This window comes from Phyllostomus hastatus, unplaced genomic scaffold (genome assembly GCF_019186645.2).
Source record: "Phyllostomus hastatus isolate PE091 unplaced genomic scaffold, TTU_PhHast_1.1 phas_contig_148, whole genome shotgun sequence".
Lineage (NCBI taxonomy): Eukaryota > Metazoa > Chordata > Mammalia > Chiroptera > Phyllostomidae > Phyllostomus > Phyllostomus hastatus.
In genome coordinates, this window is record NW_025333607.1 from 23,760,003 (window position 1) to 23,890,702 (window position 130,700).

Sequence of the window (130,700 nt, forward strand, 5' to 3'; positions counted from 1 at the left end):
TAGGGTGAACCTCAGATGCGCCTCGTGAGGTATTTCACGAAACGTTCGGAGGCTGCGCCCGTGTGCGTGTCGTCCACGCACCGCACGGACCGGCCCCACCTCCACCGTCCCTGGCTGCTCTGCGTCTGCACGACAGTCAGGACTTCTCATCTGTCCGACCTGGCAGTGAAACGGTTCATCACTCTGGTTCTGACTGGCATTTCCCCGACTGCCACTGAGGTTGAGAATCGTCCCGTGTGTCGGCCTGGTTGGACTGCTTTTTTTAAAGGATCATTTTGTCCCCCAGCCGTACAAGCTCCACCTGGAAGGAGCTCCTCTTTGTCACCCACTAAGAGGCCCTGCATTGGCTCAGAAGTGCCTGCTGGGGTGGCAGGGCGGTCACCCTGGGCCAAGGACAGCAGCAAAGGCACAGAAAAGCAGGGAATGACCTGCTCCTGATGGGACTCCCTTCAGCAAGGCCGTCCTCAGAGAACAGGACCTTAGAGGGACAAGGAGCAGACCCTTCATACTCGCAGGGACGGGACGTGTCCCAACAGAGATCTAGCTGTTGTTAAATGATACTGTAGCATAGCAGTTTCTCTAGTAAAACTGTGCAGTAGCAGAGAAAAACAAGGCTGTGCGGAGGAGCTGATGCTGCATTCAACGGGGCCCCTTCCTTGGCACACACACATGCCAACCCGCCAGTGCCTGGGGCTCAGATTTGTGCCTCAGCAGAACCCGAGGTGTCAGCCCCAGTGTTAGCCCCGCGGAGTTCTGTGCAAAGCGCTGAGACCACATGTGTTCAATCTCGAATGCTGTCTCTCTACTTCCTTTTATTATCATCATAGTCTTTGCATCAAGATACATAGCAACGATAGCAGATTTCTTTTTAAAGCTTAGTATTAAATATTAAATATCTTTCCCCATTTTAATTTTACATTACTCTGCCAAAAAAAAATTAAAACTCAACTCCTCTGAAGCCTGGACACACTCCCAGGATGAGCCGGGCTACACCCAAGCTGGTGACTGTCCTTGCCGTCCGTGGGTCCAGGCCCCAGAGAGACGGGACCGGCGCACCATCGTTTCTGAAAAGTGTGCTACAAAATGGGTGGCCTGTTCTAAGCCAGGTTACCAAGTAAGGACGGGGGTAAGGGGGGCGTTGTCTTCCAGAAACAGGATTCCCAGGAGCCCCAGTCCGGCACTTTCCCCTGAAGTGGCTGGAGGAGGGCAGACTCTCAACGGGAGGGAGCTCCGGTGCTCTGTGCGAGGGGCCGAGCCGCCTTGCCGAGGAGGGGCTGCCCAGGGCCACGGCCAAGTGCACACCCCCTTCCTCGGTGAGGGGCCCGGGGAGTTGAGGCCCCCACCCCAGGGGGCTAGTGGGGGGGCCGAAGCCTGGCTGGCACTGAATTTGCTAAGAGGTTTCTTCTAGAAACAGACAACTCGGACGCCTCTTCTTGCTTCAGTGAAGAAGTTATTTTTAAAAGCACTTGGGAAGTTCCCCTTTGGCCCCGGGGGGTGGGGGGCGGGCTCAGAGGAGGGAGTCATCGGTGCAGCCGCCCTCCAGGCCGTAGCGGAACTCCTGGAGGTTGGAGACCCCATAGAAGTGGATGAAGGCCGCTGCCACCACCAGGACATGGAAAATCTGGTGCGACTGGAACTGTGGGGACAGGAGACAAGTCTCAGGAGGGATCGGAAATGAGGAGGGGAGAGCTCTCACCTCATCCACTTTCTCCTTGAAGTTTCATTACTGTGGAAGTGATACTTTTGTTATAGAAAGTTTTCTAAAAGTCATGTCAGAAATAAACCAAAACGTCCCTATTGGTTACCGCCGCCAGCGGCCCCACATTCATCCCTGCCCCCCACACGGCACAGGGGCCCACTGCTCTCACCCCCCCGACCCAGGCTTTCCACTGGGTGCCGCTCCCTGACCACGGGGGCCGCCAGCAGCGTGCTCCTCACCCAGATGTCGAACTTCCCCGGGAAGAAGCGCTCGGGAATCCGGGCAGCGTAGAGGCCGGCTCCGGTGATGTACATCACGGCCATGAGGAAGAACCAGCCCATCTGGCCCACGGTGGTGGCCTTGACGAAGCCCTCGGCGATCGTGAAGTGCATGGTGGGCACGACGCCGCTCAAGCCCAGGCCCAGGAACACCCCTGCGCAGAGCAGACCCGAGGCCGTCAGGAGCAGGGACACGGCCGCCAGGCGGAGCACACTCCCGCCCCGCTCTAGAGTGCAGACGTCCGTCCACGGCAACGGCCTTCTGTCCAGGGAACGAGGCCGCACGGCGGAGAACAGGCCGCAGGCCTCTCTCCAGCATCCAGGACGGGAGGGGGCTGAGAGAGGGCTCACACAGACCCTGCCCTCTGAGCAGCACCAGGGCCAGTGCTTTGCAGTCTCGTCTGCTGAGAAGCCTGGGCAAAAAGGGCAGGTCCACACCCCCTGACGGCCAACTTGGGGACAGATGGCAAGGCTCCAGGCGGCCCTGAGGCAGAGGGGAGTGGACAGGTCTCCCAGGAGGAATATCAAGACCCACGGACCCGGGACTCTGACCCACTGAGCAGGGAGACACCAGGGTAGAAGCTGTCGAGGCTGCGGGGGCAGACGAGTCAGAGGGAAGGACGGACGCCTGTCCCCACCACCACGGCGCACACGGCTGGGTGGCAGGGTGGCAGGGACCGCCACCCCCGCCTTTGCAGACACCCTGGTGACTGCCCCGCGCCTGGCATGGGGGCAGAGCTTGGTGTGGATTTAACTCCTTTACCTGAAGGCTATGACGCGCCAGATCCTAAGCAATCTAAATAGGTCACTGGTGTGTTGCTGCAAGTTATAAAGCTTAAAACAAGGGTGTGCATGCGACAGCCCAAAGATGTTCATGCTGTAGCTACGGCACTAGTGGTGACGAGTGTCCAAGCTCACACCAAGTCTCCAGTTCCCTCAGGAAACAGCTCAGGTGGCTCCAGTCCAACCCCCGACGCGAGTGCCTAGGACTCGGGCCACTGAGAAGACCGTGCTGAGTGTGTCTTCTAACTCTCTCGAACTGAAGATGACAGCAGCTCACTGACAGTCTTGGTCATTACGTGTCCCATGGGCATGCTACTAAATTAGCATAAAAACTGAGGGACAGCACGCTTTAAAACTCCACACTGCTCTGAGAGTTCCAAACAGAACCAGGGCTTGAGTGGGGTCCTCCAACTGCCCACCCTAGGGCCCAAACTCGAGGCTGTCAGGGTCAAGGCCCCACACCTGTGAGGCTTACATGGCCATCCTACCCACCTGCCCTTGTCTGCCGGTGTTTAGGAGTGGCGAAGCGGTCCCACTGGGCCACGATGATGGCGGAGATGCCCAGGACACAGACGATGGAGAGGTAGATGAGCCGCGGCTGTGGGGAGCAGTAGAAGGAGTAATAGAGCCAGGGCACAAAGCTCCCCATGATCAGCAGAGCGATCCCTGAATAATCCAGTCTGCAAGAGAGCCACGGGAATCGGGGCGCATCAGTGAGGGGAACGAGGAGGTCCTTTCCGTTCTCACCTGGCCCACGTCTGACCGTCCTCGGGGCTTGGGTCCACAGCCCGGCCCTGAGCCCTGCAAGGTCCAGCACTTCTCTGCGCGGTGGCAAAGCTTCTAAGAGTCCCAATCCCAGAGCCTCGTCTATCCCTCAGTCGTGACTAGCCGCGTCCCCCAGCGGGCCCTGGACTCAGGAGTGGACTCAGGAGCTCCGGCACGACCCTGCTGGCTCTCAGCTCACGTTCAGGAAGGGCCCTGAGCATCCCCAGCTCCGACAGGCTGAGTTCTAGAAGCGAAACCCTTACACGGGGAGCAGCATGAAGGGCACTGTTCTGTCTCAGCTGACCCTCAAGTGATGAGAACAGCAACACCGTTGCCTGCAACACCAACAACGAACAAAGCATACAGGGACTCCAGGCTCAGAGCAGGAGACTGTGGGGTGCACCAGAAGGCCGACACCTGGGGTGTCCAGCACTGTGTGGGCAGCGAAGATAAGCTCCTCAGCTGCGGGCAGGAGCTCAGCAAACACGGCACGGGTCAGGCCACCATGGTCCCCACGCCCGGCCTAGCCGGGTCACACGGCCTCGGAGAGCAGCCCACTGCACCCACGTCGTACACCGCTAGTGCCGTGCAGGCGGGAAACGCAACCCGCACCGGGCTGCAGCTGCGGAGGAGGCTGCACAGTCCGTTTCACGGAGGATTTAAGAGAAGGGCCTCCTCACACTATCACGCCCGCGGCACAGAAGGCCTGTGCTCTGGCGCGGCAGGGCGTCTGCAGGGTCCGCCGGGGGCCCTAGGACCCAGTCGGCACTTGGATCACAGGACGCGACCATGAGGCTGGGACTTTCCCCACCGACGAAGGGTCTCTCACTCACTTGGAAAAAGTCCGGGAGACTTTCTCTGAGTGACAGTAGACGGTGTGAAAGAGCCAGGAGAAGCTGAGGCAGAGCACGGCGCCCAAGAAGAACATCCCGAAGACCACCTTCTCCTGCAGGGGGGCCATGAAGTACATGTTTGGCCTGAGCATGGTCAAGATCCCCAGAAAGAGAAACAGCACGAAACCTGGAGGAGGAAGAAGGGGACGTGTGCGTTTCAACAGGTGATGGTGTTAAATCAGGACTAACACGGCAGGTTCAGCCGTGAGAACTGCAGCCCAGAGATGCAGGAGAAAGTGGCACCAGTCACACAAACCCAGATAGCAAGGTCACTTTAAAAAACACCGGTGTTCCGGTTGGTGGGGCTCAGTGGATTGCTCACTGGCCTGTGAACCAAAGGGTTGCTGGTTCGATTCCCAGTCAGGACGCCTGCCAAGGTTGGAGGCTGGGTCCCCCGTAGGGGATGCGCAAGAGGCAACCACACACAGAGGTTTCTCCCCCCTCTTCCCCTTTCTTATAAACAAACAAACAAACAAAATCTTGAAAAAAACAGACCACTGGCATTTAGCTGTGACTGTGGGGATTCACGGAAGGGGAGGGACATCTCCACGCCAGGCAGTTCCTCCAGGGATCACGAGAACACCCAGGTCCGCTTTCTTCTCCCGCTTCCAGGGCCCTCCCGCAGTGGCCTTCACGGTCAGTGACCAAGAGTCAACCAAGCTCACCGGCGATCTCGAGGCACAATGCCAGCTTCCAATCAGCCAGAACAACCTGGTTCCTCTTCCTTCCCGTGGCACTTAGGGAGGAAAGGAAGAGCAACCCCGCAGGTCACTCACCGAGCAGATGGGTCCAGATGTTGCCGGTCTCCGTGTGGATGCGGAAGATGCTCCGGAAGCAGGCCCGGAAGGAGGGCATGGGGGGCCGGTGGCCGTGCAGCAGGTAGTCGTTGTCCTTCAGCCAGTCGGGGAGCACGTCGTACGGGATGACCCGCCAGCGGCCCTCCCAGACCTGCAACAGGCGGCCCTGAGCGCTGCGGGTGGGGCCGCACCGGCCCACTGCTGCGCGGGTGTGTCCGCGGCGCCCCCACCCGTTGTTCAGGGGCCACTGCGCACGCCCTCTGCGAGCAGGGCCCAGGGAGCACCGCCTTCCTGAGACAAGGGGCGAAGGAGGATGTCGGCAGACCCTGGAGGGCTCAGGGAGCGGGGGGCTCGGGGAATCGGCCTGGGCCCGGAGATCCGGGGCCCGGCACAGAGTGGCAGCTGCAGGGCGGGCGGGACCTGGCCCCTTCCTAACGCCCTTTCCTGTGCCACGCCAGTTCACCTGGACACGCTAGTGGGAGCATGGCAGGGCCTCCTGTGAGCTGCTTGAAATCGCAAAATTAAGTAAACACAATGAGTAACAAGAAACAGAAGTTACACACGTGGCTTTTCACAGCCCGCAGCCCAGTCCTCCGGGGCCCCTCCCCTCCGGAGGCTCCGGCTGCTCCCTGCTCGGCCTCCTCCACAGACGGGAAGGCCTCCCTGGGCTGAGACGACACGTCTCCAGAGCAGGGTCCGCGGCCTGGGACAGCGGGCAGCGGGCCGGGTCCAGGGGCAGAGAGAACTTGTCGTCACCGTCACTCGCCTGCAGCTACAGCCCCCCATCCCCACACTCAGGAACTGGAGCAACACGCCACAGCAGGGTCAGAGCTGTGACTGTCACCAAGGGAGGCCACAGGGCGCCTCGCTCACGGGTTTCGCAGACATCAGAATATTCCTTCTGCTCATCACCACGTAGCTTGCACGTTCCCCTAAACACGTTACAGCCTGTCACTGACATGCGCTCCAGGAGCCCGCCCGGGAGACCATGTGACTACAGCACCTTCACACTGACGACCGCCACAGGGATCCACGTGTTCTGAACAACGCCCAACCCGCCCGGCAGTAAAAGTCTGCCAGCCTTTCCCTGGATTTACTTCACCTCAAGCAAAAACAAACTCCACGCACAGAGTTAAAGGTCTTCGACCCGACGACGCGAGCCGGCCTGCCTGCCGGCTGGGACCCCAGCCGGGCCGCTGCCCCGCCCGCCCCGCCCGCCCCGCCCAGGCAGAGCTCGCAGGCTGCACCTTGTACACGAACTCCTCCATCTTCTCCATCGCGTGGTGGGCCTGCAGGGGGAGCGTCAGGACCCGCACCTCCTCCTCCTCCTCCTGGGGCGCAGGGCATGCTTGCTCTTCCTCGGCCTGCATCCAGAAACAAGCACAGACAACCCTAGCTGTCAGCACCACCTCAGACCAGACACATCCAGGGAAACTGGGCTCAGTGCCTTGTGCCTGGCTCTCTGCTGCCACGGGGCCTGGGGCCTCTCCTCTAAGGGCACGACAGGCAGTCAGTGCCCACGCTTGTCCAGGGCCACTGACACCGTGTGCATGCCACGGGGGCGGGGGGGACAGGGTTAGCACAACAGCCCCCAAAGCTCTCAGGGTCCGAGTGCCCTCCCCGTCCCTGTCTCTACAACAGTGGTTCTCAACTTCCCCCGACCTCCCCGTCACACCCATCTCAGAGAGCTGCTGCCTCTGGGCCTGCCACTTGCAGCCCAGCAGCTCTGCTTCCGCAGGAAACAGCCTGGACACAGTGCACCCGAGGGAGCACTTGCCCACTGCGGGGACTCGCTCCATCCCAAGACTCTGAGCCACGGACGACGGCCCCGCACTCCAGCTCCTCCCCTGGCTGTCTTCTCTCTCTCCTGCTGACAGTCCCCAGGGCAAACGTGGTACCCTCTCCAACTCTAGGACACACACTCCTGCTTGCCCGCCCCAAGAGCCACACTTTCTCGTCCGCAGGGACAGAGAGTCCTCGGTGTTGGTCAGGGTGGCAACGTGACTCAGGCCCCAAGAAAAGGCTGCCCAACCCCCGCCACTGCAGCTCAGTGTGACCAGTGACGAGGCCTGGCCCCGGGGACGGCAGTGGGCGGAAATGACAGTGCCACGAGGCACTTCCTCTTCCTCCGCCGTGGCGGCCGGTGTGTGGGCGTGACGGGCGACACTGCGAGGGAAGGCGCAGCGAGACGGGCACCCGCCAGTGGCACAGGCCTGGCCTGGTTCCGTGCAGAATTCTTCACGGGAGAGACTCCCGTCTCGGCAGGCACCAGAGACTTGTTTGTTGCACGAAGCTGGACCTCACCCTAACTGCGTCCCTCCCTCACCCAGATGTCTGCTGATTACTTGGTGGATCTCAGGCCTTGTGCTAAGCACGGGGCCTCAGAGATGACAGTGGAAAAAGAGACCCACGGGCGAGAAGGTGCTTATCCTACAGCTTGAGGAGGCTGCGACGAGGACGCCTGGGGCACGCTGACCCCTCTTGGGGGGAGGAGCCAAGACCCTGAACAACGCAGACGCAGGGATTCTGACCGAGGGAGCGACTCCTGGGGAGACAACTTACTTTGGTGGGGTTGGCGATTCCCCGTTTGCCCTTCTCTTCCAGCAGGGGTCCCAGTTCCGCCAGCTCCACCGTGTCCGTTTCCCTGGTGCTGGCAGGAGCCCCGCTGCCCTGGGCCCCCCCAGGTCCTTTGTGAGAAGACATCTAGGTGGTCCCTCAACGCCCTGCAGCTTCAGCCTGGGGAAAGGCTGGGTGTCTCGGACCCGGGAGGCAGAGGTCTCCCTGTGACGGTGGACACTGAAAGCAAACACAAACACGAAGGGCGATGACAATTATTCCTCTCACAGCTCCATCTCCCCCGGCAAACCTGTGTGAGACACCAGCCAATCAACTCACACCCTGTCTCCTGCTCTACAGGCTGATTAATTGCTACAATGGAACCCACTGCTTCGTCCCCCACTCTAATACCACCCTTACTCAGAACCCACTAACCTCACAGATCAGGCTCAAAATATAATGCCTGGCTGCTTGCCCTCAAAGCATCTGTGGTTTTTGTACCAAACTGTCACCACAGAAAAACAGCTTTCCACCTCAACCCCCTCCCCTGGGTACGGAGCCCGTTTCGTGCGAAGAAACAGCCCATCATTCCCAAAGCTGTTCTGTCCAAGAAAGGGCTGACTTTGAGGTTGTGGAGCAGAAGCGTGAGGTCAACAGCCGCGGTGACCACCAGACCCCCCATGCCCACGAAGGAAGTGCGTGCCGGCCGGGCTCGGCTGGGTTTACCCACGAGCGCCGACAAGCGTGCCCTGCGAGCAGAGGAGCCCACGGTGGGCCGGAGGCCCAGTGGTCCAGCTCTCCGCAAGGCCTACTAGTTCTGGTGCAGGGCTGGAGCCTGGGTTCGATGCCCGGAGAACAAGCTTCCTCACAGACTCCCGGGAGTAGCCAGGAACTCACCTGGAAGCAGGAAGCTGCAGACAGGGGGTAGTCCCGCCCTCTGCCACGCACACACACCCCAAACAACCTGCTCGGCAAGGGCCTGGCCAGCCGCCGCAGGTCCCCACCTAAGCTCCACTCAAACTAGTTCTCTGGAAACCAGAGACAGGCCCACAGGTCCTCCGGGAGAACTGCAGAAACCCGGACCTGGGTCTTCCAGGAAACGCCTCAAAATCTCCAGGTTTGCCCTGCACTGGATTTCAGGTGGTGTCTTAATTAGGCCTCAGGGAGATGAAAGTAACACTGAAAAGTGCCCCAAGATCTCCACTCTTGTAAATGAGTAGTGTTTTTCCTCCCAGGAACAAAGAAGTTTACTGCTCACAGCAACAGCAGTGGCCAGAATATTGGCATTTCCTCGCACCAGTCACCTGAGTCCCCACGGCCGCAGAGCGAGGCAGAGAGGGCCGGGACGCCCGCACCCGTAGGGAGCTGCCGGGACTGCAGCTCAGGGCCCAGGCCTCCACCAGGGGCACGAGCTGACCCTGCGCCCGAGGGACGCACCTCTCACGGCTGTTCTCCACACAGCATCTTCGCAAACATCTCTGTCGTCTTCTACCAGCTCTCTCTTTTAAAATCCGAGAGTGACCCCACTTTCTTCCCAGGGATCACAACAGGGCTTACATAGCAGGTAAGGCTGCTCCCTCAAGGTTCAGAAGTCAGGCTGCGCTCCACTCCCAAGCAGAGCTGAAAGCAGCAGGCAGATACAGTCCAAGAGAGCAGACCAGAGCCCGCTCTGCGGCTGCCCCTGCGTGGTGTCGACCGTGCCAGACGGACGAGCCGGGGGCGCCTGGCTGACGACTGAGACCAGGAGACGGGAGGCGCCCGAGGGCCTCGGGAGAGAGGCAGTCCCCGAGAGGGGCGCTGGGCAGTCCCGTTCAGCAGGCTGGCTGTAGAACACGCTTCCTCAGAGGAAGTGCCGCCGGATCTACGGCTTTGGTAAGAGACGATTATGCTGGAGAAAGATGTAAACAGCTCTGGGCGTTTGGAGAAGTCAGTCCCAAAAGGGGGAAATGCTTGAGCTCAGGATGCCGAGGCCAGTGCTTCAGAGGTTCAGGGTCTGGGACCAGGCACCACAGAGGCAGCAAAGTGGCGCACACCCCGGGGTCCGGTCAGGGCACACACTTCCAAGTGAACGAGTGGGTGGCACTCCAGCCAGCAAGAACGTCCCTTGGTCCCTCGCCCCTCGCTGGGGGTCGCGCACTTTCTTGTGCTCGTGGGACTTTCCCCTCACTCAACGCCGGACACGTGTGCTTGGTGCCCACCTGCGGCAGGTGAAGGCCTGTGCCAGACGCAGCAGTGAGCCCGTGAGGTCGCTGTCTTTCAGGAGCCCTCAGAGGTAGCATGTGGCGCCTACAAAGTCCGTGGCAGCCTCGCTGCTCCAGGATGGCAGTGCACAGGGAGGGCCCTAGACTACAACGGCCACCCACTGGGTTCAGGTATGTTGGGTGCTGTGCAACTGCTCCACCAGGGGCAAGGAGAGTAATACAGACAGACTTTTGGTTGGGGGGTTAGAGCCAGATGCAGGGCCCACCTCGGTGGTGTTCCCTTGGCCTGAAAAGCTTCTGTGCCCTCAAGCCAAGCATCCATTTAGGGTGACCCTGGCCTCTTGGCCGTGGTCAAAGTCTCCTCCCTTTCCATCCAAATCACTTTCTAATTCTTCTGATTCCCTCCAGCTTCCCTATCACTGGCTCCCACACCCCTTCCCCGGCACTGCGTCCTAGACTCAGAGTCACCAAACCTAACACCTTAGTTAATGCACAAACCGGCCATCAGCTGCAACTCATCACACAAGTCATGTCATCATGTTGAGCAAAGTCCGTTGTGCACTTCGGTCCTCACAGAAACAGGAAAGGGAGAGAGGGATCAGAGGCAAGAAGGAAGAGCAAGCTCTGCGAGGACCTGAAAACACAATTCCTGGCAGGGCAGGCCACTCACAAACACTGGGGATTTTTACAAGCGTTTCAGTCTTTATGACATAAAATCAGCACACACCCCTAAGACTGATTCCGGGCACACTGAGGAGAGCCAAATGCACCTCAACCGTCTGTTTCCTTACATATTTCACAGCAAACACATCCCCCCTCAAACTCACCACACCAAAAGGGGCAAATTAAAATTGGGCCAAACTCCACGGAGTGCATTTTTGATGGGATTTCTTCAATCCCAGCTATTAAGTCTTTACCACTAAGCTTTCTAACTGGATAAACCTATTTTAGAGAATAGAGCTGTGGAGGCAGGGAGGTGTTTGTGCTCCTATAAATAAGACAATCCTGGGCCAAGCCAGGCGAGGACTGATCATTACTCACCAGCCAGCCAGCTGCATGTTTTTGAGACGTTTATTCTTTGAACCATTTCCCAAGTTTTCCAGGCTGGAGCACACTCCTTCCCTGACGTCTAGGCACAACAAAGCTTCTAGAAGTTTCCCATCTGAGGTCCCCGGACCCTTGGAGAGTCCATGGGTAGGCTCGATCTATGTCTACCGGACTCACACTGTGTTGAAGCAAGCCTGGCAGTAAAGACGTCTTCTCCTCCAGACAGCCTCTCCTAGAGACGGTGGCTCCTTGGCACGGCTGGCAAAAGTGAGTCCAGGCAAAGGCCTAAGTTTGAAAATTACCAAACTCCAGCCACAGGGCCTCAGCTTGGCTGTCTGATGCTAAGTCACTGACCTAAGAGTCTGAAGTGGAAAATCAGGAGCCAATGTCCTTTGTAGCTCTTCTCTAGTTAAAGCAGTCCCACCAGAAGTCTTTCTGGTTCCAGACAGGTAAGCTTCTCAAATTCCATATATTAAAAAAAAAAAAAAGTAAACGGCATACAGAAACCTGAAGGAGTTTCACACCAGTCCCTGTTTTTAATACCCGGCTGTCAAAGACATTGCGGAGCTACACGGTCACTAGTCACAGAACACGGTGACCACTTCCCCCGTGTCCCAGGAGCACCTATGAAACACAGCAAACAGGTGCATGCTCAGCAGCCAATCACTTAGAACTGGTTTGTCCAGAGGGCACACTCAGGGACCTTTCAGTTGTAGACAGCTACAGATTTTAGAAACAATGATCACGCCCCCAACGCTTCTGAGAACAAAAACAGAATCAACTTTGAGCCTAATGTGAGGCACCAGGTTTGGGGTGGGGCGTGACATTAGGGACCAACGGATGTTAAAGCAAAACGTGACTTCAATGAGGACCAGCACCAGAAAACCCAGCGTACTTAGTCAAGCCCCTGGGTTCACCGAGGACTGCTGAGTCTGCCACGTGGACACAAGTAGCTGGGACAGGACGTGTCAGGACCGTCAGCCTGGCCTCACGGTCCGAGAAGCAGAGACCTCCTAGGGAAACAGAGAACAAGCTTGCTGTTTTGGAAAGAAATGTGATTCTTTTGTTTTTGTTCTTTCTCTTCCTTGCTTTTTTCTTTCCCTTTTAAATTTTTTTTCTCCCACTTTTCCACAAAGGATTCCTGGGCAGGTAAAATGAAGACACTGAAGACGGCCTGAAAGCCGACGTGCATCTAGGGTGGTGCACTGCATCCATTAGCAACGCATTAGTGCTGCCTCCTGATACCTGCCCAAGTCTTTCCTACACGCAGGCGAAGTGATGAATGTTTTCAATCTTTGGGAATCATATACTCTCTAAGCCACAGAGAACAAGATGCTTTCAGGTCTGACTCTGCAACTAGGTACAGTTGGAGGCACTCCAAGATGGACCTTCACAGGTAGCACACCAGCTCGGAGGACAGATTCCCCAAGTACCAACCACCACTCGGGGACAGAAGCTGCTCCCAGGATAAAGAAACCGAGTGGCTGCGGCGGCGAACTGCTATCTGACACTGCCATCTGTTCAGCACACCCAGTCTGCATTCCTCCTACTGGGCAGACGCCCTGAAAACACGGGGAACAGCAGCTGCACCGTCACAGGCGACCCAACTCCAACCCAGAGAGCAAAGCAGTGAACTGACCCCACCATTTCATTTCAGCGCTCACTCGATTTAAGGTGGCAGGTTAAACCCCTGCTGTTTCCTAGCGTGTCTTCTCACTACCGGGGGAAATACTACGGTTAATCCAGAAAAGTACTGTGTAGGCCTCCTATTGCTGCTCTCATACCTGCTCCTGTAGAAACTGAAACGTGCCTCCTCCGTTTCCCACCGCCTAGGAGGCAGGAGAAACTGAGAGAAAGCACACATCTGCCTCAAACATAAGATGGCATACGTCAATGTGAGATTTCCGAGGAATGAAATTTCGTTTTCGTCAAAGTAGTTTAAATTTCGCTCACGTTTCAGCGTTGAGGGTTAACTTAATTAAAGTTAAACTGTCCACTGAGCTTCCCTTTTCCAACATCAAGGTGTGGGCACTGTCTTGATCGAGGAACCCTGGAACTCCCTAGGCTGGAGTTCCCCGTCGCGGCAGGCGGCCCTGCGACCCTGGCCCGCAACCCCTGCCCAACTCCCGCTTCCCACTTGCCTCGCGCGGCGGCCTGGCGACCAGGCTTAGCTCTGGACCTGGCCCGTGTCGGGCCAGAGCCTGAATCCAGACTTCTCACCCCCGCGGGGCTGGGGAGACATGCACTCACCAGGACCCTGGCAGCTGGGGAAAGCTGGGGTACTGGTAGCCCATCCGCCCTTAAGTGGCTTTTGAGGTTGCCTCGGAGGCGGCGCGCAGTGGGAGGGGCCGGAAATGTTTACAACGCGGACCGCAGAGAACCGGGAGACGCGGCCCTCTCCACATGGGGGTGGGGGGGCGAGTCTCGGACCTTCCGGACGCCGCCGCCGCAGGACTGGGCCGACCCGCCCCGGGTTCGGCGCTCGACCGACCCACGCCCACTCACTCGCCGCAGGAGCCCCGGAAACTTACCGCCGGGTGATAGGCTCAACTGGGGGCCGCAGACCCACTGCTACATCCCGCAGCACGGCAGGAGGCCCGCGGCCAGCGGCCCCGATATTGACGATCTCCGCGCCGGAAGGGGCGCCGACACACTACGTCACCACCGCGTCCCGACCCCGCTCCCGGAGCTCCCGCCCCCTCACACCGGCCAATCGCAGGCCCGCCCCTCCAGACCACGCCCCTCGCCGGCTCCAATCCAGAGCTCCACCTGCTCGGCCGGGTGCGGGCCACACCCACAGTCGCACCCCCGGGCTCGAGGGGGCGAGGGCGCTTGGGGGAATTGGACTGAGCCCGCGGCGGACGGCGGAGTCTCACAGCGCGCCCCTCCCCTCTGTGCGCACCCTATCTCCGACCAGCGCCGGCCGTTTGATCTTCCGAAGACTTCGTCCCTCTTCGGCCCTGCCCACAAATATTTAGAGTCCGCCCGTGCGACGTACCGGGCTAGCCCTCAGTTCGCCTCCCGTTATTTCTGGTCGTAAAGGGCGAACTGCTCCTCCTTGGTCTTGCTCCCGCACTGCAGTCTGAGCGCACGTCCGGGGAACAGGTGGTGAGAAGTGGTTGGAGGGACCTCTTCCTCGGTTCGAGGGGGGCGGGGCGCGGTGGCGCATAGCTGGTGTTATTCTAGATGCAGAGATGCCTCGAGATGGTGGGGTTAATTCTCTGTGCTGGTCCCTGAGAGAATTGGGCTCTGGAGTCAGGGGCCCGGGCTTCCACCGGGCCAGCCTAAGCTCTCGAGCACTTACTGTACCCCTCCCTCCAAATGACGACGACCTTTTAAAACTTTGAGGGGAAGTGCTACTGCAGTGGGTTGAGGTAGTTTAGGCAGGCTCTTAGTATGGAGCCAGACAATGGCAGACGCTTCATAAATGTTAGCTATCACGTGCTGCCCACTATATAAAACCGCCAGGAACCTTCACTGACCACAGAGCTGCCTTTATTTTCTTCAGTGGGACTAGCTGTATGATCTTTGGCAAATCCTTAATCTTAGACTCAGGATTATCGCAAGGATTACATTTTGGGGCTTTGGCACAGTGCCTGGTCCATGGCTGCTAACTCAGCGATCTTTTCTTCCCCTACCTCTGCATCTTCACCCCATCCGTATCTTGTCATTTCTATAGTATTAATCACACTGGGATTAGTTATCACGTGTCTACACTACTCCAGACTATGAGCTCTCCAGGAGTCTAATCGTGTCTTGAGCTGAGCACAGTGCTTAACACCTGGCGGGTCCTTAACAAATGTTTGTGCGCTGAGCAGAGGAGGCAGATACCTATGCAAACAAGGGATGGTACTTTGGTATATTCATACCAGCGGACGAAGCAGCAGCTGACAGAATCCCAGTAACAGAATTTACTAATTAACGATTCTGCCCTGCAGATGGGTAAATTCTCAGGGTCCCAGAGCCTTTCTTTTAGAGGCCCCACAGAAATATTTACATGCAGAAAAACAACGCTGACCTTCCTCCTGAGAGGGATGTGTTGTTCTGTCCCAATGGGACTAACACAGACCTTGAGAAGCTGCCCTGGCCCAGCCCTGGGAGAAGGGAGTAGACTGGGCAGTGCTGTCGGAGCGTGGGAGAGGGCAGTCAGGACGGACGGGCCAGGGAGGCCAGCTCTGTCCAGGCCCCAGCAGGGCTGGTGATGTCAGATTACTTTGTAAAGGAAGAGGCTTCTCTCCCAAACAGGAAGACAATATTTTGATTTATTTACCAGGCACCCTGAGGGATGAGTATGGTGAAGGGAGGGTCAAAAGAAGAAAGGAAGAAGAGTAGCCAAACCAAAGGACCCCTTGAAGAGTACCTGGACTCAAAGAGCATCCCCTCTGACCTGTACTGTTTCCCCCACCCTAAAAGCCTCCAGGGAAAAGTTGAGCTTCTGCTTCTGCTGAGACAGCTGCTAAGATGATCATTACATTTGGTGGCTGCTCACGTTTCAGCCCAAGGCATAACTGTTCAAAGGTTCTTTGGAAGACCTGGAAAAAATTCTGTGCTGGGAAACCTTTCCTCCCAGAATTCTCAGGCATGCAAAGCCTTGGAAACAAGGACCCCAGACACAGCAGTCCTTTAGGTGTAACACTGGCGCCTTCGCCCCGTTTATTTGCATAGCCTTATTTGCAGAGGTTCCTGCCACAAGCAGAAGTCTCAGACTGCGGAAAGACACTTCCCTCCAGCCTGGGCTGGACAGAGAGACACACACAAACGCGTATTTCAGACTCTCCTCTCGAGGTTTGCAGTCTGAACACCCGTTCCTCCTTCCCTGCAGCCTGTGTTAAGACTAACTCCAGAAGTCCGCTCGACTCGCACTCACACACACAACCTGCTGTGAGCTCAGCACCGAGGAGTAAGAAAGCCCACTGCAGACCGTGCCTTTCACCCTGGACACAAAGAAGAGGGCGATGCCACCCAGGAAACAGCGGTGTTGGAACCAGCACACGTGCCTCCTCCTTTCTGACCCACAGAAGAGACTGACCCGTGGCCTGACCTGGATCTCATATCACAGAGACCGGGGGGCCTCCCAGGGAATGCGCAGCCTTGACCTCTTCCAGAGCGACAAGGGTGCTGTCCCTGTAAGGTGCCGTTCAGACACCTGCTCCAGAGAAAGACAAAAGGCCGGTCCTGTCGGGAAAGAAACCTGGGGCTTGCAGCATTCGAGTACTGGCCAGGACAACTGCAGGGAACGGGAAGCCAGGGGACGCTCAGTAGGTGAACCGCATCTTTTGCGAGTAGCCCAGTTTGTCCAGGTTGGGGTGGCAGGCCAGCTGCACCATTGGGGGAGGCCCACAAAGCAGCAGCAGCACATCGTCCCCCGGAGCGGGCAGGTGCTCCTGGATCATGTCCGCTGTCACAAAGCCCTTGCTGTAGGTCCAACCTAAAGCACAGGGGACAACACTGACACTCCAGACCCATGCTGGCAAGGCCTGCGCAGCCAGAAAGGCTCTTGAGGGGTCGAGCAGGATGGCTATACTCAGCCCGCCTCAGCAGTACAGGTGCTCCTGCCGCCCGCCCAGTGAACAGGAGCCTGAACGGGAGGGCTGGGAGGCCACCGCGCCCCTGCAGCCGGACTTGGGAGTTCGGCCGCGTAGCAGAGGGTTGGCACCACAGAAACAAGAACCCACCGGGGACAAGGCCCTGATTCTGTGATGTCCAGAACTGGGAGGGTACCTTCTGGGGGATGATCCAGGGTGAACCAGAGCTTAAAGCGACTGGGATGTCGAGCCTGCAGCTCCTCCAAGTCCTCTCGTAAGATTATGTCCTTTTCAGTCTGCAGTGAAAAGGGGAAGTAGAGTCTTTAGGAACCTTCTCAGGCCCACACAGTGCTGTCCAGTCAGAAGAGAAAATGCTCAAGTTCTACACAGTGAGCACCACTTCTAGGTCATCAGCATAAGAGAAAGGAGAGGAGAACAGGCTCTATTTACACAGCATGAAGAAACAAAAATGGAATATTTAACAAACGAAAGCCAAAATGCAAGTTTTTATGCCCAGAACTAAATTCCCAAAATGTTTTCTCTTCTTCTTTCCTTGTGGGCCAGCGAAGGAAAATGACTCAGGGCTCAGTCTGCTTCTTGTAGCAGAGGGTCCTCTACCTACAGGGGGCACCTTAGGCAGAGGCCAGCACAGGCACCGGCCCACCTGTCCATCGGTGCCACACTGCTGAGCCTACCCATGCAACTATAAAGTCCCAGGATTAAGAAAAACCAACCTGGTTGGCAAAAAGCAAACAGCACTGGGTTGGGTCTTCAGGGTCTTTCAAGATGGCCCGGATCAGCTGGAACATCGGGGTGATTCCTGCATGGAGACACCCCACAGTGAGACGTGGTAGCTGCAACCCACCTGTCCCAGCCCCTCAGCTGACCAGGGCTTCCATCTGGATGCTGCCCATTCAGCCCTGCACCCCACTTTCATCCAGTGTCTAAACCCTCCAATCTCCTGTGTGTTCTCCAACACCCACGTTTCTGGGCAGGTACGCCTCTTACCCCAAACTCATGAAATTCCTATCTGGTAGGAGAATTGTAGTCATGCTCAATATTCACACGAGTTCACACTGTTGAAATTCTTCTAAGACTCTTCCTCTGAACGTCCCTTGTTGGCTAGGACTCAGGTGTCACGGGTGCTGATTCGGTGTGAGGGCCCTGGAACACTGGACTTGCGGGTTAAGTGCAAGTGCTTCAGGTGTGCAGGACTCAGGTAGAGTGGGATGGGAACCCTGTGGAGACCACCTAACCCCTCTGAACCTACACTTTCTGTAAAAGGAGAAGGCAAGCACCTACTTCACAGATACAGACATGAAGAGACTAGCATAGTGCCTAATAGATAGAAATGTCCAAAGTGCATTTTCTTTCTCCTTGACTATCCTATTTCTAGGTCTTTTCCTATTTTCACCTAAAGATGACCAGACCCGTTCCATGTGGGTCTTCGGAGAACGCACATGATTTATTTCTCATTCTATCAGTCAGGATTTTTTTTCTGGTTTCTACCTGATCACAACTTTGTTTTCAGATACTGGGGAGCCCCAGGGCAATGCTAGGAATCCCAATAAACAGCTTGGCCATGATTCCCAGACCTTCCGAGGATCACTGGGAAGTTTTCATGGCAACACCAGCAACGGTGGGAGAGAACGGCTGGCTCCCAAGCAACACACACCTGTCCCGCCGGCGATCATGCCCAGTCTCTTCGCCACTCGGGGCTCTGGTGGAGACTTTTTGTTGGGCTGAATGCTAAAATTCCCTGAGAAGTCAAGTACAGAGGGGATGGGAGAGTGGCATCAATAGAGGAGACGAAGAAAACAAACGCAGAACTGAAGACACGTGCCAGGCCAGTTTAACAGCTGTAATGGAACCTGACCCTGGGGCCTGGGGGGATGTCTGAGTTGAGCCAGGTCTGATAGCACACGTGTGGGACAATGGAGCCTGGGCCATGTGTCCCGTATTAACTGCCAGTCCATTTAGGGCCAGAGTGAGTCAGCAGCCGCCTCTGGCAGACGGTCACCCCCGGTGAGGGTGGTGGGCCTGGTGCCAGTGTGACTCTGCTTTCCCAAGCGCACAGAGCAGCTCCAGGAGCTGGCTGATGCACCCAGCCACTCTCCCCTGGGAAGGGCTAAAAGCTCTCTGGCTCTGCACACAGCTCAGCCTGAGGGGCAAGCCGTGAGGCAGGGCTGCTTCCTGACCTTCCACAGCTGTCATGGCTGGTGAATTCAAGTAGATGGGGAACTGGTCCCAGTGACAAACAGGGCTGATGGCCCCTCCAGACCCTCGTGGCTCTGTGTGCAGGAAGGGCGGCTCTGGCCCATGCACACGGCGTGTGGGATGGTGGGCCTGGGGAACTGGTTGTGGCCGTTACCTTTCCCCGTGTAAGTGAGCAGCCCACTCGGCCCTCGGAATTCCACCACATCCCCGATCTTCAGGCTGTTCAGGTACTGAGACATCTTCCCTCCCTCAGGAAATTTGGGGTGCACACCCTTCAGGTACACCTGGTAAGACAGAACAGAAAATACCTTATTTGGACTGCCACTGAGTTCTGAGCCCTCGCTGACTGATCCTCCGAAGAATACCCAGGTGCACTCGGCACATCCAGAGAACATGCACCTCCTTCTATCCAGCAAAACCGGCACGCTTCCCGGAAAAGGTAGGATAGGGAGCTCCTGGGCGTCCTTCCTACCCCTACCTTGATGACAAGATCCACGTAGCCTTGGTCTTCATCGCTGGTGACAGGAGTGTATGGCCTGATGACCAGGCTGCCATCGATGCGGGCAGAGAGGTAGACGTGTCTGCCTGGGAGCCATGCAGAGAGCTACGTGAGTGTGGCTTGTGGACAGGCTGCATTCCGCCCACCTTGTGGAAGCGCAGGGAGGTTAGAGAGGACAAGAACGTCTTGCTTCCCTGTGCCAGCCCACTGAGCTACCAAGCAGGGAGGAGTCACCCCTTTGAGCTCCCGCTGGACCCCTCATAAGTGTCCCATTGGAGATGTTTTTATCAGTTTCTGCAGGACCTTAGCAGCAACAGCAGGTGAGTAGGGGCGGGGTTGGGGGGTGCAAGCAAATCCTGCAGGGGGAGGCAGAAGTGTTACAGACGTCCGGGGCGGCGGGTGGGGGGAGGCACACAAGCCACACCCTACAATGGCCCAGTGGCATCTCACAGCCTGGAGAATCCAGCCAGGTGGGGAAGGGGAAGGGAACAGACTAAAGCAGCGTGTTTCTGTTTTGGGAGACTCTGGGAGGAGAATCTCTCCCTTAGGATACGAGGGAAAGGAGCCCACATTTTCCTTACCCACAGGCAGCCCCAGAATGTGCTGGGCAGTGGGCAGCGCAAAGCGGAACCTCTTGGTGTTGTGGCTCACAGTCTGCAGGACGGACGAGTGTTTTACCAGAACGCCCCAACCCCAGAAGAGGCTGTCGCTTCCCAGCAGGAAGGGAGTCTTCCGCCGCCCTATCCCTTCCTCCACAACTCACCGTCTTGTCTATCAATCGCAGCAGGCACTTCTCATCGGGGTCCAGGAGAGTGACCCGTGGCCGGCGGGACCTCCGAACCAAGTAGGACCCCAGAGCCAGGCCGAGGAGAGTCAGCAGCCCCGCCCCCACAGAGGCCAGCAGGCCCGGGCTCTGTGGGGAGAGGAGGCAGTGTTACCGACCCGCGGGGGAAGTGCCCACTCGCCCCGAGGTGGGCGACCCCGAGCTCCAGCGCGGGGGCAGGCTGAGGCTGGAGGGGTCCCCTGGGCAGGGTCCCGGGACCCCAGCACCCAGAGCGGGCACGGCGGTGAGACCCCCCTGGTGCACAGCTGAGCGGCCAGAGCCGGACGGAGCTGCGTCCCCCGGGGTAGGGCATGGAGCGTGGGTCTCACCGGCTGGAAACCCATGACCGAGCTCCCTGTCCTCCGCCGCAGCCGCGCCCGCGGGCCGGACTGCTCCCACAATTCGCCGCGGGGCGGGCGGGAGGCGGGCCCTGGAAGGAGCCGGGGAGGGGCAGAGGCAGGTCATGGAAGGGTGGGGCCCGATCAGTGCTCGCTGGAATAGGTGTGAGCTGGCACGAGCAAAGACGGAAGTGGCGTAAAGCCAAAAAGGCGAGGCCTCTCCAAAGGGGGCGGGCCCCAGGAAGGCTGGCCTCGTAAGGAGGAGGGTCGAAAAAACGTGGGCCCGGAAGGAGCAGGTAGGCGGAGAAGGAGGAGAGAATAGGAGCAGGGAGCCGGAAGTGTGGGGCCTGGCCACAGCAAGTCCAGAAAAGGCTTGGGGCGAAGGGGACGAGGCAGTAAGGGGCGGCGCCGGAAATGGCTGTGTGCGTGGCTTAGAAACTGCGGGGTCTGGAACGTACGGTGCCGGAAGAGGCGGGGAGGCTGGAGGGGAGGGCCTAAAGCAGCTGGGGGCCGGAAGGGGCGGGAGCCGGAAGTGCGTGTGGCCTGGCAACAGCGGAGCCTGACGGGGCTTGGGGCCAGCGGAAGCGACAGTAAACGGTTTAGACTTTGTGAGCTGCACAGGCTGGGTCGCAGCTGCTCAGCTTTGTCCTCGTATAGGCAGTATACGCGTGATGAGCACGGCTGAGCACACTGCTCCGGCAGGGTCTCCGCCTCGGCACGTTGCAGGTTTGGGCCTCTCTGTGGCCTGCGTGTGCCCTCCCCGCACGTTCATGGTGAAACCCTCACCCCCAGGGTGATGGTGTTAGGAGGTGCAGCCTTTGGGAAGTGACTAGGCCTTGAGGGTAGAGCCCTTGTGAATAGCATCAGTGCCCTTATCAAATACTGTAAGCGGTCTTTCACCCACTTGTGCCAGGTGAGGACACAGCAAAAAGACAGCCGTCCGTGGGCCAGGGAGTGGACCTCGACCGTCACCCAATCAGCTGGCACCCTAGCCTCCGAAACCGTGAGAAATAAGTTTCTGCTGTTTAGAAGCCACCAGCCTGTGGAATCCTGTTACCGCACCCTGAACAGCAGAGATGTGTGGACGGGAGCCACTGTCAGGGCCGCCTTTGTGGCCATGGTACTGTCGAGACCGTCGCCGTTCTAGGTGGGACGATAGCCTTCTCATGGAAAGATCTGAGGGCGTGACACTTGTGTGCAGATTGGAACCAAGGCCGCTCACCGAGACTCCTCCCCTCTCTCTGGCCCTTGGAAGCCAAAGGGATATTGTCTTGTCTCTCCCCCTCCTCAGACTGTTATCTACCGTAAGTGGCCTGCAAAAATCGGAATCAGGAGGAGCATACACTTCTGCTTGCCTGGGAAGTCTGGCTTACATCTGTGGTTATAGTGTCATTTTTAACAGTGCTTCCTTCCAGTCTCTGAAGTACCCCAGTCTGGACAGTAACTTACATGGTCACCCCACTCAGAGGGCACAGGCCTTGGCCAGTTTCTAGCTTTATTTCTGGCCGGTTGTGAAGACCGCCTGCCCAGGACCAGTCTGCGCAGAACTCCCCTTGTGCCTCCAGCTCTCCTCCTCCTCCTCAGGCTGTGTCCAGACCCTGATCTGCCTGATGAGCAGCCAGGAATCCTGAGCGGCCAGCACCAGCAGCCGTATGCAGCTCAGCTGCTCCGCAGAGTCTGCTGCATAGAAGACCCTCTGGTCCAAGTGTCCCTCCACCAGCGGCCCGAGCAGGGCGTAGTGAGCACAGCCTTCAGAGTGCGGCAGGGGGCTGTAGCCCAGCTCCACTTGGCCCTGCTGCAGCCGGTACAGCCCTTGTTTGTCAGAGCCTGTCAGCACCTCCACCCGGATGACTTTCTGTGGCCTTTCCAAAACCACGGTCAGGTGGTTGCCTCTTAGGGGGTGGAGGGTGTAGTAGCTCTCCTTGTTCAGCACGTAAGCGTACTCTGGAAGCGAACTCGATACTGTCCTCATGTCAGTGAGGACGCTGGCTACCGGGTTGTCCGGCTCACCGAAGGCCGGTTCCTTCTCCACAGGAAAGCAGGTGTCCGCAGGCATGGAGTAACTGCGCACGGGGTGGAAGACTGAGGAACTGAAGCGGATCGGAACGTGCTGGGCCAAGAGAAGGCGGAATTCAGAGAGAAGCAGGTGAGTGGGCACATCTTTGGCGAAGAGGAGGAGGAACTCGGTCAGGCGGGCAAGGTCGCTGGTGTGGAAGACTTTCCCGGAGAAGCTCAGGCCAGAGAACTCCAGGGTCACCCAGGGCCGTTCTCTCCAGGCTGACAGTGCCCAGTAGATGGCAGAGACAAACTTGGGGGTGCACTGAACACGGTCTTCGATCATCAGAAAGTATTCAGAGAGGCTGAGAGCAAAGTTCATGAGGAGGGTGTAATCGACCTTCTGCCTGGAATACACAGTGGCACAGGGTGAGGAGTTGCCAGCGTCACCTGGGTCTCCCGGGACAGGGGAGCCACCAAGACGGCCGTGGATCACGAGCAGCTCCCGGGCCTCTATGTGAGATTGGAAGAGGCTGGAAATATCAGCGGCCATTTGTCTGAGCCACTCAGGGTCAGGGCCTGACAGGTGGACCAGCACCACGATGCAGCGCAGCTCCGGCCCCGAGGAGACGTGGAACAGGGACCGCAGGGTGTCCAAGAGGGCACTCCCGTGAGGACGCTGCACTGAGGAGATCCCCACTGTCAGCAGTTCTAGGGGTGAGGGGGACAGAGGGTGCCGTTAGCATGTCAAGGTGGTGACAACACTCTTCTCCACTCTCCCCTTTGTGCTAACACCTGAGACAGATTCCCATTTCCTTTCCCTTGGAGAGTGTGGTCAGAGAATGTGATGCAGTTTTGCTTAATCAGCACTTGCAGGGCTGTTGGGGGCATCTTTATGAAGGACGAGGCTCCTTCTGATCGGGAGGCTGCCACGTACCAAACGTAAAGTTGCTGATGTGCCAGATTAACCTGGCCTTGACCTCAGACTTGGGTGGGAGGGTCCGCAGGGACCGAGGAGCCGGAGGGCCGAAGTCTAGGGCCCAGTGAGTTGGCATCTGCCAAGCTCAGCTCCCTCCCTGGGGGGCCAGTCACGAATAGGCTGTGCTGGGGGGAGATCCCTAGCGGCCGCTGTGTACTCTCCACTGTGTGAGGCACTCGGGGCGGCAGGTGGGACTGGAGCCTGCATCCGATGCCTAAGCACGGCTGTCCCCAGAGCCCTGCTTTCCCCGAGATGCCAGCTCGCTCCCCTTCCCTCCCATACCCCAGCTTCTTAACGGATTGCCTGTCACTCCCCGCAGTCTAGCCTCCCCACCCCCATGCGCTCACTCTTTTCCTGGGGAGGGGCCCCAGCCAGGACTCTGTAGGTGGTGTGCTGGAGGACAGGGGGCCTTTTCTGCATCTCTCTGAAGATCTCCACGTGGTTCTTGTTTTCAGAGTTGGTTTGTTCCTGCTCCAGATGCTGTAATATCTTTTTCTTTTCCTCCTGCTGAGGATGGATAAGCGTCAGCCCTGAGCTTCACCCCGCTCCTCTGGAGACAACTGAGGACGAATCCCCCTTTTAGGACAGGCTGGGCAGTCCCCAGGTCGCCCAAGGGTCAGGGTCCGTGCAGCGCTGTTCCCATCTCATTACGAGAGCACACGTGCTCCGGGAGGGGTGGTGGGCCCTGGGGTCGGGGAAGTGGTGCTCTCCAGTTCCGTGTGGAGTGCCCCTGGAAGGTCCCAGGCTTCTGCAGAGCAAGAACCTGCCTGCCCCACCTTGCCACACGTCTAACTTCACCACCACAAGCTGGCAGCGCATCTGACTCTGCTTGGGCTGTGCTGGGTCTGTGGCAGCTGCTGAAGACCGAGTCTGCCTTGTCCTTACGCAAGTCACACCTGGTGCCTCGATTCTGAAGCCCTTTCCTCTGCTCAGTTCTGGCCATGCCCCTCCTCACACCCCTCAGACTCTGCTCTAGCTGGCTGGACCGTGTGGGGAGGACGTGGGCCTCAGAGCCTGAGCCTGATCTTCTCCGCTGCAGACTTGTGCACGTGGGAGGAGTCCCCACCATCCCGATCCCCGCTGTCCCCAACGGGAGAAGGGAAGGAACACTGCCTCTCTGGGGAGGTGGTGACGGGAAGTGGGCCCCAGGCAGCCTTCTCTCATGCTGGGTCTGCCCTCAGCATGGCAGTGGAGATGGTCTGTGCAAGGCTTTTTCCACACTTAAAACGCCCTCCTCCTCCCTTCCCCGCTCAAATCCTGTCCATAGTGAAGGTGGATTTAATAATATTCATCTTTAAAAAGATTTTTTAATCTTCACTTGAGGGTACTTTTTCATTCCATTTAGAGACAGAGGAAGGGAGAGACGGAAACTTCAATGCAAAAGAGAAGCATCGATTGGTTGCCTCCCTTAGGTGCCTGGACCAGGGGGCAAAATTGCCCTGACTGGGAATTGAACTCGCAGCCTTTCAGTTACGGGATGATGCTCCAACCAATATCTGTATTTCCAAACCAGTATCTGTTGTTTTTTGGATGCTTTCCTGAACCCTCAAGGGCCCCTCTGCTGTGGGTGACACTGGTCCTTTCCTCCCGGCTGAAGCGTTGGTGAGTGGCCCAGCCTCAACACGAGGCACTTACCAGCAACACGCCATGCTCCAGGGGCTCTCCCTCATTGTCCTGGAGGAAGAAGCTCAGGGAGAGGAAGGACACAGCCACGAGGGCGCATTTCCACAGGCAGGGGTGCATGGTGCCAGGCTGGGCCGCGCAGCAGCAAGGGAGCACGAAGGGGCCGGGGTCCCGAGAGCCTCCTGCTCGGGAAGCCGGGAAGATCGTCCAGTTGCCCAGAGGCCTCCCTGCCCTTCCCCGCCCCTTCCTCCTGGACACCTCTGGCACTTCACTTTCCTAGCCTCTCCTGCCCACAGTGACGGCCCGCCCCCGCCCCGCCCCGCGCCACCTGTAACCATCTAAGGAGAGACAAGGCTGTGGAGCTTGGGTCTCTTCAGCCTCTGCCTTCTTTGCCTCCTGGCAGGGTTTCCAGGGGGAACTGGAGCAGCTTCTCATTTGTCCGCTCTCGGAGCAGAGGCCCCACCGGGGAGGAACCCTTCCCTGAACGCGACTCGAGCTGCAGCCGCCACTGGGCCTGGCCACCCCCCAGCCCCAGCATTCTGTCGGACAGGTGGGAGACTGGGACCAAGGCAGAGGGCCGGGGGAAAGGCTTGTCTCCGCGACCCCCGCCTGGGGGGAGTGGCGGGCACCTGGAAGTGACCCGGAATTTCTGTGCTGTGGCCGTCTTCACTCTGTCTGTGGATCTGCAGCCACCGGAGACTTCCTGACAGAAAACGTGGCTTCATAAATCCTCAGAGAGCAGGATCTCTCTGAGATCCATGAGAAGAACTCCAGGGTTGTAGGGTGGGGCCCAGAGGGGCTCCTCCGAGGTGGAGTCGCCTCCCGGGAGACCCTGCCTGACAACCATTGTTCACCCTGGAAGGGGCCGCTCAGCGCCCCGTCTCGCACAGGCACCTGTCTTGGGGACAGTGGGAACAGGTGTGGGAAGGCCCGCTTTCCAGTCTTGCCTCCGGCCCAGACGCCGACGGCTAACTGTCGGTCTGAATCAAATTGGTGAGGGGCGATACTGAAGGGTCCCTCCCCTTACTTGAAGGGAGCCGTCCACGTTTACAGGATGTCCAATTACAGGGTAAGTAAGTATAGAAAGTTCACAATAATTTCTAATTTCCACTGTGACTTCTTCTTTGACCTATGAGCTATGTAGAAATGCTGCTTAATTTCCAAAGGTTTTGGGTTTTCTAGATATAAAGTTTTTTTACTTTCATTCATTTTTGGTTAGAGAGCGTGTTTTGTATGATTATCGTCTTTTACACCAGAGTCACCCTCTTCCCACCTCACCCCAGTCTTGACTCCCTGGCTTCCCTCCCAGACGAGCCCTTGGATTGGAGGCAGACCCAGCTTCTGACCGGCCTGCCGTCGCATCCTTGGAAGCGTTGCCGCCGCTGGGCCGGGAGGAGTGGCCATCTCAGCGAAGCTAAGCTCACCACCCTCCTGCTGGGGTGAGGCCTGGCCTGGGCCCCGGCCCCTGGCCGCCGGGGCCCTTGTGGCTAGGCAGCCTTGACAGCAAACGCCTGATCTGTCCTGTAAATCCACAGTTCTCATTTTTGGGGAGCTGCACTGTGCCCCACGTGGGCCGGAGCCTGCCGTTCAGCTCCCTCTTCGCCTGTGCCGTTGGAACACCTGCAGCAGGGCGGGGTCCCAGCAGCACCAGGCGGAAGGGCAGGGGGCCGCCCCTGGGGAAATGGAGCCTAACCCTCTCTAAACCACTGGGACCTGCTTCTTACTTTGTTTAAAATAGAGTTGGTGGAGCGGCCCCGCTTTTTATCAGGAATCTACCCCAGCCTTGCTTGGGTGGCTCAGTTGGTTACAATACGGTCCTGATACACCAAGGTTGTGGGGTCAACACCTGGTACAAGAGGCAACCAACGAATGAATCTGGTGGAACAACAGGTCGCTGCTTCCCTCCTTCCTCTCAGATCAATTTTAAAAAACTAAAAAGGAAACCCACCCCACCCGTGAGCCGCACCTCTGTGCCTGTGGGGCTGCGTCTCGCCCAGGGGCTTGGTGGGAACTGAACCCAGCACTGGAAGCCTTGGCCCAGGCTCGTCACTGCGGGGAGCCACCCACTGCAGGAGGGCGTGCCTTCTGGTTTGTGGGAAGTGCGGCAGCTGGCCCGGCTGAGTCCACTCTGAATCCCACACCAAGATAAGACCCGTGCGCCGGGAACTGTGGGAGCGGGTGGGTGGTGCAACACAGCCTCTGAGGCTGACCTGCGGGTTTGAACCATGGGAGCGTTGGAAGGAGGGGCTGTGCAGACGGCACCAGACACATCAGCGCAGCCTCAGACAGGCCGGGGGGGGGGGGGGACAGTCCCGGTGGCCTTGGAATAGGCCCACCCTTGTAAACCTCAGCTGTCCCAGCAGACAGCTGGGTGGCTTCCCTGGTGGCGTGGCCTAAGCTTCCGTCCCTAAATGGAGTCCAAACTCCCCGCGTGTCCGGGCGTCTCCCTCTCCCTGTTGTGCAGGTGCAGGTGCCTCTGGGGAGGGCGTCTGGAGATCTCACAGGGCCCGTGTGTCCCAGGGTCTCTCCTTCCGGGGACCTGCCCGCCTCTCCCATCGGCGCGTGTGGACGTGAAAACTGGCTCCAGTTCAGGGACCAGGCCAGGGCTGTGACTCACCGGGTGGCCTCCAGCCTGGGGTGCCCAGAGCTGCTCCCTGCCACCCTTACTGGGTATCCCCACCCCCCTCATCCCTCTCCCGCCACCCTGTTTCCAGACGCTCCAGCCTGTGTCCGCTCTGACGACAGCTGGTGTGGACGCAGCGCCTGGCTTCGGACTGGCGCTCTTCCCAGATGTCCGTCTCAAAGCTCTCCTTTGCTTGCTTCCCTCCCTGCCACCACGGGTCGCAATTCTCCAGCTGGCGAAAACCAGACCCTGCACATTAGCTGAGCTCAGGGCTCAGACGTTTTCTGGGAATCTCACAGCCACACGGAGCTAAAAATAAAAGTAAAGTATCCGAAGTTTTTCCCATCAGAAACATCCATGTTGCCTTATAGTCCCAGAGATGAGACTGCTGGACACAGAAGCTACCAGAGCAGAGCAAGCGATTTTCGGTGATTCTGAGGCTATTCAGGAAGGAGCACCTGGCATGCTGGGTGGTGACGGGCCAGAGCACTCTGCCCACCCAACGTGAAGGGGTCAGTGTCACGGGACGGCTGCCTTTGGTGTAGAGCAGACTCCGGGGACACAGGCCTGTCTCCTGCCGCCGCCGCCACACTGGACGTTCGGGGAGTCTGTTTGGTGCTGGTGGGAAAACAGACCCCCCCCCCCCGTCTTCTCTCGTCTCAGGGCATGAGTGCTGGCCAGCCCCACCCACTGCTCCTGCCCCGTGCGAGGATTCTGAACGGTGGGCCTTCGGCAGAGGGACCCAGGAAGGGTTTCGTGAGCCCACCTTGTCCACCTGTGTCTCTGGGGCCCAGAGCTCGTCACTTTCTCCTTTCAATGTGCCACGTCTTCCGGACCAGCAGTCCCGGAAGGGTCCCAAAAGGCACCCCACGGGTTTCGACACGGTCATGTTTTGGGTTTTGAGCTCTGCAGACTCTGACCTCCAACCTGACCCGCCCCAGAACTCCCGGTGGCCCCTCCAGCTGAGACGCACCCTTCACCCAGCCCACAGGCGGATGTGCCTGAGCACGACGGCGGAGGGTGTGCGGGCTGTCACAAGCACACGCACACACTTCACCTTCCTCCCGGCCCTGTGCGACAGCACCCGCCTGTCCAGGCGGCCGTCCACCAGGGGCCCCAGCAGGACGTAGTCGTCACAGTCACTGACCCTGTTGCTGGAGTCATAGCCCAGTTCCACGTGCCCCTCTTTCAGCTGGTTCTCCCCTCTCGGGCCAGAGCCTGTCTGCACCTGCACTCGGGACACCTGGGCGGGTGTGTCCAGAACCACAGTCAGGTGGCTGCCAGCCTCCGCCGACCTGGCACAGAAGCAGCTCTCGTCCAGGCTGTAGGCGCTTGAGGGGACAGAGTTGTTGGCGGCCTCCAGGCTGGTGTGGACGGAGGCCGCTGGGTTGCTGGGCGAGCCGATGTCCTCCTCCTCAAAGTGGGAGGAGCCGCCCGAGCGCTGGAAGAGGGGGGGCAGGAACTGGACCGGCGTGCTCCGCTCGAGGTCCCACAAGTGGGCAAGGAGCCGGGCACAGGGCATCTCCCGGTGGAAGAGGAGGAGGAAGCGGGCGACTCGGGGCAGGTCTCCCGTGCGGAAGAGCTTCCCGGTGAGGCCCAGCCGGGAGAACTCCAGAGTCGCCCACGGCCGGTGCGCCCAGGCAGACACCGCGGTGGCTATCTGGGTCACAAATCCAGGGGCACAGCGCACGTCATCTTCGACCATCAGGAAGTAGTCAGCGAGCTGGGTGGCGGAGTTCATGAGGGAGGCGTAGCCCCTGTTCTGCCCGGAGCGGAGGGCCACGTGGGCAGGAGGGTCACCAACGGTGTCCTTCAGGTCCTTCGAGGGCAGGCTGCTTGCAAGTGGAGTGGTGATCACCACAAGTTCTCTGGCCTGGACGTGGGGTTTAAACAGGGCCGAGAGGTTGCGGGTCATCCGAGTGGGCCACCCGGAGCCCTTGGGGTCGGGGCCCGCCGCGTGCAGCAGGACAGTGAAGTGTTTCCGCTCCGACGAGGAGGAGGCAGAGAAGAGGGACCGCAGGGTGCCCACGAGGCTGCTCCCCTGGGGAGGGGGCGCTGCAGAGATGCCTATGGCCAGCAGTTCTAGGGGTGGGAGGGAAGAGGGCGTTTGTCCACTCACGGAAGCGAGAAGAACAGCTGCTGTGGGTGAGGCTGTGATCCTCTCCGATCTTTCTGTGCCACCTTAATGAGCTCCTCTGGTTATCTTGCACTTTCTCCCCCCCAGGCCTAAGTACGGACTATGTTAGGAGTTAGTATCTGCTCGGTCACAAGTTGTTTTCAAAAAGATCCCTACCTTTCAGAAACTATTGTGGGAGAAACAAATAAAGATGATGAGCTAAAAAAAAATTGCATTGATGTCTCTTCCCTCCCAAATCCCACTGAAAAACCAGAAAGGATGCCATTAGAGAACCAAAACATCTGCAGAATTCCTGGAAGGCAGCGAAAGTGCACGGGAGAAGTCCGAGTAGAAGAACTCATAGCTCAGCAGGCACAGGACACCACGCACAACCTGTGGTGCGTCTTCTCACCAAAGCCTCAGAGGAAGTCTAAGTGCGAGCCACCGAAAGAAAGGAGCAGGCTCTGGGATGGCCGCCTGGACAGTCCGTCAAAGGGCCGCTTCCACAGCCACTGGACCAGTGACCACCACGGGGCTGGCTGTGGCCACGCCCACTGCAGGTGGACGTGCTCAGGGTCGCTGTCTGAGTGAAGTGGAAGGCCTGCCCGGCAGAGCCCACGGGTGAGTCCTGGGGCTGGAGGGAGCCCCACGGTGGAGGCACGGGCTTGAGGCAGCAGCGGGGGCACATCAGGTGTGGCATCTGCCTGGGGGATAAAGCCCAGCGCTGGCCCCCTGAAGGTGACGTTGGGACTGAGAGGTATCTATAAACTCATGGATTTCAAGTTTCAGACCACTGAGAGTTCATCCTGTTGCTGCTCAAATTGTTCTATGTTTGGCAAACAGCCTTTTGAAGTTAGATCCTCAGCGTTTTTGAAATGACTAGTTATTTTCAAAAGCTTCCTCACTCTACTATGACATTTCCTGCCTTGGACCCCAAGTCTGCCTTTTTTCCAAGGAACCTGGTTCTTTTTAATGGAAAACAGTATTTATTTAACAAGCACTCATCACTGGTGGGTCATTTCTAGGCCAGCAGACAGACCTAAAACCTTTTTTTAAAAGATAAAACACATCCTGACTTCACACAGACACTTTGCAATGCCCTGCATTAAAAATGCATTTAGCTAGCTTTGCACAGTGCAACATTGTAGCCATGAGGGTTATGCAAGGCGGGATTAGTGCTCATTTTAAAACATGCCTTTGAACTGAGAGAAGAACTGTTTTTCCTTATTCAGAGTCCTTATGTTATTATTGTTTGGTTTTTTTTTTTACTGATTTGAGAGACACATCAATGTGTTGTACTACTTATTTATGCATTGTTAGTTGATTCCTGTAATGTGCCCTGACCAGGGATTGAACCCGCAGCCTTGACGTATTGGGACGACACCCTAACCACCTGAGCTGCCTGGCCATGACAGAGTTCTTGTATTGTTAAGGCCAACACACTTAAGACCCCTTCAACTTAACTATATTTTATCGACACAATAGCTTAGTCCTGTCCTTTGAAGTCCTAAACTATTTCAACCAGGACAGTTTCTTCTGTCTTAAGGTTTACCTTTTCTCATCAAATACCATCGCAACCTATGGGGATGGAATGTGTGGCAGAGCCGGACCTCGGGAGGGTATGCAGTGCCAAGGGGAAGCTTGCTGAGCAGGGAGAGCCAGTGTCCTGACTGAGCGGCAGGTCACAGGCCGAGCATCATCTAGACGTAGACCTCAGCAACAGATGCCAGCACAGTCCCCACCCGGAAGAGGACGCTGCGGGGGCGGGGGGTGGTGGTGAGGACCACAGACAGATCCTGCTGGAGTGTGGTTCTGAGACTAGCCAGTGGACAGTTGGCTCTGAAAGCTGTGACACTGGGTGAGGTCCCCAGGCAGTCCAGACAAGGACAGAGCTCTGGGGTGCATTGGCACTCAGGTGTTGGAGAGAGAAGATAAAACTAGCAAAGACACGGAGAATCTACCTGTGAGGTGGGAGGAAAACCAGGAGAGTCTGGGGCCCTGGAAGCCACTGGGGAGCGCTGGCAAGTGTGTGACAGATGCTGTCACAGTCCCTGCCCCCGCCCGCCTGACCTGCCCTTCGAGGGTCAGACCCTTGTGCACACTCACTCTTTTTGCCGGGAGGGGCTCCAATCAAGATTCGGGAGTTCACATTTCTGAGTGGTTCTGAGTTTTTCTGCATGCCTTTGAAGGTTTCCAGGTGGTGTGTTCTACCAGGGTCGAGCTGCATCCGGGCTCTCTGCCAAGCTACCAGCTTCTTTTCCTCCTGAGGAAAGAGTAGGTTTCAGCTCTGAGTCCTGCTCCTTGGGAATAAGGGCTGGGTGTGTTCCCCTTTGCACCACACAATAAAACATCTCCGGGATCCACGGCAGGTTGCTCAGGGCGCAATTTAGTTACTTCCTCACCTTCTGGAAAAGTCCTGCCCTGGGGGTTCTCATATAGGTTATGGCTTGGGGGTGAAGGGAGTGGGGCTTTTTCAGCTCTCTAGGGTTGCAGGTAGGGAATGAGGTGCTATCAGGCCTGGCCATTCCCCACCCCACCAGTCATCTCCGCCTGGTCTGATGAGTCACTTAACCCAGGAAGGGCAAACAGGAGAGAGGAGCAAGGGGATGCTTCTCAGTTCCCGTTGGTGGCACTCCACCCTCCACATTCATTCACCACTCTTCTTTTCTTTCTTTGCCTTTTCTGGGCCCTGGTGGAATTTTCTCAACCACCTACAATTTTTCTCGGCTTGGAGAAATGACAACTTTGCTGAGGTTCAGGATCCTATGGTGTAAAATGGGGATAAAATGGGTAACTTGAAAACCACAGGAAATGTGTCATTTCTTCACAGCCCTGAATGCTCTCTTCCAGAGTGCCACAGCCCTTATTGCCCCATAGAAGAAAAATACATTGAGTCCTCAGGCCTTATTATCTTTCTTCATTGACTGTCTACAATGTTAGTAACAATTTTTTAAACTTACTGATTTTTTTAGGGAGAGAGAGGAACAGAGGGAGGGAGGGAGAGGAAGAGGGGGTGGGGAGAGGAGAGAGACTTGTAGTTCCATTCACTGACGCATTGATTGGTTGCTTCTTGCATGTGCCCTGACCCGGGTCAAACCCACAACCCTGTGTACCGGAAAGATGCTCTGGCCGAGCTGCCTAGCCAGGGCCGTCAGTGACAACTTCACACAAATGGACACTTAGCTGACACCTCCCTTTTTTCTGTCCAGGGATTTCAACTTTGCCCACCCCCAGCCTCTGGCACTCACCACGGAGAGGAAACTCGTGGGGTCGAAGGGGTTTTCTGTGACAAAGAGGAAGACTGAGAGCACCGCCGCCACCGTGACAGCAAGCACCCACAGGGACTCTTTCATGGTGCCGGCTGGGAACTCACACAGCTGCTGCTCGGTCTGTGGCCCCAGGTGCGCACTCAGACAACTGTGCTCCCACATAGCTGTTGAGAAGAGTTTTCATTGAACAGTTTTTTAAAAAAGACTTTATGTATTTTTAGAAAGAGGGGAAGGGGAGGAGGAAGAGAGGGCAAAAAGACATTGACGTGAGAGAAACACTGATCTGTTGCTTCTTGCACACGCCCTGACCAGGGACTGAACCTGCAACGCAGGCAGGGGCCCCGATCAGGGGTCAGACCGGCAACTTTCTGCTTTGCAGGACAACACCTAACCAACTGCGTCTCACCAGTGAGGGCTAGGCTTCACTCTTGACGGCGCACGTTCTAGGAGTTTGGACATGACATGCCATTATAACACATAGATTTTCACTGCCCTAAATATCCTCTGGGCTCTGCCTATTCATTGTCCCACCCAACCCCTGATCCTTTTTACCATCTCTATAGTTTTGTCTTTCCCACAAAGTCATATAGTTGGAAGTGCACAGTACATGGCTTTTTCATATTGGCTTCTTTTACTTAGTAATGTGCATGTAAGGTACCACCGTGTCTTCTCGTGGCTTGATAAGTTATTTCTTTTTAGTGCTGAATAATATTCCACTATATGAATGCACCACAGCTCATTAATGTGTTCTGCTGATAGACATCTTGGTTTCTTCCCAGTTTTGGCAATTATGAATGAAGCTACTATAAATACCTGTGGGAAGATCTGGTAGCATATGTTTTCAACTTATTTTCTGTTGGTGATCTCACTGGGGATCCCTTGTATGTGAGGACTCCTCTCTCTCCCTGCTTTCAAGATTCTGTCTTTCGAAAGTTTGGTGATAACGTGTTGTAGTGTGGGTCTTCCTGAGTTCGTTTTACTTGGAGTTCATTGAGCTTCTTGGAAGTTTATATTCATCAAATTTGGGAAGATTTCATCCATTATTTCTTGAAGCATTCTCTCTGCCTCTTCCTCTCTCTCCTTTCCCCCCAGGAGTCCCACGATGGGTGTGCTGACTGCGCTCTGCTTCAGCTGCAACACCCGTTTCCTTCTGCTGTCAGACACGGGCTCCCCTGGTTCTCAGGTCTTCAGTTTTGGACTGGACACTGCACCAGCAGCTTTCCTGGGCCTCCAGCTTACAGACAGAAAACCATGGGGTTTCTCATCCTCCATAATTTGGTGCACCAATCCCTCACAATGTGTCTCTGTTTGCTGTATACCCTATCGGTGTCCTCCAGAGAAACCAACACAGGCACTGATGAAGGATCTATGAATGGGATCAAGTCAGATACAGGAGAACCTTCTCCCTTTCTGATGTGACACTCCGTCCCCTCAGGGCTTCTGAGGAGGCAGCAAGGAAACGAAATACATTTATAAATATATAAAGGTCCTCACCATGACAGTGAAAGTCCTCACCATGACTGGAGCTGTAGTTCCACCTGAGGTTGTTCTCTTCTGGGTACACAGGAACTGAGTTCCACACATTCTGAGTGTTCAGGACTGTCCCCAAAGTCAAGAAGAAAACTGGGGTGGCGGGGCACAGTGCCGAGACGGGGCCAGAGTGTGCATCCTCTGAGGCGAGAGGCAGCTGGCCCTGGCGCAGATGACACCTCCCTGACAACCATTGTTCTCCGCACCACGCCCCCCTCACAGCAAGCACCACCTCCTTGCTGAGGGTCCCCAGGAGTGGTGAGGGGGTCCTGGTGGCAGTGCCTGGGTTTCTGACCTAGATCCCACAGAGTGGGCTGTGACTGGGCCACATTTGTCTCCAAATAAAAAAGTTTCATTGGTGGCCTGGCTGGCGTGGCTCAGTGGATGGAGCGCAGGCTGCAAACCAAAGGATCGCCGGTAAGATTCCCAGTCGGGGCACAGGCCTGGGTTGCAGGTCAGGTCCCCAGTAGGGGGCGTGTGAGAGGCAACCTCACACTGATGTTTCTCTCCCTCTCTTTCTCCCTCCCTTCCCCTCTAAGAATAAATAAATAAATAAACAAAACCGTAAAGAAAAGCTTTATTGGTATCTTCCCAAATATAAATACGATACCTGTTCAGTATAAAACACTGGGTCAATGACGACAGAGCTACCGAGTGTGGTAATCTGAGAACAGGTAAGTCTTATCTCGGCAAAGTTACCGTTATCAGTTCCCTTGGACAACTTCCAGTTCCCACTCATCCCAGACACGCTTTTCCCTCAAACCCTTCCTCCTCTTCATCTGGTCACCAGTCTGCCTTCCCAACGCCCACCTGCCTCCCTGCATTCTTGGACTGCTCTGGACGAGACACACATTTAGCTGCTAAGGAAAACCAAGTGAGATGGATGGACTCTGGACGAAGCCACAGGAGCCTAGCAGGGCTGTGAAGACGGGACCCTGCGGGCACTCCGTTCTGACCCACGCGGCGTGGATTCCGGGCCCGAGACAGCAAACCCCTCACAGGGCGGAACGACCTGCGGGGTCGCCCCAACACCATCTACCCTCGCACAATCCAGTCGCTGGAGGGCGCCGGGCGCTCGATGATGACGTGTCCCTACGCCTGGCAGTGATTGGCGGCCGAAGAGGAAGGTAGTCGCCAACGCGACGCGGGTTCGGCCTGAGTCATCGCGAGAGGTGCGGGCTGCGGGGCGGGATGGCCACGGAGCCGGACGGAGCTGACCCGCGGCTCCTGGAGCCGGCCTTGGAGCCCGAGACATGGCCCGGGGTCCCGGCCCACTAGGCCGGCCTCGCCCCGACACGGCCGCCATGCCCAAGCGAGGGAAGCGACTCAAGTTCCGGGCCCACGACGCCTGCTCTGGTCGAGGTTGGCGCGGCCGGGGCGCTGGGCGGCTGGGGGGGACTGGCGGGGTGCCGCGGGGAGAAGGCCGCTTCTCTGAGGGTTGCCGCTCGTTTCAGTGACCGTGGCGGACTATGCCAACTCGGACCCTGCCGTCGTGAGGTCTGGGCGGGTCAAGAAAGCCGTCGCCAACGCCATTCAGCAGGAAGGTAGGCTCCCGACGAGCCTGGACACGGCCGCGGAGGCTGAGCCTGGGGCCCTGTCCGTGTAGTTCTGAAGTTTTTCGGGCACCGTCCGTGAACGGGTTTGCCCTCTCCGCGCTCGCACAGTGGGTTCCGGGGAGGGTGCGGGGTAGCCTGGAGCGCCAGCATTTTGTGCAGCAGAAATGCCTGCCTTCGCGTGCGCTGTGGTGCCCACCACTTGCTCCTTGGCTTTTAGTCTTTCCCTGCAGTTCACGCGTCTTCTCCCCGTGCTCTGCCTCTTGCTTTTCGTGTAAGAGCCTTGAAGTATTCTTCTTCTCCCATCCTTCTCTTACTTTCAAGCTTTTCACTCACGTATCCCTGAGACTTGTGTTTTTAGGACACCCATTATCTCCAACCCAGAAACATTGTTAAGTTGGATTCAACGCCTCTCAAACCCTGGTCCTGAGAACTTATGCAAATGACAGCAGCACCCTCCTTTCGCGGCGTTTATAGTGTGGGAATAATGTGTTCCCTTTTTCTTCAGGTCTGAGGTTGGCATTTTTTAGGAGTTGGTTTGCCCATGACTTTCCAATTTTTTGTATTGAAAATGCTTGGTTTTCTCTCTTTTTAGAGAAACCTAAAGCTTTTCTCAGCTTTCTCCAGCAGACTCCCGTGCTGCTTTTTGCTGCTGCTGCTGCTGCTTCCCGCCCCCGCCTCCCCCCACATGGATGTTGGTATCCCGCCTGTGCCCTTTGAATTTCTGGATGGGACTCTGCCTTCTCACCCTTCTCTTATTTTCTTCTAGTAAAATCTCTTTGTGGCTTGGAAGCCTCTCAGGTTCCTGCGGTGGAAGCTCTTTCTGGGGCTGGTGAGCCCTGTGACATCACCGACAGCAGTGACGAGGTGGACACCCCAGAGGAGAGCGTCCAGGAGAGGACCGTCTCCAGAAAAAAGAAATCCAAGAGGCACAGAGGTGCAGGGCTTGCTCTCTGCTGGTTGACTAGTCCTGTGTGTGGTGACAACTCGAAGCTGCCACTTTTTCCATAGCCCCAGAGGGGAGGAGTGGAGAATCCGAGTTTGGATCTCAGCAGTGGGATAGGGTTGAACATACTACGAAGCTTTTCTTTGCTAATTTCTTTTCCTACGTTGTGAAATTTCTTAATAGTTGTACTTAAAATGTAGGTCTTCAGTAATTACTGAATTTGGACCCTAAAGACAAAATTTTTGATAGCCCTCAGCTTTGTAAAAGTTCTGCTGGGTGGTCTCAGCAGAGGGAATTCTGACAGTTGCTTGCCTTCTCTTTCGGAGAGAGATTTCACGTGGAGTAAGCCGGGGCCCACACATGGTAGACTGAGCCCTAAACGATTACGAGACAGGACAGCACCCAGGAAGAGGGTGTTTCAGAGCCGTTGGTCTCTGATGTGGAGAGCCCAGCACAAGAACCTGCCTGAGGCACAGAGCCGCAGGGAGTAGTTGGCGGGAAAGCAGAGACAGCTTTGAGCAGGGGGTGCAGGGGACCAGGAAAGAGAAGGGAGAAAGCCGGTTTTTGCCCAGGTATATGATGAGGTCTGAGTTAAAGGTTAGAGATAGGGTCAGCCCAGGTTCAGGTGTCTGTGTGTGGCGTGTGAGTTTGTACTCGCACCTGCAATGCACAGTGAGCTTCAGAGTCAGAATGAACATTAACGAGGTCTGACGGAGGAGGTGGGATGCAGTAAGACAGTATGTTCCAATACTGAATGCATGTGGCTAAGGTCGTAGGTCAGACTGGCCGTGAAACCAGGAAGAACTAGAAGAAAAGAAACATACTTGCAGGTGGCTATTGAGTAATGAAGAGAACGCTGTAACTTACCTGGTTTTTAATTCAGTTTGCACTTTCAGGTTTTCCTCATAGCATGTTAAAACTGGCTTTGTTTTTTTCAGTGACGGAACTGAAGGACATGTTTGGGGGGTGGGGACAGCGAGGAAGATTAAGGGCAAAGCCAGACTCTGGGGCCAGAGAGCCTGGGTGGCGAGGGTGTGCTTCCTTGTTAGTGAAATGGGCACAGTGATATTTTCCCTACTTCTGTTGAGAAATTACTAGAATGGAATGGTTTAATGTATGCAAAGGCACTTTGTAAACTTCAAAGTAGTATATAAGTAATTGTTAAATCAAGGCTTTAAAAAACAAGACCCATTATAGGAACAAGTATAAAGGACACATGGACAAAAACTAGGGGGGGTAGAAATGGGAGGGAGGTGGGGAGGGCTGGGGCAGATGGGCTGGGATGGGAATAAAAGACAGAAAACTGTACTTGAACAACAATTAAACTTAAAGCACACAAAACAACAAAAACCCCACTCACTTGGACAACAGGAAGCAGAAGTGCCCGGCAGCTGGAGTAAGCGGGGAGTGATGAGTCTCAGAGGCTGCCTTGGGCCTGTTTAAAACCTTCCTCTCAGCTGTGAAGTCTGGGAGACCTGCTGTGACTGGGGGTCTTTAGATCTGTGTGTAATAGGTCAGACATTGTAGCTCCTTTTTCTGTTTCAGAAGACCTGGACGGGGCTGGAGGAGAAGAGTACCCCATGGATATTTGGCTGCTGCTGGCCTCCTATATCCGTCCTGAGGACATTGTGAATTTCTCCCTGATTTGTAAGAATGCCTGGACTGTCACTTGCACTGCTGCCTTTTGGACCAGGTTGTACCGAAGGTGCGGCCACAGGGAGCTCACTGTTGTCTGTGTAGCTGATTTCATGCTGTTTGTGGTGTGGACCTGCTCCCAGGATGGAGACCTTTGCACTTTCTCTACTCCATGCCAGGTGTGAGCCTGGCTCCGGACTGCTTGAGCCCTTTCTAACTTAAAACTGATAGTATTAGCTCATCCAGGTAACTGTCATCCCTGTGGTTGTCCACTCCCCGCATCCAGTGTCCGTTTGCAGCAGAAAGTCTTGCTTCAGGTTTCAGAAGAATTGTCTTTGACTTTTCCTCAGGGGGTTATCCCAGCTACAGTTTTCAAAAGCTGCAGCTGCATGGCTCTTGGCCTTTCCAACTGGATTAGTTTCTTAGGTTTGCCAGTCATCTTGAAGTACGGCGTGGCTTTCATATGCACGCTGCCCTGTATGCAGCCATGCACGCAGTTGTACTGGTTGGGGAGAGGGCTGCAGAAATGTAGTGAAGGTGCAAACGGTCAGTGGTAACGTGGCGGGAAGGGAGCAGAGGCCTTGCCGAGACGAGACGTGTGCCAGGAGAACCTGGTGGCCCCTCCCCAGGGCATGGCCTGAAGTATGTTGTCTGTCAAGGCGAAGACTTGCCCTTCTTTAGAGTGAAATGCTGAGGACCACAAATTTTAAAAAGGATGGAGAAGTACAGGATTGTAAGGTGTACGTGAACTGGGTTTCACGTAACAAAGAAGCAAAAGTAGCCGAGAAGTGGAGGAGCTGGTGATTTGCGTGTGAGTGAGCCCTGGGGACAAGCTGCTCACTGGTCGGTGACATCGTGCAGAGACGAGGAGTCGTAGGAGACTGACCTGGAGCAGGAGACGCGGGTCACACGGTGGTGGGAGTAATGTGTCGTGTTTCAGGCACTACACGCTGGACGCCTCCCTGCCTCTGCGCCTGCGACCCGAGTCCATGGAGAGGCTGCGCTGCCTCCGGGCGTGCGTGATCCGGTCTCTGTACCACATGTATGAGCCCTTCGCTGCCCGAGTCTCCAGAAACCCAGCCATTCCAGAGAGCACGCCCAGCACCTTACGGAATTCCAAAGTAAGTGAGCACTCGTGTCGGGCCCTGTGTGGCGGGGCTGTGTTCGAGGCTGGCCTCTGGCTTCCGGGGTGGGGAGGGCTCAGGCTGCCGGCCCGAGGCTTCCAGGGGACTAATGTCCACTCTCCAGGACGTCCCTGCTGTGCCAGCCGGCTCCCTCGTGCTTTCAGCCATGTTCCTTACCCTCTTGACCGTTACTTGTTTTTGTGCATCGTGTATTGGTACCGGGTTAGGTGGCTGGGAGGGTTTGAGCTAGGAAAAACACGACTCGAATGGTAGGTCTGAAGTGCAGTTCTTGGGAAGTGCTTTACGTCACGATGCAGAGATACGCCGTGAGCAGCTCTCTAGTTCGCTCTTTCTGTTGTGACCTTGACATCTGGGATCCCCTTCCTTGTCGGCCTCCTTCGAGGTCCTGGTGCAAACCTCGCTCCCTTGGCATTGGCCATGTGCTTGCTGCCGTCAGGCCCCGCGGTAGGCGGTTTGAAAGACCAGCAGGTGCTCCCAGTCAGGGACTCCAGCGCTCTAAACCCTTCTGTGTCCAGGCTGCTTCTTGGGCTTTGGAGTTTCCCCAGCACTTTTCCTTCACACGTCGTATTCAGGTTGCTGGCGCTCTGATTTGCTCATAGGTCTGTTAACCTTTAGTCTGTTTTCTTTTTTTTCCTCCCTGATGAAGTCCTTAGTGAACGCACCTCTGCCCAGCTGGGCTAGCATAGCAGGTAGGATGATTTGGGCAAGCTGATGTCTCGTTCCCGCGTCCCCCACCCCTGCACCTGAACTAATATTGTCTAAGTTTTGTATCTTTTGAGTCTGTGGATAATTTTTATTACTTCCTGAGTACCCAAAATCGGGTGTTCCATAGCACTTCCTCTTCTTTTGTGTTTTGTTTTTATGCTTTGGGTGTTACGGAGACTCTGCTCCCCTAGTGTAGCCCTCGTGTGGTAGTATTTGACCTGATGCCTGCTGACCAGAGGGTACTGCTGATTTCTAGGTTGTTTGTCTGGGTTCCTCCCAGGGTTGCAAAGGCAGGTAGTCAGGGCTGTGGGCTGAGCTCAGTGGAATGTCATGCCAGCTAATGGGTGCAGGGCAGGGATAGAATTTCACCCAGCGGCTGCGTCTCCTTGTCATGTGAGCAGGTAGTGTGTCCTGTCACGTTCACAGCCTCCGCCCCCGAGACAGTGGCAGTGCCGGGCTGACTGACGAGGAGGGCGCCATCCCAGAGCTGACCTGCCAGGGGTCGGTCAGCTGCTGGCAGCAGAGCAGTGTCAGGCAAACTTGTGCTGACACATCGTAGCGGCTCCAGTGCCCGGTCCGAGGGGACCTGTGTCTTCTCACACATACCACCGTGCAGTAATTTTGACAGTGGACTCTGAAAAGCCAGTGTGGAGTGATAGCTGTGGTTTAATCCAGGGAGCGAGCCCGGGCCACCAGGCTGCTGCTTTTGTGCCTGTTGTTAGAGATCGTTTGAGGAGCGTGTGGGACCTGCGGTGGCAGCTGTCCCATGCATGGCCTTGCGACTTGTACAGCCAAGTTGCATGGCATTCTGGGAGGTGCCGGCATGCCTAAGGAGCGGCCCCGTGTCCCGACTCCAGCTTTTCGTACACGACTCTCCCTCTCTCTCTTTTCAGTAGCATAGCTTGTGTGGGACACTGGAGCCGCTGTGATGGCAGCAGAAGTGTTTGCCCCTAAAAGCCAAGCCCATTATTTTTGATGGAACATCAGGACGTGCAGGGCACGTCTGAAGGGCAGGACAGCTGGCACGGCGGACGACCCACCCCTTGCCCCCTGGGAGGTACTTGACTTCTTGTGCTTAACCTTAGCTGTAGCCTGCCTTTTACCGAGGGGTGTGCTGAGCTCAGACAGTTCTGCATCGTCCACACGCTGTCCGCTCCCAGAGGGCCCTGAGTGGCTTGCCCCTGTGTGTTTTAGGGCCGGCCATCTGCCTGCCTTTGTCACCATCTTGCCCGGTGGCTGCTTATGTTCCGGTGTAGGGGAGTGACCTGCTGGATCAGAGAATGCCCCAGTCCCTAGAGGCCATGTTTCGTCGTAAAGATGAGAACGGGAGGGGCTGCCGCCACAGCCTCGGAGGCTGACTGACCTTGGTCCCTCTTCTGCTCGCTGAAGAGCCCTGGGACCCTCTCTCCCTGTGGCACCAGTGTCAGATCGGCGGGGGGAGGGGAGGGGGCGGTCTCCACTGGGGCCAGTGTGGGACCCGCTGCGTTGGGACTGTGGCTGGCTTCAGAGACGGCAAACAGAAAGGTTTCTGCTGCTTAGTTTTCGTTACCTTGTTTTGATTTTTCTCCTTTTATTTATTTTTGGTTTATTTTATTTTTGTTTTCTTACAGTGCTTACTTTTCTGGTGCAGAAAGATTGTTGGGAACAGACAGGAGCCAATGTGGGAATTCAACTTCAAGTTCAAAAAACAGGTATGCAGTTGTGTCTCCTTCGTTTTTCAGATAATGTTTTGTTCTAGTAAATTTAATTCGGTGTAAAGTTGCCTTATTACAGTCAGATGATGTCAAAACTTGTAGCGATGCCACGAAGAGAAATTACGAAGGAGCTGTCCTGTGTGAAGGAGAGCCCGGTGCAGGGACGGGCCCTTGCGCGTCGGGTCCGTGAACACAGAGCCGCGCGAGCCGTCTTAGGGACAGCTGAGTTTGAATGTGCTGTGGATGTTACGTGACCTGGCATTTTTGTTAGTTTTCTTGGATATGAGCAGAATATGGTGGTGGTACACGTGTGTCTCTTCGTGCTGAGTGGGGGTGGAGTGTCACTGTCACTTTCAAATGGCTGTGCACTTCCCGCCCCAGCGTGCGTGTGGGTCTTCGTGGGCACACGCACACGAAATGGGAGGGAGAGGACAGTGTGTGACGGGGATCCGGCTGTCTTCCCGACGTCATCCTCCGACACAGCTGCACGCTTCCTCCTCTTGCCGGGTGGCCGCGGCGTTGTGCCGCTGCCACGCTGCTCATCCAGAGGCCCCCTCCTTTCAAAGGGCGGGTTTTCCTTGCTCTGTGTGGGAACCAGCACGTACATGGAGAGGGAGGAGAAATCATATAAGAATGGGTCTCGTGGCATCCACTGAGCCGTGCATTTGCTTTGGTGGAGTCTTCGAGCCCAAAACATGCCCTCGACGCCATGAGTGAATTCTCTGTCCCCTCAGTCCCCCAGATTAAAGAGCAAGTGCGTTGGGGTGCTGCAGCCTCCTGTTCAGTACGAAGACGTTCACACCAACCCCGACCAGGACTGCTGCCTCCTGCAGGTCACCACCCTCAATTTCATCTTCATTCCCATCGTCATGGGCATGATATTCACTCTGGTAAGTGGGGACAGGGTGTCGGCGCAGCTCTGGCACGGACTCGGACGGTGCCTGGGTTTCAGGGAACTCTGTAAATTTAACCTTGGAGGAGAAGTCTGTGGTGAGGGTTCTAAAGGGCCTGGAAGCAGACCGGCACGCTAGGAACAGACAGCCGTGTGGGGGAGCGGCCTGTGTGTCAGAGCGTGTTGCCTCTGCTCTCCGCAGCGAGGGCAGCGTTCCTGCGTCTCCCGGGTGGTGCTCACCGATGTCGGAGGAACACCATCTCGTGGGGACGGGGATGAGGCTGCCCCCCCCCCACCCCCCACCCCCCCGCGACCTGGGAAGTCTGGGAAGCACGGTGGGGCCCCGCCCTCGGTGAAGCGCCCAGTTGCAGCACTCATGCTCCCTGTACTTCAGACTCACGCAGTTCTCTGCGGACCTGCACATGTATGGACATAGTTAGAGCTTCCGTGGTGTACTGTGTTGGAAAACGGGGGTCAGGTGCGTGCTTCCCGCATCTTGCCCGACTTGCTCAGCAGTGTCTCATCGAAGCCCCTTCACGTCATCGCTTACAGCTCCAACCCAGCGCTTAAAACCGGCTCTGGTGGGGTCCGCGTGCACGTCCTGGCGTGCGCAGCCGTCCGGGAGGCGTCCCGCAGCGCAGTCTGAATGTGTCAAGCCACGAACTGATGAAACCCCCTTCAATTTTGTGTCTCTGTGAGGGTGTTGGTGTCATTTAGAGGTTATCTTGGGGCCTTGCCAGTGTGAGTTGGTCGGACTGTCACCTTAGAGTGGACCCAGGGGACGGTGGTGTCACTGGGGTGTGGGGTCTCACAGAAGGTGCTCTTCCCTGCAGTTTACGGTCAGCGTGAGCACGGACATGCGGCATCACCGAGTGCGACTGGTGTTCCAGGACTCTCCGGTCCATGGCGGCCGGAAGCTGCGCAGTGAGCAGGGCGTGCAGGTCGTGCTGGACCCGGTGCACAGCGTCCGACTCTTCGACTGGTGGCACCCTCAGTACCCGTTCTCCCTGCGGGCGTAGTCACCCCGCCCCGCCCCGCAGCAGGCTGGGCTCGGTGGCCCCAGCGGCCTTCACAGGTCCCGGTGGAAGGGGCTCCGGATGGTTCGTCTGCTTAGTGACGCACGTGCTCCTGTTGGGGACGGGAACGGGGTGGACCTCGTGTTCTCTGAACAAGACGGGAAACATAACCGTGACTTCTGAACACATTGGATGTAAGGGTTTCGTGCGAAAGGAGAAACCAGGCCCTATTTTCTGTGTAAAACCCCATTCGGTGCTATTGAGTTGGTTCTTTGTTCTTTTATCCCAATGGTCGTGCTCTGGGGAGAAGTTAGGCTCTTGAATCTCCGGTCGTTGAGGACGTCCGGGCGTTCCCTGTGGGCCAGAGGAAACCCAGAGGCACAGGGCGGTGGCTGCCGTGGCGTCCAGTTCAGCTGCCTCTCAAATTCAAGCGAATATTCCCTCCCTCTCCCCTTCTCCGGAAATAAAGCAGGTGACAGGGTTTTCAGAATCTGGTAAGATTGACTTGTGTACTTTTCTTGAAAACCAATTTTGGGTATTTATTACATAAATATTCTTTTGCCGGTCTTGGATTTAGGTTTGTTTTTGCTGGAGGCTGAGAGCAGCGATGACAGTGACCGTGCCCTTGGCCCTGTGCTGGGGACTGCACAGAACAGCCCGGCTCCCCCCAGTCCTGTGCGGTGGGTGACTCTGCTGTCATTCTGTGGCCGAGGGGACAGCCTCAGTGACGTGGGCAGGGCTCCCACCCAGGCTCTGCTCTCCCACTCAGAAGGTCAATCTTGTTTTTCTTGTGGTCGTTGCTGGTGAGGGCGGTAGGCAGAGTGCACGGCGGTAAGAAGTCCGAGTTGTGTGAAAACTGGATTGTGGTATACCTGCTCCCTAACCAGCCTGAGGGTGTGTAAGATTGATGAAAACAGCTGTTAAATAAATCTTTTTAAGTAAAATGTAAAACCAAGAAAGTTAATACAGGAAAGATAGTGGTATTTTCACTGAATTGTTAGAAAGGCATTTATTATACTGAAGGTCAGTAAAAATACGTCCCACGTTGAAACCAGCCTCCTGAGCTGCAAGCGCTCTGTGAGTTTTCCGCCCCGTCCTGCCCTGCGAGACCCACCGCCCCGAGTGTCCTTGCTGCAGAGATGCTGTCCTCAGAGCACTTGCTGGGGCTGGTGTGCTCAGAGGGGAGCGTGGAGGTTGGGATGCTTTGCTCGGTTTTGCTTTTGCTGACAAGATAACTGCTGCTCCCCCCTCCCTGCCACCCCCGCATTAGCCTGTGAGCTGGGTATTGCTACAAGGTGGGCTTTAGTGTTACAAAACAGACCCAGGAGGGGTGTATGATATACTATTAGCGAAAGGACCCCCCACTACATTCACTATGCCTGCTGCCAGAGGAAAGAAAGACTGTCTTTTAATGCCAGAGATTTGTGAAAAGGAAATATTTATTTAAAGCTATACAGAATTAGAGTAGTGACTTAATGTCTTCATTAAAATATTAAAGTCCTTTAGGATACCCACAGATGACACAGTCCTTCCTTCTCCCTCTGCCCTAATCTGGGGTACCATATCTCAGGAAAAGAAGCAGAAGTCTGTGATTTGGGCTCCCGGCAACATCAGCTATGTTGCCGCCACAATCTCCAGTTAATCCAAAGCCACGTGGCACCTTCTCATGGCCCACCAGCAAGAGTCCTTTTACCCCTTTTCTTCCAGGCAAAGTCTCTTCTGCTTCCTGAGCCATGTGGCAAAAGGGAGCACCCCAAAGCCATGTGGTCCCCTCGCTGCCAAAGCCCCGTGGTTCTCCCCTCACATGGCTACTGCGCCTGGGTTTAAAGTCCTGCACCAGTCTTCCTCTGCAGCCCCGTTTCTGACTCCTCCCACAATTGGCTATACCTGCCAGCATTCCTGTATTCTTCCAGCTTTTCTGGGCTGCCATAATGAGTCTGGGTAGGTGTGGCTCTATGGATGGCATGGAGCCAATCATCTCCAAGCTGTCACGCAGGCGCTGTAACCAGGGGGAGTTGCCTCCCAGTTACATCCCCCCGCTCAGAGCATGGCCACAGCTATTTAACATATCTATGATACCAGTTAAAGGTTATAGATATGTTACATGACCATGCCAGAGGTCAGATGCAAAGCTGTTGCTATGTAACAGCTCCCAATGGCCCTGCTCCATGTGTCCCATCTCCCAGTTTAGCCTTGTGGGGGTGGGGTCAGGACATCCCTTATATTTTTCTAATATTTCCTGGACACCTTGAGTTCTGGATCCGGTTACAAATCCCTATTTGGGGCCCCCCTCTTGGTTGAGTCCTGTTACATTAGGGTCACATTCTTTAACCATGAACGTCGTGTGGGGGCAGCTGTTGCCATCCTGGGAAGTGGGCGTGTTCTGTTACCGTCCTCCCTGCCCCTGCTACTCGCGGACTGTTTATAGGGAGCATCTGCTGATGCCTCTGTTCACAGCTGTCTTCCCCACACTAAGGGTGGAGCTGAAGCTGTTTACACAGAAAGTGAGTGTGGGTCCGTGAGCAAGAGCACTGGGCACTTAAATGATGAAAATAAAACGAACTGGAAGATGGGAAGCACCTTGCACATCTAGTCTACAATCACAGCTCGCTTCTGCCCCAACATCCCGCCAAGCCAGAGCAGTTTGATTCCCGGTTGTGGGCTGGGGCATGTGTGAGAAGCACGCAGCTGATGTCTCTCTCCCTCTCCTCCTTCCCTTCCCCTCTCTTAAAATAAATAAATAAAGTCTCCAAAAAAAAAAAGTTGCCTCCAAGGTAGGAGGAGAGAAGCACTGATCCCTAGTTCCCTGGAGTGGAAGGGGACTGTCCTGGTGGGTTGCTGCCCCCTGCTTAGGAGTTCCCTTTGCAAGGGGGATGTTAGCAAAAAAGACAAAACAAAAAAAGTGCTCCCTAAAACTGCATTTGGCATCACCAGTGTGTTCTGACTCGGCACCCGAGTGGTAGATAAAACGCCAGGTGTTGCCTCAGCTGCTGTCTCGGAGTGACGTCACCAACACTTGCTTGGCAAAGCGCGTTGTGCCTTCAGCTTCTCCCTTAATCGGGTGCGTCGCCTGTTCTCGGACGACCCATGTTTCACTGATGAAAGGATGTGAAGTGTCCCAGGGATTTCCTTTTGATGAGAGCCCCCCCCCCCAAGCCACCAGGAGTAATTGGGACTTTTCTGCACTACTTTTCTGTACAATCCGATTTGTGATCGTCACTTCAGTTCCACTCTGATGGTCCGAGAAACCAGATTAAACCTCATTTCTAACCCCTCTAATAAATCAGTTATTCAGATTTTTCTGCCTTCCACCGAAGATTCCAGGAAACTGAGCCAAATGGTGACTATACTGGAGAAAACGAAAAAAAGGCAGGTTATGCGTGCCACTGACCTCAGCTGCAGCCTTCGTCCTGTCTGTCAGCGTGCACGCAGGGCACGCACCTGCAGCTTCTGCCCGCCCCCTTGCAGGCCCCGCCCCGGGGCGGTGGAGGGCGGGGTTGCTGTGGGTGGTTCGTGCGAGAGATGTCTCATTTCCTAGTAACAGAGTCGGCTCCGCCAGGGGCCTGTGTGGAGACGAGCGGCCCGGTTCACTTAAAAACACACTACGGAAATGTGTCTTGGCTTAAAGTTTCTCCACTGGAAAATGGGTGTGACCAAAGGCAAAGTACTAAATGCGCTCGAGAGAGCGAGTGTGATGGGGGACAAACCACTGGCCACAAGGCCGGGACCTTCCGATGGAGGGAGCAAGCGCCTCGCTTCGGGAGGGGGCGGGTTTCCAAGGGGGAGGGCAGCCTGGGAGCCCCGGTCCTGGCCCAGCAGAGACTGCGCAGCCTCCGAGCTGCTCTCGGGTCACGTGCCGGGGCGGGGTGCTGCCGGGAGAGGTGGGTATCGAGAGGCCCCGCCCCCGGGGGTGGGGCCAGACCTTCCGTGGAGGCTGCGGTGGCCTCTGGTCACGTGAGGGGTGGGCCCTCAAGGGAGGGGGCGGGGCCTCAAGGGAGGAGGCGGGGCGCATGCCTGGGAGGCTGCAGCTGCTCGGTGTCCTGCTAGGGACTCGTGGGGCCTCCGCAGTGCCTGCGGCTGGATGCCGAGCTGAGCTGCGGGTCTCCAGTCTTGTTTTCGGGGACTGTAGGCAGGTGAGCGTCCCAAGTCCGGACTTGGGGTGGATGTCTATGTTCCCCCCTCCAACTGCTGCACGGTTTGGGGAGGGGTGCCTGTCGCGCACTTTTGGCATCAGCCCCCCTCGCTCCGCAGGGATAGATTCCGCCCCCCTCACCGGCCGTGGCAGCCCCCCGCCATTGGGGTGAGCGCGGCTGCGATGCCCAGTTTGCGCGGGGTGGCGTTTGCACCCCGCCGTCGCCCTCGGAGGAGGGAGGGGGCTGAGCTGGCAGGTCTGATGGAAGCCGGAGGGCTGCGCTCTCCTGCCGCCCCCACCCAGTCCCGGGAGAGTCAAGAAGTGCCTCTAAGCTCCTGGGTCATCTCCGCCCCAGACATACCTGGGGCGCCAGAGGGGCCGAGGACCTCGGGCTCCCCTGAGGTGGGGGTCCTCAGCCTCCCTGCATCACCTGCAGCGCCCCTTCCCCTGTCACTGGCTCCCGTCCTCCCGCTGCCGGACTCGGACTCGGGCGGAGCCTGCGACGCCTGTCTCTGCAGGGCCTCCGAGGTCCGCCAAGGCGGGGGCGAGGGTGGCGTCGCTGGGAAAGGGCCGGGAGGGTGCGGGCGCAGAGCTGACTTTCCACTGCGCAGCGCCTTTCCCAGAGTGGACCCTGCGGCTTTCGGTGGCGGGCGGCACGAGAGCGGCCCGGGCAGGCTGGAGGACGTGGAAATGCGCTGTGGGTGCTCGTGTTTGAGAAGGATGGGGGTGGGGGCAAACGTCCAGGAGGCGCTGATGTCACCTCTGAGGGAGGCGTCCGGGCGGTGTCCATTAGAGGGGCTGCGGCGTGGGGGCTGCTGCTCGGCTGATGCGGGCGTGAACAAGTGGTCATGGCTGTGCTTAGCGGGGCGGGGGGCGGGATCTGCTCCCCTGGTGGGAGCTGAGGGGGACTTCGCAGTAGCCAAGGTTCAGGGACCCCCTCAACCTTTCCAGGGGCGATGGGACTGATACTTGGTACTTTGTTCACCATTCAGCAAACATTTATTGGGCACCTACTGTATGTCAGACACAGTGCAAATTGCTGGGTCTCTTGAAGCTATGGAAGGCGGTGGGGCAGTTGAAAGATCACACAGCAGGCACTCTGTCAACGCCCCCCCCCCGCCCCGTTATATTGTCATTGGATTAGAAGGGACAGAGCTGTCGGACTGGACCCCGAGTCACCCACTCCCCACCACTGTTAGCACGCTGCACACTCCGAAGGGACGCTGCCTCTGCAAGGGGCGCAGCGGGAAGTTCCCCTGGCTGTTCTCTAGGGTTTTGTCCTGAGGCCCGAGGTGGCTGCGTGGGGTGCGTGGTCTCTCAGACCAAGGGGACAGTGACTAGCACAGTGGTCGCCTGGCTGGTGCTCTGCCGCCTGGCTCAGCGGAAAGTCCAGTCTCTGGACGGCAGTGGGTGTGGGGGGAGTGCTCGCACGCTCGCTCACCCCATGAGTGCTGCCCAGCCGCCCTGATGTCAGGGCCCTGGGGCATGTGCTGGTGCGGTGGGCAGGGCCGGCAGCCAGGCTCCTGGGCCTCCATCGCTCCAGCCTCAGAGCTGGAGAGACTTGTCAGTGATGCTGTGGTCCTCCCAGAGCCTCTGAGGGCCCTGGTGAGGGGGCTGGGGCAGGGTGAGGAGTTGGGCTGTGCAGGCAGTGAGGCAGGGCTCAGACTCAGCAGGGCCAGGAGCTGGGGGCCCTGAGGGCTGCAGGATGTATGGCAGCTGCTGGAGCTGTTTCATGCCGGGTACGGGGGGTCCTCTGGCCAGGGGTCGTCTGGCTGGGGCTTGGGCCTTTGGAAGGGTTGCAGTGGACCCACGGTGTCATCCTCAGAGCCGTGGGGAGTGTGTGTGCTGCACAGGAGGGTTCGGTATGGAGCGGGGAGGACTGGCGGATAGGAAGCTGCCCCAGGTCCCAGGTGGAGACCTGGGAGCATGGAGGGGGGGAGTGGGGCATCGCAGACATCGGAAGTCGCCCTCTGTGCCCCCTCTGGCCTGCCAGCTCACTGATCTACAATTAGCTCCGGAAGGCCTGTGGGGCTAGCTCGCAGGAGTAGACACGGCCCTTTGAGTGGCCGTCAGAGGAAACGTACTTGGAGGCAGACTCTGAAGGGCTGCTCCTAGAGGCTAGGATGATACAGCCCAGAGCCTGAGGAATCACCCAGTAGGCTCACAGCTCTGCCCTCAGAGAGCCTTGGGTGCTGCAGCCCCCGCCTTCCTCTAGGCTCTCCTGTTTCCCCAGGTGACGCCAGCTCCAAGGCCAGACAGGCCTGTGCTGGAGCTGCTCCGTTCCGAGGGAGGGGAAGGGCAAGTCCAGTGGGTCAGACTGCAACAGGGCCCCAGGCCGACCCCCAGCCTGTGCCAGCCTCTGGACGTCCAGTCACGTGCTCCTCCGTCCAGGGTGCCGTCCAACTGTTGCTTGTGTAGCTAGCTGTGTTCTCTCAAGTAGACATGAACTTCTGAGGGTGGGGATTGCATCTTGTGGGCCTTTCGTACCCATAACAAGACCCAGCTCAGCATGGGGTGTTTGGAAATCAGCTCAGTGCATTGTTGTTGCATTGCATGGAAGCAGGGCCTCCCTGCAACCAGAACCATCGAACCTGGAGCAGAGGAGCCCCTGGGCACCCAGGACAGTGGTGTCCACCCGGGAGAGTGGTGCTCCACCTCAGCCAGGTGTCATTAGAGTCCGTAGGCAGTAAGTACAGCGAAACCCCCAAGGGCCCATTGAGCATGGTGTATGGGTTTGGGTCTTTAACTCTGAACAGTAATGTTAGTCACATGTATATTAGTACAAGTGTAGTATGCGTGTGTGTTAGTTACAGGAACGTGTACCTTGATTTCAGAAGGAGTACGTGTATACAACGTAACTGCGTGGTGGGGTGGATGACCTTCCTCTCATCTCTTTGCTCGGAGGGGCTCACACCCTGAGGCTCCCTCTTGGCCCAGCTTGTGGGCACTGCGCTTGAGCACTTGCTGGCAGCTAGGCACCGGCCCCGTGGCCTCTGCAGGGTGGCAGCTTGGCCCTGGCCGCACTCTCTCGCAGTGGTGGGGCTGCCATCTGGTGGGACAGCAGGGAGCCAGCCTGTGCGTGTGGCCCGCCAGAGCATCAGACTCAAGTGCCCATCCCTCCTGTTCGCTAGGGAAAGACAGGGCTGAGTTCTGGCGAGTCCCAGAGGCCTCAGAGTCTCTGTGTCCACACTGATGAGCCCGCAGGCCTGGTTTCGCCCAGCCCCTCCCTCCACACACTCACACCCTTGCTCACCCGGAGCCCCTTCTGCGGTGTCACCCGCGGACCCCCCACAAATGCTGGCGGTGAGGGAGGGTGGCTTCCGCCCCTGGACCAGGACCTGCATGTGTCACTGGTGGGAGCGGAAGGGCTGTGCCGGGCCGAGGCGACAGCCTCCAACGTGCTGTTGGAGGACAGCCCTGCAGCCAGAAGGAGGCCCCCCTGTGGCTGCCACACTGCTGCCCTCAGCAGGGCACCTGGCGCTGTGTGATGGTGCGTCGCCCGGGGAAGTGGCCTTGCTACCTGGTTTGGAGGGAGGCTGGGGAGGGCGGGTGGCACCGGAGCCAGCTTCTCAGTTGCCAGAATGACCAGGAGGATGTGGAGGAGGCCCAGTTGGACCAGCCAGCATGTCACAGCAGGCAGGCCACACGCTTCCCAGCCCTTTCCTGTAAAGAGCTCCAAGAACCCACCCACAGGCCCACCCTCGCCCGCCACTGGGTGGCCCCTACTCCCCTGCAGTTGTGGTACATTCTGCGTTTCCAGGCTCTGCTTATCCTTGAGTCTATCCCTCTACGGTGGGCAAAACAGGTCATGGGTTTCATCTTACAGCAGAGGCCTTGGCAGGTGGTGATGAGCCCAAGGCCACCCAGCTGGTCTCCTCCGTGCCAGCTCTGGGTCCCTTTACGCTCAGAGTCCCTGAGCTCCTCAGCATGCTCTCTGACACAAGGGCCCCTTCCCCAGCCTGGCCTCCTCTTCTGTTCCCTCATTTCTTCTTGGGGTGGGTGTGGGAGAGGGAGAGAGATGAGAACCTGGCTGTGCTGAGCTTGGACAGGTGTGGGGGGCCCTTGTGGCCTTTCAGCCGCACAGGTGGAGCCCTCAGGGAGCAGGGTCCTGGGCACTGTGGGTGGGTGCGGGAGGGATGGCTGTTAGCATCAGTGAGATGGCAGCTCTGGCTTCTGCTGTTCCGGGGGAGGCAGGGACATGGTAGTGGGGGACAGCTGGGTTTGGATGGAAGAGGCTTGGTCTGCCTTTGGTTCTCCTGCTGGGTTCAGCCCAGTGTCTGACTTATGACCTCATGCTGGGTCCCCGTGTGTCCTGTCCTCTCCCAGCCTGCCACCTGAGGGGTGGAGAAGAAGCTGTCCCAGTGTCTCCCGTGTGGGCAGGGGGAGGGGAAGGAAAGAGAGCGCTGTTCGCGGCACCTCGCGGTGCAGGGCACCTTGCATCTCGTCTCGTGTCACAGGGGCTCCGAGGGCAGCTCCCTCCTCATGTCGACTCGGGTGGCGGCCTCCCAGCAGCAGCAGCAGGGCTGTCGAAAGCCACTGCAGGCAGAAAACCCCAGCTGCATGCTGCGCTCCTCATCACGCCTCCACGCCCTGACCTCTGGGCATCTCTGTGCCAGGCTCGTGGTGTTGCCGGAGCCAGGCTATGCCCATGCTAGCCCTAGCCGGTGCCTTCTGGCAGCACCAGCAATGGGCAGTAGATGGGAGGGTGTCACTCCCCCCAATGGGAGGGAGAAGATGCCCAGCATTGAGCACCCACCCCAGCCCCACCCCGGGAGAGTGACAGCCCCACCCCACACCCACCCGGGTCCCCTGGGTTGCCCAGCAGTGAACGCAGAACGAACGCCTGCTGCCATAGGCCAGGGTTCCGGGACGGGGCCCTGGAACCAGAGCCTCCTCCCTGAGGGCCGGGCCTGGGTGCCAGCCCAAGCTGCTCCAAGGAGCCACGGTGCACCAGTGACCCATGCTGAGCCACCCTGTGTGGGGCCCAGTGGCACTGACAGCTCGGCAGCCCCTTCTGTGCCTACCTGGGCCCAAGTGTGGGGGGTGGGGGGAGCTGGGGAAGAAGGGCAGAGACCCTGCTTCCTCCCCTCGCCCTCTCCCACCCCAGGTCTCAGGAGGGCTCTGGGCAGCCTGCCGCTAACTGAATCATTTCTATATTTGGCCAGGGAGCCACGTGAGTGGGGGAGCCACTCCTGTGCGCTGCACTCTGACAGCTGAGGTGTGGGAGCAGGGGGCAGAGGCTGTGGGTGGGCAGAACATTCCTCAGGAGAACTGAGTAAGCTGAGGGGGGCTGATACCTTCCTTCCTTCCCTCCACCCTCCCTGGACACCCCATTCCGCTCCGCTGGGCCTCACAGCAGTCTCTTCTCCCGCAGACCGCTGCCCTCCAGAGCCATGGGTGTCGCTGGACCCAGCTGGGACCCTGCCCGGCTCCAGTGCGCAGTCTAAGCAGAGGGCCCTCCTCCGGCCCCCTCCCCCTGCCTGCCATGGCCACACTCGGCTGCTGCTCGCCTGCCTGGGGACACAGGGCGCCCAGCCCCGGCCCTGACCGGTTACGTCAGGTCCTCAGGCTCCATTCCACAGGGGCGCTCCGGGCACCTGGCCCCTTTTAGAGCAAGAGCAACTGATGCCACGGGAGGAGCCCTGGCCCACCCGTCCACTCGCCTCGCACTGCCCACTCTGAGACCCGCTCACTGAGTCCCCCTGGAGGTGCCAGTCCTGTGACCCCCTCCTGCCCCCCACGAGAGAAGGCCCTGCCCACCCCACCATGTGTGAGGTGATGCCCACGATCAATGAGGGGGACCCTCTGGGGCCCCCCCACGGCGCTGACCCGGAAGCCAACTTCGAGCAGCTGATGGTGAGCATGCTGGATGAGCGGGAGAAGCTGCTGGAGTCCCTCCGCGAGAGTCAGGAGACCTTGGCGGCCACGCAGGGCCGGCTCCAGGACGCCCTTCATGAGCGCGACCAGCTGCAGCGCCACCTGAACTCTGCCCTCCCCCAGGTAAGGCCTGACCTGGGCACTCCTCCCTGCCCCGCCCCAGCCCTTCTGAGCCCAGCATCCTGGGGCCCTCAGCTCAGGGCGTCGCAGCTGCATCTGGGCGGGCAGAATCCACAGAGCCCGGAGGACCCCTCAGCCCCCTGCGGGATGCGCTCCGGCGCCTTGGAGAAATGCGGGAGGGAACCCGCTGGAGTGGCCAGCTGCCGTGAGCCCCTGCGGCCAGCAGGTGGCGCCCAAGACTGGCTGCTGCTCCCCAGACCCTGTCCTTGGAGGTGCTGGGCAGGGAGCCCCCTGTTACTGCCTAGATTAAAAAACAAGAGTCGTCCCACAGGCAAGCACAGGCAGGAGCAGGACACTCGGCACACGCCTCGGTCGGCAGCAGCTCTGCCAGCAGCGGCACCATTGGGTGCTCTCTGCGTGAACAGCGCTCCCTGGGGCTCACCCAGGGCCTCGTGGCTCTGCCGCTGGTGCTGCCGCCACCAGCGTCTTGGTCTGTCTTACACACGGTGACGTGAGGGCCCGAGGCCAGTGAGTGGCTCCGAAGGACCAGGAGGCTCACAGGGCAGCTGCAGGCCTGTCTCCATGTGGGGACAAGTGTGGGCCCGGAATCTAGTGCCACCTTTTCAGTAGGACGGCGGGGCCCTGGGGCAGAATTGGGGTGGCAGGTAGCCGGTCCCCACCCTGGCGCTCACAGGCCGGGACGGAGATAGACAAGAGCCCGAGGGACTGGAGAAGAGCGAACAGGACCCCGGGGGGCTGTGAGACAGGATCCCCCACTCAGATTGCTGCTTCGGTGGCTCACGGGGTCCTTGTGGTGACACTGGAGGACGGGGCCTCTGTCTCACGGGGTAGAGGGAGGAGGTTCAAAGGAGTCGGATGACGTGTCCGAGGTCACACCATGGCGTGTGGGGCAGAACAGAGACCGTGCCCCAGCCCCACACTGGGAGCTCGGTGGTGGGGGCAGGGGTCGCGTCTGTCTGGGCACTGTCCGGGAGACTGGCCCAGGCCTGGTGTGCGGTGGGTGCTCTCCCCACCGTTCCAGGTGGTTTTCCGAGCAGGGGGCTGGGCAGGTGGTGGCAGAGGGTGGGGTTCTCTGGGGACAGACCAGTGGAGCAGAGGTGCGGAAACAGCAGGTGACTCAGGTTGGCGAGGTCTTAGGGTGAATGGAAAGGAGCCGTGAGACAGGCTTGGAGGAACAGCTGGAAATACTGCTGACAGCGCTGTGCTTTGTGTCAGGCGGGCTGAGTTGGGGAGGCAGGTGGGAGGCATTCTGGGGGCTGAACCAGGCAGTGCTGAGGTGAGGGGAGGCAAGGAGAGGGCATCGGTCCTGGCGGCGGTGTCCCTGGCGTGCCAGGGAGTCCTGTGCCTGGGGCAGCATGCATGTGACAGGGTGAGTGCAGAGGTGTGAGCCCACACCAGCCGGGCGTGCCAGGGTGTGAGATGCTTGACCTCCCTAGGCAGCGCCTGGATGGAGAGGCCGTGGTCCAGGGGCGGGGTCAGGGGAGCCCTGTCCACTGAGGGGCTCTGGGGTTTCAGGAATTTGCCACCCTGACCCGGGAGCTGAGCCTGTGTCGGGAGCAGCTTCTGGAGCGAGAGGAGGAGATATCGGAGCTGAAAGCGGAGCGGAACAACACAAGGGTGAGCGGGGTGGCCTGGACCGTGCTGGGCGTGGACCCCATGGCCAGGCCAGGCGCACCCCTGCCTTGTGTCGGGTGACAGCCGGATGGCTCCACCCTCAGTGCTGGCTGTCACCTGCAGTCGGGGTCCCAGGGGAGAGCCCAGGGCAGCTAGCGTGGGGCACACCTGGCTGTGCTCGCGTGTCCCTGGGCTCACCTGGGCCCTTCCCCCGCCTCCCTGCGCCCGGCCAGCTGCTCCTGGAGCACCTGGAGTGCCTGGTGTCCCGCCACGAACGCTCGCTGCGGATGACTGTGGTGAAGCGCCAGGCCCAGGCACCGTCAGGGGTCTCCAGCGAGGTGGAGGTTCTGAAGGCCCTCAAGTCGCTGTTTGAGCACCACAAGGCCCTGGACGAGAAGGTACCAGCCTGGCCCCCTCCTCTGCGACGCCCGCACCCTGTGGAGGGAGAGCTGCCTTCCAGCGGCGCTGGGGGCCCCTCTGCTGTTGTCCAGGGCCCAGGCCCTCCTCTGAGGTTCCCCCAGAAGTGTGCTCTCGGCGGAGCCTCTCTGCCTCACGCCAGCAGCGGTCGGCCAAGCCCTGCTGTTTCCGCGTCCAGTGGGGTCTCTGCTTCCTCCTCCACCCTTCACCTTCTTACCTTGGGCAGGTGCGAGAGCGGCTGCGGGCGGCCCTGCAGCGAGTCTCCACCTTGGAGGAACAGCTGGCAGGTGCCCACCAGCAGGTAAGCTCCTGCCCACCCTCCACCTGCACTGGAGCTGGAAGCCAAGGCTGGGTCACCCCCTTGCCCCTCCTGGCTCCCCATCAGATTCCCCCTGCTGGCTTGCTGTTTTGGCTGGTGACTGCGGGCTGAGGGGCGGCAGGGGCCCCGAAAGGGTCTGGAGCACAGGGCAGGTCCTCTTGTCTCCGACTCACTGCGCTGGGGCCATGCCCTGCAGGTGTCTGCCCTGCAGCAGGTGGCAGGGGTTCGGGATGGAGCGGCAGAGGAAGAGGGTTCCGTGGAGCTGGGACTGAAGCGCCTGTGGAAGGTGGGTCATGGGGACTGTACAGCAGGGGGCATGTTTTCCCCAGACAGGAGGTGGGGGCCCCGCCCCTCCCTGTTCAGTAGAGTGACTGCTGGGACTGAACTCGGGGCTTCCTCCAATATCCACCTTCTCTTTCCTCCTCCCCGCACCACCCCCCCCCCCCCGCCACTGCAGAGAAATAGGTAGAGTTTTGTTGTGGTCCCCAGCGCACAGCTAGGCACACAGCGTACTTGCCCATCTACCCGTGTGTCCGTCCCAGAGCCTCTGCTCCTCGGTCACGCCCTCTCCAGGTTACCAGGTGCTGAGACAGCCTATCCAGCCAGAAGCCATTGCTTTTGAAAAGGAACAAGGCAGAGCAAGGGTGTTGGTCTTTGGCATGAGCTGGGGCCCAGAGGGAGGCAGGTGTGCCTGGAGGGAGGTGTGCTCAGAAGCTGGGGCACAGCCATCCCTCCTGCAGCCTTCCTGGGGCTCCGATGACAGACCGACGATGGCTCATTGTCCCCAAGGATGACGCAGTTCGGCTGGAGGAGCTGCAGGAGCTGCTGGAGAAGCAAAACCTGGAGCTGGGCCAGGCCCGGGAGCGGCTGGCCACCCTGACAGCAGCGGTGGCCGAGCTGGAGGAGGACCTGGGCACAGCCCGCCGGGACCTCATCAAGTCGGAGGAGCGGAGCGGCAAGCATCAGCGGGACCTGCGGGAGGTGACCAGGGCTCGGCCTGCCCGGTTGTGCTGCGTCGGCCGTCATGGGGTGGGGCCGAGAGACACCGGCGGCCTTCCCTGTGTCTCCTGCTCCCCTGCCCAGGCTCTGGCCCAGAAGGAGGACATGGAGGAGCGAATCGCCACCCTGGAGAAGCGCTACCTGGCTGCTCAGCGTGAGGCCACGTCCATTCATGACCTCAACGACAAACTGGAGAACGAGCTGGCCAACAAGGAGTCCCTGCACCGCCAGGTACCCTCTCCCGATGTGGTGTGGGGGCATCGCGCTTGACCCTGGTGTCTGCGTCCCGTGGAGACCTACCCTTGGTGGCCCAGGAGCCGCTGGGGTCCCGCAGGTCACCATGGGCAGCCCAGTGCCGGGGGTGTTTCTTGTGCCTGTGCTGTCCCGGCGCTCTGCCGAGGCTGCGGGGCTGCAGCGCCCCCTCCTGACCGCGCTCCTGCTGCATCTGCCAGTGCGAGGAGAAGGCGCGACACCTGCAGGAGCTGCTGGAGGTGGCTGAGCAGAAGCTGCAGCAGACCCTGCGGCGGGCGGAGACGCTGCCGGAGGTGGAGGCCGAGCTGGCCCAGAGGATCGTGGCCCTCACCAAGGCGAGTGGCCAGGCCTGAGGGTCTGCGTGTCCCCACTTCAGGAAGCCCACCCGTGTCCGTCGGTTGGAAGAGCAGGCCTCCCCCACGAAGCCCCACTCTTGGGGAGAGGGAAACCAGCATCCTGAACGTCAGGCCCCGGGGGGGCCCCTGTGCTTCCGTGGCAGCTCTGGGGCTCTGGGGGTGGCGCCTGCAGCCTGGCGGTCCCCCCGTCCCAGGACCAAGTCCGCTCTGCCACTGACTTGTCCCTGTCCCCAGGCCGAGGAACGGCACGGCAACATCGAGGAGCACCTGCGGCAGCTGGAGGGCCAGCTGGAGGAGAAGAACCAGGAGCTGGCGAGGGTGAGGCCCCTCCCGCCCAGCCCAGCCTCCCGGGGTGGTCTGTGGATGGACAGGGCAGAGAGGAGGCAGGTGGGCAGAAGACCCTGGCCAGGGACCCGGCTGCAGAGGGGCCGCAGCAGGTGGTCGGGAGGGCTGGCGGGGGGTGAGCCGGGAGGGTGAGTGTGGGACGCAAGGACCGGTGCCCGGGGCAGGCGCAGGGCAGCGCTGGGTGCGCTGGTGCGAAGCAGGCTGACTGTGCAGGTGCGCCAGAGGGAGAAGATGAACGAGGACCACAACAAGAGGCTGTCAGACACTGTGGACCGGCTGCTGAGCGAGTCCAACGAACGCCTGCAGCTCCACCTCAAGGAGCGCATGGCCGCCCTGGAGGAGAAGGTGCTGGGGGCGAGGCCAGCGGGGCGGGTCCAGAGGAAGGGGCGGGGCTGTCTGGGGCGGGGCCTGGAGGATGGGGCGGGGTCGTTGTGAGAGGTTGGTGTGGGGCGCTCGAGTCCCTGTGATCTGCGGCTGCGAGGGTGGAGGAGGGAGCAGTGGGGTGGGGGGGTCAGGCAGGGGTGTGCTGGCAGGCCCCTGTCTCACTGCTGTTCTCCCCCAGAACTCGCTGATGCAGGAGCTGGAGAGCTCCCAGCGGCAGATCGAGGAGCAGCAGAACCACAAGGTACCCAGCCGCCTGCCCGCCCGCCGGCTGGGCAGGCACCGCTGTGCTGGGCACAGCCGCTCTGGTTCCTGCGCTCAGCGGGCCCAGTGCTGTTCTGCGAGCGCCTGTTATTTCACCAGTCCTGACGGGAGCCTCGCAGCAGGCGCACTGCACCCGCATGTGAGGAAGAGCCTGAGGCCCCAGAGTAGGGCTTAGAATGGGCAGCAGGGACGCAGGGCCCAGTGAGGACCCAGCAGAGGACTTAGTGAGGCCCCTGACCCCAGGACTCCGGGAGCATGGGCAGCTGTGCTGCCTCAGCGGTGTCTCTGGGGTCTGGGCACGGGCGGCCTCCAGGGCTGTGCCAGGGTGCTGCGGGCTCTGCAGACCTGCTCCCGGGTCCTTCCAGACCCACCCTGCTCCTGGCCCTGCCTGCCCACCTCTGCTCGCCCTTCTGCTGGACCCGTCTCTTTGGCGTGGCCCGTGGGCCTGGCCCGGGCCCTGGCTGTGCACCTTTTGGTGTGTTCTGCCGCGTCTCCCCAACTCTGCTGCCCTCTTTGCCCCTCTCTCCCCTCTCTGCCCCTCCCTGGTCCCCCCCACCCCCGCCGCCTGGCACAGGGCCGCCTGTCTGAGGAGATTGAGAAGCTACGCCAGGAGGTGGACCAGCTGAAGGGTCGCGGGGGGCCGTTTGTGGATGGCATCCACCCCAGGTACCAGAGTGTGGGAGGCTGGGCGTGCTGGGAGGGGTCCTCCACGGACCCTGAGGAGAGAGACTTCGTCCCACCGAAAGACGGCCGAGGACCTCAGAGTCCTCCTCCTGTCCGGGGCAGGGGGCGGTGTGTGGTGGCTTGGAGGGCCCACTGGGCAGCTAGAAGGGAGTCCTCCTGACATGGCTCAGAGCACCCACAGGGCGCTCCTTCCTGAGGCCGAGGACACGGACTGCGCCTCCTGCTTCCTGGGGGAGGGCGCGCCCTGGGGCTGCCCCGGCCCCCCGCATGCCCACCAACAGGGTCTGGGTCCCTCTGGCTCTCCCGGGATGCCATCCTTCCGGCTGCTGTGTGAGCTGCACCCGCCTGGGTGCAGGTATGGGGGCAGGGGGTGGTGAGGGGGCAGGAAGGCAGCAGGAGAGGCTGGAGCGAGGCCCCAGGAACCCCTTCCTGTCAGTCCCGTGGCGGCGGCGGCCCTTCCTGAAAGCGTTTCGGAGATGGCGAGGGAGCTCTCCCAGGGCTTGAGGGAGGCCTGTGTTGCGGGGAGCCTCTGGGCTTGTTGGCGTGTTTTGTGTGGGGCCGACGTGGGGCCGCCCTCCGTTCCCTCCCAGGGGCAGGGCGAGGAGGACACTGGTGCGGGTGCGTCCAGTCAAGAGTCGCAGCTCCTGGCTGTTTGCCCCCCAACCAAAGTGTTTAGATCTGCACTCCCAGGCGGCAGAGGTCTCAGGGCAGCCGGGATCCCTTCCTGCACAGGGGGAAGGGGACGTGCCCAGGGTGTGCCAGGGTGGGGCTGGGGTTCGGGAAGGGTGGTAAGCCTGGGCGTTGGTGGTGAGACTCCGGTTCAGCTCCGCACTGGTCGCGCATTATTGTGTGAATGTGGCGGGAAGCAGGGACCAGACTCCTCTCTTTCTGTGGGCTGCACAGGAGAGACAGCCCCTGAATCAGTAGGACATGGCCCGGGGCTCACCAGCCACTCGCCACTGCCTGCTTTCCTCCGTGGCTGGGTGCTCGGCTCTGACTGCTGACACCCTGAGCCCATCACAGAACTGGGGCAGGTGGCAGGAGGATGGTGTCGGGGGTGGGGAAGGGAAACCCCTCTCCCTGCAGCTGTGGTGTGGACCTGTGGTCGCCCGCCCTGTCCCTTTGTTCTGGGCTTGCTCAGGGCTCCAGACTTGGGGGCGCCCAGACATCCCAGAGGGTTGTTCCCAGGACCCTAAAACCCCAGGGCTGGACTAGACCCTGGGGCGGCCCACGACTCGGGCTCAGTGGCAGGGCCTCCCGAGGCTCCCTGAGAACGGGGGTGAGCCTGGGCCGGCTCTCGGCCAGGACACAGCCCGGACGCCGGGAGACGCAGGGAAGTGCTGGGCAGAGGCCCCGGAAGCAGAGCCTCCCCATGGAGCAGAAGGACCTGAAGAGGCCGTCTCCACTGGTCGACACGCCATGCGTGTCGGGGGGCCGCAGGACCTCTGTGTGAATACTTCGGTGGGGAGCTGGGCCTTGCTAAAGCCGACAGTTGCGTCGTAAGCCAACACTCGCGTTCAGAGGTGCTTCTCGTAAACGGAAGGCTGCCTCCCTAGAACTGTCTGCCCGGAGTGGCTGATGGCTCGGGCTCCAGAGAGTACACAAAACTCCTGCCTATGTGGCAGCCCTTGCGGCACGGACCCAGCTCCGCGCCCTGTTGCGACTCCTGGGCCCAGTGGGTGTGAGCTGGCTCAGTCCCCGCCTTCCCTCCCTGCCCCCCACACAAGGTCACACACAGGCAGCGCCGTGGACCTGCGGTTCCCCCTGAGCACGGCACCCCCGGGCCTGCGGCGCCGCTACTCGCTGCGGGAGGAGCCTGCCAAGGTGAGGGTGCAGGGGGGGATCTCCTGGGGGCTGGGGGTCTATGAGGCCACGTGCCTGGCTCCGGTTCCGCGGCCGGCTGGCGTGTGATGCAAATCCTCCCCCGCCCCCGCCCCCATGTCAGCGACAGCTGCGGCCGGGGGGTGGGGCCTTGGCAGCTGCGACAGCTGTGCCCCCAGCCTCCTGGCCCCTGAGGCCCCACTGAAGCGTGTGCACGTGTGCCTGGGTGTGCAGGCGTGTGGTCGGGCTGGGGGCCGGGGGGCAGGAGGGAATCGGCACGCTCTCTGGGACAAAGCTGTGGTTTATGGGGAGATGGGTAGGATGACGGGCGGGGTGGCTGGCCCTTGGGTGGCGCCCGGAGTCCCCCCCGAGAAGCTGCTGGGAGCCCCTGCTGAGCCCTCCTGGGGCCGGGAGGAGCAGGAAGGCTGAGGGGCAGGCTGGCTGCTGCCTGTCCCCGGGGTGGCTGGCCCCCTCCGTCCTGCTCCCAGGGCCTCACCTGCTCACGGCCACCAGAAGATGCAGGTGGAGAAGGAGGGGACTCGAAGTCTGAGGGCGCCTCGTTCTCTCTCGCCCCCACCCCTCTCTGCTCATAACCACACAGCCGCTGCCCAGGGCCCCTCCCTGCCCCGGCCCCCTTCCTCGTCCCGCCCGCTCCTCTGGTTGCCCCAGCTCGGTTCTTGCTGAACCCGCAGGAACCCATGCTCTCTCCACGGGCCTCTGTGCACCAGGGCGGTCCGCAGGTGGTTTCCGAGAAGCTGCCCCGCCTCGGGTTGGCCGGCGGGCCCTGCCGTGTGCAGAGGAGAGACACGGGACAGCCCTGGGGTCCTCGCCCTGTGTGTTAACAGTGCTGACTGTGCCAGATGCCGTCATCCTCACGAACGCTTGCAGGCACTGTGACGACCCCATTGTACAGATGAGGAAACCGAGGCACTGGGCGCGTAAACAGCCTCTCCGTGGCCACAGAGCTAGCCCTTGTGGGGTTCATCTGTCTCTGCAATCCCTCCAGCTCCTTGTCACAGTCCAGGAGTGTGTCTTAGACCCACACGTGCAAATACACCACCCAGGGCCCTTATCAAAGTGCCGACTCTGCACCTGTAGGTCTCGGGGACCTGCGGCTCTGCACTCCTGACGCGCTCCCCAGAGGCGCCCCTCCCTGCTGCTGCCCCAGGTGGGGTTTCTGACTGCTCCCCCTTCCTTCTCTGCTCAGGACTGGGAGCCCTGGCCGCTGCCACGTGTACGGGCCCCCACGGCCACCCCTGCCTTCGACAGTGACCCTGAGGTCTCCGACGTGGATGAGGAGGGGCTCGGGGGTCCCGCGGGCCCTGCAGACACCGTCTCCCCCGGCAGCCGCTCCGACGCGCAGACCCTGGCCCTGATGCTGCAGGAGCAGCTTGATGCCATCGACGAGGAGATCAGGCGAGGGCCTCTGCAGGGCGCGGGCACCGGGCTTCGAGCGCTGCCCCTCTGGGCCCCCAGGTTCAGGCCCAGTGCTGGGCCCGAGAGCCAGGACCCGGGGGCCAGGAGCTCCTGTGGCCGATGCTGAGGGGCGGGCCCCGCTCCCCAAGCCTGTGGCCAGTCTCGCTGCGGTCTCTGGGGAGGCGGCACCGTCCCCGCTTTGGAATGGAGCCCGGGAGGTTGGCTGATTGGCCAGATGCAGCTGAGTGAGGTGCAGAGCCAGGGTTCATACGGGTCCCCCTCCCCCGGTGAGGCATCAGACAGTCACCAAGACGGGCTCTCTGCCTGCCTTTGCAGGGAGGTGGTTCATGTTCACGGCCAATGGCAGGTCTGAGCGAGACACCGTCAGAGCTGCAGAGGCCTGTGGGTCGTGGCTCCCTCGCTCCCCTCTGAGCGCCACCCCCGCCCCCCGTTGTCATTGTTCCCATTGTTCTCTGAACAGGGAAAGTGTCGTCAGGGGTCAGTGTCAGTGAAAGGGCCTGTGTTTGGGGTGCAGACCTCTCCCCATGCTGGGAAGCAGGCTGGAGAGCCCGGGGCCTGCCTCCAGGCGCCCCCGTGCCTGGCGGTGGTCGAGATCGCCAGCGTCCGTCCGGCAGGTCTGTGCTCCTCTCACGGAAGTGCTTTCGCCCCACGGCAGCTGCTTCGGTTAAAGTGGGGCGCTCTGCTCCGTTAGCCCAGCGCACAGGAAAGGCAGGAGAGCGGTTCCATGCTGCCGTGGGGTGTGCGGGCAGCACTGGGAACGCCCGCCCCCACTGGCCCGCCGGGGCTGACGGCTAGGTCCTGCCTCCTCCCAGGATGATCCAGGAGGAGAAGGAGTCCACACAGCTCCGTGCGGAGGAACTTGAGACTCGAGTGACCAGCGGCAGCATGGAGGCCCTGGACCTGCCCCAGCTGCACAGGCGCGGCCCCATCCCCACCTCTCTGACCGCCCTGTCCCTGGCCAGCGGGTCCCCTGCAGCCGTCGGCCGCGCCACTCCTACGGGAACCTCCCGCAGTGCTGCCCAGGACCTGGACCGAATGGGGGTCATGACCTTGGTGAGTCTTGGGACGGCCCAGTGGTCCCTGGGCTCCGCTTTGGGGACTGGCAAGGGCTGCATGTCTTCCTGTGACCGCGCAGATGGTGGGCATCGGGCTAGCAGCCCGCCCTGGTCTGGGGAAGGGCCCCTCCCTGGGCAGGCGCAGGTGCTCGGGAAACGCACAGCTGCCCACACTGCCTGCCCCCTCAAAGGGGCCTGGCTTGGTTTCCTGGGCCAGCCTGCTTTCGGGGGCAATGTTGTCTCCGGGCCTGCAGGGGGCGCCGAGCCTATGTTCTCCTGAGACCTGGGGGCTCCCGCAGGCTGGACCTGGGCACCCGTGGTGGGGGAGCCTGAGCCCGGCTTCTCTCTCTTGCAGCCCAGCGACCTGAGGAAGCACAGGAGGAAGCTGCAGGTGAGCGTCGCCGGACGCGGGCCCTGTGGTCAGCCCTCGGCACCCCCCAGCTCCTCCCCCGGCCCCTGGGCCGCCCCACTGCGCCCCCAGCTCCCTCCCTCTATCGCCTGATGGCTCCGCTGTCTGTTCAGCCACCAGTGTCTCGGGAACAGAACCGAGAGGATAAAGCCACCATAAAATGTGAGACCTCTCCTCCTTCCTCACCCAGGACGCTGCGGCCCGAGAAGCCCGGCCACCCAGCCCTGAGCCAGGAGGGAGGCCAGAGGTAAGGGGGGCAGCCCGGCCTGTGTGTCCCCAAGGCCGTCGCACCTGCCCGGGTGTCTCGACATCTCACTTGTCTGTGCAACGCCATCAGGGAAGGATGGTCCCACACCTCCCCTGTCGCCTGCTGGGGTCTCCCCCCTCACCCCACCCCTCTCTGACACTTACTGTAAGTCCTTCCCCCGGCCCGACCGACCTCTGGCCCTCCTGCCATGACTGACCTTCGTTCCCCCCCACCCCCTCTGCCTCCCGTGGCCACCCGCAGCGCCGCGGAGGACCCGGGAAGCAACCCCAGCAGCAGCAACAGCAGCCAGGACTCCCTGCACAAAGGCGCCAAGCGCAAAGGCATCAAGTCGTCCATCGGCCGCCTGTTCGGGAAGAAGGAGAAGGGCCGGCTGACCCAGCTGAGCCGGGACGGAGCCGCGGGCCACGGTCTCTGCTCCTGTCCTAGGAGGGGCTCTGGGAGTTGTGGGTGGTTCCATCAGGCCCCAGTTTCCGGGGTTTCCAGGGCTGAGGCGCTTCCTGCTATTCCCCACCACCCCCCGTCCCCCCGCCCCGTCCCCGCCAGTCCCGGCCAGTCCCGGCCAGGCCAGGCCAGGGCGGGACAGGCAGAGGGTCTGGCCGACGTGGCGTCGCTCCCCTTCCAGGCCCACCAACAGACTCGGAGCTCGGGCTGCAGGAGCCCCTCGTGCCTGCCAGGCTGGGGACCCAGGCAGAGAAGGACCGGCGGCTGAGGAAGAAGTAAGGGCCACCGGCCAGGCTGGGTGCCGCTGCCGTCCCCTAGGCTGCGAGGGGACGGGGCTCAGCTGCCAGGGCCCAGCAAGGCCCTGTCTGGACTGAGGTGGCCTGGTTCGTGTGGGCCCAGCCGGGGCTGGGGGCCAGTCGGAGGGAGCACCCCCCACCCCCGCCCTGGGGTGGGGGGCAGGCAGGTGTTTCCGCCCTGTGTCTCGCTGTCCCGCTGCTCCTGGCGCAGAGCAGAGGTGGCAGTCCGGGGGCGGGGCGCAGTCCCCGGTCCCTGGGGCTCCGCACGGCGGAAAGACAAGGGTGGGCTGCTGAGTCTGTTGCTCTTCCTGCAAGACACCAGCTGCTTGAAGACGCCCGGAGGAAAGGGACACCCTTCGCCCAGTGGGACGGCCCCACGGTGGTCTCCTGGCTGGAGGTAGCCTGGCAGAGGGTCTCGTCAGGGGCCCAGGGGCGGGCGAGGCCTCCGAGGCAGGACCTTCCCAGCATGCTTCTCCCCTGCCAAGTGTGCCTGCGACCTGGCACCGGCCCCGCCCCCCACGCGCAGCAGCTCCCAGCGGTGACCTCGCTGGATGAGGGCAACCAGGCTGCTGAGCCGTGGGCGCTCCTCCTGTGGGCGCTCCTCCTGGGAGCTGAGGAAAGCCCTCCCCTTCCCAGGCCTCCGGGTTTTCACCGTAGACGGGAAAGGAGAGCGTCTGCTCTCCGAGGCCATGCCGGGCCTGGGTCTGCCCCTGCCCCTGCCCCGGGCGCCGCCCGGCTCCTGGGCAGGGGCTGAGAGGCTCCGTGCCTGTGCCCGCAGCTCTGGGTGGGCATGCCGGCCTGGTACGTGGCGGCCTGCCGGGCCAACGTCAAGAGCGGCGCCATCATGTCGGCGCTGTCGGACACGGAGATCCAGCGGGAGATCGGCATCAGCAACGCCCTGCACCGGCTCAAGCTGCGGCTGGCCATCCAGGAGATGGTGTCGCTGACCAGCCCCTCCGCCCCGCCCACCTCCCGGACTGTGAGTGAGCCCCGGGGCGGGGCCGCAGGCCCTGGAGCGGCTCTGCGGAGCTCCTCTTTGGCCTTGGGGGGCATGGCGGCTGGGTCCTCCCCTTACTTCCCATCCCACACAGGGCCCCCCTGCTCTGCAGGGGGTGTCGTCAATTCCGGGGTGCCAGTGGGCCCAGTGCCTGCCTCCCCCACGCCCCACGGGCTCCAGCTCCCACGCCGAGTCTGCTGCCAGCCCAGAGCGCAAGCCGCGACTCGAGGGCTGAGGGAGTGGGCGTTCGGGGACGCTCCCCTGGCCGTGCGGCCTCTCGTGGCCCCGCCCTGTGGCTGGGGTGGCCCTCGTCCCACGGCCATAGCATTCCAGCCCCCTCGCTGAGGGGCCACCAGGTGACCCGCCCCTGTGCTGGGCAGTGGGATTCGGAACTGGGCAGTGGGCAGGGCCTGCGGGAGGACTCTGGAAGGGAGCTCTGTGCTTGTCCTCGGGGGTCCCGACCTGATGGGGGCACCAGGGGGCCACGTGCAGGACCCGCGAGGGCTTCTTTCTGCCTGCAGTCCTCTGGGAACGTCTGGGTCACCCACGAAGAGATGGAAACTCTGGCAACGTCCACCAACACAGTGAGCGGGCCTGGGCCTGGGGTCGGGGCTGACGACCCCCCGGGGGTGGTGCAGGGGTTGTGGGAAGGTGACCCAGGTGGAGGGTTGGTGGGAGGGAAGTGTGCGTTGGGGGAGAGGGCGGGGGTCCATTCCTTGGCCGCTGCTCACCTCGAGCTGGAGTGAGGACGGCTGTGTGTGGGGTGGGCCGGCAGCCGGGGTCCCGCCTCCAGGGACGGGTTCGGGGGTGGGCTCTGTTGTGGCCACACTCACTCTGCTGCCCTGTCCCCAAACACACGGCACCCGCAGCGGCCTCCTGTCCTCTTAGCCTTGACAGTACCCTCTCCCTGGCCACCACCCAGCCCTGGGCACCACTCTCTCCCGATGGGGCCGGGGCACACGCGGCCCCGTTTTGACGTGGCCCCTCTCCCCTCACGCTGCGCGGTTCCTGCTAGGACAGTGAGGAGGGCAGCTGGGCTCAGGTAAGACCCCTCGTCGGGGCCGTGCTCTCCCAGCAGGTGCTCCTGCCGGGAGCCTCCCTCCCCGTCTCCCCTTCCGCCACGGTCCTGGCTTCTCAGGGCGGTGGGCGTGGAGCCCTGGGGGGCAGTGCCCCTCGAGTGCCTGCCTCTCCCTCCCGTGCGACTCCCTTCAGGAATGACGAGACGTGGGTCGGAAGGACCCTGCTCTCCGCCTGCCCCTCTGGGGAGCCCTGGGGAGCTCACTTTGTGAGCAGGTGGCCACTGGGCGGCTGCGGGGCCGTCGGCCTCTCCAGGCTCTCTGGATGCAGAAGTGAGCAGGCCAAGCCCTCCGGGGCTTCTGTTCTGGGGAGACACAGGTGGCGAGCAGCCACCCGAACCTGCGGACAGTGGGTCGGTCAGGGGCCTGACGAGCAGGGGCTTGGAGCCGGGGCCAGTCCCCACAGGGAGGCGGTCAGTGGAGGTGTCTCCCAGGCCCCAGGCCGTGGAGGGGCCGGAGTCCCAGGCAGGCACCCATGAGGCTGTGTGCGGAGACTCGAGAGTGAGCCGGACTGGCGGTGTGCTGCTCGGAGCAGAGCCTTTTGACCCGCTGGCGGCAGGAGGGCTCGACACCCGCGGCGCCTGCTCGGCCAGGGGCACTGAGCTCTTCCCTGCAGGTGGTCGGGTCACAGAAGGACAGCAGCCAGTGTAGGAACAGCTGTCCGGCGAGAAGGAGACAAAACCACACCTACCTTTTGTCAGATCGGCCCAACCACATTTTTCGGCGTGCTGAGAGCCTCAGTAGTTTACGCGTGCCTTGAGATGGGTGAGGTTGGAAATCAGCGTCTCAGAGAAATACATGTCGGCGCTCCTGAAACCATTAACACTGTTTCCACGCGAGCGAGTGACACAAAGCCCAGCACCGTGGCCCCCGGTGGGGGCTCCGGTGGGGGAGCGCAGGCCCCGTCCTGCGTTTTCCTGTCCGGCGCCCTCTGCGGCCGCGGCGGGCCGAGGCTGCCGAGCGGGCCGGCGGCCGCCTACAGGGCGAGGCCCAGGTGCTGCGGGCACAGGAGGGCGCACCCGTCTACTCTGGGTAGTGGCTTCCGTCACCAGCGCAGATAACCAGTAGCATTCCGGGGCCCCGAAAAGGTCCATTTAAAACGCCCATCTCCCAGCACTACCAGCCGTGGGTGAAAACCAGCCGCAGTTTTTCCAGACCGCCGCGGAGGCTGCAGCCTGGCCCTGCCTTCCTCCCGCAGACGCTGGCCTACGGGGACATGAACCACGAGTGGATCGGCAACGAGTGGCTGCCCAGCCTGGGGCTGCCCCAGTACCGCAGCTACTTCATGGAGTGCCTGGTGGACGCGCGCATGCTGGACCACCTGACCAAGAAGGACCTGCGGGTGCACCTCAAGATGGTGGACAGCTTCCACCGGTGAGCGGGGCTCCGTCTCCAGGACGCTGGCGCCCCATCTCGTTCCGTGGCCCGTTCTGGGTGGTAGCGGCTCCCCCTTTGAAAGCCAAATTCGCTCCCTTCGACCCTGAAGACACGAAAAGTCATTTTTCCTCAGCGTCACTTCCTCGGAGGTTTCGCCCAGAGTTTTGCTGGGTTTTGTCACTTGTCTTTGGGCTTGCTGAACTCTCTGTGTTTACCCTGAGACCCGAGGGTCCAGTGACTGGGCTGGGCGACCAGTTCCTTCTGAGTTGGGCCCTTGGCCCGCCGGCCTCCCAGACCTGAGCCTCCCGCCAGCTTTTCTGCGGGACGTTCTCATCGCCGGAAAGATCTCCTGTTCAAAGGTGTCTGCTTGGGAGGCCCTGGACTGCAGCCTCTGGGTGGAGCGTGGCTGACAGATGTGTTTTGTTGGTAGTTCTAAGACTAGGAATTTAGTTGCCAGTATATAGGCACTAGGAAGTTTTGCCCAAAGTTTTGGACGTCTGGCTTCTCGGAAATTGAAAGCTCTGTGCATGCATTGTAGCAGGGACTCAACAGTGGACAGGCCGGGTAGTGGCTGCCGCCCCCGCCCCTCCCCAGGTGCGGGCTCCTCCAGCCCCTCGGCCCCTGCACCCCCCCAGCCCTTGCAGCCCCCCAACCCCTCCAGCCCCTGCAGCCTGCTAGCCCCTGTGCAGTAAACACCTGCTGAGCCCCCGGAGGCATCTGGGTTGAGAGTAGGGGGCTGGGAATGGTTTGAGGGGAGACAGGCTTTCGGAAGTCCTTTCCAACACCAGCTTCTCTCTGGTGCTGTCTGGAAGGGGTGTCTCTGAGCTGCGAAGTGATTGTTCCAGGCACTAGGGCGGGGGGGGGGGGGGTGCTGCAGGGGCTGCAGGAAGGAGGGAGCTGCCTGCATGGTCCAATCTCACAGAGCGAGCGGTGGCCTCAGCCATAGAGGGGAGAGAAGTTGGGGTTGGCAGGGAGCTTCTCTTCTGTCCCTCGGCTTTGCTGGGGACGACAGCCAGAGCTGCGTGGCGGTGGTGTTTGGTGGTGTTTGGGGTGCGGAGGGGTGAGCAGGGGCAGCGTGCCGACCGCTGCCGAGAGGTGGTAAGTTCTCCGTCAGCGGAGGTGTGGAGGCCCGGGTGCCCGGCCCCTGCATCAGGCAGGTGTTTGGAGGGACGGCCTCGGGGCTCTATCCAGCCCCCGGCGTCTGCGGTTCTCCGCCGGGTCCGGGGCTGTCTGGTGAGCGCCCCACGTGCACCTGCTGCCGCCTGAGTGCTCTCAGCGCTCCCGCTCGTTAGCGTCTGGGACGCGTGCTGTGCGCCGGGCACCACGCTAGGGGCGACAGTCGTGAGGGAGCAGAGCGGAGCCCCCCGCCCGCCTGGAGCTTCTGTGCTAACCTGGGCAGGAGACGTGGGCACCGAGAAGGCGGGAGGTGAGAGCCAGGCGAGGAGTGTGGGGGCGTCACGTAGTCAGGTGGGCCCGGGACGTTCGAGCAAAGGTGGAAAGCAGACCGGCTCCGGGCAGCGGAACAGTCCGTGCGAAGGGCAGGGGTGCAGGGCTGCCCCCCGCCTGCCGCCGCCGAGGGGCCCGGAGTGAGTCTGGGAGCCCTGAGGCTGTCGGGAGGAGTCCAGTGCCTTCGGAACACAAGGGGGTGTCCTGCTGGCGCTTCTTCTGTGACGGGTGGGCTGTTGGGTCCTTGTCACTCAGTTCCTTGGGAGGGAGGGACATGCTGCTGTCCCCCGAGAGCCTTTCTCCCATTGGCAGGTGGCAGACCCATGCGGGTCGGGAGAGGGTGGGTTGGGAGGCAGAGGAGGGGGCCGCCATGTGGAGGAGCCTGTGGTTGTGGCCTGGGGCAGACGGGTGGGCGGCAGCAGGGCCCCTGAGGCTGTGGCGGGTGCCTGCAGGACCAGCCTCCAGTACGGCATCATGTGTCTGAAGAGGCTCAATTACGACCGGAAGGAACTGGAGAGGCGGCGGGAGGAGAGCCAGCACGAGATCAAGGGTGAGCTGTCAGCCGGCAGGGAGGGAGCGGGGTGCCCCGGGACTGAGGGGACGTGAGGCCCATGCCCGGGGGACACTGCCGTCGGGTGGTGGAGAAGAAGGAGCCCCTGCCCAGTCAGCCGTCGCCCCACCGGACAGGGGCACCACCTGCAGGCTGGACGGGAAAGAGCGCTGGAAGGGGGAAGGAGAAGCCGTTGCAGCCCAGGGGCCCGCCGGCCAGACCTTGAGTCCTACAGGCCGCCGCTCGGGGTGCCCCGTGCCAGTGCCAGTGCCGGGGAGGACAGGGGCGTGGGCACGGGGAGCCCAGGAGCAGGAACGATGGTGGGGCCCTGGTCTGGGGAGTGCCCTCGGTCCCGGAGGCCTGGTGAGCCTGGCCCCTCCGCTCCTCTTCCCGCCTCCAGATGTGCTGGTCTGGACCAATGAGCAGGTGGTACGCTGGGTCCAGTCCGTCGGGCTGCGGGACTACGCGGGCAACCTTCAGGAGAGCGGCGTGCACGGCGCCCTGCTGGCCCTGGACGAGAACTTCGACCACAGCGCGCTGGCCCTGGCACTGCAGATCCCCACGCAAAACACCCAGGTGGGTGCTGCTCCTGCCTGCCCTCTTGCGCCGGCCTCAGGAGGGTGGGGGTCCCTGGGGCCTGTTCTCGGGGCCTCGCCTCCAGGAGGCCCGTGCCACCCAGCCCCCAGGGCTCAGGCGCTGCACACGCACAGCGCCCGCCTCACGCGGTCCCTGCAGCAGAGGCTCCCTGCCTGTCTCTTCCTCAAGCTGCTTTTTTGTCCTCTGACCCGGCCTGCTGGCCCTGGGCCGAGGTCCACGCCCACATGTCCTCTGTCTCCCACCTCAGGGCTCTGGGCCTGGGCCCCGGGCTTGAGGCGCTGAATGGACCAATAACCCACCCAGCACCGGGCTCTGTCTCCCGTGAGCAGCTCGGAAGAGCAGGCCTCTCCGGAAACTGCGCGTCACCATGGTTCTGGGGCCGCCGTGCGAGGACACACCTGAATTCTCTCGGCCCGTCTCTGTTCAGGCTGGCGGCCTTCTCGTGGGCAGTGGAGTCGGGCTGCTGGGCCACCTCGTGCCGCAGGCCTTGCTGACTGTGCTGGCCCAGAAAGGCCCCAGCCCCAGTCTCCCAGGCTTGCTCGCCAGGCCTGAGCTGCCAGGATTCCGAGCACGGGGGCTGTGCTGCCTCGGGGCCCAGGCCTTCGTCTCCGCCCACTCCCAATTGCTTTAGCTTTTCCTCCTGGGGGCTGCCTCCTGCCCTGATCACTTTAGCCGTCTGGTCTGGACTGGGGGCAGCTGGCAGGCCTCTTGAAATTCAGTGAAAGAGCTGTGCGAGCTGTTCTGGGAGCAGAGGCGTTTGGCCTGTGTGAGGGGAGGGCTCTGCTGTGTCGGAGTTCTGGGTGGCGGGTGGCCTTCTGGGGGCAGTGGCAGCACACCTGCCAGCGTGTCCGAGAGGCTCTCTGACCCCTCACTCTCGGAGACACATCGTTTCCGTAGCCGTCCACCTCTGACCTGGTCTGCCCTGCCCTTCCCACACCCGCCGCTCTGGAGATGTTTGCGGGTGGAGTTGGTCCTCGCCTGTCCCTGTTCCGAGGAGAGCGCCTCTGGGTGCTTGAAGTTCACCCCCCCCCACCCCCCCGCCCCCAGTCATTGAGAAGGTTGTCGTGTTCCCAGTCCACCTCTGCTTTCTGGTCTCTGCACACGCAGCCGCGGTGGGCGGGGCTCGCCCCTGGACAGGAGCAGGCCCCCCGGCTGTCCAGCCTTCCTTGCTCCCTTGACCCTTCGTGGCTGGGCTCTTAGGGGAGGTGGGGTCTGAGCTGGCGGGAGTCCTTCATCAGAAGGGTTATAAATACCTGGTGGCGCTTTTGAAAACTTGCTTATCTCCGGCATCTCCCAACCCCTCGGGGAAACCCCCGGGAGTCGTGGGGGGGGGCGTGGGTGTTCTGCTCAGCCCCGGGGCTGCCCGCCCACAATGAGCGGCCTCCAAGTGAAGTTTTAATGAGGGGCCTTGTGGACGTGGAGGGATGAGTTAAATCCCTGTTGCCGGGGCCCGCACCATCATTTACGCCCCACTCCCCACGTCATCTTCACTTAGGGACAAAATGTGGGTTCTTCCTGTCCGTCCAGGCGTCCTCTTGAAAACGTTGCAGTCCCCTGACTTGATCAGTAAGAAACAACCCGAAAGTTCACAGTTGACTTGTAAGAGGACCCTGAAGTTTGCCCTTGGAGCCAGGGAAGCAGGTGACCGACAGGTGGCGTTGAGCTCACTAACTGCAGCCCCTCGCCTCTCTTACCTGTGCCCTGCAGGCCCGCCAGGTGATGGAGAGAGAGTTCAGCAACCTGCTGGCCTTGGGCACAGACCGGAGGCTGGAGGACGTGAGTGCTTGCGGTGAATCAGGAGTCTTGGGGCTTGGTCGTTGCCTGTTCGTGGGGTGGGAGTCCGTGAGTTGTGCTCTCCTGGCGCTGGTGGTGTTGGGGTGGCCTAAGGAAGGGAGCCCCGGGGGAGGGGACGAGGCGAGTGGGGAGGCAGGGCCCAGCCACCTCGGGCTGGGGACCCCCTTCCTGGAAGTGGAGCTGCAGGCTGCCCTTCCCCCACCACCTCTCCCCCAGCTGCCTGACCCTGGGCCAGTCTCCCCAGGGTCTGTCTCCTAGGCACCAGACCTTGTCCTTGTCTCTCGGGCCTCTCCGGCCAGGCCTGTAGGCAGCACCTCCGTTCAGGGGCTTGCAGGCAGGGTGGCGCTGAGGTCCCCCAGTGGCAGGTGGGCTGCTCCTGACCCGGGGGCGGAGCCAGGCTGTGGGCTCTGGTCTGGGCAGGGTCACGGGAGGACAGACGTGATCAGGAGAGTTCCTGGTGGCCCTGGGGACAGGGTTCCTGCACAGGAAGCCAGTCGCCATCTGTGCGTCGAGGGACATTTGCTGAGCACCTGCGTGTCTGGGGTGTGGGGTGGGCCAGGCCTCATGGGTCAGAACCACGAAGAGGGCGGCCTGTGCCCCAGGGAGGGTAGAAACTGAAGTGTGTGTTGAGGGGCGGGAAGGTTAAGGAAATGGCCTCGTAGGTACCTGTGCAGTGCTCCTGGGCCCAGAGCTGGGTCAGGGGTGTGTGTGCCCCCTAAGGGGGCTGCCCACTGGCCCTTCAGGAGCCTGCCCATGGCAGTCTGCTCCCTCTGTCCCTCTGTGCCTCTCTGAGCCCATCAGCTGGGCAGCCTGGGGAGGACACAGGAGGCCCAGGGTGGCAAGCAAGCTAGGTCTCCTGACCCCTGACCCCAGAGGAGGACTGGAAAGGTCACCGCTGTCCCAGGCCCCATCGGAGGTGACTGGGCAGAGGGCAGACAGTCGCACGGGAGGGTGGTGGCAGGTCCCCCAGAGGGGCCCCTCTCGTGTAGGGCGGTATCCGCTCCAGCCAGACTCATTTCGTAGATGGGGAAACTGAGGACCAGAGTGTGGCTTCCTCCTTTCCAAAGGGTCTGGAGTGGGACCCTGTCCCCCTCCTCGCTGTGACACCCTCCTCACCGTGAGGAGGGCAGGTAGCATTTCCAGTGTGTCCCCGCTGCAGGGGGAGGACAAGGTGTTCCGTCGAGCACCCTCCTGGAGAAAGCGCTTCCGGCCACGGGACCTGCCCAGCGGGGTGCTCGGGGTACCCACCCTGGGGGCCCTGCAGCCTCCACCAGCCCCACCCAAGAAGGTCGCCCCTGAAGGTGAGCTGTGGGCCAGCCCCCTGGCTTGCTCCCCGGCACTGCACTGACCCTGCTGTGGCCCTGGCTCTGGCCGCCCGGCACCAGCGCCCGCACTAATGGCGGCCCTGTGTGTCCCTTGGCTACCCTCTGCCTCCGCCCAGCCAGAATGGCCAGGGCTCAGAGGCTGGGGACACCCACAGTGTGGACCTGCTCCTGCTGACCCCTCCCGCCCTGGCCTGGCCCGTGTGCCTGTGGCGCCGGGTAAGTGGGCCAGGCCCAGCCGCACGGCCTCCTCTCTGCCCCTCGCGCCCGCCCTCCGGCCGGCGGCTGGCCCCGGGCACGCGCTGCTCCATCCGGCCGGCGCTCCCGGCTTGCCCACCCGCTGCAGCCTCAACCCCGGCCTCCTGGGCGCCGACGCCTGCTCACCACCGACGCCTGTCTCTCTCTCTCAGCTCACTCCCACTATCTCTATGGACACATGCTCTCCGCCTTCCGGGACTAGCCGTGGCCTGAGGGCTCCACAGGCTCGGCTCCTGCCCGACCCCTGCTCCCTCGGCTCCCAGGCTCCGCAGTGACCCCGGTTGCCCTGGATCCCCGAGCTGACTCGTCCGTGCCCTTGGCAGCCCGCCCCGGCGCTGCCCTGTGTCCTGTGTCAGCCCCCCATGGGTGTGGCAGACTTCGCAGGAGGCAGAGGACCCCGCCTGGGCAGGTGTGACTCCGCCTCCTCCTCCTGGTCCTGCCCTGGCCTGGACTTGGGCCTCCACGGGACACTGTGCTGAGGGCCAAGGGCTGGGGCAGCCTTGACAAGAAGAAGGCACTTCGCACTCTGTCATGCTTGGGCTCTTTGGCCTTCTGGTCCCTGTCCCGTCCTGGCCCTGGCCGACGGCCTGATACCTGTGGCTCCTGCCTCCAGGACCACCCCAGGGCTCTGGGGCTGCAGGAGGCCTGTCCTCCCGGGATCGTGAGGCCGGGGGGCAGTCCCCAGGCCTGGCTGCAGCCGAATCCCAAATGTGAGTTTGAGAAGACTCGGAGAAGTGACCCCTGACCTTTGGGCCAAGGGTTGAGGTGGGGAAAAAGCTATCCACCCCCGACTCTGGGTGCGGGCTGGCCGGTGGGAAGAGAGCCCAGGGTCTGCGGGGGTCTTGCCCTGAAGGACGAGGGGGCGGGGTCTGTGCGCCTGGGCTCGGGGCAGAGCGAGCCCTCACCCCCCAGGCACAGCCGGCTCTGCTCTGCACCCCTGCCCCCGCTGTCCCCGCGGCCCACTCCGCAGTAACCCCAGCCTCGTAACAGTGGGCCTCCCGGGGCACTGAATGCACTCTGACCTTGACCGCAGGTTTGGGAAAAGGGAGGCGGGACGACATCAAGCTTCCATCAGTGAGTCGGGCCCAGGTCCAGGCCCCCGGGCCCTCGCCTCCCTGCTCAGGGCTTCCTGGGCGGGCGGGCCAGGCCTGCCTCCTCCAGAGATGCCTGGGCCCGCCAGCTCGTCCCGTTGCCTCTGTCTGTGTATTCGCAGAGTCACCGGTGACCCGAGCCTGTGCCCGGCCCCCGAGTCTGAGGCCCCCCTCGGTGTGCCCCGGCTCAGTGCGTCCGAGCGGGGGCGGGGTGTGCCCGAGTGCGTGGGTGGGCGTGTGTGCCTGCCAGTAAACAACCTGGTTTTATGACAGCTTTCGTGTGGCTCTGGGCTTTACTCTCTCGGCGCCGACCTGCCGTGTCCAGCCGCCTCCACAGTCCTCGAGGCCGGTGGACCCTGGGAAGCAGATGCCAGAGTTGAGAGCCGTGGTGGCGGAGCAGCTGAGGGCTGGCGAGGAGAGACTGGCTTCCTCGGGGGTGGGCAGGGAGGCGGCAGCCGACTGCTGCTGAGGTCACCTCTTCCCAGTGATTTGTACCTCTTCCTTCTGGCCGACTCCCCAGGAGCACTGGGCTGCATCTGATTGACCCAGTTCGGGTTATTGCCGGTGCCTCCACTGGAGACGGGAGCTTGAGCTAATTTCCCTGAGGGGCCGCCACTCATCCAGGAACCCTCTTCTGTGATGTAATTGTGACAGCTAAGCTCCCTGTGATCTAGGGGAGTCCCTGGGCTGCAGTGACTGCCGTGCGCCGGGCAGCCTTTGCTGCCGTCCCCTGGCGGCCTTCCCCCAGCTGGGGCTGAGGGACGGGGGGCGGGCTGCGGAACAAATCCGTGGGCAGCGGGCACGCCTGACCCTGGTGGGGAACCACCAGCCCCGAGAGCCATCCGTCGCTGGGGGCTGTTCCTTCTTTCCAGAACGTGAATGTGAACTTCAGTTTCCAGTGGGCTTGATAGCTGAGGAGGAATAGACTTTGAAAACACACCGGCCCTGGCTGGCTTAGCTCAGTGGATTCAGCTCGGGCTGCGAACCAGGCATCGCAGGTTCGATTCCCAGTCAGGGCACATGCCTGGGTTGCAGGCCATGGCCCCCAGCAACCACACGTTGATCTCTCTCTCTCTCTGCTTCTCTCTCTCTCTCTCTCCCTTCTCTCTCTAAAAATAAATAAATAAAATGTTAAAACAAAAACAAAAACAAAAAAACACACCGGCAACGCCAGAGCCTACCAGCTCCCTGACAGAGGCGGGGGCCCTTCTCGGCCAGCGCAAACCCCCAGTGCGGGGGGGCAGATGAGGGTGGCTGGTAGTGTCTCTGAGGGTGGTAGTGTCTCTCTGGGAGCCTTGGGGTGTGGGGCCTGAGTTGGGAGGGCTGAGAGTCGGGGGATGGGGGACCTGGAACTCCCCGAGGCCCTTCCCAGCTGGGGAGACTGAGCACAGCTATGCAGCGGAAGGAGCCGCCCTCCCCTGGGGTCCGAGCCTGCTTTGAGGCCACTTCCTCCTCTTTCTTCGGCAGTTTCCGGGGAAACCTTGGGGTCCCCGGGTCGAGCCCCCTCCTTGGGGCAAGTCAGGAGACAGGTGTGGGGAAGGTGTCCTCCTGAGCCCCAGGGGCACCGATGACTCTGGGTTCGTCTGCCAAGGGCCCCGAAGGGCAGAGTCGGGGCTGGAGTGGGGCAGGCTCTGAGCCCCCAGCCTCCGGTGATGCTTCTGAAACTTGCAGTTGGCCCTCACCCAGACAACCCTGGCCACAAGCTGTTGGACGTAAGGAAGTTCTGAGCAGATGCTCACGGCCCACCGACACTGGAGCTCCCGATGGCTCCTGTGCCGTCTCCTTCCAGGGTCTGTCCTCCCTCAGGAACCCAGTCTGGGGACCGCGACCTTGGCCGCTCTTCCTCTCGGGCTCCTGGTGACATCCCACCAGAGGGGAGGCAGGGGTTGGGGAGGGGAGCCCACCGATTCCAGCTGCGCCCCTGCCCGCGGGCTGTGGGCCGAGCAGTAGGCATGTGCCCTGTGAAGGGGAGGACCTGGCGGGACCAAGTGGACTGTGCAGTGTCGTGAGTCAGAGGGCACTGGACACTCAGTGGGGCCCCCTTCACGTCCCACAAGCACTTCTGTGGACTCTGGTTTGCACCCGGCCTGTGGACACAGGACCCCCTTGGGTCATAGAAAGAGCAGGGGTCCCGGGCCTAGTGACCACCAGCAGCAGGGAGCACTGACGCTGTGGAAGCCGCCAGCCTTGCAGGCTGGCCCCTGGGGCGGCTGGGCAGAGGGCGCGGAGCAGGAGCAATGGACACCCCTCCCCTCTGCCTACATCATCACAGACATCCAGCACCCAGTCTTTATTCATTTTTTAAAAAAGGAAATCCAAATAAGTTAGCAAAAAAATTACAAAACAATAGCAAACCCACACGATGCTTAGTTAACAAAAGAAATCACCCCAAGGGTCCCTGTTCCCCTCCCCGGACCCCCGTCCCTGGCAACTTGGCACAGGATACATTGGTCAGATGGCAGCTTCACAAACAACACACAAAACAAACAAAACGTAAAGCCACTGGAAGACTCCCAGGGTTCACCGCAGAAGCTTGGCCCCCCAGGGACTTGGGAACAGAGGGCTGTCCCCTTCTCTTCTCCCAGCTCAGGGCAGGCCCAGCCCAACCTCTGGCCTCGGAGAGAGACAGGAGTCGGCGGTCAGGGCAGTGTCTGTGGCACACAGATGTGTGGGGGTGGGGGTGGCATCGGAGGCTGCGCTGGGATCAAAGGGAAGCTCCTGAGTGTGCCCAGAGTGGGGCGCACACGGCACCCTGGTCCCCTGCGTTATCTCTCTGGAGCCGGGATGGCCTGTGCCCTGAGCGGTCAGCTCAGTGAGCGTGCCCACTCGCTCTCAGGGTGGTGGGTTGACCTTGCGCGCGTGAGGAGGGGTAGGCTGGCCGCCTCAGGCGGCCCCACTGCGGCTGTGGTGCCGCCAGTGGCCAGCCTGGCAGACGCCCTCAGCGGGGCATGGCTTCATCCGGGAAGGCCACAGAGACGTCCTCCATGCCAATGCTGTCCACCACAGATGTGAGTGAGTGCAGGTCGTGGGCCTCGGTGGGGTCCGCTGTGAGCAGGTGGTCTGCAGGGAGGAGGTGGGGGTGGTTACTGGGCGTACACTGTGTCCAGAGACCCAGGACAGCTGGGGGAGCAAAGCTCAGGGGTCCTCCTCCTCCAGCGCTGGGCCTAGAAGCAGCTGCCCGCACTGTGGTGGGGGTGGAGGTGGGCGGGGCCTGAGTGGCAGGTCCTGGGAGGTGGACCTACCCTGGCTGGCCAGTGGGCAGCACTGACTCAGCGACTCCCAGGGACCCTGGGGCAGGGACAGCTCTCTCCCTGTAGGCGGCAGCCACCAGCCACCAGCCACCGGCACCAGCTGGGAGCTGCGGAGGCTGGAGCCACTTCAGCTGGTCAAGGCTTCAGGGAGACATGGGGCTTCCCAGCCCACCCCTGGGGCCTTGGGGTCAGCAGGTCACTGCAGAGGCCAAGGGAAGAAGCCCAGGGCAGGAGTGAAGTGAGAGGGGCCATGTGGACCTGACACAGGCTGAGGGGTTTGAGCCAAGCTGACCAGGGTCCCTCCTCACTTACCCCCTGGGTTGGGGCCGAACTCCAGGGCACTGCCCCACTCAGGACTGCAGGAGGCGCTGTGGGAACTGCATTCACTGGCCACCTGCAAGACGCCGAGGCCCAAGGTCAGGCATAGCGTTCGGTGGTGTCCTCTGTCCGGTCCCCCAGGCAGAAGCTCCTATGTGGAGGTGCCATCCCCCAGCCTGGGCCACAGCCACCCGGGATCTTCACAGTTAGCCCCTGCCCTGCCCCCGCCTGGTGACTAGGCCGGGCCTTTCCTGGCCTCCATCTGGGGCGGACCCTGGGCTGAGGGTGTCTGGCTCAGCCAGGGCCTCTCCGTGGGTGCTGGGGTTCCAGGTCAGGGGTGCGGCAGGGCCGTCCTCGCCCGTGTACTTGGCCTTGCTGTTGGGCCGCACCCCCAGGCATCCCGGCCGGCAGACCCTGGACTGGCTCCTCGACCCCTCCTTCTGCCCACTGCCCCCCACCCCATCCCTGCTTCTCTTCCCACTGCCTGTCTGGGAAGGACCCGGGGACCCGGGTCAGCCGGACAGCCCAGCCCTCTCAGGGCCCGCTCGGACCTCCCCCGGGGGCGGTCGGGGTGGCCACTTACCCCCGCCGAGGGCCCGCCCCCGCCGCCGCCCCCGCGGCAGCGCAGCCCGCGCTCCTCCTGGTTGAGGGCGCCGAGCAGGGCCTGCAGGCGCTCGATGTACTGGATGGCGCTGCGCAGGATCTCCACCTTGGGCAGCCGCTGGCTGGGGTTGGGCAGGGCGCTCCTCTTCAGGGCCTCGAAGGCCTCGTTCACCTTCTTGAGCCTGCGCTTCTCCCGCAGCGTGGCCGCCCGCCGCCGGTCCACGGACACCGACTTCCTCTTGCACACCTTGCACGCCCACGGCAGGCACTGGCCCGGGCAGTGCTCGGGGGTCCCCAGCCCCTTGTCTTCGAGGGGCCCCCGGGCTTCGGGGCTCAGGCCGAGCTCGGCGCGCTCGTAGCCCGGCGGCTCGAAGCCCTGGAGGTGCGCGGGCAGGTAGTTCTCCCCGTCGTAGAAGTGGGGCTCCTGGTAGAAGTAGGGGGGTGTCTCATACAGCTCCATGGGGTCGGAAGAGGCTCGTTCCTGCCACCAGCCCCTCACGCCAACTGCTGGGTGCCATTTAAACCCTCCCCGCTGGCATGGGCCCAGAGATAAATATAGCCAACGCCGCGGAAACCTGAGCCCCTCTAAGCTGTTGCTACACATCAAGACGTTCACAGCGGATTAGACGTGCGCCCCCCCTCCCCCGCCTCCACCCACCCACCCACCCAGGCTGCCTGCCCGGCCGGCCGGCCGGCGGCTCCTGTGCCCGGGAGGGAGCCCGTCGGGTGTAACTTGATTAGTTTTCATTTCTCAGCAGCCCCCGTGGGGCAGGCAGGGGAGGTGGGGACGCATTCTCATCTGCTCCTTTCAATTACTGCTGGCGGGGGGCCGGCCTGCTCTCTGTGTGCCGGGACCAGGGACGCAGGGGTTGGGGGCAGAGGGGGTGGGTTTAGGCTGGCAGGGGTCTGACGCCCACCGATTTGTCCCTCTGCCTCCTGGCCGTACTCTAAGCAGACGCACCCAAAGGCAGGCGTGGGAACACGGGGTCGGGGCGAGAAGGGCTGAGATGCAGGGACAAGCGGCCTCCCCGTCCGGGTCTTTGTCTCTCCGGGACGTTGTATGTCCCTCGGGGCTTGTGTGCCTGGGGTGCGTCGAGCCGACAGGAATTTGGGGGCCTGGCTTTCCTTTTTGGCAGGGCCAGTGGAAGTCTGGAACATGCGGGCCGGGGGCGGGGCAGCCCGCGTGCCCACCGTGGAGGGTCCCAGTCTCGAGTCTGGTCACCCTGCGTCTCCTCCCTCTCTCCCTCTGCACCTTCCCGCGTGGGCTCCGCAAGCCTGTCTCTGCCCCAGCCAGGCACCACGGCCTTCCTGGCTGCCTGCTGGGGAGGTGGGGGGCGGAGCCCCTCGACTCGGTTTAAACTCTCGCTCTCCTTAGCCACCTGGCTGGGTCCCGCGTCTTGCTGTCCCAGCCGTCAGCCCCACCTGCAGCCTGTGGCCTCGGACGTCGAGCACCAGAAGGGCTCCGTGACCTCTGGGGTCCTCAGGCCCTGGCTCCTCGGGGCCTCGGGGCCCGGGCAGACCATGCTCTGGGCAGTGGGCAGGGGCCACGGCCGGTCTCAGAGCTGCAAGGTCTCTGCCCTCAAGGACCTTGATGGTCACCTACCTGGTGCTACCCAACCCCCAAGGCCCGAGTCTCCTTGCCTGCGCCCCTGCTCAGCTCTGCTGGCCCCAGCCCTGGCCACAGGGAGGCCTTCTCGGCCCTAAACTGCAGCCTGACCCTTTTCTCAATCCCTTGGTCCCAGTTTTTCCTCTAGGGCCCAGTGGACAGAGCCTTGTCCCTCCGCCTTGTCCCTCCTCTGTGTGACAGATGGGACTGATGCCATCCCTCCTGGACAGTGGCAAGGACCACAGAGGAAGGGAAACTGCGGGGATTCCGGGAACACGTCGCAGGGGAGGGGGACCCGAACGGAACTCCCAGGGCCCGGCCTCCCTTCCGTTCCTTGTCAGTGGGAGGAGCTGGGCAAGCGCCGTGTCCAGCGGGTAGGACAGAGGCGAGCGGGGGACAGGGCTGTTCAGCGCAGCCCCGGCATGTCGAGGGCCGCGCCTGGCCCTTGGCCCGGCCAGTGAGGGAGAAAATGCCCCGCAGGGGCCCTGCCCCACCCGTCGGACTGAGGAAGAGTGTCTGTTTCTGAAATGCCCCCACCCAAAAGGAAAAAAGTGAAAGGAAGCTGCCTCAGTTTACACTCCACTCCTATGAGCCCTGGGAATAGGAGGGATGCTGATGTTACCATGGAAACCCAGAAATGGCATCACTTGGTCCTTTCGGGATCCCATCTGCCTCACCTGCCAACAGCGTGCCTCCGTCCCCTGAACCTGGGAACAGGAGAACCGGGGTGTTCCGTGGGGATGCGCAGGACCCCCGTGTCCAGCGGGCGTGGAACGACAGTGCAGCCAGCCAGGGGCCCACTGCGCAGGAGGGTCAGGAGCCTCCGGAGGGCCGTGTGGAGGACACACGGGGTCCAGACAGGGAGCAGAGTGGACGGGGAAGGGGGCGGCTCTGACTGGGGCTCTGGGCTCAGGACAAGCCTGTGGGGTGTGGGGGCCACCCAGCGGGGCCTGGAGGGGCTTGGAAGCCGAGGCAGGGACACCCCGTGGGAGACCGCAGCGGTCATTCGGGAGTGAGACGCCGGAGGAGGGCTTGACCAGGAGAGGACAGGTGTTCCCGCTGGCGGAGGGCTGAGTGTGGGGCAGGTGAGCGCTTGTTGTGATGGACGGGCACCTGGCACGGGACAGACCCCTGCTCCCCACCTGGCCTCTCAGGGCCACAGCCTGGCTGTGCTCTCGGCCTCAGGGAAGCAGAGCAGCAGGACTGGGGGAGGGGCTGGGCCCCTTCCCGTGTGCGACAGACACTTATCCCTTCATCCTCTGGGTCAGGAGATGTGCCTGGCCCCCCTTGTGCTGGGGGCTGGGGTCAGCGACCTGAGCAGGACGTGAACACGCCTGCAACACACTCACTGGTGCGTGCGGAGAGGAGTACGGGCGTCTCACCCGTGGAACACGGTCCCTGGCGCACAGCCCCCGGGAAGGGTGGCGTGCCCCAGAGGTGGGGTGGCCCCCCTGCGCCGAGCTCAGCAGCCTGAGGTGGGGGTGGCCTTGTGAGCCTGCCTCACAGTGGCACTCTGTGCACACGCGTGTGTCTGTCTGAGGGGCCTGCAGACTGTGTCACAGCCCCACTGGGGGGCACAGGCCCTCCCAGGACTCAGAAAAGAGGGTAGCTCGGGTGTCTGTGACCTCAACACCCTGACGGGGGGGAGGGGACTGCCCCTTGACCCACCTCACTCCTCTCAGAGCCGAGCTGGGGAGCAGCCGCCCCTGGAGGCCAGGCCCTCCTCCCCCACGGCCCCACTCCAGGAGCCGCCCTCTGATGGACAGGGACACATTGGGGCCGCCACAGAGCGGGCTTTGTGTTCCCAGCAGTGGGGATCCATCAGCTGCGGCCTGACAGCAGGGAGTCAGGCCCTAATCCCCTGCCTCTTCCCCGCGGCTGGCCTGGGCCCACAGGTCCTGCTGCCCAAAGCCCTGTCCCCAGCAGCTGGGCCCCCCCCCGAAGGAGAGGCTGCCTGGGCTTTGGCTGTCACTTCGCGTGCAGGGCCGGCCTTGTTTGAGAGGCCTCAGGAGTCCCCGTCTCGGCTTCCGCTCCTCCCCTGCCCTGCAGCCCACCCGGGCCTGGTTGTCCGACCCCTGGCCCCTTCCGGGGCTGCCGGGTTGCCTGGCTAGCACCCAAGCGGGTGCCCATTCAGGAGTCCCTTGTGCTGGGAGTCGGGGAGGGTTCTGAAACTGGGCCTGAGCTTGTGTTCCTGGGCTGCGCCCCGGGCTGCGGTGGGAGGGCGACGCTTCCCCAGGCCCCGCGTGCCGAGCCGAGCCGTGGAGGCGAGCTGGCACCGGTCCCTAGGGCAGCAGCCCTGCGGTGAGAGCAGACCACAGTCAGAGGGTCTGGGCTGGGAGCCCCCCGAGGTCAGCAGTCCGCCCCTCCCTCCTGCCAGCTGGGACACTGCGGCCCGGAGGACAGGTCTAGCCCCAGGTGCACGGGACTCCGGGGTCAGAGGGCGAGGGGTGCTGGCTCTGGGCGCCTGAGCTGAGGCCTGGGGCGGAGTCGGGTGCCTCCTCTCCTTGCTGGGCCGGCAGGCAGACCTGGCCCAGCCCCACGGCGAGTGTCTGCGCCCCCAGTGGGCTCCACGCAGGGTGGGGCGGCAGTAGCTGGAGGCGCTCTAGGCTTCAAGTGGGACGTGTGGGGGCACGTCAGAGAGTGGTGTGGGGGGAGACAGACATGCCAGGGCCGGGGGCCACGGGCTGGGGAGGCCGGAGGCCTGAGGGCTGGAGGTGGGAGGAGGGATTGGAGGCCAGCGGGAGTAGGGGCAGCGAGGGGAGGAGGGGGCAGGCCCCACACTGTTTCCATCCAGGACGAGTGTCCGGTGGCCGTGGGAGTCGCCCCTGCCTGGACTCTGCCCTCAGAGCCAGGCTCACCCGCCAGGAATCTCTGGCCTCCGCCGGCCGAGGCGAGGCTGAGAGGCAGGAAGTGGAGGTCCTTGGGGAGTGGGTTTCCGGGGAGGGGACTGGTGGTCATGGGCCTCAGCAGGGTGTGTGGCAGAGTGGACCCGGGCCTTTGGAGACACGGTGGGGCCTCTGAGGAGTGCTTCCTGCGTGTGGGCCCCTCCGCACCTGACTCAGACTCTGGGGGGGGTTCAGGTGGCTGGGGCAGGAGCCCGGGGCAGGAGTTGGTGCGCTGCGGGCCTTTCTCCTCTCTGGGTCTCGGTCCCCCATTCGGGGGTCTGCACGGAACGACCCGATGGCCCCTCGCAAGGTGGCGCTCCTGCCCTGACCCAGCACGTGGGCCCGCAGGGAGCTCGTGTGTGGGGCCAGAGGGCCTCAGCCCGAGGAGTGGACTTGGGGCTCAGCCGGGGTCAGCGAGGACCCTGTCCTTTCCCGTCTGCACGTCCACCCCCACGGTCGGTCTCTCCGAAAGGCCACTGGGCAGCTCTCTGACCGGTGTGCAGACCTGCCTGGCACCTACCTGTCCTACTCACCACTGGACCCCCCGACCTGCCCCTCCTGCCCCCTCCCTTCCGGTGCCCCTCCTGCCCTCCCTGTGGGTCCACAGCCCGGCAGGCCGCCCACCCTCGGCCCCTCCCTGGACAGCTTCTATTTCTGCGCTTTGACAAGTTGTGACATATTTGGGAGCAGCTGCTGCCTGGGTGGGGATGCCTGTGCTCGTCTCCGGCTCTGGCTCGTCCTCCCAGAGCCTCCCCGCCGGCCGCCCCCTCCCAGCATGTGCTGCGGGGCCTTCCCTGCTTTCCCCTCCCGGAGCTCGGGCCTCGTCCAGCTTCGCCGGCTCCTGTGTGGCTGGCTGGGGCTCTGGCCAGGGCTCTGGCTGGCACAAAGGGACCTGCCTGGGAGGGAGAGCAGGTGGCTGCGTGGGTAGCACAGAACTCCTCGGCCACATCCAAGCTGTGTGGCTTGAGGCAGGCCCCCCCCCCATCGGGCTCTACTTTTCTATCTGCAAAATGGGGATAAGTACTGTCTTCCCTGGTGACCATAACTGCTACTGTTGCCTGGTAACCGAGTGGACGGGGAGACCCTCTTGTCTTCTCTGAGGACTTCATTCCGTGTCCCTCTGTCTCCCTCTCTGCGGGCCTTCCCCCGAGCTCAGAAACCGGGGGAGTCTGTCCCACTGAAATCCCTCCCTTTCCCGAGCAGCCCTCAGCTGCGGCTGTGTCACGGCCTCTCCTTCGTCACCAGGCTCCTGGCACGAGGACCTCACGCTTACTCGCTGGTCTGCTCACTGGCTTCCGCCTTCCCCAGGGTGCCAGCTGCCCGTGGTGGGTGCCCGCTACCCCCTGGGCGCTGGTTCTCGGCCCCGCCTCCCTGCTGGTCTGCGCCGGCCCCTTGCCCGAGGCCCTGCGGCTTCCCCTGGTTCTTCTCCGGGCTTTGTCGCCACTCCCCTCGTGCTCCTCCTTTCGTCTCCCTCCCTCCTCTTCCTCCTCCGCCTGGGCTTCCCCGCTGCCTGCTCTTGAAGAGGGACCTTGAGGGTTAGGTCTCTTCCCTGCCGTCTCCCTGGGGACCCTGCTCTCCCACCCGGGGTCGGACGGCTCTGTGTATGGGGGTCTGGCCGATGCTAGCCGCTTCGCACCGTTCGGTGCCGACAGCCCCCAGTCTGCCCCCCTCCCCGAGCTGCAGGTCACGGGTCCCACGCACCCCATGCTCATGTCTCGCAGGCGTGGAACCCATCCCCATGTCCCCTCTCTCGGTGACGACTGAGGCCACCGTCCACTCCGTCACTCTCGGCTTCGCTCCCGGCCCCACCCGACATTCTCCTTTGTCTGTCTGTCTGTCTGTCCCGGGCCCCCTCAGACCGTCTCCAGAGGGCCACAGCCAGACCAGGAAACAGGCTTCTGGGAGTCGGGGCAGGTCCGTCTGCCGCCTCCCCTGCAGAGCAGGCTGTGGGGGCACCGCCACCCGCCCTTTGGCCCCTGCTGCCTGGCGTGTTCTGCCCGAGCTATGTCGCCAGCACCCCCTTCCCTGTGGGGGGACGGATCTCAGGGTGGCCCCCGATGGCAGGGCTGGTGCTGGGAACCTGCTGCCCCGGGTCCAGGGCTCTCCCCAGCAGGCGTCTCCGTGCTGGTGTGCCTCACACCGCACAGCTGCGGCGGCGTTCCCGCAGTGGACGGACTGTGCCACCGTGTCCACCAGCTCCCACGCTCGCGTCCTCACCCACCTGGTCCCCACCCCCAGTGCGGTCACAGCCCGGCTCCCCTCAGCCGATGGCTTGACTTTCTGCACGTACGGGTGTGGAAGTCGAGGCTCGGGCTCAGGCCTCAGGCCCCAGGCCGCCCCGCCCAGGCCCACCCCGCCAGGGCTCTCCTCACAGCTGTGCTGAGTCTGGCTGCCCGCAGCCCCAGTCGCCTGGCTGTTCCCCATCTTTCCTGGCTGTGGCCACATTTCTGAAAGCCACTGTTGGCTAGTGAGGCCCTCACACTTCCCGGTCTGGGCAAGGAGCGATGTCCCGTTGGATTCCTGGACCCAGAGCCAGGCGCCTTCTGCCTGGAGCGTCACTGGTGGGGGTTAGACGGTCAGAGGAAGCAGCTGGGGCCCAGGCGGGGCTGCCCAGGGGGCAGTGTCACCAGGCACTGAGGCAAGCGCGTCACACACACGAGCCGTGCAGTCCCTGCAGCGGCTGTGTGAGTGGCTGTGCTCACATCTGCAGCCTGGGGGTCGGGTTCAGAAGTTTGCTCAGGTCGCTCGCAGGAGGTGGCACCAGCCGGGCCGACTCGTAGTTGGAGAAGGTTCCCCACAAAGGTTACTCCTGACGCTTGGGCCTCGGACTCCTGAGGGGGCCGGCCCCTCCCCAGGGCCGGTATACAGTAGGCGCTCAGCAAATGCTCTGGTGATGTTTCCTGGACACTCACTGATGAGCTGAACTGAGAGGTGGAGCACTTCACCCAAGCAAGTGTCTTCTTGGGCCACCCCACCCCCACCCCTCCGGGGTGACAGAGCCGACACCGCTCCTGTCCTCGGAGACTTGGGGGGGCTCCTGGTCCTTCTGATGCTTCTCCTGTGGGGGAGCAAGGAGGGGGGGTTGGAACTGCCGCCTGGACAGGCAGGGGCTGCACGCCCAGCCTTCCGAAGGGCTGGCGCAGCCCCAGGAGCTGGTGAGCTGCACCCAGCCGCTGGGCGCTCTGTTCATTCCTGGAGTCGTGAATTCAGGAATGTCCCCTCTGCGTGCAGGCGGGCGGCCTGGAGCCGAGCCTGGAGCCCGAGGGTGGGTGCTGGCGCGGTCTGCGGCGCCGGCAATGCCTCATTCCTGCCGCAAGGAGCAGATGGTGCAACCCCTTCCCCGCACCCCGCTCCCTCCTGGCCGGGGCTTGGCTCCTGGCCTCGAGGCTGTAGCCAAGAGCCCGACCTCTGACCTCACGCATCCACCCGAAGCCGCCCCTCCTGACCCTGTGGCCGCGGTGAAGTCGCAGATGCATCTGGCCAGGGCTGGGCAGCACCTCAGACCGAGAGCAGGGCCCGAGTGTGAGAGCCACTGGCCCGAGGGGACAGATGGCGAGGCCAGGAAGCTGCGCTGGGTGGACACCAGCAACCTGCCTGCCGGCCTGTCCTCGGAGCTGGGACACGGTGGTCTGAGGAGCATTTAGACCCCTCCACGCGTCGTCACCCTGCCCTCACCTGGCGGATCACCTGGGTGTAGTGCACACTGCACCCCCCCACACTCACACTCACTGACACACGCTCACACCCACGTGTGTGCACGCTTGTTGGACCCTCCCTCCGCACCTCTCCCGGGTGGGTTTGTTCCCTGTCCCCGCCCCACCCCACCCCCATCAGGCTCAGGGCCCTGGTGCCTGTGACTCAAGGCTGCCGTGACGGCAGGTGGGGGGGTGTGCGGGCCCTGGGCCTCTCCTCCCTCCCACACAAGCCAGGTGCCAGGCACAGCCTTCCCCATCTGCAGCCGTGAGGCTCGAGGTCGGTAACTCACCCTCCAGGCCTCAGTTTCTCATTTTACAAACGGGGAGAAACGCTTCCTTAGGCCCCGGGCGCACTCAGCTGGTTGGGGTCCCACGGCCCATCCGTGTGACCCGTCCCCCAACACCAGCACCCAGGAGTCCTCGAGGAGGCCCCCGTCCTCACCCTGCCCACCCATCGCCGGCCCAGCCCTGTCTGTTTCGGGCTATAAATAACCTCCGCCATCTGTCCCATGAAACCCCAGTGCTGAGCGCAAAGCAGAAGCTTCCTGGATCCCTGGATCCCTCTGCTCTGGCAGAAATTTTATGTTCTCTGCTTTGGGACTTCGAGCTCTTCCCTTTTGTGCCTCCTCCCCCGAGTCTGCGTCGCTGCAGTGAAAGGCCCACGAAGGGAGACCGCAGAGCGGAAGCTGCTCCGGCCTCGGGCCTCGGCTGGGCAGCTAAGGGCGGGCGGGCCATGCAGAGGGGGGCTGGGGGGACAGGGCAGCGCCCCAGAAACGGTGCTCAGAAGAGGTTTTCTGCATCTCCAGTGCCGAAAAAGTCTGCAGCCTTGTTGGGGGGTGGGGTGAGACCCCCGGGACCTGTCTGCACTCTCATTCCCACTCCCGCAAACAGCGGTGTAGGGCCCGAGTCCCGCGGGCCCTGCCCCTCTTGGCCTGTGAGCCGACAGGGAGGGCCTCTGGGTGGCTGCGGGCTGGGGGCTGAACGGCCTGTTACCCCCAAGTTCACACGTGGAGGCCCTCACCGCCAGCGTGCCGGTGTTTGCAGAAGGGGCCTGTGGGTGGTGGCGAGGGCCGGGTGAGGTCCCAGCGGTGGGTCCCTCGTGGTGGGGTTTGTGCCTTCCCACGGAGCGACTCCGGGAGCCGTGCTCTCCGACCTCCTCGCCCCGAGGAAAGGCCTGTATGCGGAGCAGGAAGGGGCCGTCCGCGCCCCAGGAGCAGCGTCCTCACCAGAACCTGCCCGCGTGGGGCCTGGCCTCGGACCCGGGCCCCTAGAACCGTGAGGAAAGGGGTGGCCGTCATCTGCGCCCCCACTCCACGGCGCCCTGTCACGGCCGCCCCGCGGACAGCCCTTCTTCGCCGGAAGAGCGTGGCCGCGGGGTGTGCTCGCCCTTCTGGCCGTTCGCTGCTTGTACGAGAACCGGTTTTGCCCGCGTGGCCGCAGGCGTGTCTCTCTGCTCACCTTGCACCCTGAGCAGCCCCTGGTTCAGGCCCTGGCCACGAGTAGGTGACCTGAGTGAGAGCACGCTGTGGGAGCTGCAAATCTCCTCTTGGGCAGAGTGGGCTTTTTGCTCTTTGTGGTCTGGGGCGTGGGTTTGCTTAGGACCCGTCCCTGCCCGTCCTGGCAGGTGGAAGTTGGGGGTTTCGAAGTTGAGTCTCTGCACCGAGTCCTGGCGGGGGGGGGGACGACAGGTGGGGCCGCACGGCCCTGACCAAGGGGAACAGGTGGTGGCTCCAGGGCCCGAGTGTGAATGCTGGCGATTCCTGAGTGTCAGGCAGGCGGAGTGCCCGGCTCCGGGGCGGTGACAGCTGGCCACACGTGGGTGGGGGTGGGGTGGGGTAGGTTCAGCCACATGGAGAAGGCACCAAAGGACAGGAGAGCAGGGAGGGAAAGAGGGGGAACTCCTCCCGCACCCCTGCACCGCTGGGGCGGGCTGCCTCGAAAGGCTTGGGAAGCTGTGGGGACAGGGGACAGTAGATGTGATGAGACAGACGAGAGTCCCCTGGTCTGTGCCCTCCCCCTCCCCTGCCCCGGCTGTCCTGGGCCCAACCCGAAACCCGAGGCATTCGGGCCATTCCAACAGCTGGGCCCGGCTTCTGGCCGGGTCGGGGCCCAGGCAGGGGCCAGAAGCAGCTGCCTGCTCCCCTTGCAGATGGGGCAGGGACGCCAGGAGGCAACTGGGCAGGGCGAGTCTTAGGCACGTGACAGGACATGCCACGCATGCCCTGCGCCCCTCCTCCCATCCTTCCCCCTGGTGAGGGACGGGAGGAGGGGCGACCCCCACGGACACGGGGCTGCTGACTTCGTGGCGCATCCCTGCTTCCTCCCCATGGCCTTGCACGGGGGTTGCAGCCTCCCACGTGTGGGCGAGAACCCCGAGCCTTCTCGATCAGACTCCCGAGAAGGGACAGAAGCGAGACTTGGCGGCAAACTCGTTGGGCACTGGAGACGACACTTGCGACCTCCGAGGGAGACGCACTGACGAGACACCGGCAGCCCCCCGTTCCCGGAGACACGGGAGATGGGTGGGGCGAGGTCGGCGCTGTCTCCAGGCGGGAATGACGACCCCGAGGGGCTGGTTTAGGGGGCTTGGCCCGGAGAAGAGGCAACAGATCCCCTGGACTGGGCGTCAGTGCAGCCCCTCCGTTCTCTGGCGGGCAGGTCGCCGGGCATCTTCGGTGTGGGCCATGGTGCTCGCTCTCAGGAGAGCAAGCACACCTGGGGGAGGTGGGCTGCGCAGTGGGGCGGCTCAGGGGAGCCGCGCAGGCCGGGCTCTGCCTCCAGCTCGGGAGCGCTGGGCCTGGCCACCTCCATCACCCAGACCCTGGCTCCTGTCTGGCCAGCAGGGGGACCCGGAGCCCCAGGCACCAGCTCTGCCCTGGGCGGCTGCTCCTGGCTCTGGACCCATCCCTGATCCACCGCCCCTCAGACCCACACCCCTGCCCGAGCCTCAGTTTCCTACTCTGCAAAATGGAGCAATAGTTACGCTGCACTGGCCATGCTGTGAGCGTGAAAGAGTTCTGGATGACAAAGAGAGGGTCGGCCTGGTGCTCGCAAAGACTCGGCAGACGTGTCTGGAGTTCCCGGAAGCCCTGGATGAAGTCTGTTGCCTCGTGGGCCAGGGACTAAGGGTTTGGACAAAGAAACCCCTGTTGCTGGAAGGCCCCTGTGTGGCCCACCCCACCTGACCAGTGGACGCCTCGGCCAGCTCCCGTGTGTCCCTTGGCCTGGAATTTGGGGCTTTAGGGTGGGTGGAGAGTGGGGACAGAGGGAGCCCAGGCCATAGCCACCTCCCCACCTTGACTGCTGGACAAGCACTTACTGCAAAGACCTTTGGCTTGTCCCATCCACCAGGCATCGGGGTCAAGGCCGGTGGGAGCAGAGCAGCCCTAGACCAGCACTTGGAGTTGTGCCTGAGGCCAGGGAAGGAGGGCCGAGCGGAGGCTGGGGCAGAGAAAGGGGGCTGAAGCCAGAGTCGGGGGCCAAACCTGCGCTTTTCAAAGGTCTCCGCTCTGTTCTTCCTCCCAGAGTGCTGGCCGGCCCAGACTCCGCCTGCGACGGGCGACGCCCGGCTTCCTGGGGCCGTCGCTGGGAGCACCTAGAGGTGGGCTCTGCAACAGGCTCTCGGGCCCCAGAGGAGGGCCGACGGCCCCGTTAGCTGCCACCGCGCTCCTCCCAGGGCACCCTGGGCTGTGCTCTCCGCCCTGGGCCCAGCACACAAAGCACCCGGTCGCCCCGTCTGGCTCGTTCCCTGGGGTGAGCCGCAGACCGTCTCCGGGGGGTCCCGGTGGCGTGTTGGCAAGGGCCCTGGACGGGGACTGGGGGGCCCGAGCTCACGTTTCATTCCAGCGTTTGGTGGTCCCAGGGCGCCCCCGAGCCTGGGCGTTGTGCTCCGGAAAGGGGTCATCACAGTGGCTCCCCAGCCAGGCAGCGTGGCGATGCGTGACAGCCGGGCACGGGGTCCCACATGTCCGTGCAGATGAGAGGAGACACGCTCACACACACACTGCGCACGGATGTTCGCCGCAGCCCACGGCCGCTGCCGGAGGCAGGCGAGCGGAGCACGGCCTGCACGCCCTGGGGCGTTGCTCTGTCACACACGGGGCCCCGCGCCGTGTGGCTCCGCTCATGCGAAGCGTCCGGCCCAGGCAGACCCCCAGGGACAGCGGGCGGGTGAGTGGTCCCCAGGCTGCGCGTGGGCTGCGGTGGGGCCGGGAGAGGACTGCTGACGTGCGCGGCATTGGGGAGGTGACGAAGAGGCTCTACCATCAGACGAGGGTGATAGGTGCACAGTTCTGCCTGTGCTAAAGACCACTGAGTCGCACGCTTCGCACGGTGACCTGTACGACATGCAATTACACGTCAGGAACTGGGTTCCTGACTGTGACCGGACAACTCTGTCCCCCCCCCCAGTCTCCACGGCCTCGACCCCCTCTCTGAACAGGGGAGGCAGTGACCATGTTTCTCTTCTTGCGGGGCAAGGGCACAGCTTGTTGGGTGGGAAGGAGTCAAGGAGGTATCAAAGTGTCACATGACCTCCCTGCCTCGACTTCCCCGTCTGCCCTTCTGCCCTGGGAGCAGGTGTGGGAGGGCCGGGGAGGGAAGGGCGAGCGGGCGGCCAGAACGAGGTGGGCAGTGTCAGGGGCCTGAGCCCTGAGTCTGTGCCGTCCGGGAGCCAGGTCTGTGGGCGGCGGCGGGGCGGCAGGCAGCTCGCACGGAGACCCTGTTTGGCTGCTGTCAGGGCGAGAGAAGCCCAGAAAGCCATGGCTGGCGCCCGTACACGGGGGGCAGGGTGAGGGCTGGCTGGGCTGCGGGCGGGTGGAGAGAGCAGACTGCAGGCCTCGGGTCGGGTGGGGGCGGGGCGGGGCGGGAAGGGAAGGGCTTGGGTGGGCGGGGCTTGGACGCGTGCAGGGCTCCTACGCCAAGTCCGCTAGCCCTCTGTCCAGCTAGCCTTAGTTAAGCCACCAGGGCCTTGACCAGCCGGGTCTGTTCTCAGCTTCTCCTCCCCCTGATGCAGCCCCTCCCTCAGGGTGTGAACCTGCTCAGATCTGCTGCCTGCAGCCACCCTCTCTTCTGCAGCTACCAGCCCACCTCCTGCTCTCTTCCCCGCCAAGCTCTTCAACGCCTGGTCTGCGCCATGGTCCTGTTTCCCTTCCTGCCCAGCATTCACCCCCTTCTCCTCCGAGTCCCCACGGCCCCCTTGGGTGGCTCACGGCGGCTCCCCAGCCCCGGGGCCCCTCAGCACCCCATCCCTGCCCGGCGGTGTCCCCCGGGGCCCCGCCCCCTCACCCCATCCGGGAGCGACCTCCTTACCCCACATCAGCCTTTCTCAGGGGCCCTCTGCGCCCCCTTCCCTGGGGCTGCTGCTCTCCAGGGCTGAGGGGCCCGGGAGTCCCTACAACCCCTGTCCTCCCACCCTCGCCCTCCCGGAGTTTCCTTCTGTGCTGGCCTTGTCGTCTTCCCCGGGCAAGCCCGCTGCCGCCTCTGACGGCCCCTCCTGCTGCTCCCGGTTTGCCCGCTCCGCACGGGACCCAAGCATCTCGCCAGGGCGCCTCTCAGCTCCTTCAGGCCCCTGTTCGATGCCCTCCCCGCTCCCCTCACCAGCGGAGCCGACCCTGTGGCGGCAACCGGAACAGCACGCACAAGCAGGTAACGCGGTTTGGGGAACCGAGGCCCAGAGAGATGCCGCGGGTCATCCGGGCTCACCCCCTGCCAGAGCGGGGAGTCCGGGCTCCTGGCTTCAATTGGGTCCGAGGCCCAGTCCAGCCTCTCACCTCCTGGCAGTCCCAGCAGCTCCTGGCTGTCACCCTGTGGCCAGCGCCCAGCCCTGCCCAGAGTCCGATCTCTGGCTCAGCCTGTGGTTCTTCCTGTCGCCCACAAAACCCTGCTCCAGCCACCAGCCCTTCCTCTCCACACACGTGGCTTCCCGCCCCTGCCCAGGGCCCGCCCCAGCCTGTGCCGGGGCGGCACACGGCCTCCCGTGTCCGTGGCGCCCGGGCCACAGCAGCAGGCGCAGAGCGATCCCGAGCAGGCTCCACGCAGCCTTGCCCTCCATCCCACACAGCGCGTTCCTGGAAGGGACCCGTGCACAGTGCCACTTCCACAGCAGGACCCTAGCAGATGCCACTGCATGGGCACATGCATGGGGCTGCTCCCCCAGCCCCCCAGGAACTCAGGCCAGTGGATTCCACGGCTCCAGCCACCCCAAGAAAAACACGACACGTCTGGGGAGTCTCAGCTCTCGGCCCCTCACCTATGACAAGGGACTAAGAGCATCTGCCTCCCGGGGGTGTGGCGGGAGTTAGATGGGAAGCTGTCCTTGCCCCCGAGCTGCTCCGGGTGCAGCAGCCCGAGGCCGGAGGAGCGAGGGCCACCTCGCCAAGCGCTGCGTTTGAAGGGCTGGGCGCGGCCCCCCTCCGACGTCCGTGTCCCCGCCCCCGCACCAGGCTCTGCCGCCCAGTCACCCATGGGTCGGAGCAGGGGTGTTGCCTCTCTGGATCTCAGTTCCCTTATTTGTACAGTGGATGGATTAGCTTGAGGCTCAAAATTTCAAGTTTCTAAAGCTGCAGAACTAATAGAATCTCGTGTTCAAATAAACTCTCGTACCAAGAAGCCGTGTGTGGAGTGAGTGCGTCAAAGCAGAGCTGCTCTGGCTAAAGGAGGGGGGCATGTCTGAGCCCCCAGGACCGGGCCCCTCCTCCCAGCCTCCACCGCCGCCCCCCGACTGCTCTCCGCGCCCACAGCACCGAACCCCCGTCCTCGGGCGTCAGTGCCCGCCGTGTGGGGCCCTTCCAAGTGCAGCCAGGGGAGTGCTCCTGGGTGGGGCTGGGATAGATGTCTCCTGCCTGTGCCCGGGGCCCAGCTCACTGTCGGTGAAGGGGCTCGGCACCCGCGTGTTGGCCAGAGTGAATGGGTGGACGAGGGAAGCAAAGATGATGTTGAGAAGGACGTGGGAGCAGCACACTCCCATAAGGGTTTGGAAACACTCTGCCCGCCTGGAGAGACCTGGACCAGCCCTCTCCCTGCCCCGCCCCCACGCACAGGCACGGAGGGGAGTAGTCCGCCTGGGTCTCCCTCCCACTCACCAGCCTCTCCCCCACAGGAGGCTCTGACGCAGGAGAGGGGAAGAGGGGGAGGGATGGCGAAGAGGCAGACCTAGATTACAGCCTGGAAAGGGGGGGCTCCAAGGAAGCCACTGCAATGGGGCGGGGGGGGGCTTGGCCTGGCAGGAGGGACCTTGGGGGAAAGGCCAGGGGCTTCCTTGCCATGGTAGATCTTTTTCTTTCCATCTGCCTGCCCTTGACCAGCCCTGGTCCTCCGCCTCCCCCACTGCCCCCGCCCCCCCTTGAACACGGCCCAGAGAAACGCAGAAGAACAACACAGGGACCAAAATAACCCCCCGCCTGCTGGAAGGGGGAAGAGGAGAACCGTAAAACTTCCTCTCCTCCCCAGGCCTCCCGGGAGGCTGAGCGGAGCCTTGATACCCCTTCCTGCTGGTTCCCAGAGGTGTCGCCCCTTCCTGACGGGGCCGGCTCTGGGTTGTCCAGGAGGCCTGGTCCTGGCACACAGGCAGGGGACGGTGGGGGTGGGGGTGGGAGAAGGGATGAGGGCTTCGGTTTACTTCACCTAGAACCGAGGAACAGACAAATCACCTGCAGGTAGTATGCAAAGGTATCTACTCCCTGTCAGCTGGGGGTGGGAGTGTGGGGGGAGGGTGCCCTCCGGAGGTGAAGGGTGAGCCAGTCACCCCCCTGCGCCAGCCCAGGCCTGCCCGGGTCTTTGTGGGTGTTTCTGACGGCTGGATGAGCCCCAGTTAGGAAGCTGCGTGAAAGCCAAGAGAAAGCCTTGACCACGGAAGAGCTCGGGCCAAGGAAAGCGCAGAGAGTGGAGGGATGGACGCAAAGGCTCTCGCTGCGGGGGGCGTGGCTGCCCCCGGCGCTGAGGACGCCATGAGAAGCCTGGGGAAGAGTCCGTTGCTGCAGCTGGACCCAGGCAAGGACTGGGACATCGCTGTCTGTGGCAGAAATGAAAGTTACCTGCCCCCTGCCACCACCCCAGGAAGGTTCAGAGAAGACCCCCTCCTCTGGGCAGAACTCTCCGGGGTCCTGAGAGGCAGGACCGCACCTCAGGGCAGAGCCTCAGGTGGCTGGCGTGGCTGCAGGTGTGGGGTCGCCCGCCTGACTCTGCTGTCTCAGGGCCCTTTCCCACCGTCCATGTGGTTTTCTCAGGGTGGGGTGTCTGCAAAGCACCTGTTCTGAGTGAGGGTCTGCGGAGGTGAGGGGCGGATACCGGTAGGTGGCACTGGGCCAGCTGACCAGAACCCGCAGCCAAGGAGAGAATCTGGGTCGGGCAAAGCAGCGAGCGCGCGGTTCAGGGCTCCGTTAGGATTTACTGTGCACCTGCTTCCCCGCCCAGCCTCGCTCTTTACACCGCCAGCGGACCGGGCTGTGCGAGGCAACCCAGAGAGAGGCCCCCGAGGCGGGACAGGATGGAGCCGATCGGGGGAGCGAGGCGTCCTCTCGGAGCCTCGGTGCGCCCATCTGTGAAATGGAAATCACCAACAGGCAGTTCTGAGAGCTGGGAAGGGATGCGGCGACTCGGGAGCGCGCCTGCAGCGCGGGTGCGGAAGGACGCCAGGCCCTGAGCGCGCGCGGGCGGGAGAGGCCAGGAGAGCGGGTCTCGGACGGAGGCGCGGGGTGCGGGAAGTCAGAAAGAGCCCCGAGGGGGTGCTGCGCGGCTGGCGAAGCGGTCGCCTCCCGGGCACCCTGCGTCGAGAAGGGAGAGTGGACGCAGGGAGGCTGCACCTCTGTCCACTCCCGAGGCTGGATTCACACCGGGGACCCTACGGAAAGCTCCCATTTCCCAGCTTTTCTCACCCAGAATCCCTCCCTTTGTTTAGCGTAGGTAGGGGCGGGGAGAAGGCGGAGGGCGAGGAGGGAGGGCCTGCGGTGCACCGCCCCCGCCCCCCGGTGTGCGCAGCCCTGTGCAGCTCAGCTCCCGCGCTGGGGGCGCCCGAGGCGAGTCCGCCCGCCCCATCCCCGGACCAGGCTCGCTGGCTCTGGGTGCTCGGGCACCCACGAACTGGCGGCACTGAAGGCGTCGGGCTGGGGCGGGGCGCTTTTGGACGGACCCGCTCAGGTGGCTGTGAGTTCTGCCAGCTTTGGTGACCTTGGGTAGGTCTGTGTTTCCGTCCGCCCCAGGGGTCCCCCAGGGAGACGCAGGAGAGGGTTGAAAACGGCGACTAGAAAGCCCCTTTCTAGAAGCAGGAGTGGGCGAGGGTCCCCGGTAGAGCCGGAGCGGGGCGCCGGGCGCGGCTGGGAGGCTGGCGCTCAGCGGCGAGGGTGGGTGGGCGCGCGCTGGGGAAAGGGGACCGCGCGCCACTGCGGATGCCGGGCTCGGTTCCCCAGACTAGCGTCGGTCAGCTCCGTTCCAGGTGCGGAGTAGGGCGCTACCTCTTTAAAAGCGTCCGGGGCCCAGCCTCCGCGCACCATGTGATTGCTCGAAAGGCCGGGGTTGCGGCGGAGCCGGAGGACGATGAGCGGTGCTAAGGCTGCGCGGAGCCAGCCCTGCCCCGCGCGGCCCGCAGCTCCTGGCGGCACCAGGTGTCCCCAACTTTGGGCACCGCCTCTGGGACCCCCTGGTGGCCAACAGGCAGGCTAGTGAGCTCCTGGTATTCTGTTCTGTGGGCTTAGGTGGGCAGAGGCAGGCATGGGGGACCCCCGTAGGGTGTGTGCGGGGAGCTGCCTCACACCTGATAAAACAAAAAAGCCAGGGGAGGACCCAGCACTGTTATCTTGAGTTGCTGAGTGGAACCTCCAGGGGTGACAGGGGAGGGACAGAGATTAGGCCGAGAAGGGCAGAGGCGTCTTGCCAGCCCAGGCAGGCGCCGGCTGTGCCAAGTGGGGCTCATCTCCAGAGGGAGGGGGCCCCCCAGCCCTGGCCCTCAGACGGGCAGACCTCCCACCGCGCGCCTCCCGACCCCAGGTGCGCCGCTGACGCGCCTCGCCTGCCATGCCGCCCTCCGTCTCGGGCTTCCAGGCCGCCTACATCAGCGTGGAGGTGCTCATCGCCCTGGTCTCCGTGCCGGGGAACGTGCTGGTGATCTGGGCGGTGAAGGTGAACCAGGCGCTGCGGGACGCCACCTTCTGCTTCATCGCGTCGCTGGCCGTGGCCGACGTGGCCGTGGGGGCTCTGGTCATCCCACTCGCCATCCTCATCAACATCGGGCCGCAGACCTACTTCCACACCTGCCTCATGGTCGCCTGCCCCGTGCTCATCCTCACTCAGAGCTCCATCCTGGCCCTGCTGGCCATCGCTGTGGACCGCTACCTTCGCGTCAAGATCCCGCTCCGGTGAGTCAGCTGCAGCGGGAGGTGCCGGCCACGCCCATGCCGGGCGGTGTGAGGGCCGTCCTGGGAGGCTGGCAGGTGGAGCACAGGGCCCCGTAAGCCAGATGTCCTCTGGGCCATTGTGCCCCAGTCTGCACTCTGTCCTTGCCCTCTGCTTTGCAGTGCCAGGCTGAGCTGTCGTCGAGGCAGGAGGGTGCTGGGTGGCTGGGGGAGTGCCAGCCTGGCGGTGCCCAGGACCCCGAGCTATGCTGCTGCTGTTCTCTGGACACAGCCAGCTGTCCGGCCTGGAGTGAGGGATTGGAGGGGCCAGCAGGAGTCCCAGTGAGCACTGGGCAGGACGAGCAGAGCCCACCAGTCTCGGGGGAGTGGAGGGGGCAGCAGGCTGCCAGGGGGCGGTGAGCGTGTGTGGAGGGTGGCCCACCAGGAGCCGGAGGGCTGCTCCTCCAGCCAGACAGGGTGGCCCTGCCACAGACACTCGTACATCTGCCCGGCACCCGCACCGGCAGCTCTGTGGCAGCAGGAGGAGGGGCAAGTGCGGCACCTTCTCTCGACCATCCTGCTCGGGCACAAAACCGTGCATGTCTTTGCTGGCCACCACACAGGGACTCAGGCTGTGTCCAGGCAGCACCAGGGTGGGTGGCCTCGTGGTGACTGTCTCCTTGAGAGAGCTAGTGCCCAGGGGCTCCTTCCCCAGGGTCTCCTTCCCCAGGGCTCCCAGGGCTCCCAGGGCACCGTCGCAGCACCAGGCAGGGCCTGGGCGCCCTGCCAGCCGGCCCTGCTGGGACACCCCGAGAGGCCCCTCCGTGCGGCCTGGGGGCTGCGGCCGGCTCTGGCACCTGCTGTCCCTGCAGCAGCCTCTATATCTGGGACGTGGGGCCTGTGGCCTTACTTGGCAACTTGCCCGGGCAGGCCCAGCCGCCCATGTTTCTCCCGTTTGCACTGAGTTTGTGCAACTTTGGGAAGCTTTTCTCATGTATCTTTTTTCCTGTTCTTACCATGCTCCTGTCAGGAAGCTGCCGTGGGAGCAGGTAAAGGGAAAACTCAGACCCAGGGTGTCCCCTGACGGCGGTCGGGAGCAGAGCCTCCAGGTTTCCCAGGGCAGGCAGCCTGGACACCCAGGACGCTCGGCCCCATGGGGCCCTCGAGCCGCCCTGGGTCCCAGATCCGGTGGGCCGTGCGGGAGACACTGGCTGCAGCCCACTCCGGTGGCTGGGCCTCTGCTGACCACGCGCAGAGCCGCCACCTTGGGAGGCTCACACAGACGGGCCGGTGCAGGCAGCTGCTTAGGAATTCCGGCTGGAGAGGGTGTCAGGGTGAGCAGGAGCCTGGTCCTGCTGTGACGGAGGTGGGGCCTGCCCTGCCTGCCCTGCCTGCCCTGTGAGGTGGCAGCAGCTGCTGAGCTGTGGCCCCGAGGGTCAGCTTGTGTGCTACAGGCCTCTGTGCACCTGGGAGTGGGGCTGGGCTGCCTTCTGAGGGTGGCAGCGGCGGCACGGAGGCTGAGCGTGCAGGCCTGGGTCCCCGGCCCTGTGGGGCGTTTCTGGCTGTGTGACCTCAGAAATTCGCTCATTCACCTCATCCACTGAAGGGGACGTGGGCACCGTCCCTTCTCCCTGGGATGCCTGGGAGGACATACAGTGGGTAGTCTGTGTCGGGCACGTGTGTGTGAGCCGCACGCGGCAGGTTCACATTTGCCGTCTCATCACGGTTGACATAAGCCAAAGTAGGCGAGTGCGGCCCCCACCCACGCATGCCCCCACCCCGAGTTCCCAGGGAGGCGTCCAGGCACCGTGGGCTGGTCGGCAGTGCCTGAGGAACAGCTCTGGCGTCCTGTCTGTGCTGCCGTTGGCACAGAAAGCCTGGCGTGGCGTCGGGCCTGCAACAGGCACTCAGCTACCGGGGACTGAACTAGCTGGACGTCCAGAGCTCACCTGGTTGAGCCTCAGGCAGGCCTCCCAGACGCCGACCCTCTGATTCACCGTCTCGCTGTGGCCGGGCCCTCCCTGCTCCCGGGCCCCCCAGCAGCCCAGGCCCCAGGGCCTGGAGGGCCCCGCTCCCAAGCTGGGCTCCTGGGTGGAGGAGGGGCTGAGGTGGCAGGCCACTCCAGGCCCTGACTGTCACACTCCCCACGGGCCCCCTGGAGTCACAGGGCTGCTGGGTCTGGGGGACACCTCTCAGCTCGGGGGCCCCGGCACTCCGAGCCAGCCAGCGGTGAACGAGGCCCCGGGCAGCAGGGAGGAATCCAGAACAAGCGTCGGCAGGTGTGTCCCTGCCGCTGCTGACGTGTCCGCTGGACCCCTCACCGAGCGAGGCACGGTTTGGTCAGTCAACCACAAATTTTACTTCCTTCCACTTGGCAGGAAGACCAGGGAGAAGACAGGTTCGCAGCGTGCATTGCGATCCAGTTACCAAGAGAGAAAAAGCCTCAAATGGTTGATCCATCAATGACCCGTGGTCATTTACATGTGCTTTGCATGCCATTTGCATAACACCTTCACTTGTTTGGCAACTGATGCCCCGTTCCTCTCAGCTCTCACTTCTGGGAACCCCTCCCCCCACATTCATCTCAGCACCCCCCACCCCCCTGGGGGCTGCCCCCGCAGAGGAGGCTGGCAGGACTCCCTGAGCAGCAAAGCCCTGTCTGTGGGCAGGAGACCTGGTAGGTGGGGTGGGGTGGGGTGAGGGGAGGGGGGTGTGTGGGAGTCAGCTCGACCCGAGTTTCAACCTGGCGCTGTCGCTGACTGCCCGTCACCTTGGATGCTGCGGCATTCACCGCTGCGCCCGTCCCCGGCCCCCGGCCGGCTCTCCAAGGCTCCTGTCAGCCCCAAGGCTCTCCCGTGCCATTGCCCCGGACAGCGCTGTGCTGAGATCTCGGTGAAGCTGTCTGTGCTGTTTTTAGCCCCTGGCGTGGAGAACGGCGCGAGGCTGAGATTTTAGCTGCTGTGTCTCTGGGCTTGTCGCCTGTCACCAGCGGAGACCACTGCCAGCCCCTTCCCGCAGGCACTTTTCTGGGTGAACTGAGGTCCAGGGCTCCAGGAGGTTCAGCGATTTGCCCAGACGAACATCTTGTCAGGAGAAGAGGCCGGGTGTGAATCGAGGCCAGGCGCCCCTGGCCAGTGAGCCCACGTGTGGCCTGAACCAGCCCTGGGAGCTGCAGGGCTCGTGGGGGGGCTGTCGGCGGGGCGGCCTCTCTCCTCTGACCCGGGCCTGCGTCCCCTGCCTCCACTCGGCCCACACGCTCCTCCACTCCCTCCTCACCTTCACCCCAGTGGGCAGAGGGGCCCCGGCAGCCTCGCCTCTGTCCACAGCTGGAAGCCTGCCCAGCTGGGCTGCTGACCGGGAAGCACAGCCAGGAGCAGAGGCCGGCCTGCTGGACCCGGCTCAGGCAGACGAGAATTCTGGTAGATGAGGGTGTGTTCCCTCTCAGACACGAAGACTTCAGCCCCCCGCCCTCCCCACTCACTAGCTTGGCTTTTCTGGACAGTTAAAGAGGTCTGTACTTGTACCCCCGCCCACCCGCAACCAGCCACCGTCTGTGGCCTCAGGGTCTCAGGTCCCGGCCTCTGCTTTCAGAGGACTGAAGCATCCCCTTGCCTGGGCAAGGGTGGAGCCACTGCGAGCAGCCCTGCCGTCCAGCCCCCTCCCCTGCAGAAGGGGAAGCAGAGGTCAGGGTTCCAGCACGGTGAAGGTCTGTCCTCCCCCGCGCCCAGTGCTCACTCTGGCTCCCTAGCCTCTGACCCTGAAGGCCGAGGCCAGGCAGGAAGAATCTCAGCAGTCACCCCTCCAGGGACAGAGCGGAGTCAGCAGGTCAGCGCTGGGCCGAGGGGAGTGTGATTGGTGATTAGATAGGCCATTCTTTGTTTGAATTAGGGGTGGCCTTCAGGTGGCTTTTGCTGAAGAGCAAGCTGGGCCAGGTGCCGGGGGCTGCAGGTGGATGAGGTGTGATGTGGATGAGTTCCCCAGTGGCCGCTTCGCCGGGCTGGCGAGGAGGCGGCTCCCAGGCTGCCGCCTGCCCAGGTCTGAGCCCCTGGGAAGCAGGTGGAGGCTGAGGTGCCCTCGGCCGAGGGTCCTAGGGTGGAGTCCTGAGTGCACGTTTATTGTTTAAAATGTCCAAAGCCTGGGAAGAAGTAAAGATGAGAAAATGGCCGGTGACTCCACCGCGTGCAGATGAGTGTTGATGTTTGGCATTCCGGGACAATTTTCTGTGCATCTGTTCATCTCCCTGTCTGCCCACCACCTCTCGGCCACCGGTCACCCTTGCACAGTCGAGAGCGTCTGTAGCTTCAGAGTCCAGTGTGTTTCCCCCATGTGACGTCACCAGCATCTCCCAGACCGACACGAACGAGTTGGTAAGGAGTTTGACGATGGTATAGTGTTAGCTTGGTTTGAACTCATCTTTCAGTCTCAGCCATTCCTGGCCTTCCTGAGGAATGCCCTCGCCGCGCCCTCCCCGCAGCAGGGGGCCGGGGGAGCTGTCTCTGTCAGGTGCTCAGGTGCATCTGTGTCTCCTTCCCCATTGCTCATGGTGCAGGCGGCCTTTCTGAGCGTGGCCAGTGCCAGACGGCCAGAGCACATCTGCCCACCCGCCCATGTCCTCCCACGCCCGGCTCCGAGCAGGCTGGCTGTCCGCATTTCTTCAGTAAGAGAACATCATGCTTTATTTATCCCTCCCTACAGTTTCGATTATCAGGGTTATTACCACGCTTAGAAATTATCACAACCGTCACAGCATGGCATTCACAAACCTCGTTGTTTGCGAGGCCGGGGCCGACCCTGCGCCCTCGGCTGCACGGCTGCACCCGGCACAGGCCCTGGCCGTGAGAGGTCCTGGCGGCGGTGTCCCAGCTCCCTCCACCGCAGCCTCATCTGCCCTCCAGCTCGGTCACTGCTCCAGGCCAGTCCCATGGGAGCCACAGCCCCCCAGCAGGGGGAGCCTGGCGTTCCTCTGCTCTGGGCCCCTCTGGGCTGGGTGGGCAGGACGGGAGGGCCGGAAGGCTCAGCGCAGTGCCTGCCTCTCCCCGACGAGGCCTGACATCCCACCACTCAGCCTCTGGGTGAGGAGCGCCGTCCCGGGCTGCAGGGCCGGGGTGGGCGCCCTGCTGGCTGGCCCCGGGGCAGCGCGGGCACGGAGCAGAGATGGGAGGCGACGAGGGGCCCTCGGGCTGTGAGTCGCCCCTGCGGCCTCCTAGGCTCAGGCAGACAGCGCAGCGAGCATTCGCAGATGGACAGACCCCGTGACCACCGCCCAGGTCAGTGTTCAGGACAGTTTCCGCAACCCGGAAGGCTCCCTGGTGTCGCCCCTAGTCAGTGCCCTCGAGGGTGACCGCGAGGCTGGTCTTTGTGCCTGCAGGTCAGTTTTGCCCGTTGCTGAGCTTTTCTGAAGGAAATGGAGTGGTGTGTGCGCTTCTCTATGTACTGCGTCGTGTCCAGTTTAAACGCCGATTTGCGTACGTTCTGACATGTTTGGAAGAAAGAGCCCAAGAGTTTGCCTGTGGGTTGGGTGTGGGCACGAGAGACAGAAGAGTCAATGCGACCGCACTGTCCGTCCCGGGCCCCGAAGTGGGGCTGCGGGTGCGGCTGGCGGGGGAGCGACACGGGGCCCCTTCCGGACTCACTGGGCCTGGGCCGCGCGTGAGGCTGAGCAGGCGGCTGGGTGTCCACGGGTGGACTTCGGGTGGGAGGCCGGGTGGGGGCGGGGAGCCACTGGCAGGACAAGTGCCCACGGTGGAGAGGAGGAGCGAGGACCGAGCCCTGGGGGCAGGGGGGAGAGCAGGCACCAGCACGGAGAGGGGAGGAGATCCAGACACGTGGAGGGGACCCCCGGGCCCCGGACGTGGTGCCCGAGAGGCCCGGTGTGCAGAGCGGGTCGGTGGCAGCCGGCACGGGCGCCCCCTGAGGGGCCTGGGGGGTGATGCTGCGAGCAGGGCAGGGGACGGGCCTGCTCGGCCGCGCTGTCCTCTCAGATGCGGTGCCGTTGGTCCATGCGCCCACTGAGACTCGGCCCCGTGTGGAGCGGGGGAGGGGCTCTCCGGAGGGCCGTCCCGGAGAGGGGCAGGCGGGGGCCCAGAGGGCCGGTCCAGAGGGCCGTGGCGCTCGGCTCACGGCAGGAGGCAGAGTGTGTGGCGCTGGTGCTGGGAGGTGGCACCCCTTCAGAAGGCAGGTGGGCGGCGGAGAGCGAGGGTGCGGGAGGCAGCGATGCACGGAGTCTGGACTGGCTCCCGACCGTGAGATCACTCCCCGGAAGTGGGAGTGGGTCGGTGACTGGAGCTGGGGCGTCTGGTGGCGTCGGGAGCAGCAGGAAGGGCCTGCCTGGAGCTCAGGGTGACGAGTCTGAGGTGAGACACGTGTGTGTCTGCAGCCCCCAGGAGAGTCCCCTCCCTCACCGAGCCGGGTGCCAGACCCCGGCCCCGCGCGAGGCCCCCGCCTCTGGGCCCTCGGGGACTGGTGGGCGAGAGCGGTCCCCAGGGCAGGGCAGAGCTGCGCTGCAGCCTGAGGAGAGGGCAGGAGGGGCGCCGCCCTGGCACCTCCTGCGTCAGGCTGTGCTTGGCCTCCCCCAGGGCGGCTGGTGTCTGAGGGATGCTCGCCCGGACCCAGGGAGGCCGGGGCCCGTGGCTCCGGGCGAGCACTTGCACTTCAGTCTAAGTGCACCGAGAAGCCTCAGAAGTGCTTTAGGCGGGGTGATGTAATCCCAATTGCATATTTAAAAGGTCGAAAGTTCTTAATAAAGTATCAGCGAATCAAATCCGGCGGTACACGAGAGCGCGATCTGTCTCAATCGAATGCCCTGTGTGCAAGGGCGGTGCGCCCACCACGTGGACGCAGGATGGTCCGGCCTGCTGGGTGCAGGGTGGGTGGGGGCAGGGCAGGCTGCAGCGGCGTGGGCGGGTGGGGTGGGTTGTGGAGAGGACCAGAGAGATTGCGGCCTGTCGGCCTCAGGGCTGGGGCGGGGGGGGCGGGGGCGCGGGGGTGGTGCTGGAGCGGATGTGCGAAGTGGAGAAGGAGTCGGCTGTGACTCTGCGGTTTGTGGCTGAAGCCACGGGGTGGATGGTGCTGCCCTGCCTGGAGGTGGGGGCGGCGAGGGAGGGTGGCGGGCTGACCCAGATCCTCAGGGACGCTGCAGTGGAGGTGACGGCAGATCCCCCGGGGTGGCCCTCTCGCTGGCCCCCCGGCACAGCAGGGGCCTGTCACAGCTGCTGGGCACTGAGTGGCAAGTGTCCGCTAAGGCAGCAGGGAGGGTGGTCACCCAGGCCACTGGCAGTCATGATGTGCCCAGCGCAGCCCCGGGGGGCAGAGCTGGTGGGCATGGGGTGCTGGCAACTGCAGGAGGCCCCAGCTGGCCCGACCTGCCACGGTCCCCTTTAGCTCCTGGAGCGAGTGTGCTTGGCAGGGCATCAGGGCGGGGCGGGGGTTGACCTGGACGCTCTCAGAAGCACTGCATCCACGTCCCAGCCCCCCCGCCCCTCCCCCACCCCTGGCACGGCCAGAGCCGACTGGCAGCCTAGTTTCTCTCCCAGTGGAACCAAGGGCTCAGGCCACAGCCGCCCAGCTGGACCAGGGAGTCAGCGGGCAGCACCCTCCTGGGGCAGGAGAGGGGAAGGCCCGTTTGAAGGATGCCCCTGTGCCCTCGGCGCTTCCAGTGACCCCCTTTCCGGTGAGGGGCGCCGCCCTCCCCTGGTCACAGGGACACGCTGTGGAAGGACGGGCGTGAGCACACGCCTCTTCACGCTTCCTCCACGTCATCACAAGGCCTGCAGACGGGACGGAGGGCCTGGCAAATGCGGGGCACTCAGGGAACGGGCGCTGTCGCTGGGTCGGATTTCCCGGAGCTTGGTTGACGCTCGCAGCGCGGTGTCCACTGGCCTCTGCCGTCCACCGTGCTCGGGTCTGCGTCAAAGCCAGCTGCGAGCTCTTGAGGGCTGGGGCGGTTCTCTCCCGTCTGGGCCTCGCACCCCAGCCGCCCTCAGCAGCTGGCTGGGGCGGTGTCGTCCGGGAGAGGGGCGGGAGAGAGGCTCAGGCGGAGGGAAGCCCCCACGGGGGAGGTGGGGTGGCCCGGCTGGGAAGAAGCCCCTCGGATATTCCGTGGCCCCCCACGGGCCGAAGGCAGGCCCTGGCGAAGGAAGGGCTATTCCATTAAAACACTCCCAGGAGATGGGGGGTGGGGAGGGGCTGGGCACAGGCAGGTAAAAGGTCTCATCCCAGCTCACCTGGCAGGTCCCAGGGGTGGGGGGAGTGCCCCAGCCTCCCGACGTCCCCACAGGCTCCCGCTTCTAGGAGGGAAGGCTGGGAACAGCTCCTCCGGGTCCTCCGTGTCTCCCGAGGGCCCCTGTCAGGCTCCAGAGTCCCTCCTTCCCTCCCTCCGGGGAGGAGAATGTGCAGTGTGTCTGGGGAATCACTGAGCCCAGCAGACTGAGGGGCCCACCCTCTGCAGGAACCCCCATTCCAGGCTCCGGGGCCACCTTGAAGGCAGTGGCGCAGCAGACACCCCTCGGAGTGCCCCCCAGGTCAGGCCCCGGGTCAGGCCCCGGGGCTGACAGTCTGCACTGAGCCAGCAGGTCAGCGAGGGGCGTGAGAGCGCAGCTGCTTATCGGGGCAGGGGGCCACATGGCTTCGTGGGGCAGGCGTGTGGGGTGGTATTCACACATTGACACCTGTGGACTGTATGTGTGCGTGCGTGTGTGTGCGTGTGTGCATGTGCGTGTGTGTGTGTAGTGGGTTATAGCTCTTCATTCTTCTTCTTACGAGTCACAAAATACAGGCCCGGGCTTCCAGATCTTTCGTGAGACTCTGCCTGCTCACCCCTATCCCTCCTCCCACCCAGCCCCTCGTGAGTCCAGCCCAGGGGGGCTCCTTCCTGTGCGTGCTTCACCCCCTCAGGCAGGAGCACCGTTCACGTGTTCAAGTCAGCGTGTGTCTGTGGGGACACCAGGCCTGTCCTCAAGGGCACAGACCCACGGGCGATGGTTCCCCAGCGGCCCCGGCAGGAGGCCTGGGCAGGCTCGCCGCTCCCAGCACACGGGCCCAGGTCCCTCCGGCCGGGCCCCAGCGGTGCTCAGCTCCAGGCCCCTCCCCCGAGGCTGGGAGTGCTCTCTCTGCCTCCGTCGTCTTCTTCCCGCCCAGGCCTCGGAGTCCAGAGAAGGATGAGTCCTCTCCCATAAACACCCTCTCTCATCTGTCTAGTTCCTGCTCACTCCGTAAGACTCGGCTCAGACAGCACCACCTCCAGGAAGCCTTCCTGGTTCTGCCCTCACTTCCCTGCAGCTCCTGTGCTCCCCTGAAACACAGCCCTTGTCCGACCTGCTCACTGGCCCATGCCCATTCTTGCTGTGTCCATGCTGCCCAGCACGGTTCCACTTTTGTCTCCAACAGCCGACCCGGGGGTCGCTGAAGAGACGTTAGTGGCAGCACGTGCCTCTTGAGTCCCTGGAGTTTGCAAGACTGTGCCGAGGAGCTGGTGTGGGTTCTCTTGTGGAAGCTCTTGCACAGCCTCCTGAGGAGGCACTGACAGCATTTTGTGTCAACAGTACGGCATAGCCCTGGCCCCCACATCTCCCGAGAAGCTGGGGCTCGGAGAGGTCAGACAACCTGCTATCGGCCATGGAGCTGCTGCCTGTGACAGGACTGCCCAATGAGGGACCGGATGGGCGAATGAAAAGACCCGTGTCTGAGCCTTGACTGCAGCACTGCTGGGTGATCTTGGGGAATCACTTAGCTGTCTGGGTCTCAGTTTCCACGTCTGTGAAACGGGCTCAGTTCCAATTCCTACAGCAAAAACCTGTCGGTAAGGCAGTGCTATCGGATCAGGAGGCAAGAATAGCACCGTCGTTCAGGGGTGGGCTGGCTGTGGGTGTTGGGGGGAGGGTTAGGCACCCCAACACCCCCGACCTGGTCTCTAGCCTGCAGTTCAGAGCTGCCCCAGGGCTGGCCTGACTGCCTGACACGGACCTGCAGGCGTGTGGGAGCAGAGCACAGACCTGCGCAGTTGTGGGTGGACGTGCCCCACACCTGGAGCCGACCTGCTTCCTCTCTGTGTCCCACCTGCAGGAGCTGCGGAGGGCTCCCTTCGGGCGCTGGACATGAGGGTGAGGCTCGGTGACCCGTGGGCAGAGGGAGGCTCCACCCCGGCAAGAACGCCTGCCCCACGTGCGGCGGGTGCTGGGCTCCCACCCTCAGTGACGGGCAGCCCCAGGAGTGCATGTCTCTCCACTGCTGAAGCCGCATCGGCCAGGAGGGGGCAGTCTCGAGGCCCCCTCGTCCCCTCGGAATGTGGCCAGGGTGTGAACTCAGTCTGCAGTCGAGATGGGGAGAGAAACCTTCAAGGGAAACACTTGTGAGAAGACTCAGGGGTACGGGAGCCCGTCGGTGGGAAGCTGGGGGACGAGGATCCCCCAACCCGTCCAGTGCCAAGTGGGGCTTGGGCCTGGGAAACCAGAGCCTGGAGCCCAAGGCCTGGGCTGCCGCTGGCTCGCTTGACCAGCCACCTCCTCGGTGAGGGGACTCTCGGTCCCTGGTCCCTGCCCGACTCCCTAGGGGGCCTCAGCGACCCAGGGCAGGGGGAGTCAGGCTGCCACGCTGGTCTCCCAGTCTCAGCCAGACTCTCTGACCTCTGTCTCTTCACCTGTGAGCTGGGAACGCCAGCGTGTGCCTCAGGGGTTGTAGACACTTGTGGGTGCGGACACGTCTCTCCCCAGCATCCTGGTGCGCCTTCCCCCTCCTGCAGCCTCTGGGAGGCAGGAGGAGGGGTGGACAGCGCTGTGGGTGTGTCTGTGTGTCTGTCTGTCTCCGTGCGGCTGGGGTGGGCAGCCGACCAGCCCCTCCACCGCGGCCTGAGGCTTCCTTTTTTACGGATGGTGCGGCGAGCACGACCATGGGGAAGTAACTGCGGCCTGGCTGGCTGCCACCCGGGCCCGTGCACAGGTGAGGGCGTGGCCTGCCACTGCTCTGGGCCCAGGGCCAGGGCACCTCCCTTCCTGCCTCAGGCCTGGCAGTGCGTGCGGGGGCTGCCTGGCGTGAGGGGCCCCAGGAAGGGAGACCCTCTCTGTGGCAGGGGAGGGGTGCCAGCCAGCTCGTGGTGGCTTCAGCGTCACCTTTGTAGTGTATTTAATTCCACTTACGTCGGCAAGGCTGGCACCAAGTCCACCTTGCAAAGAAAGGTGCTGAGAGGCAGGGAGGTCGAGGAACGTGGAAATAAGTTCCCAAGTGGAAAAGGGGCTTGGAGAGCTGCCGGGCGGACCCCTGAGGGGCACTGTGTGTGACGCGCTTGCTTGCTGGGCCTCTGTCGTCACGGGGCGCCCCGGCTTCTGCAGACGACAGGGGTCAGCACAGGCCGAGCTGAGGGGTGAAAGCAGGGACTGAGGCCGCTGTGGCCGCAGGCCGGTGTGGCTCCCTGCTGGCCCTGCCCACTTCCTCTCTGGGCCCAGGGCCTGCACATGCCCATCTGCACGGTCCCCTCAGTCCCAAGGGCAGGGGAGCTAAATCTGGAGGCAGAAACGACCCCTTGAGGCCCCCGGAGGTGATAGGTGGAGAGAGGCCCGGGGAGGCCCTCTCTGCCCTGCCAGGCAGAGGCGCTGCAGAGAGCCCGGCCTCCGCTCCGCACCGGCCAGCCCTGCTGGGGCTCTGGCGCTCCCTGGACCTTCCTGGGCCTCGGTGTTCCGTCTGTGATGCGCAGCGACGGGGCCCCTATGAGTGGTGGGAGGGGACCTCTGCCCCCTTCGCCTCCCGTCCGGTGCCGCCCTCCCCTCTGTGTGTGCTGGGCGCTGCTCCCCAGGGTGCTGCTCCCCCTGACGGGGCATCGGCACGGACCGGCAGGGACTTTCCTCCTTCTGGGGTCTTCTGTCACCTCCCCCCAAGATGAGGGGCCGCAGCTGCTTTGGAGCCGGGCACCGAGTGCTGTGGGCCTTGAGACGCTTGGGCTGACAGGCCTGAGGCCCTGTCCCTCGGTTCCCCTCGGCCACAGGGGAGTTCACGGCCGGAGCCCCAGAGCGGGGCGTGGAGGCTTCTGGCCCGGAGTGCAGTTCCGCTCGTCGGCCACCAGCTGCATGCCCTTGGGCCAGCCCCCAGGCCCCCGGTGCTCGGTGCTCGGGCCGAGGACGGGGAGGAGACTGCTGGGAAGCGGGGGGGCCCCCCCGGGGGATGCCGGGAGCCTGGGGGACAGAGGCAGGTGTGGCCCCGAGTCGCAGATGCGGAGACGGGCTCTGAGAGGGGGTCCGATTCGCTGGCAGCAGCCTGAGTCCGAGTCGGGCCTTGTCCCCGTAATGCCGGCCTGTGTCTGCCCCTCTGGGAGAAGCAGGCAGCAGCTACAGCGGGGAGAGGTCAGCGGAGGGACAGGTGCGGCCGTCCCTCGGGGGCTTGGGAGCTGGTGCTGGGCTCCAACTCCTCGTCCAGGGGGCAGCTCCAGGGCCCGGAGTGGGACCTGCCACACGGCCCGCACAGGGGGTGTTGACTTCAGGGGGGAGGGAAGGCACTTTGGGGTCCCCCCCACTCCCCGGGCCTGTTCTACCCATTCCTGCCTCGTTCGTTCAGCCCCCAAGGCCCCCTGTTGCCAGCAGCCTGCGGTTCCTTTTCCAGCTCTGCGCACTTCCAGGCTTTTGTGCGTGGTGGGTGGAAAAACGGCTCTGATTTAGTAAGCTCCCCGCCCCTGCCCCCACGCCACCCTGCGGTCCCTGCAGGGGCCTGGCGCCCGCGAGCACCTCGCAGGGCTGTGCTGAGGCGGGAGACCCGGCCGAGAGGACCTTGATGGCTCACCCCTCAGAGGCCCCATTCCGGGGGGCCGCCAGGCTCCCTGCTGCTCCGTTTCAAGGGTGCGGGCCGCACCCCACGGAGGAGAACAGGCTGTTCCCTGCGCAGGCAGTGAGCAGAGCAGTGAGCAGAGCGCCAGTGCAGCGGGAGGAGCTGGGGTCAGACCCCTGCGGGGCAGCCCGAGGCTCCTGCAGACGGTCCGCTGTCGGGGGAGGGGGCGCAGGCCCTCGTGCAGGCCGGAGGGGGCTGCGTGAGCCCGAGCCCCTCCCTCCTCCCAGTTCTCTCATGTTGGAGCTGACCGCTGATTGATGTTGCTAAATAACATGTCTCGTGTTTGTGACTTTTCTGTTCGTTGGGCTCGGTCTCTTTCCGCGCGCTCTGTTTTCAGCTGAGAATAGTGTGAGAACCTGCTCTCCTTCCCCAAACGTGGCTGGGTGCTGACTGGCTGCCGGGGACTGGGGCAGGTGCTGGGAGCCCACCGGGACCTGGACTTGGTCCCCACCCTCTGGGACATGCAGTCGAAAGCTCAGGCAGGAAAACGGAGTTTTGCTGATTGTCCCCCAAGGGGGCCCCGCTCCATGCCTGCACCCACCTGGGAAAGCCTGGTGCCTGCCCACCTCCCACTGCATCAGGGCCCTTCCTGTCCCCGGCTCATCCCTGGGGCAAAGGCTAGGGAACTGGAGGGGCAGGGTGGGTGGGCGCAGGGCCAGTGGGCTCGTCTGTGGGCCGCCGGCTGAGAAGGGCTGCTGCCCGGGTGGGGCCTGGACCCTGGGCTCTGGCGCGCTCAGGGGATAGAAGGGAGGGAACACAGGGAGACCCCACCGAGCGGCGGTGGGAAGCAGCTCTGTGCTGGGCTTCTTCCTGCCGTGGCCCCTCCCCTGTGCCGATGTAGCAGGAGCCACGAAGTGGGGCCCTCGGGAGTCCTTGCCGACATAAAAGTGCCTGCGGTGGAGAGAAAGAGGCCCCCGGGTGGGCGTGTGTTCTTCCTCCGGGAAAGTGTCCGAGGTGGGGAGCCCCTCCTGTCCTCTCTGCCCCGCACCCCGCCCCCCCCGCCTCTGTTCCAGAGGGCCGGCTGCCTGAGCTCTGGGAGGCCTCGAGGGCTCAGGCTGGGGGGGGTGGGGGCAGAGGAGAAGAACCCAAGCCTGGGGAGAGCGTTGCCCTGAGGCCAGGGGAGGTCTGCAAACTGGGCGCCCGGCTACACGAGTCTCTCCGGCGGGGATGGCCCTTCAGGCAGAGGCTGAGTCGCCCTTGGCTCCAGAGCGGCCAGGAGATGCTCAGAGGGTCGGGGGGAAAGGGTCTGGGCACCTGTCTGTATTCCCCTGCACACCCTGTGTGCCCCAGAGGGAGCCAGGTGAGGGGCTGTGCCTGCCCGATCCCATCCCCACCCATTCCACTCCACCCCCTGCTAGTCAGAGGGGTCAGGGAACACAGACTGGTTCTGTCCCAAGGCTGAGCTTGCTACAAAGTAGACGCTGAAGCCACGTGAACAGCCTCCCGCATCAAAACAAGACACTTTTTGTCCCTGCAGCCTGCTGCATCTCCACAGGACGGACTGGACTTTCCAGGGCACTCAGGGGTGCCTTTGGGTGGGGGAAGCAACGGGCACCTGGCAGGGGCCCAGCTCAGTCCCTGCGCCAGCCTCTGGGCCACATGGCTTCCATGCCAGTCGCCTTGTCCCGCTGTGCTGAGGGCAAGACCCAAAGCAAGGAACTGTGACCTGCTGAAGGCGACGAGCTGGTGGGGCCACAGTCTGAACTCAGACCTGACTCCTCAGCACTCCACTCACTCAACGAATATGTGATTCTCCTTCCATTCCCTGGTGCGCCCACCCCCCACCCCGCCCCACTCTGCCACCTCGGGCGAGTGGCCGGAGTGTGACATCTTTAGTGGGGGGCCCCCTCCGGGAGCTGATGTGCTTTGGGGCCCCTGCCCCCCGAAGTCCTCCTGTTCCTGCCTCCCTTCTGCGTGTGCCCAGCAGGTCTAGGAGAGGGGCACTGAGGCACGTGGGCACCCTCACTCAGCCCCACGTCCTCCTGCCGAGGATCCAGGTGCCCAGACCGGACCCGGGCTCCTGACACCTGCACGGCGAGGTAGTGAGGCCGACCGCTGCTCCGAGGGGCCCTAACGTGGCTGCTTCCCCTCAGGCCCCCCCGCTGGGCCGTGCAGGTCCCTGTCTGCACCCTGCAGCCGGGCGCAGTGAGGTGAGGACACTCAGTGTCCAGGCTGTGGGGCCCTCAGCCACCTCTTGCAAGTGGCCACAGTCTGCTCCAGTTCCCGCCACGTCAGGTCTCTCCGCTTCGCCGGAGAAGGAATGTCACCTCCCCTGACCGGGCGGCTGCCCCAGGGAGGCCTCGCTGTGCGGCCGCTCACAGGTCACTGAACTCTGGCACAGACACGGTGGCTTTTTCCATCCCACCCGGTGAGCCGGAAAGTCACCCGCAGCGGGTGGGGCCCTGCAGCTGCAGAGTCAGCGTTTGGCGCAGGAAGTGGCAGGAATGCTGAGGTCGGGGGACACTTTCTGGAGCTGACCGTTTGGGTCAGGCGCCCTCTTCCTTGAGGACCCTCGGCCACCGGGCTGTGGGGGCTGCACCTGCTCTTGGGAGGCAGAGCTGGCTGCCCCTGGGGTGGCGAGGAGGTAGCTGCACCTTAAAGTCGCCCAGGGCACTGCTTCCCAGCATGGTTCCTGGGCCTCCTGTCTTCGGGGTGGGACATTTCCACCTGTCTGGACTCTCAGGAAAAGGGTGGGGACTGGGACAAATTCCCTCCCTAGATCTGGAGAACACCTTCCAGCACCCATTCCCTGTGGACACCCCAGGGTCAGAGCCTCTGAGCAGTCCGGTGTGCTCTCCCGCTCTGTGAGAGTGGGGAGCACCCGTCTGTGGGAGTGGGGAGCACCCCGTCTGTGAGAGTAGGAGAGCACCCCGTCTGTGAGAGTGGGGTGCTCTGTGAGAGTGGGGAGCACCCATCCGTGGGAGTGGGGAGCACCCGTCTGTGGGAGTGGGAGAGCACAGGGCCTGAACGCAGAGCCCGTGAGGTCAGGACCTGTGGGGCCTGGGAGCATGGGGTTTGGCCTTGGCCGGTGGCCCAGCTGACCGCTGCTGCCTCAGGGCAGGGCCCTGCCTCTCCTGCTGGCTCCTCCGGAGGCGGGGAGGGTCCTCAGAGTCACCAGCAGCAATTTCCGATGCTCCTAATGCTAATAGCCCCATGGACTCACTTGGGTCCTTTCTCTCAGAGTTCAGGGTCCCTCCTCCGCTGGCAGCTCTGCAGGCTGGCCCGGGGCCCAGACGTCCCCTTTGGGGACACGGGGCATGACAGTCCCAGCTGGTGGGCGATGCCACAGGCCCCAAAGCAGCAAGATTCAAAGCAGGGTCATTAAGACCCAGACGTCCTGGCCTCCCGTGCCCCACCTGGCCCTTCATCCAGACTCCTCTGGGTAAAGTTACTGTTACATCTCTGGCCCCTGGAGTGATTGTATCTGGTTTCCTGTTCTCCTCTGGGAGGAAGACTTTCTCTGCAGGAAGCAGTTTAATGGTCTGAAAACCTTACTTCCCCGGTCTTGGCATCCAAGTTTCCAGTTACAAGTGGCTGAGAAAGGAGGCAGGAAGGAGGGGACCGCAGCCGTGAAATGCCCTCCTCAGCCCCGTGGGAAAGGGGTTCAGCCATCCCGGCCACGTGACCACAGAGGGTGCTGAGCCCTCTGGCGCCCCCGCCCAGTCCTGGGCCAGGGCCTGAGCGAGGAGCCCGTGACAGGGACGTGGACGCCTGGCTTGGGGACCGTACCCGGGTGCCAGCCGTGGGTTGGATGCTCCGCCACGCTGCCTGCAGCCCACTGTAGGGCGTCTGCCTGTCTCCTTCCGGGTCGACACGCGTGTGTTAAGAGGCCGGTCCGTGCTCTCCGAGTGACAGCCAGGCTGCATTCCTCCCTCTGCGGTGCTGCTCCCGAGCCCCTGGGGGCTGACCAGGAGCGGGGACGTCAGCGAGGGGCTGACAGCCTGGACGGCCTTTCCTGCCAGAACCCGGGCACCCAGGGGATGAAGCGCTGGAGGTGCCGCTCGGGAGAGGGGGGTCACCCAGAGATCAGCAACCACGGCCAGCGACCCCCACCCTGGGCTGGCGGGCCCAGGGCTGGCCGCCACTGGGCTGTGGGGGCCTGTCTGTGGGTGGTGGAGCCAAGGAGGAGACAGGGCTCCTGCCCGACACCCATGGGCGTCGGTGATGGGGGAGGAGGTACCCTGGCCCCTGGCCCCTCCCTCTGGCACTGCAGGGCCTCCCGGGGACCCAGTTGACTCGGGAAAGGCCCCCACGAGGGCTCAGCGCCCCAGTGAGGCAGAGCGGGGCTTCAGGGCCCAGGCCCCTGTCCGCCCCCGATGCGCCTTCCTGCCCAGGTCCCTCGGCCCGCGGGGCACCCGCTGGCCTTCCCGGCCTTTCCTGTGCTGAGGAGGCTGCAGCCTGAGTCCTCCGAGTGAGCCTGGAGGCGGCAGGCAGGGAGAGGCCTCCGCTCTGTGCCCGGCGGCCCCGACTGGAAGTGACCTCATCCATGAAAGGGGCCTATTCACGGGCGAAGGACAGATGCGGAGCTCCGGCGGGCGCTCACGGCCCCTGCTGGGACCTGGCCCGAGACGGAGACCCAGCTTCTCTGGGCTGCAGGCCGCAAGAGTGCAGTGGGGCGGGGCCTGGGGGCTGCGTCCGTCCGGCCGAAGCCTCCGCGGGTCTCGCACCGCGCGGGGGCAGCACGGGGCCCCGGCCGCAGTGCCGGGACCCGCTGGAGCCGCTGGTGGCCTGGGGGCACGGAGCAGCCTTAGGCGGCAGGACCCGCGCAGGGACCCGCAGCTTGACTCAGCGGCGGGCCCCCCGCCCCCCCCCCGCCGGGTTCTGGCTCCGCCTGCGCACGGACCCTCTCCGACCGAGCACCTGCCGCCTCTCCGTCCTCACGTGGGGGCCGTCAGTGCTCCACTGCGTCACCTCAGTTTGTCACGGAATAGACTTTTCACTTGCTGTGTCCATCCGCTGACTGTGACTCTTCGGCCCCTCCCTTAGCCCCCAGAGCGCCCTCTCCTGGCCCGACTCAGACCCAGGGTTTGCAGCCTTCCTCCCTCGCCCGCACCTCTGAACAGGCGTGTGTGCGCGCGCTCCGGCGCCAGGCAGCACTCAAACACCCGCCTGTCCCGCCAGGCGGGAGCAGGGACCCCGCCCATCTTTTCTTCAGCCTCTGCCTCTGCCCCGGACAGTCTGTGCCCCCCACTGCCCCCGACACCCCATGCCACCACGTCGCCACTGTCTCACCTGCGGAAGACACTGACTAAGGGTTGCTTGATGCCTTTGGAGCTGTGTTACCTTTGCACACTGAGGGGCAGCACCACGCGCAAAGGGCTGTCTCTCCAGTGGTGGGCGGGCCTTAGCCCCCCCCTGCGGGGGGCAGGTGCTGGAGGTGGGGTGCCCCTGGTCCCTTCAGTGGTGTCCTTAAGGGGCTTCCCCCTTGCAGCGTCACTGCCTGCATTTGGCTGCCCCCCCCCCGGCCCCACCCACGTCAGCCTGAGACCACTCCCTCCTGAGGGCAGCCGCCTCACTGGCTCGTTCCCAGTGCAGCCTCGGAGGTGGTGAGGGCTTGTGCCCCATTCGGGAGGGACACCCCAAGTGTGGGAGGCTCACTCAACACGCCCCACCCCACGTGCACCCAGGATGCCCAGCGTCCAGTGTTCTTGGGCGTGAGGACAAGGTGGGCTTCTGCCCGGCCCGTCTTGCCACAGCCTGCCCCACCTCAGCCAAGGTCCTGTGTCCAGCCTTTCCCACCGCGGAGAAAATAGCAAGAAAAACAGATGGGAGCTGATACCCTGAGCTGCAGGGTCTGCTGGGACCCAGCCTGGAGGAGCCCCAGGGACGCCGTGACCCAGGGGCTCCAGGAAGTCGGGCAGGACGGGAGGAGGGAGGGGCACCTCCCAGCTGCAAGTCGCCACCTCCTCCCGCCTGGGACGCTGTCGGCACCCACTCCTCTCGCTGGGTGTCACCATCGCCCCCACGTCTGAACCGGGTCCAGATGGTCTTGTTTCAGAGCCTGCAGGAGACGGACGTTCCCAGCCACTCGTGTCCAGACGCCCCACAGTGAGCCTGCCGCCCCGAGGGAGAGCTGGTCTGGGGCCGGGAGCCCTGGGCACGGGCTGGCCCACTGGCCCACTGTCGGGCCTGGAGTCTGTAACCTTGGAGCTGGGCTCCTCACAGCCCGTTACGGGCCCCCAAGGCGCGGATGTGAGAGGGCTGTGAGCAGTGGATGGGACATGGACCTGCAGCCGAGGCCGCCCTGGGGCCCCAGCCCCTCGGCTCCCCTCCCTCGTGGAGTGGCCTGGCTCCTGGGGTCTGGCCCTAGACGCACGGCTGGGACACTGCGGAGCCCTGGGGCACCGGTAACAAGCCCCGAGCCTGGTGTTTGCCGGAGCATGCGGACACCCCGAGGTTTCCTGGGCCGGAACCTCTCAGGGGCCCAGGCACAGGTGGCCACGTGTCACCTGGTCCTCCCCGAGTCGGAGACGTGATCCAGTCTCTGGTTACAGTATGTGAGCTGGCTCTCCCTCCAGGACTCGGCGGGAGGGACTGGGCTTCAGTCACAGCAGCAAACGAGGGTCCGGATGAAAAGAACCTCAGGGAGGCGCACAGGGGAGGGGTGGGCAGCCCACGCCACGGGTGCGGGAACCACTGGGCTCCTCAGTGCCCTCACTGGAAAGGGGGGGAAACTGGATATGAGGTTCCCGAGGCCCCATCCAGCTCACCTGCCTTGCTCGTGGGGCAGGGAAGGGACCTGACCTCTCCCACCCCCACGGTGCCCCTTCCGTTCCGGAGAAGCCTTCTCAGGACAGCGGGCGCCGGTGGATGGGAAGGCCTCCGGGAGGAGAGGAACCTAGGGGCCGTTGCTGGGAAGGACAAAGCCGCGGGCACGGGGCAGGAACTGCAGCTGGAGGGAGGCCCCTCCCACCCTCAGGTCTCGGCAGCTGCGTGCCGGCTCAGTGGGGCGCCCGCCCCTCCGTCTGTGAGGGGTGCTGGGAAACAGTGACCCGTGGCCGAGGCTGCTGGGCCGAGCAGCTCCTCGGCGGAGGCCTGAGTGTGGCCTGAGTGTGCGCTGGCTGCTGGCAGGGTTTGCATAGCGGGAAGCAGGGACACTGAGCGAGACTGAGCCCTCTGTGGGGCGCGGGGCCATCACCGGCCGTGGGCGCCTCACCGGTTTTCCCGTCACCTGGGGCTTCCGCCGCCGTCTGTGCGTCACGGCCTGGAAAGCCCAGCAGCCCTGTCCGTGGGCACCGCCCTTGCATTTCCTTCCAAGGACACGGGACAACCTGCAGTTACGTCCCTTCTTCAGTGTCGTCCGAGCCTTCTCCTGGAATGTGAGCCTCACAGGGCGTCCATATCTCCCCCTGCAGAGGGTGGGCCTGGGACCCACGGCTCACGGCGGCGTCCGCTGGCCGAGGGGGCCCCACATGGGGTGGGGACTCGGGGGGCATCCAGAGCCTCTTTCCGGAGAACAACTCCCAAGTCGCCTGGGTGTGCGGAGCCGGTTCCTGAGATCCTGCCCTCAGGAGAGGAGCCCTGGGCAGTGGCCAGGAGGGGAGGAGGGGAGAGGAGGCGGCAGGCGATGGGGGGGTGGGTATCTGGGAGAGTGGACGGAGCCTGGAGGAGGTTGCAGTGCTTCCCGAGAGCCGCCTCGGTGGAGGGGAAGGTGGTCTGTGGGCCAGCAGCTGGGGGGCCCGTGTGGATGTGCTGGGGAGCACGGGGCCACACGGCCTCCCTCCGCGTGGCCCTGGCAGCTCACACGGCCGCTCGGAACCTCCATTTCCTCATGTGCCAGCGCTCCTCCCCGCAGCGAGGGCTGTCGTGCAACAGTGATGCGATTGCAGGGGTGGGGGTAACAGGCCCGAGAGACTCCCACCTCGGTAACTTCATTAAAACCCCTAAGGGGCGTCCTCTGCTTTCTGTTAGGGTTTTCTCCATTCCCCAGGAGAGGTGAGCCGAGCTGCCTTTAATCTTAGGCCCCGGAGTCGTGTGCTGTCTCTCGCCACAGACACGCACCCCTGCAGCCTGGGCCCCAGCGGGCAGGGCCTCCCGTGGGGCTGGGTCAGCCTCGCAGGTGCTCACACTCTGTCCCCCCCCACCCCCAGGTACAAGACGGTGGTGACGCCCCGCAGGGCGGCGGTGGCCATCGCCGGCTGCTGGCTGCTCTCCCTCGTGGTGGGCCTGACGCCCATGTTTGGCTGGAACAACCTGCGCGCGGTGCAGCGGGCCTGGGAGGCCAACGGCAGCGTGGGCGAGCCCGTGATCAAGTGTGAGTTCGAGAAGGTCATCAGCATGGAGTACATGGTCTACTTCAACTTCTTCGTCTGGGTGCTGCCCCCGCTGCTGCTCATGGTCCTCATCTACCTGGAGGTCTTCTACCTGATCCGCCGGCAGCTCAGCAAGAAGGTGTCGGCCTCCGCCGGCGACCCGCAGAAGTACTACGGGAAGGAGCTGCGCATCGCCAAGTCACTGGCCCTCATCCTGCTGCTCTTCGCCCTGAGCTGGCTGCCCCTGCACATCCTGAACTGCATCACCCTCTTCTGCCCCTCCTGCCGCAAGCCCAGCCTCCTCATCTACATCGCCATCTTCCTCACGCACGGCAACTCGGCCATGAACCCCATCGTCTACGCCTTCCGCATCCAGAAGTTCCGGGTCACCTTCCTCAAGATCTGGAACGACCATTTCTGCGGCCAGCCGGCCCCCCCCAAGGACGAGGACCCCCCGGAGGAGAGGCCGGATGACTAGACCCCGTCTGCCCGCCGCTGGAGCACCTCAGAGCGGCCCTCGCCTGCCCACCATCCCACTTGCCCCCCGCCGAGCCTTCCCCGGCCTGGCTGTGGGGCGTGGGAGCCCTGCGCCTCTGGGTCTGGCAAGGGGGTTGGGGGGCAGTCCACGGGGAAGGAGCGGGTCACCTGAAGGAGGAGGAAGGTGGCTGTTGCCTCCCCACGTGCCTGTTCCCACGGGCAGCCCTGGCTTCAGACAGAGGCCTCGTGGGTGGGGCTGGGGGGCAGGGGCCCCATCTTAGCAGTGGGGGCCCTGCAACCCTATGACCAAGCTGCAGGAGGGGAGGGATCCCCTGCAAGACGAGCAAAGGAGAGGAGCGAGTGCCTCGTTCTCTCCCCCGTCTGCAGGAGAAAGTGGCCAGAGCCGCTGAGGGGCGGAAGTGAGCATCTTGAGTCCCTGCCTCCCAGGGTGCCTGCCGTCCTTGCTTAGGGCAGCCCAGGCTTATTCTTGGGAAGGAGGCAGAAACAGCAAGTCCAGAGATCTCTTCCAATATCTGCTTTATTCTGCACTAGCCTTTGGAGCAAGTGTGGAGTGTGTTGTGGGCCTCCCACGGCCACCAGGTGGCAGCACTGAGTGCCCAGCAGCAGCCTGGACTGTGGCTGCCTGTCCCTCTGGGCCACCAGTCCGCAGAGGGGCCTGGACTCTCCTGACACCCACTGCTGCTGCTTCTGGGCCTGATGGAGACCTGCCAAATCGTGGGACCATCGTGCCTGTCTGGTGAGGGGGTGCACAAGGGACGTGGCTGACTGTGGATCCCCCTGGGGTGAGATACAGCAGGCTGGGGCAGCCCAGAGGGGCCGCCCTCCTGAGGGTGTGGGCAAGGAGGTGCTGCTGGCCTCTAAATGCCCACGGCACCCCCTGCACTTAGCCTGGCTTTCAGGGCCCTTGGGGCTCTGCTGCAGAGTCTAGGGTTTTAGGGTGTCTGGGCAAGGGCACCCCCTACCAACCCCGAAGTCCCTTGTCCAGAGGGGCGGTGGGGGTGGGACTCTGTGCGTGAACAGGGACTCCAGGCCCACCCTTCCTCAGAGGCAGGCTGTGCCCTGACTCCCAGGGAGGCCCCCTGACTGGGGGGGCCCAAAGACTGGGGGTCCACCCCATGCGGGGCAACTGACAGTCTCGGTGGCGGAGGGGATGCAAAGTGAGGGCCCAGAAGTGGGGAGCAGGGTGACGCGGAGGCTCTCGGAGAAGGAGGGGCCAGAGAAAGGTGTGTCTGTTGTCACAATTCTTACCCTGGGGCAGCAAACCCCAGGAAACCAGACCCCGCAAAAGCTCACGTCGGGAAAGCCCCCGAGAACTCTCCAGTCCCCTCCCACTGGACCTTCCTCAAGGGGTTGTGTGTGGAGACCCCCTCTGGTGACAGCTCAACCCCCCCCCTCGCAGGGACACGGTGCCACCCCGTTGCGACGACGGCCACTGTCCCAGATCACTGCTGCAGAGACCCGGCGGTGACACGCACACCTTTATTTGAGTGCCTCTCACCCAGCCTGCAGCTCTGACCAACCGACCGTGGGCCTGGTGCCCGGGGAGCTGGGCCGGGCCTGCCAGGCCCCTCCTGGGTCCCGGGCTCCAGCCTCGGGGGAGGGAGGCTGGGCTGATGTCAGGGAGCAGAGCCATCAGCGGTCACTTTGGAAACGGGGGTCTGGGGCGTCCGCGGAGCTTGATTTTCGGCCTGGCGGCCCCGACCCCTCAAGCCCAGAGCACCTGGCAGAGGACACGCTTCATGAGCTCCCGTGGGGGAAGCGGGCCCCTCTCTCCTTCCCGGGCCTGAGCTTTGCCCACTTCCTCTGTGTCCAGAGCCTCACCTTGCAGGGGAGGCAGGGAAGGTTGTCGGCCCCACTTTCCTGACCAGACAGACACAGGTCCAAGAGGACACCCTGGCCTCCGGTCACTCGGAGCCAGGACCAGGCCGTGCAGCGAGTCACTGCCCTCCCAGCCTCCCCAGCAGGGCCCTGCCTGCCAGCTCCCCCGGGGGCTGTGTCCCTGGGGCGCCCCAGCCGGTTACCTTCGTCCTCACCACAGCCGCCTCCAGCGCTGTTCAGTGTGTGGCTGCGGCTGGGAGAGACACCACGTGTAAGAGCTGGGCCAGGGCGAGGGGTCCTCTGGGGACCAGACTGGTGGCGGCAGAGCCAGAGAGGCTCAGGGCCACAGTCCGGGGGACTCTCAGCCCCTCTGCCCACCCTGGGCTGCCTTCCCGACACCCAGGCCGCAGTGGTCTCACTACCCCGCAGCCTTGCCTTACCTCTCAAGGCTCAGCCTCCTCCAGCCCAGCGGGAGGGGAGGGGGCATCTCCTGCTCACCCCGACAGGTCCCCAAGGAGAGACCCTCCTCCAGCCCTCACCTTTGACCTCCAGCCGGCAGTCCGCAGTTGCCTCCCCCAGCACATTGATGGCCTTGCAGGTGTAGACCCCGGAGTCAAAGGGGCTGGGCTTCCGGATCTCCAGGGTGCAGACGCCTTGCTCAGAGAAGGCACGGTATTTGGGGTCCCCCTGGATGTTCATGTTGTTTTTCATCCAGATGATCTTGGGCTGGGGGGACATGGTCACAGGCGGCTGGGACGGTTGCGGGCTGGGACAGGGCCTCCAATGCGTCCTCAGGCCTTGGCGGAGATGCCCGGCCAGAGTCCTCAGTCCGCCTGCCCCGAAGGGCCCCAGCCCTCACCTTGGGAGAAGCTCGGACACTGCAGGAGAGCTGGGTGCTGTAGCCAGGGGTGGTGGTGTGGTCAACCAGGGGCTGGGTGAACGAGGGGGCTTCTGAGAAGTCTCTTGCAACAAACCTTTTAAGTTTGGTAGTAGTATCTGGGTTTGGGGAGAAAATGGGGTGAATCTGAGGTTACAGGAGGAGACCCTTCTCCTGAAACAGTAAGTTCCCATCTAGGTGTCATCTCCTGTGGAGCACAGCTGTCCAGGCGGTACGCTGGTGGCCTGGAGGAAGGCCTCAGCCTCCAGGGATCGCTGGGGAGCCAGGCACGGCCAGTGGGCGGGCACGTAGGACAGAAGGTCTCAAAGAGGCACAGGGCACCTGAGACCCAGGTGGGCCGGGGATGGGAGCAGAGAGGGGAGACGGGGAGCAAAGGTGGAGGTGATCTTGGCTGAGGTGGAGACCAGCAGCCCAGAGACACTGCATTTCATTTCCACTGTCTTTGGAGATCTGACTGGCTTTCCTTTTTTAACTAAAAATTTCTTCCTAATTCTGTGCGGCTCAGGCTGGTGTTAGAAAGGGTGAGCCTCCTGGAGCCGGCACAGACTCTGCGTGGGGGGGGGGGCCCTGGGGCCCTCAGAGTGAGGGTGAAGGGGCGTGGGACTTCACGTGTGACTGAGGGGCCACGCCCCGTGTGCAGACAATAAACACCGCGTCTCCCCGTCCGTCTCTGTGGTGGTGTGTCAGGGTTGGGAGGTTTGCGCTTTCAGCAGACTGGCCGGAGTCCACCCGCACACTGCCCGTCAGGCTGGCCCTGGGACTGCACTTGTGAAGCCCAATGGCTGCTCTGAGGTCAGCCACTACGGAAGGAAGACACGGTCTCCCGAGGGACCGTTCCTGTGGGCAAGGTGGTGCCCTGGCGTGCTCGTTCTAGCAGCCCACCTCGTCTGTCTCTCTGCAGCGGCGTGTGCTCAGCTGTGCGTGGGTGTGTATCTGTGCACGGCGTACACGGGTTTGGACAGGCGGCCCTGTCCTGGGAGCAGCATCCCCGAGAAGCCCTCAGGGAGGGCGGCTGGCACACCAAGGGAAACTGGGGATGGAGGTGGGGACAGAGGGTCAGCGCCGCTTGCCTCCTGGTCCGGGCCCAGGCCCAGGCCTAGACCCACCTGCCTTCTGGATGTGGGCAAGCTCCTTGGTGACCGCGGCCGAGGTGCTGAGTCCACACAGGTTTTCCGAGAAGACTCGGAAGGAGTACGAGTTGCCCACGACGAGGTCGGAAACGGTGCAGGTGGTTGGGTGGTAGCGCTCCAGCACGGTGAACCATTGCTGCGGGACCGGTCCCGGTCACCCAGGCCCTCAGCCCCCCTCGCCCCCCTGCTCACCCACTGCTCCAGCCCGGGAGACCGAAGCATCTGGCCTGGGCTCAGAGACTTTCAACTGGGAGAAGGGGCCCTGGGGCATTCAGGTGACCTCGCTGGGGCCCTCAGAGGATCCTGCGCCTCAGGCCCAGAGTGCGGCCCGAGGGCCAGCAAGTGCAGAGTCGGTGGGCAGCCTCTGAGTCCTCAGCCCTCGCCCTGAACCTCCTGGACTACCGCCTTCATTCTAGCAGGAGCCCCCAGTGATTCAGAGGCTCGTGAAATTTCCAGAAATCCCATGCAGAGCCTGGAGGGCCTCGGAGAGCACCGCCCCCGGCTGCCACCCGTGGGGTCCTCAGGGGGAAACCGAGGCCCAGAGACCAGAGCAACCTTCCAAAGTGGCGGGAGTCAGGCTCGTGGTGGGCAGCCCGGGACTGAGTCCCTGGACTCTCACGGGCTGGGCCTTCCCGGCCACCTGGGCCACCGCCCCTCCCGCCCAGTCCCCTCTCCCGCTCCGCCCCGGGGGCTCACCCCTGTCTTCCTGTCGGCCTTCTGCACCGTGTAGCCCAGGAGCTCCGTGTTGCCTGTGTCCTGGGGCGGTGTCCACTCAAGGGCAGCGTTGCAGCCCCAGACGTCCAGCAGCTTGATGCTGCTGGGAGGCCCCGGCTTCTCTGCAGGACCCGGGTGCCAGGGGTGAGGTGGAGGGCTGGCTTTGCCACCAGCCCTCGCCCGAGGCCCCGTCCCCACCGCTCTCCCCTGGTCTGGCTGCCCGAGCGTTGCTCTGGGGGCGGGAGGTGGGGGCTCTCTGGGCCCCTGGTGAGAGAGATCCCGGCCTCCCCGGCCCCGTACCTGTGACCAGGATGTCGATGGCGGCCCGGGCCTCCAGGTTGTCCAGCCGCACGGTGAGTTCATAGCGGCCTGAGTCGGAGCGCTGGGACGAGCGGATGAAGAGGATGGAGTCCTTGTCCCCCGTGTGCACGCTCACCCGCTGGCTGTCCAGGGCACGGCCGTTGTGGGTCCAGGAGGCCTGGGGCTTGGGGTTCCCCTGGGAGGGTGGAGCCCCCAGAGTGTGTGTATAGGAGGGGCCAGCCCCCGACAGCCCCCCAGTTCCAGCGTCTCTGGAGCTGTGTCTGGGCAGCTGTCCCACTGGCCCTTCCCAGGACGGGCCACAGAGGCTAGAGCCACAGGCCTAGGCCCAGCCTTACCCCAGGTGCCCAGCCAGCCCTGGGACAAGCTGCCCTGCCCACAGGCTGGAGAATGTGCGTGACAGAGGGAGGAAAGACCACCTGGGTGGGTCCCAGGTCACCCCCATGGGGACCCTGACATTTCCTGGGCTCTTCTGAGCTTTCCTGGAAACCAGGTGGGGCCCTGGTTTCCACCCGCCTGGTACCCTGGGCAGGAGACACGTACCTGGAAGGGGATCTGCAGGTTGATTGTCTCTCCCACCTCGCGGATGTAGGTCTGACGGAGGTGGCGGGGCACACGGATCTTGGGGGGCTCTGTATCAAAGCGAGAGTCTCAGCTCAACACCGCAGCGGGGCTGCTGACTGGTGGGGGCTGCTGGTGGGGCAGGAGGGCTCCTGAGTGAGTTCTGGGGCCGCGCCCCTGTGGGGTGGGGGAAGCCCCCACTGAGAGCAGGGGCCGCAGCCCCTGAGGCCCTTGGGGACGAAGATCCAGGAGACCCCAGGCAGGCAGGGCCTCCACGGTGTGAGAGGGAGGCCTCCGGCGTCGCTAGGCTCCTGGACCTGGCCAGGCTGGGGTGTGCACCTGCCGGCCTGTGTTCCCAGAGAGGAGGAGGGGGAGGAGGCGCAGAGCCTCGGCCCCCTGGTCCAGCCCCTCCACCCCCACCAGCCCAGCACCTTCTGAGAAGCCCCTGGGAGGCCCAGGTGCCCAGCGGTTTGTCTCCTGGTCACATGGAGGCTCGGGCCGTTTCCCTTCCCACCCCTGCCCAGTCCCACAGCTGGGGAGTTCTTCCCGACACCTGACTTTGGCCCCGGCAAGGGCAGGACCTGGCCGGCCTGCTGGCACCTCATCGGGAGCCACCCCTGAAGCCCCTGGGCATTCCCAGGGCAGGAGTCACTTGCCCCCAGGGGCGTGGAGCTGGTGGTGACTGAGGCTTCTCAGTGCAAACAGGTGGCCGCAGTTGGCGGAGGGAAGGAGACAGTGAGAAGGGACACTGTGTCTCCGAGGATTAGCTGGGTGGGCGCTGGGCTCCGGGAGCCTCGGGGTGGAATGCTTGGCAGCTGCAGGTGGCCGAGGAGAGACAGCTGAGCAGCCGAGGAACCTGGACTGGCCCGCACCCTGCCCTGCCCACCCGGCGGGCCTGGCTGGTCCCTGTTTGCTCACAGTCTCTCCCCCTTCTCTCCAGGAAATCCCCTTGTGCGCTGCCAGAGGAATTCAGCGGAGTCGTGGGTGCTGAGCCTGCCCATCAGCGTCGGGCTTTGGCGGAGAGGCCGGGCCCTTGCTGCCTCTCGGAGTCCGAGCACCCTGGGCCGTGGGGGGCTCTAAGAACCGCCCCAGCAAGAGGTCTCTGTGTCCCCCTGTGCAGCCCTGCCTCACCCAGACTGAAAGGCTAGGAATGTCCTCGGGTTCTGAAAAGCCCAGCAAGACGTCCTGCTACGTGGCAGGCAGGAACGGTCTGGGGGTCAGGTTTGGGCTAGGTCTCCTCCCGAGGGTCCCTGAGCAACGGTGGCAGCCTGTGGCTCTGAGCTCCCTGTGGGCCCCACGTCGCTCAGGCCCTGGAGTTGAGATGCGTGTCCTTAGGTCAGAGCTTGACCCCTCCCGTGGCCATGAAACCCCCAGTTTCAGGAGGCCTTGTTCAGAACTATGGGGTGCTCCCCAACGGTTGAGGTGGGACCAGGGGTGGAGGTGGAGAAAGCCTCAGGCCACAGGCTGGCCTGTGTCTCCCTTCACTGGGGCCCTGGGCCATCCCCAGAGACCTCGGATCAGAAGAAATGACTCACTGCCATTAGCGGACTGAAACCCGACCGGCCCTGGGAGGTGGCACCCGCAAATAGAAATCTCAGGTCCCCAGGGCGGTGCTGCCCTCTGGGGATGGAGAACCCTTCACGGGCCTTGCGAGGGCCCTCGTCTTCCTCCCACCAGAGACGCTGAGGGACAACATCTCTCTGTCCCCAAGCCTCTGCCCCGAGACCTGGAACCCGGGCCTCGTGGAACACTCAGGGAATGGGTAGAAGGGAGCTTTCTCGGCCCCTGGAGGGATGGAGATTAGGCAGGAGGAAGGACGGAATGGCTGTTAGCACTGGCAGGGGAACTGGGGAGCCTGAGCTTCACTTTGGGGGTCAGGAAGCCCCCACGCTTGGAGGCTGGGCCCCTCAGGGGAGTGGCCTCTTGCACCTCTAGAGGTCTGTTGTTGCACAGCAACCTGGAACTTTTTTTTGTTTTAGAGATTTTATTTTCTTTCACAATAAGCTGCTCTGAGAACTATTCATATGTGAATTATAAATAAATATCTACCGATGTGCACAGTGGCTGACAGGGAACCCGGAGCTTTCTTAAGGCAGGAAGGTGGCCCCGTGCGGCGTGTGCAGCCGTGGTGCGGGACGGGGGACGACGGCCCCCTTCTCTCTGGCCACTGGCCTCGGCTTCTCTGGCCCTCGGACAAGGTGCCTGGGGAGGTTTACCTACGATCTCGCGGATGTGCACCGGCTGGTCCAGCACTGCCGGCGGGCCGGCCCCCGCGGAGCTCACAGCAGCCACGCGCAGGAAGAACTTGTCTCCCAGGGCCAGATTCCGCAGGGTCTGCTGGGTCACCATCACGGGCCTGGCGTTCACGGGCACCCACTCCGAGGCTGCGGGGGAGGGGGTGTGAGGCCCCAGCTTGGGGGTCAGGGCGGCCGGCCCTGCGGGGCGTCCCTTCTCGCTGGTGACTGGGGAAGTTGACCTCCCTCTCAGGCCTATTTCCCCCCTCTCCCCTTCCCTGCCTCTCGTGTCCAAACGGCGTTGAGGACACCTGCCATTAGGGCCGACGGGTGGCCGGGGAGGTGTGGCTGCTGAAGATCACGGAGGAGGGACACATTTGCCAAGTCACCCAGAAGGTGGGGTCTGCGGCAGGACCCCGGCGGACTTTGGCCGCCGGGGGCGGAGGACAGGCGTCGGTCCTCTTTCTCCATATTGTCTCTCACTGTCCCCCTGCCCTCCCCCAGCAGGGTCTCCTGAGATGCAGCCCCTCCCTCACCCCCCTGCAGAGCAGAGCCCAGGCCCGGGCTTCTGGGCCGTCTCTCAGGGGCTCCCTGAGCTGGGGGACGGCCCCTCCTAAGGTCACTCAGACACCCCTGCCTCCACTCTCCGGGTGTGTCTCCCCGACCTACCGACGGCAACACCAGGGGCTCGTCCCTGCTGTCTCCAGCCCAACCACCCGCCTGCCCGGGCGCACCCAGGGCCTGGCCCGCAGCTCACCTCCCTCCCTGCGAAGCTCCAGCAGGTAGCCCTGGAGCCCCAGCTTGCCCAGCCGCTCTGGGGGCTCCCAGCTCACGGTCACTGAGCTGTCGCTCACATCCTCCACGGTCAGCTGCAGAGGGATGCTGGGCAGGTCTGCGGGGGGAGGAGGGGAGAGGGAGGTGGCCAGGAGCCCCCTTCCTCCGGCCATCCTGCCTGCCCCTCCACATGCCCCACCTCTTGTCACCTTCACTTGGAGGCACAGGTTTAGCAGCCGCAGGGGCAGGTGCTGGAGGTGTTGGTTCAGGAGCCTGCTCTTCCTGCGTGATCCTCCTCGGCGACGCTGCCCCTTCCTCTGCGGGCTCTGCGGGCACCTGGGCCACCTCGGAGGTGTTCTCCCCTGGGCCAGAGGCGGGGGCCTCTGAGGCGGCTTTTCCCGTCATGGCCGGGCCGGCGGGGGGGCCAGCTGAAGTGCGCAGAGGTCAGCAGTGGAGGGTCTGGGCCTCCAGGGTGCCTGGGACACCTAGGTCCTGGCTTATATAGGCAGGGCTGCCCCACCCCCAGCCAAATGGCTCCCAGCTGTGGGGTCAGGTCAGGTGGGGGGACTGGGGGGCGGGGAGGCGTTCAGGCCAGGAATAGCTCTGGGGGAGGGACGCAGGGTCCCTTGAGGAGCACGCTGCGTCGTCCATCACCCCGGCTGGCTCTCCGCAGTCAGGGTGCTGATGCCCAGATGGGAGGACGCACAGATGGGCGAGAGCGGACATTGCCAGGAGCCTGTGCCAGGGGTCAGGACGGAGGGAACGAGAGTGTCCATCTGGAGGGTGAGCCCAGATCAGGCCCAGCTGGCCTCCCGGGGGTCATGTGTGCCCAGAGTTCCTCGGCCTGGGGCTGGGGCCCAGACAGCCTTCCCTGGGGAGCCTCTGGCCCTTGGCCCCTGGCCCGCCCCTCCCCTGGGGCCTCCCTGGTGCTGTGGGAATTGAGAGCCCTAGAGAGGGAGGGGATTGGGATCCCAGGGTGGGGCCGAAGAAGGCCTTTTAGGGATGAGATTCTGGGAAGGGGTCTAAGGCCTGTGGCTACTGCCTCTGCTGGGGATGCTGGCCAAGGCCTCTCTGGGCCTCCGTGTCCCCACCGGCCACAGAGCAAGCAGCGACAGACCCCGAGCCCCTGGGGTGGGGTCAGGCCAGCCCGGCAGGTGTGGCAGAGGGCCTGGGGGAAGCCGGCAGGCCGCCTCGTCGTCGGAGCAGGGCCTGCGGGGCGTGTGCAGCACGGGAAATGGGGCGGGGCGGGGTTCATGGATTCACGGAGGACTCAGGTGGCTGGCCCCTTGGCAGGCCGCGGAACTCCGCGTGCTGGGGAGAAGGGGCCTCGAGGGCTCTCGTTGCCGCTGGGGGTGTGAACAGGGGCCGTCCCTTCGGGGACAGTGGGATGGGTCTGCACGTGCGGCGTCCGCCCCCCAGGCCCCGCGGCGACGCCCTGGGGGCTCACACAGGTTCGCCAGGGGACGGATGCGCTGACAGCGTCCACGGCAGGGTCTGTGCAGCAGCCGGCACGGGGGCGGGGGGAAGAGCAGCCTCCGCAGCGGACGTGCCAGTGACCGTGAGTGCGGGGGATGCCGGCACCCAAGAGGCAGAGCAGGCCGCCTCCTGTGCATGCGGCACCCCCCCCACCCCGGGAGGCCAGGGTGGGGTGGTGGCCTTTGGGCGGGGTTTCAGGACCTCGGGTGTCATGTCCTGTCCTGGGTGCTGGTTACACAAGTTTTCACTGCACAACTCTTTCCATTAAAAATACACTTTCTGCGCCGGCTTCAGTGTGTATGGTGTGCCCCGCAATTTAAAAATAAATGCACACGTGATTTACTCAGGGTCCTCAGCCACAGGCACGGCCTCGGGCCCAGGA

General features: G+C 62.9%; 9 protein-coding genes and 1 long non-coding RNA gene across 23 annotated transcripts; 4 read left to right on the forward strand and 6 right to left on the reverse strand.

Annotated features, from left to right (window-relative positions):
* Positions 1-792: 792 nt before the first annotated feature.
* ADIPOR1 (adiponectin receptor 1) lies at positions 793-13,706 on the reverse strand. Of its 3 annotated transcripts, XM_045816838.1 has the most exons (9): positions 13,551-13,695; positions 11,915-12,032; positions 7,778-8,011; positions 6,463-6,579; positions 5,195-5,366; positions 4,359-4,545; positions 3,253-3,440; positions 1,939-2,132; positions 793-1,636 (listed from the first exon to the last, which is right to left on the reverse strand). In XM_045816838.1, the coding sequence occupies exons 3-9, from the start codon at positions 7,916-7,918 to the stop codon at positions 1,508-1,510; spliced, it is 1,128 nt and encodes a 375-aa protein (XP_045672794.1). In that variant the 5' UTR covers positions 7,919-8,011; positions 11,915-12,032; positions 13,551-13,695; the 3' UTR covers positions 793-1,507. The 3 variants fall into 3 exon arrangements, with proteins under 3 accessions (XP_045672794.1, XP_045672803.1, XP_045672788.1); XM_045816847.1 differs by lacking the exon at positions 11,915-12,032 and having other exon boundaries at positions 3,253-3,358; positions 4,359-4,471; positions 13,551-13,706; XM_045816832.1 differs by lacking the exon at positions 11,915-12,032 and having other exon boundaries at positions 13,551-13,706.
* A 1,935-nt stretch (positions 13,707-15,641) lies between these two features.
* LOC123832163 (NADH-cytochrome b5 reductase 1) lies at positions 15,642-20,561 on the reverse strand. Its single transcript, XM_045859716.1, has 9 exons — positions 20,413-20,561; positions 20,024-20,173; positions 19,842-19,914; positions 19,240-19,346; positions 18,916-19,045; positions 18,220-18,303; positions 17,279-17,364; positions 16,741-16,840; positions 15,642-16,447 (listed from the first exon to the last, which is right to left on the reverse strand). Exons 1-9 carry the CDS (start codon positions 20,425-20,427, stop codon positions 16,275-16,277), a joined length of 918 nt encoding a protein of 305 aa, XP_045715672.1. The 5' UTR covers positions 20,428-20,561; the 3' UTR covers positions 15,642-16,274.
* Positions 20,562-20,952: 391 nt separating this feature from the next.
* LOC123832157 (alpha-1,3-mannosyl-glycoprotein 4-beta-N-acetylglucosaminyltransferase-like protein MGAT4E) lies at positions 20,953-25,426 on the reverse strand. Its single transcript, XM_045859701.1, has 2 exons — positions 23,743-25,426; positions 20,953-23,127 (listed from the first exon to the last, which is right to left on the reverse strand). Exons 1-2 carry the CDS (start codon positions 23,813-23,815, stop codon positions 21,917-21,919), a joined length of 1,284 nt encoding a protein of 427 aa, XP_045715657.1. The 5' UTR covers positions 23,816-25,426; the 3' UTR covers positions 20,953-21,916.
* On the forward strand, positions 22,429-26,222 carry LOC123832173. Of its 2 annotated transcripts, none has more exons than XR_006788012.1 (2): positions 22,429-22,567; positions 25,422-26,222. It is a non-coding gene; the product is annotated as an uncharacterized LOC123832173 (long non-coding RNA). The 2 variants fall into 2 exon arrangements; XR_006788013.1 differs by lacking the exon at positions 22,429-22,567 and adding an exon at positions 23,004-23,133.
* A 108-nt stretch (positions 26,223-26,330) lies between these two features.
* On the reverse strand, positions 26,331-35,607 carry LOC123832142 (alpha-1,6-mannosyl-glycoprotein 4-beta-N-acetylglucosaminyltransferase-like). 3 transcript variants are annotated; one of them, XM_045859673.1, is made up of 4 exons: positions 35,408-35,607; positions 33,006-33,190; positions 31,864-32,020; positions 26,331-29,723 (listed from the first exon to the last, which is right to left on the reverse strand). In XM_045859673.1, exons 1-4 carry the CDS (start codon positions 35,589-35,591, stop codon positions 28,618-28,620), a joined length of 1,632 nt encoding a protein of 543 aa, XP_045715629.1. In that variant the 5' UTR covers positions 35,592-35,607; the 3' UTR covers positions 26,331-28,617. The 3 variants fall into 3 exon arrangements, with proteins under 3 accessions (XP_045715629.1, XP_045715638.1, XP_045715646.1); XM_045859682.1 differs by having other exon boundaries at positions 35,367-35,607; XM_045859690.1 differs by lacking the exons at positions 33,006-33,190; positions 35,408-35,607 and adding an exon at positions 32,160-32,279.
* A 93-nt stretch (positions 35,608-35,700) lies between these two features.
* TMEM183A (transmembrane protein 183A) lies at positions 35,701-44,640 on the forward strand. 2 transcript variants are annotated; one of them, XM_045817430.1, is made up of 8 exons: positions 35,701-35,918; positions 36,011-36,100; positions 36,879-37,046; positions 38,601-38,760; positions 39,631-39,811; positions 42,151-42,231; positions 42,969-43,124; positions 43,960-44,640. In XM_045817430.1, the coding sequence occupies exons 1-8, from the start codon at positions 35,810-35,812 to the stop codon at positions 44,143-44,145; spliced, it is 1,131 nt and encodes a 376-aa protein (XP_045673386.1). In that variant the 5' UTR covers positions 35,701-35,809; the 3' UTR covers positions 44,146-44,640. The 2 variants fall into 2 exon arrangements, with proteins under 2 accessions (XP_045673386.1, XP_045673395.1); XM_045817439.1 differs by having other exon boundaries at positions 38,604-38,760.
* Positions 44,641-48,137: 3,497 nt separating this feature from the next.
* Positions 48,138-77,009, forward strand: PPFIA4 (PTPRF interacting protein alpha 4). 4 transcript variants are annotated; one of them, XM_045860474.1, is made up of 30 exons: positions 48,138-48,275; positions 53,649-54,274; positions 55,808-55,909; positions 56,140-56,304; positions 56,550-56,624; positions 56,839-56,928; positions 57,432-57,623; positions 57,726-57,872; positions 58,094-58,228; positions 58,484-58,567; positions 58,808-58,939; positions 59,157-59,219; positions 59,814-59,905; positions 61,651-61,747; positions 62,952-63,160; positions 63,994-64,234; positions 64,592-64,627; positions 64,759-64,892; positions 65,154-65,320; positions 65,536-65,629; positions 65,966-66,047; positions 66,429-66,629; positions 67,169-67,231; positions 67,663-67,689; positions 68,922-69,097; positions 70,999-71,096; positions 71,523-71,672; positions 73,401-73,469; positions 74,647-74,788; positions 75,220-77,009. In XM_045860474.1, exons 2-29 carry the CDS (start codon positions 54,041-54,043, stop codon positions 74,784-74,786), a joined length of 3,495 nt encoding a protein of 1,164 aa, XP_045716430.1. In that variant the 5' UTR covers positions 48,138-48,275; positions 53,649-54,040; the 3' UTR covers positions 74,787-74,788; positions 75,220-77,009. The 4 variants fall into 4 exon arrangements, with proteins under 4 accessions (XP_045716430.1, XP_045716402.1, XP_045716420.1 ...); XM_045860446.1 differs by having other exon boundaries at positions 71,497-71,672; positions 75,220-77,007; XM_045860454.1 differs by lacking the exon at positions 48,138-48,275 and adding an exon at positions 53,475-53,549 and having other exon boundaries at positions 71,497-71,672; positions 75,220-77,007.
* Positions 77,010-78,440: 1,431 nt separating this feature from the next.
* Positions 78,441-80,941, reverse strand: MYOG (myogenin). The gene is made up of 3 exons (XM_045816590.1): positions 80,311-80,941; positions 79,722-79,803; positions 78,441-79,218 (listed from the first exon to the last, which is right to left on the reverse strand). Exons 1-3 carry the CDS (start codon positions 80,932-80,934, stop codon positions 79,097-79,099), a joined length of 828 nt encoding a protein of 275 aa, XP_045672546.1. The 5' UTR covers positions 80,935-80,941; the 3' UTR covers positions 78,441-79,096.
* Positions 80,942-97,183: 16,242 nt separating this feature from the next.
* On the forward strand, positions 97,184-120,384 carry ADORA1 (adenosine A1 receptor). 4 transcript variants are annotated; one of them, XM_045860977.1, is made up of 3 exons: positions 97,184-97,417; positions 98,498-98,865; positions 119,736-120,384. In XM_045860977.1, exons 2-3 carry the CDS (start codon positions 98,525-98,527, stop codon positions 120,373-120,375), a joined length of 981 nt encoding a protein of 326 aa, XP_045716933.1. In that variant the 5' UTR covers positions 97,184-97,417; positions 98,498-98,524; the 3' UTR covers positions 120,376-120,384. The 4 variants fall into 4 exon arrangements, with proteins under 4 accessions (XP_045716933.1, XP_045716918.1, XP_045716925.1 ...); XM_045860962.1 differs by lacking the exon at positions 97,184-97,417 and adding an exon at positions 97,462-97,686; XM_045860969.1 differs by lacking the exon at positions 97,184-97,417 and adding an exon at positions 97,971-98,183.
* A 1,588-nt stretch (positions 120,385-121,972) lies between these two features.
* MYBPH (myosin binding protein H) lies at positions 121,973-129,328 on the reverse strand. Of its 2 annotated transcripts, XM_045860951.1 has the most exons (11): positions 129,052-129,328; positions 128,826-128,960; positions 128,051-128,218; positions 125,817-125,905; positions 125,256-125,451; positions 124,938-125,077; positions 124,218-124,377; positions 123,073-123,209; positions 122,753-122,939; positions 122,417-122,466; positions 121,973-122,115 (listed from the first exon to the last, which is right to left on the reverse strand). In XM_045860951.1, exons 1-10 carry the CDS (start codon positions 129,245-129,247, stop codon positions 122,450-122,452), a joined length of 1,425 nt encoding a protein of 474 aa, XP_045716907.1. In that variant the 5' UTR covers positions 129,248-129,328; the 3' UTR covers positions 121,973-122,115; positions 122,417-122,449. The 2 variants fall into 2 exon arrangements, with proteins under 2 accessions (XP_045716907.1, XP_045716899.1); XM_045860943.1 differs by lacking the exons at positions 121,973-122,115; positions 122,417-122,466 and having other exon boundaries at positions 122,656-122,939.
* Between the last annotated feature and the right edge of the window lie 1,372 nt (positions 129,329-130,700).

Coding starts and splice junctions, on each gene's coding strand:
- ADIPOR1 (XM_045816832.1), bottom strand. CDS start 7,918: ATGTCTTCTCACAAAGGACCTGGGGGGGCCCAGGGCAGCGGGGCTCCT. Junction 6,580..7,777: donor GAATCGCCAACCCCACCAAA/GTAAGTTGTCTC, acceptor TTCTGGATGCAG/GCCGAGGAAGAGCAAGCATG. Junction 3,441..4,358: donor GTCTCCCGGACTTTTTCCAA/GTGAGTGAGAGA, acceptor GCTCTCTTGCAG/ACTGGATTATTCAGGGATCG.
- LOC123832163 (XM_045859716.1), bottom strand. Junction 19,347..19,841: donor CATTCTGGGGCTGCCTGTGG/GTAAGGAAAATG, acceptor CATGGCTCCCAG/GCAGACACGTCTACCTCTCT. Junction 18,304..18,915: donor GCTCACTTACACGGGGAAAG/GTAACGGCCACA, acceptor TTGACTTCTCAG/GGAATTTTAGCATTCAGCCC.
- LOC123832157 (XM_045859701.1), bottom strand. CDS start 23,815: ATGCAGAAAAGGCCCCCTGTCCTCCAGCACACCACCTACAGAGTCCTG. Junction 23,128..23,742: donor GGCCCCTCCCCAGGAAAAGA/GTGAGCGCATGG, acceptor CCTCACCCCTAG/AACTGCTGACAGTGGGGATC.
- LOC123832142 (XM_045859673.1), bottom strand. CDS start 35,591: ATGGTGTTGGGGCGACCCCGCAGGTCGTTCCGCCCTGTGAGGGGTTTG. Junction 32,021..33,005: donor CCACGAGTTTCCTCTCCGTG/GTGAGTGCCAGA, acceptor CTCTTTCCTCAG/GAGGAAAAGAAGCTGGTAGC. Junction 29,724..31,863: donor AGCCCCTCCCGGCAAAAAGA/GTGAGTGTGCAC, acceptor TCCCACCCCTAG/AACTGCTGGCCATAGGCATC.
- TMEM183A (XM_045817430.1), top strand. CDS start 35,810: ATGGCCCGGGGTCCCGGCCCACTAGGCCGGCCTCGCCCCGACACGGCC. Junction 36,101..36,878: donor CAACGCCATTCAGCAGGAAG/GTAGGCTCCCGA, acceptor ATTTTCTTCTAG/TAAAATCTCTTTGTGGCTTG. Junction 42,232..42,968: donor ACTTCAAGTTCAAAAAACAG/GTATGCAGTTGT, acceptor CTGTCCCCTCAG/TCCCCCAGATTAAAGAGCAA.
- PPFIA4 (XM_045860446.1), top strand. CDS start 54,041: ATGTGTGAGGTGATGCCCACGATCAATGAGGGGGACCCTCTGGGGCCC. Junction 57,873..58,093: donor AGGAGTCCCTGCACCGCCAG/GTACCCTCTCCC, acceptor TGCATCTGCCAG/TGCGAGGAGAAGGCGCGACA. Junction 64,235..64,591: donor GAATGGGGGTCATGACCTTG/GTGAGTCTTGGG, acceptor TCTCTCTTGCAG/CCCAGCGACCTGAGGAAGCA.
- MYOG (XM_045816590.1), bottom strand. CDS start 80,934: ATGTGTAGCAACAGCTTAGAGGGGCTCAGGTTTCCGCGGCGTTGGCTA. Junction 79,804..80,310: donor GGGGCGGGCCCTCGGCGGGG/GTAAGTGGCCAC, acceptor GGCGTCTTGCAG/GTGGCCAGTGAATGCAGTTC. Junction 79,219..79,721: donor GTTCGGCCCCAACCCAGGGG/GTAAGTGAGGAG, acceptor TCCTCCCTGCAG/ACCACCTGCTCACAGCGGAC.
- ADORA1 (XM_045860977.1), top strand. CDS start 98,525: ATGCCGCCCTCCGTCTCGGGCTTCCAGGCCGCCTACATCAGCGTGGAG. Junction 98,866..119,735: donor CGCGTCAAGATCCCGCTCCG/GTGAGTCAGCTG, acceptor CCCCACCCCCAG/GTACAAGACGGTGGTGACGC.
- MYBPH (XM_045860943.1), bottom strand. CDS start 129,247: ATGACGGGAAAAGCCGCCTCAGAGGCCCCCGCCTCTGGCCCAGGGGAG. Junction 125,906..128,050: donor GCACATCCGCGAGATCGTAG/GTAAACCTCCCC, acceptor GCTTTGATACAG/AGCCCCCCAAGATCCGTGTG. Junction 122,940..123,072: donor GTGTCCGAGCTTCTCCCAAG/GTGAGGGCTGGG, acceptor ATGTCCCCCCAG/CCCAAGATCATCTGGATGAA.